General features: G+C 40.4%; 4 protein-coding genes and 1 long non-coding RNA gene across 7 annotated transcripts; 2 read left to right on the forward strand and 3 right to left on the reverse strand.

Moving 5' to 3' along the window:
* The first annotated feature begins 376 nt into the window (after window positions 1–376).
* egfra (epidermal growth factor receptor a (erythroblastic leukemia viral (v-erb-b) oncogene homolog, avian)) lies at window positions 377–47,103 on the forward strand. Of its 2 annotated transcripts, none has more exons than XM_058067147.1 (28): window positions 377–602; window positions 22,246–22,397; window positions 23,071–23,257; window positions 23,611–23,742; window positions 23,819–23,887; window positions 23,975–24,093; window positions 25,171–25,312; window positions 25,618–25,734; window positions 27,762–27,888; window positions 27,964–28,037; window positions 28,099–28,186; window positions 28,789–28,988; window positions 31,440–31,572; window positions 31,837–31,927; window positions 33,549–33,706; window positions 34,788–34,826; window positions 34,912–35,056; window positions 35,136–35,258; window positions 36,204–36,302; window positions 36,522–36,707; window positions 38,597–38,752; window positions 39,015–39,090; window positions 40,761–40,907; window positions 41,090–41,187; window positions 41,381–41,548; window positions 43,333–43,395; window positions 43,467–43,560; window positions 44,087–47,103. In XM_058067147.1, exons 1-28 carry the CDS (start codon window positions 455–457, stop codon window positions 44,428–44,430), a joined length of 3,675 nt encoding a protein of 1,224 aa, XP_057923130.1. In that variant the 5' UTR covers window positions 377–454; the 3' UTR covers window positions 44,431–47,103. The 2 variants fall into 2 exon arrangements, with proteins under 2 accessions (XP_057923130.1, XP_057923131.1); XM_058067148.1 differs by having other exon boundaries at window positions 43,333–43,380.
* A 969-nt stretch (window positions 47,104–48,072) lies between these two features.
* On the forward strand, window positions 48,073–66,841 carry npc1 (Niemann-Pick disease, type C1). Its single transcript, XM_058066997.1, has 25 exons — window positions 48,073–48,224; window positions 53,074–53,202; window positions 53,295–53,401; window positions 53,563–53,708; window positions 54,425–54,592; window positions 54,659–54,908; window positions 55,958–56,040; window positions 56,132–56,502; window positions 57,644–57,870; window positions 58,008–58,108; window positions 58,628–58,730; window positions 58,807–58,996; window positions 60,247–60,429; window positions 60,497–60,611; window positions 60,711–60,838; window positions 62,267–62,401; window positions 62,471–62,560; window positions 62,646–62,836; window positions 62,907–63,022; window positions 63,523–63,652; window positions 63,722–63,907; window positions 64,281–64,512; window positions 64,590–64,703; window positions 65,738–65,900; window positions 65,967–66,841. Exons 1-25 carry the CDS (start codon window positions 48,144–48,146, stop codon window positions 66,047–66,049), a joined length of 3,822 nt encoding a protein of 1,273 aa, XP_057922980.1. The 5' UTR covers window positions 48,073–48,143; the 3' UTR covers window positions 66,050–66,841.
* Window positions 66,842–68,717: 1,876 nt separating this feature from the next.
* Window positions 68,718–87,518, reverse strand: cables1 (Cdk5 and Abl enzyme substrate 1). Of its 2 annotated transcripts, XM_058066998.1 has the most exons (10): window positions 86,693–87,518; window positions 78,557–78,628; window positions 78,400–78,492; window positions 77,021–77,098; window positions 73,187–73,292; window positions 72,852–73,008; window positions 72,441–72,544; window positions 70,509–70,615; window positions 70,232–70,439; window positions 68,718–69,608 (listed from the first exon to the last, which is right to left on the reverse strand). In XM_058066998.1, the coding sequence occupies exons 1-10, from the start codon at window positions 87,268–87,270 to the stop codon at window positions 69,468–69,470; spliced, it is 1,644 nt and encodes a 547-aa protein (XP_057922981.1). In that variant the 5' UTR covers window positions 87,271–87,518; the 3' UTR covers window positions 68,718–69,467. The 2 variants fall into 2 exon arrangements, with proteins under 2 accessions (XP_057922981.1, XP_057922982.1); XM_058066999.1 differs by lacking the exon at window positions 77,021–77,098.
* Window positions 87,519–91,223: 3,705 nt separating this feature from the next.
* On the reverse strand, window positions 91,224–95,925 carry LOC131126010 (uncharacterized). The gene is made up of 3 exons (XR_009129098.1): window positions 95,828–95,925; window positions 95,594–95,713; window positions 91,224–91,381 (listed from the first exon to the last, which is right to left on the reverse strand). It is a non-coding gene; the product is annotated as an uncharacterized LOC131126010 (long non-coding RNA).
* An 18,496-nt stretch (window positions 95,926–114,421) lies between these two features.
* On the reverse strand, window positions 114,422–122,119 carry gata6 (GATA binding protein 6). The gene is made up of 7 exons (XM_058068788.1): window positions 122,018–122,119; window positions 120,670–121,585; window positions 119,200–119,372; window positions 117,417–117,542; window positions 117,251–117,338; window positions 115,796–115,893; window positions 114,422–115,669 (listed from the first exon to the last, which is right to left on the reverse strand). The coding sequence occupies exons 2-7, from the start codon at window positions 121,517–121,519 to the stop codon at window positions 115,520–115,522; spliced, it is 1,485 nt and encodes a 494-aa protein (XP_057924771.1). The 5' UTR covers window positions 121,520–121,585; window positions 122,018–122,119; the 3' UTR covers window positions 114,422–115,519.
* Window positions 122,120–131,396: the final 9,277 nt, after the last annotated feature.

The raw sequence follows: 131,396 nt of genomic DNA on the forward strand, positions 1-131,396 counted from the left end.
AAAAAAAAAACGTTGTGTAGTTGTATCCAATAAAGTGGCTAGTGACTTGTAAGCATCTTGTATTTACTTTCAAATGCAGAGCTGTTGTATTATATTGGATATTGGAAAACTCGAGTTTAAAATAAATTAAAATAGGCACCATATTGAAAAAAAGAGACATAACTACCAAATCCAGCTATTGTTTGTGTGGTGCAGGTGTATCTAATGAAGTGTCCGGTGAGAGACTGCAGAGGAAGGGGCTAGGAACGAGGAACGAGGAACGAGGAGCGAGGAGGGAGGGAGGCGCTGTCGAGTGCGTGTACGCATACCTGAGGCCGTAGTGTCCTCCTCTTTGTGACGTCATCACCGTTCCTCCTCGCGCCCTGAAAGTGCTGCGTGAAGTGAGTGCTTGGAGGAGGAGCTGTCAAAGTTGGAGTGAGGGAAGAAAAGGAAAGGAAAAGGAGACGAAGAAGTAATGCGTCTTTCCACAAGCAGTGGAGAACATCGCCGCTTTTCCTCGGTAACTTTGTTTATCCCGAAGACGATGGCCGTCCGCCTGGTGGACTGGCTGACACTCACCTCTCTGCTCCTCCTGGGTTCTACGGTTCTGGCGGAAAAGAAAGGTAAGTCTGCCCGGGACTAGAATCAGTAGCTTTAGAACGGCTTTGTAAGGCTTTGTCGTTTTGCACTAAACAAATCTCAGCCTGGGAAAGTCGATGTAGTGTTGAAGGGGGGGAAAGTTTCTCACAGTCTCGCTGCTCAACCCGGCAGATCCTTGGTTCCGGTAAAGCAGCGTCACTCTTGGCCTGAAACGGCTTTTTCACATCTGGATAAAGTAGACTGCATTTTTGTAGCATTTTACTGCGCCAATGTGTGTGTGTGTGTGTTTCTTTCTTAGCATTCTACTGTGCAAACCTGAGGAATGATTGTTTTGTTTTTCCAAGTGTTTTATGGTGTTTGGCTTGACTGCAAACAAAATGACCTGCTTAATCCTAATAAACCCACATTTAAGCATGCAATCTGCCCAAGTATCAGGCACACCTGCTCAACCCAATGAGATCCAAGACAGGAAGTACAGGAAGTCTGTCGTTTACAAGACTAATCATCATAATAAAGAAGATAGCATGTTCCAATAGCTATAATGCAACTACAACCACAACATTAATTAAATATTATTCATGAATAAATACCTCAAATCTGAACGGTTTTTGTTTGTTTTATATTAAATTAGATTTTACATGTGCACCTAATAAAGACACACTAATAAAAGCAAATGATAATTTGTGGAGCACAGGAATGCAATGTCTCTCTTTGATCTTTGAGGCATAATGAGCTAAATTATTAGTGTTTAAGAAATAGTTTTAAGATGAAGAAGATGATCAGTATGTCATTTACTCAAAGACTTTCTCATAAAGCAAACAGGTGTGGATCCTTTGGGGATTTTCTGCCTTCTTTAGGGCCCTAAAGGATAAATCACAGGAAATCATCAACTCCGTTTTTCCATTGGCTTTCTTGAGCTGTGCTCCACAAGTCTATGTTGTGCGCTAGCTATGATTTAAAGGGCCCTGTAGCTGCAGACTACACTTTGTTGTGATGAAATTACACTTTTTGAAATTTGCATCTGGTGTTTTAACCACCATAAACAATGTGGATTGTTGATGAATCAAGTCTTTCAGCAGTTAGGAGTGGAGTGCATTACAGACTGTAACCATCTGAGGTACCGATGATTCATAACAGAGGAGTTGAGCTTCTGTATGTTTTTTTAAAATTCAAAAACTACTACATGCTCTAATTATAGTTGTTTATTAAGCTCATAGGGGTCAAAACTCAAAGGCAACTTTAGGTCATAGCTCCAACAGAACAACCACAGCTCCACAATAACTCTGCGTCGTTCTCATTATTCATCCTGAAATTGTTGACACTTAAATGTTTCAGCTCATCAAACACATTTAAATATTAGTCAGTGGCAACACAACTGCCGGACACAAAAGGGTATGTGGAAAAAAAAATTATTGCCCCCCGAGACCCCACCCCCCATCCTGAGATCTATCAGTCTGGAAAAGGTTATATAGCCATTTCTGAAGTTTTGAGACTCCAGTGAACCACAGTGAGAGCTCAGCAACAACTCATCAAAGAGGTCACAAAAGACCCCACAACAACACCCAAATAACTGCAGGCCTCACTTTCATTGAGGTCATTGTTCATGACTTCAGCATAAGAAAGACATTGGGCAAAAACGGACTGCATGGCCGATGAAAACCACTGCTGAATGAGACCTTTTTGGAAGATGTGTGTCTCATTACATCTGGCTTAAAAGTAATGCTGCATTTCAGAAAACAAACATCATACCAACAGTAAAATGTGGTGGTGGTAGTGTGATGGTCTGGGGCTGTTTTGCTGCTTCAGGACCTGAAAGACTTGCTGCGATAAATTGAACCATGAATTCAGCTTTTGGCTTTTTACTGATTACCGAGTCGCCTCAGCGGATCTTTTTGGAATTTTTTTTTCTACCCAAAAATCCTGAATGTCCAGCGATGTGTTTGTGAAGCTGAAACGAACTTGATTTCTGCAGCAGAACAATGATCCAAAACACACTGACAAGTCCGCCTCTGAATGGCTGAAGAAAAACAAAATGAAAGCTTTGGAGTGGCCTAGTCAAAGTCTCACCCGAATGCTATTGAGATGCTGTGGCATGGCCTTAAAAGGCGCTCCATGCTGGAAAAGCCTCCAATGCGGCTAAATTACAACAATTCTGCAAAGATGAGTGGGCCAAAATATTTCCACAGCGCTGTAAGAGACTTTTAATTGCAGTTGTTGCTGGTAAGGTTTGCCAAGTTATTAGTTTTGGCAATCGCTTTTTCACTCATGTAGTGTAGATTAGCCCAGCAAAGGAGAAGTGCTCATTGATTTAGACAGATTTGTTAACAATATTTGAAAGAAATTGGCTTTTTGTGTACATTGAAAAAGTTTTACATCTTTGAGTCCATGTCATGAAAGTTGGGAACAAAAATAATACTGGATTTATTGTATGTTTATATTTTGTTGCGTATATACAACAACTTAAACCTTTAACTTTAGTCATTATTTGGAGTGCATCGGAAAGTATAAATTCAAAACCGAGCTCTTGTTGACCACATTCAATAAATTGCACAACACGGCAGCAACAGAACCAATGTTGTAATAATGGTAAGGAGCAAGCTGCTCAGTCAGCACCGATAGTGTGGATGTGTAAACTGTAGCATGGCAAGTGTAGCATGTATGAGTTGAATAGCACAACCAACCTTTTTATAGTGTATGCAGGGGTAAATAAAACCGCTGGTTTCTGACCACTCATGGGACTTCAAATGCAGTACATTGTTAATAAACCATTGACAAGGTTTTTAAACTGGTGCTCATTTGAGACTCCACTGGTCATTTGCTTTCTTAGACTACGCCCCTGGCAGCTATAGGAGAGTCTGTGTTTAATTGAATGGAGGAGTGAACTGGGGCACTTATAGTATGTGGAAAAACATAATTTAACTAAGATTTAGTTATGTACCAGTGTAGCTCAACACGATTATACTTGTTGCCAGGCAGAATGCATGTGGCTCAATCATAACATTCATTCATTCATTCATTTTCTACCGCTTTTTCCTCACGAGGCTCGCGGGGGTGCTGGAGCCTATCCCAGCTGTCTTCGGGCGAGAGGCGGGGTACACCCTGGACTGGTCGCCAGCCAATCACAGGGCACATATAGACAAACAACCATTCACACTCACATTCATACCTATGGACAATTTGGAGTGGCCAATTAACCTAGCATGTTTTTGGAATGTGGGAGGAAACCGGAGTACCCGGAGATGCACGGGGAGAACATGCAAACTCCACACAGAGATGCCCAAGGTTGGAATTGAACCCTGGTCTCCTAGCTGTGAGGTCTGCGCGCTAACCACTCGTCCGCCGTGCCGCCCTCAATCATAACAGTGAAAATAAATAACATACGGCCTTAAGATGTCTCGTCAATCAGGAAACAATCTCAAAAAGTTAATTTTAATTATAATTCTGCTAATGCTTGCCTTGTTCTTAATGCAGAGTTGACCTGTGACTGTATGACATGATGCTCAATACATCAGGACAATTTGAGTCTCCTTCTGAGAATCCTTGGTTGGAATAATGTTCCTAGGCATTACAAGAGGAGACATTGATGTTTATGGTGTGACTCAGGGCTGCTGAAGGCCAGATGTCAGGGGAGAAAGTGACCAGAGGTGTTACCGTACTTCCTAATGACCCCAAGTTCCTATCAGCATGAATCATCCACCGCTACGCTCTGCTGTATTTGCTGTGGTGCACAACATGCAGGTTGAGTCTCTCTGCTGCAGGTTTCATAAATCAAACACATTTTGGGAGTCAAAAAAAGGACAGAGCTCCTAAATATATCCTCTAAACAAAAACGGCAGCGGCGTTGTATTGAAACCAGAGGAGAACAACTGAGCCTAATTTATATTCCCAAAGAAATTCTAGTTCCTGCATGCGGTCAATTTTAGTGTAATGCTCTGTCATGTTTTCCAAGACAAAGGCAAACATTATTGGAAAAAGATGTCAGGCTATAGAATTGAATGTAGTTCAGTTTATCGGCTTGTCGCCCTACTTCTCCATCTTAGTTAGATATTTTGGACAATTGTTGCTGTCGGAAAGGCTTTTTCTGTTCTCACGGTATGATTGACAGCCCTAACTTTTAGCATCTTTTGTTATGAACTAGAACGGAAATTATGTTGATTCAGAAATATACATTTATGATTATGCGAGTAGTTTGGTGTCAAATCTTATTCAGTTACATAATGGACATAAATCATCAAGCTCCACCTCTTTCATGCATATACAGCCTCATATAGGAACCACCATCATTTGCGGTAAGCTCATAAAATGACCCACAGCCCCACCGCATGTTATGACCGCCGTGGTTATTTCCCAGATGACATGCTAGGCAGTCATGGCTAATAAAAAACTCTTCGTTTTATTGTCTCTCAAGTGTCTCTTCCCACTCCCAAAAAAGTTCAGGCATAAAGTGAACCTGCTGAGAGTTATCTGAATGCTAATCCATCAAAGATGAAACTAATATGAAGGACGCGTTGGTGGATAAATCCTTAAATCCCTAATGCACATGAGCACAGGATGACCAGCTTATTGTAGCAATACGGCTTTCATTGTTTTTAGGATTACGGCAAATCTCTCACATTTCAATACAGAAGAGGAAAAGATTATCAGTTTGATATTTTGTCAAAGTCGTGGCACTTTCGAACTGCTTGTATAAAGTAGCATTTTTACCACCATCGAGCCTAAATGTGACAGATTATGTCACCTGGTTGAGTTGTGTAAAGAATCCGATTGCTCCTCACGGCAGTTATTTATGATAACCGCAATTTATAGATAATAATAATCCAGAAAGTTGGGAAAGCTGTTGTAGTGTTATGAAGTGATGGCCTCTTGTGTTGAAGGCATTTGTCCAACAAGTACATAATTAGGACAATGATGAAGACATACTAGCATACTATATGTAATACAGTGGTTTACAAACACGTTTCATTATTAACTCTTTCAGCACCAGAGGTTTTTTTCTAGAAAATATTGAGTTTTGGTATTACTATTTCAAATGGTTGTAGCTTGAAAATGGTTACAGATAAATGCACACTTTAAATGAGAAAAGTCATCACCCATCGTTTGTGATGGCAGTAAATTCACTCATCTAATTTGCATGATGACTTCACCAGATTCGGAAATGGTCAGATCCCCATCTCCGCTATACCCAAAAAGCTATCCGAACCATCTCAGTCTGGCCTCACTGACTTTATCTCCAAGGCCGCTAACATTCAATGTCCCTCTGATGTACTCCTTCTTGATCCTATCCATCCTGGTCACTCCCAGTGAGAACCTCAGCATCCTCATCTCTGCTACCTCCAGTGTCTGCCACTGTCTCTAGACCAAACAACATGGCTGGTCTCACCACAGTTTTGTATACTTTTCCTTTCATTTTAGCTGAAACTCTTCTATCACACATCACACCTGACACCCCCCCCCCCCCCCCCCCCGTTCCATCCTGCCTGCACATGCTTCTTCACCTCCTTATCACAATCTCCATTGTTCTGAACTGTTGCCCCGGAGTACTTAAAATTCTCCACCTTCTGTATCTCTTCTCCCTGTAACCTCACTCTTCCACTTGGGTCCCTCTCATTCACACACATATACTCCGTCTTGCTGCAGCTGCATTCCTCTCCTTTCCAGGGCAAACCTCCAATGTTTGTCCAACTGTAGGTTTGTGTCAAATAGTACACATGTTGTATACTGTTTGACTAAATATAGATCAGGTAACAAAGGGAGGCTCAACCATTTAGACTCTCAGTTTAAGTGCTCTCAGCAACTTTGCCATTAAACAGTTTTGCAATGTTCTCGGTTCATTTTCCGATGGTTGTTTGAATCAGTTAAATAAGTTTAACAATAAGTCATAAAATTGTTATTTGTTATATTAAAAAAATGCAGAAGCATCAGCTCACACCACAGCTTTAAAAAAATCCGAGGCAAAATCCTGAACGGGTTGTGACACAAAGACTCAATGTGAGTGCAAGGCAGTACAAATGGCCTAGTGAGAATACGCCCTCGTCTGAGTTTTTGTGTATTTTGACCCAATTAGAATTTAGATCTTGTAGAAATGGTCTGGGTTGCTGATTGAACATCAGGCTCGGATAAAAGCTCACAGGAGATTTCATATTTCATGTAGAGCTGCCCTCTAATCAGCTTAGCGATTGAGTTGTTAATAAAGTTGATATTCTCCAGGTCAAGAGGGCTAAGCCTTCCCGCCTGGCACGGGTCCAGTTCTGCACTCCAGGGTATTTGTACCAGGAGAGCATTCTCTATCTTCACCATACAATGATTATCATCAAGTGGTTTGTTGTGGTAATTAAAGGAGAGAGCGGTGACATTCATGGAGGTTGAACAGCTGTGAGACAGTGCAGTTAAAACAGAGTCCATGTGCACATTATGTAATGACAACAGTTTTTTATGGTGGCAAACACTACAAGAGTCTTTCCCCCCCTACTGGGTCTTCGGATTTAATCATGAAAGCATGTGGTAATGGAGATGTTGCACTTAAGTGTCCCACCAGGAAATTAATTCTGACTGCAATGAAGCATCGGTGGTGTTGTTGCAGCCCACGAGGCAATTAGGGAACGTTAAAACATGGCATCTGTGGAGGACAATACACTTTACTGCCGTGGGACTTTATGAATCTAATCACCGTCTTGCACCAGCTCCAAATATTATGTGACATCTTCCATCAGTTGGTCTTAAAATAGCTGCAAAGTTTACAATGCCGTTGTAATACCCAGGAGGTGATGTCGTGCTCATAAGCGTTTCAGAGAGAGATGCAAGGAATGACATCTTGTTTTCTTCCTCCGTAGCAGCCCATCATGTTACACTGCCGGCAGCCCCTATCATTGTAATTCACAGCTGGAAAAATTATACTTTACAAGCGCATGACAAGATAATTTGCTGGTGTGTTTTTGTACAATGTTGAAGACAAAGCTTTAGGCAAACACAAACGACACAATTAAGGAGTTCTAAAGCACTTGACGGAAGACTGTTATCTATTGTGTTTGTATGCTTGGTAAGGTGTTGATAGTTGGCCTCATAGGATAGATGATCTGACCACATTCAACAATTTATGATATGCGGGTACCACCTGTTTTTAACATGATAATGATGTCGGTGCCTTGGGGCTCCTACCAGAACCTGCTGGATGGATTATATAGTAGCTCTTTGGGCCTAAGGGTTTGTCTGGGGGGTGTTGTTGAAGATAACTAACACATGGATTAGTGTTCTCCAATCTCCAAAGACCACATTTAGACTCAGACTCAGACTTAGACAGACTTTATTGATCCAAAAGGGAAATTGCTTGGTTATAGTAGCTCAATTGCAGAAGAAAAAAAACACACTTAAATAAAATACAATGCAATATGAATAAAATAATATACTTACACTTTCTATGCCGCTTATCCTCACTGGGGTCACAGGTATGCTGGAGCATATTGGCTTCAGGCGAGAGGGAGGGTACATCCTGGACTTGTCGCCCGCCAATCACAGGGCACATATAGATCATTCTCACTCGCATTCATACCTATGGACAATTTGGAGTCGCCAATTAACCTAGCATGTTTTTGGAATGTGGGAGGAAGCCGGAGTACCCGGAGAAAACCCACGCATGCACGGGGAAAACGGCAAAATAATATGGTGGATCATCTTTTACACACAGGTGAGGTATTGTCGACCAGGATGACACAAATAAAGTCCTGTAGCGTTAACTGTGTGAAAGGAACTGCAGGAGAGAATGTTAGAGAATGCACTCCTGCAGCCCCGCTATTATCTGATTTAGGATGCTAACATGCTAAACTAGGGTAAAAAATGCTATAAAATAGTGAAGTCTCTATAATTGAACAAAATCCATTGCAAAAACATGGTCAACCTTTTGTTTGTTCAGTTTTTGACAATTATTAGTTATTCTTCCTATTATTGGAAATACCAGAAATGGAACTGGTCTGTTCCAGGGTCAAACTGTCACCCTCATAAAGCCTTTCTTGACTGTGTAGGAAATGTTTTAGCTTACATGTGAACTTAACTGTCAAAACAAGCGTAAAAATAAGAAAACGGTAAATAATCTACACACTCAGTCCAAAATGCATTCATGCACATCATCCTCATGCATGCTGGCGGACAGGGAGTTGGAGAAGGAAGTGTAGTCCCTGTTTAAAATGTTTGTCATGCAGCTTGTTAAGCTAAATATTTCCAAATTAGATGGCAGCTTCAGGGCCCATACTTATGTTTCTCATCCTTTCACACATTGGTTGTTAGATGCCCTCAGCAAAGCTCCAAAAAGTGTCGCCTGAAAGCTCTCTGGGATGCCTTTTGCGTGTTGACGCAGGGTCGTAAAGTCATGTCTACATGGCAAATTAAGGTCAGACTAGACAGATAAGTCTGTGTCAAAGAAGGCCAACAAAGTCCTGAATGAAGCTTTTGTCGCCATTCCGAGAGGGGGGGCGTTTAGTCTGCATATAGAAGGAATGTCAAAGCATTTATCTTGTCCCCCACTTGCATATTCAACAAAGTTCCACCTCATTATTTCCAGTTCCAATTCAAATAGTGTAAGATGAGCATGCAAAATATTAATAGAAGGCCTTCCTAAACATGTAATGGGCAATAAGAAACGGGCGTGCATGGAATGGATCAGTCAATAAGTACTTTTGCATGTCTGTACTTTTAAATTGCTCATTTTGCATCTTAAACATCAAGTGTGTGTGTGTGTGGACGGGGGGGTAGTGATTAAATACCAGGCAAGCCTGATCAGGTCGAGCATAATTAAGAATTAGAGATGCACTTTTATGTAAACACATGCACCCACAACACGATGAAATTGTTTGATTTTGCCAAGTCCGACTGTGTCAAAACATGATCGAAAGTGCCTCAGCATGCCGGATCACTTTCCTTGAGCTTTTCTGAAAAATTTAGCTAATTTCTGTAGAAAAAAATGTATCCACTAACAAGACGACCCATTTAGTCTAAAAGACCAGCTCAAAGAGGACCACACAGGAAGCAGCCGAGATGTCCTATACATCAGCAGCTTGACAAGCTTCTAAGACATTTGTGGAACCATTGTTCTCCTCGCTGTAGGGGATTCCTTTGTATAACCAGAAGAATTGAAGAGATACACCTCAGACTGACCTCAAGGGGAAGTGGTCCCACTAACAGAAACCACAAATAGCCAGTGAGGAGTGTCGCTGTACACCTCTTGACTTCCTTTGCTTCCCTCAACCAGTATACATTTGAGATGGAGACCAACTTTGTATCATGTAAAGATGCATATAAGCCAACGACTACTCTAGAAACTGATTAATAATCGAATAGTCAAACCTTGTCCCAAAATGCAACATAATAGTGTTCAGTATGATCCAGTGCAGTGCAAGCAACAACCACAATAATAAACAAATAAAATTAAATGACTAGAACATCATGGGTGCCTTTCTGGGCACTGAAGGACACAGCATAAAAATGAGAAAAACAATAATAAATACAATCAAACCTCAGTTTTCAAAAGCCCCGCTTTTCGTATGATTTGAACATTTTTGCCAAAATTTGGCTCTGGTTTTCGTACGCTGTCTCAATTATTGTACAATATTGTGTGTAATAAACTCATCTGTTTGCTCTTTACTGTATCATTCAGCGGAATGTAGTGCCCCAACAAAGCACAGTATGCATTACTGACTCACTGTCTGTGCATTTTTGATTGACAGACAGTGCCCCCCCCTCATGCCCCCTCACTGTGGCTGCACGGTATTCGAGTGGTTAGCGTGCAGGCCACACGGCTAGGAGACCCAGGTTCGATTCCAAATTGGCAATTCCAAATTGTCCATAGGTATGAATGTGAGTGTGAATGGTTGTTTGTCTATATGTGTCCTGTGATTGCCCCGTCTCTCGCCCGAAAACAGCTGGGATAGGCTCCAGTATGCCGCGACTGTCGTGAGGATAAGCGGTATAGAAAATGAACCCACCATGGGGCAGAAGAAAGTTGGGTGTGCCAGCAATTTGATAAAGACGTTGGCAAACATTATTGAGTTTAAGAAATAACTCATCGGAAAGAACGAAACTGGTGTCCCTTCCTCCCCACCTTCTCCACTTGTTTTTGTCTTCATTGAAGGTAAAAATTAGGTTAAATGTTCATTTGTCCATGTAATTGCTTTATTAGTGCTTTGTTTGTGTTGTATGTTTTTTTAGCTATTGATGATTATTTCAATCTGAGCTCACCCAGCCCAAAAACCTAAACTGGGTTGGTCGGAAAGGCATCTAACATGTAATAAAAACCCAATCTTTAAAATGTATTGTGAAAATCAAACAACACTGGCCTTGTTCCCTTTTTTTTGCGTGTGAACACGACACCTGACGAGATGGGAGGATAACTGCCAGATTTTTTTCCACCTTTCCTTTGGGGCCCAAGAGGGAATCGGATCATGGAAAGGACCATAAAATGGAGCTTTGTTAGCGTGAACAAACCAGATAACCAAGATATCTATGACCACGGTTAGCCACTTTCTCCAGTGTATACAAAGTGAAGAAGAAGTGTATGTACTGTGTTTGGCCCGCTAAGATAACATACATGATGAACAGAGCAGAAGTAATATCTCACTTGCTGAAGGGAACTAAGGCAACTTCTTCCTTTTGATGACCAGCCAACATACTGTATCTCAGATACCTAAGAAAAAGCAGCAATGCCGCTAAAAACAGAACCACCATTGTCTCAGAGTGACACCAAAATCCTTCATCTCAACTCTTTAAAGTCTCTCAAAGTCACACATGGCACGCTGTTTTCTGTGAGAGAGGGGGTGGCATTGAGCAATGATCTTCCAACTCTTACTGGCCAAGGCCAAAAAACACACTCGCAACTAGGTCTGCACCAGCAGATGGATGTCTGGAAAGATCGTCAAGAGAAGCTGCAGCAGCCTGAAATGCTGGAGTGTCTCACATTACACAAGATCGCAACCTTTATTTCACGACCCACATCCATCTTTTCCCACAGAGTGTGCTTTAATGATAAGAAAAGGCAAGGTTTTCATCATGGAAAGATTTGTGGAAGATGAGGAAAACTGAAGTGCACTGGCTGCAGGGCTGGAGACGATTGTATGCGCTACATAGTATATTCGGTTGAGTCAGCTAACACTGTGTTGCATGTGCTATTATTTTTCTGACAAATTGCTTTAAACTCCATAAGTCTTCGACTTGACATTTCTCACACGGCTTTTCAATACACTCACTGTAATATTAGGGCGTTTAGTCGAATCACCACATAATTTGGGAGAAATCTTCAGCGGACTGACAAGAATGTGTCAGTCAACACTTTGTCTTCTCTGCAAATTCTATAGATATAAAAACAGATAAAAAAATAGGCGGGTAACAAGCATGTAAGTTTTTGTACACTACTGCATTTTACAAATAAATCCATTTGCTCTCTACTGTATAAATCTGCGGCGTCAAATGACCAAACAAAGCACCCTACGTATTTGCTGACTCACTGTCTGTGCATTTTCTATTGAGTGTGATTGCTAAGGTGCGAGGAGTCAAGTGGGCACAGACACAATTGGCCTAGTGTCATGGCGCCCCATATTTATACTGGTTAGATGCTCACGGTGTATTATTGACTTATTTCCTGCGCAGAACTAGAATAGCACTCAGTAAAGCACAGGTCTCCACCAAGCTAGAAACAATCTGAACCATTGCTCTCTGAGTCCTGCACTTTTTCATATGCGTTTTACAAAAAGCAAGTTTTACCTGCTGGATCTGGTGGGTCCCAGCCCCACTTGGTAGCATTCTCCCTTGGCCCATTGTAGCTTTCCCATAATCCTTCTAACAGAGAAGCTAACTAACACATAATGATCGCATGAATTTTTTGGTTAGTGGTTAGGGGTAACATGGCTTAGGTTGTAGAGTGCTCATCTCACAACCTGTAGATTGCTGTTTCAATCCTCAGTCCCCTGTCACCATGATGAAGTATCCTTGAGCTCGATACTAAACCCCCAGTTGCTCCTGAAGTTGCGTCGTCATTCGGTGCGAAGGTCAAAGCCATTTGTGTACCTTGCAGGTAGAAAAGCCATGTACCTGTAATTACTCAGATAAATATATTTTATCCAAGAGGAGACTGAGGGCAGTAAGAAATCAGGCCTGTGCAGCAAAGTGGAGACTGTGGAGTGCAAGGCAACAACAACAGGAGACGCTTATGTTAGTATGTGTGTTTTTTCAGCTATGCATCAACAAATTGGGATGTGAAATAGCAGTCAAGTAGCATGTAGAGGAAAAGGAGGCATGACTGTCTGGTCGGATTTGTCGTGTGGACAATGTGGCAATATAATTTATTGTCCTAAAAAAAGACCGTTTCCGTGCTTAAAGGTGCCTAAAGAGTGTTTTCAAACATAGTTGGGCCACTTGTGTTCAGTAATGTCGCTGATAAGGAAAAACAAACGTCTGGTCTAGTATGTCTGCTACCTGTGATACAAAGCAGCCCCTCCGGGTCCATGCATGAGGGGGCGGCCTTGAAACACCGCCCCTCCTCTTCTCCCTCCTCTAGTCAGTCATAATCATCCCAAACAAGCACCCGTGTTGTTTTGGGGAGGCTTTGTTAAGCACATCAGGGGCAGGATAACACCCCCGCCGCTTCCAACAATTGCTCTAGTGGAAAATACTTTGAGAAGCCCCCCCCCCCCCCGGGAGTTGGCAGCAGCATGTAGTTGCATTTCAAACATTGCAGCTTGATGTGTCATGTACTGGGTGCCGGATACAAATTCTCTCAAACTTGCTCTTGCAAATTAAATCAGTCAAATTCTTCGGTGAGAATGATTCCCAGAGCGCCACCCCCCCACCCCCCCAAATCCCCAACCCTCCTGAAGCGACTACTCATCAGTGGGTTTAACGGCCTGCTGATGTGTAAAGCAGAGGTTCACCTGGTGAGTAAGCATTCTCACTCCAATCCTTGGGGCTTTTCTGGAATATTCCTTTTATGGAGTTGCTAAAGCTCCCAACAGAGGAGGTGTTGGCAGAAATGAGCCAGCGCTTGCTCTAAAAATAACAATCAATAGTTGATTATGTCCGTTTTAACCCAAATGTGGCATTATCGGACCTGGGCCTGGCTGTGTTGCAACAGGAATGCTTGGAGCAAACCAACTGGGGATTCCCAAATCACAGCTGCAGGAATCATGTGTGAAATCCAGGTTTTTTTTTTTTGCCTTGTGGTTGTTGTTTTTCTTCCCGCCTTCTTCTCTTTTCCAAGCATGCCTCTGCAACGGTTTTGTAAGGGGGGGGGGGGGGGGGGGGGTTGTTGGGGAGTGAGTTAGCAGGAGCGTGCTCGCCCGCCCACTCCCTCTCCGGCCTTCCTCTTCTGCTTCCTGTGGGATTGAAGAGGAGTATAGCTTTAACAGGGAGTGGGGGGGGGGGGGGTACTTCTTGGCTGGAATGGTCCTTTTTAACAAGGAGAATGCGAGGAAGTGCATTTTAATAGAATGGGGGGCACATTATTGGAATTCAAATGGGAAGGACTCGGTGGGCTTATGTCGGTTATGAATAACAGGAATGGGATTGTTTGGGGCCTTTGCAAAAGGGAAATTTATCTGACTGATTATATATACTGTATACTACGCTGATTATTTCAGCACAGCTGTGTGTACATAATCCCAATAAATGAACCTGGGGGCCCGCTCATAGTATGTCTGCTCACAGTAAGGTGTGTCATTGAGTAGTCAATGCACAGTTACATATTGTTTGTTGAGCATTTTCATTGTACCTATGTAAAGAATTGTTTACTTTAATTTACTTTGTACTATTAACCCATGAGTGAAATCGGCCGATACAGATACTAATTACATACATACAGTGTAAAGGTTTGCATGTACTACTAGCTATATTAGGGGTCACCAGGTTTTTTTCTGGTGAGAGCTACTATTACAAAATGAAAATGGCCATTTTTATAACATTGATATTCATAGCTTATTTCAACCCAAACAAAGCCAGTACGCTTTATCAGAACACGAACAAAATGCTGGTATCCATAACTTCATTCATTCATTCATTCATTTTCTACCGCTTTTCCTCACGAGGGTCGCGGGGGTGCTGGAGCCTATCCCAGCTGTCTTCGGGCGTAAGGCGGGGTACACCCTGGACTGGTCGCCAGCCAATCACAGGGCACATATAGACAAACAACCATTCACACTCACATTCATACCTATGGACAATTTGGAGTGGCTAATTAACCTAGCATGTTTTTGGAATGTGGGAGGAAACCGGAGTACCCGGAGAAAACCCACGCATGCACGGGGAGAACATGCAAACTCCACACAGAGATACCCGAGGGTGGGATTGAACCCTGGTCTCCTAGCTGTGAGGTCTGGTATCCATAACTTACATTTTGTATTTCACAATCCATTTATTTTTAGTCTTCTCACATTATTCACTGAAAACCTGAATGAAAAGCAGGTTTATCCACGCATCCGCTGCCTTCTGAAGCGCAGATGAAAACGATTCCCTACGAGATCGTGTGATATCAGTGTGCATATCGCCTGTTTCAAGCACGTCGCAAACGCTCATGCGTCAGACTCATTGCGCGTCACACATCATCCAGAGTCCGACGCATCCCTGTACACAACAAAAGTTCCTCCTGCACTAAAATTCTACATAGTGTCTGCATGCTCCCAAAACCATACTAAGGTGGCCCACTCTTGCAAGTACAGCAGGTTGGGACTGGGGATTTATATCCGCTGCCTGACAGATGATCACATTGTGAGCCTCAAACTCACCACACCCTGCCAAATGATCGCCTTGGTGAGACATTTTTGAGTCATGTTTTGCAGGGTGCAAAAGTCTCTCATAAAGACAGGAAGTCCAACACACGGAGCTGATTGGCAGAGGGGATTGGTGTTTAAGTATCGGATGCTAAGTTGTATTTTTATGTAATATTATATCAGCTGTTAAAATGTGCCCAAAGCACTCATTCAAGCTACAGTCAGTGTTTTCATTAGAACTGACCTTATTATTATTATTACTGGTACAGTATATATTTTATGACCCATAAATAAATGAACGATGTTCTGCGGTATACATCATGGCCATCCACAACCACATACAGTATCTAGACCTTTTCTCGTCATTCGTTGCTTCCTGTCATCAGTCGTACATTATGTTAGATTCCGCCCGTTCGTTGTCCTCCCCCGGAGACGAGAATCAGCTACCATCTGGTGCAGCATCACAGGGTAGCCGCCTGGAATGGATCCAGTCCAAAGATCTTCCTGACATGTCACACATTTTTCATTTTTTTTTAAATCCTTTTTGTACTTACCCCCCCTTTTTTCCGTCTCTGAGGCTTGGATATGGTTTCCTTTTGGGCCTGAGGCATCTCCCACTCAAAGGAAGAATGTATTTCCTCTTTTAAAGCGGACAGGATATCAATATCTTTAAAATCACACTCGTAAAAAATGTAGGATACAGTTCATGTATAGATCCAGTTTTTTATTAAACATTGCAATTATAAAATAAACGATGATCGAAATGAGAATACAGGTGAAGTCCTGGCAACATATTAAAACAAGCAATGAGAAGATTTTTTAAATTCATCATAAAACTATAGCAACAATAACAATTAATTGTCGAAAAACACTGAAGGTTCAGGTTCAAGTTCATGGCCCAATTGACTTGTTTTTAAGGTTTTGCATGGAATTGGGTGCTACAATGGCAATGACTACTTTATTGTTTGTATATGCATCTTACCATTATTTTAGTTGAGTTATTTTATCCAGAATTTGGATAATATAGGTTATGAATGCAGACTTGCATGCCACTTGAGACGCAGTCTGTCGTCAGCCCGCAGGAAGCAGCTTTGCTCTGGTCTCGAGAGAGACACAAGCGACTCGCTCTCTGAAAACAAGCCCAAAATTGGGAATTTGCAAGTGACTTCACAAAAAAAAAGGTTAACAAGGTTAAAGTTGCTTACAATAAGTGGACCTGGCAACACTGAACTGACGTAATGTCCTTGAATGCAACTCGCGTTCTTGGTTCTTGTCTTGCAGTTTGAGCGGGAGGAGAATGACATCGAGTAGGGACTTACTGTCCTGTCCTTCCAACACACAGCAGCAGATATCTGCTGGAGAAGAGTGTGCCATGAAGAGAGATAGCGTCTCACCACAGCAGCTCATGTTGTTTTAAACAGTACCTTTTTAAATATCAAATATTTGAGAAGTTTGAGTTGAAAAATTTGAGGGGTGATGGTGGGTTCCGCACCTAAAGCAGTTGTGAACCATTGTATTACAGCAGAGAGGTAAGGAAATATAGTATTACCACTTCTGCAGCTTAGCTGTTCAGAGAATTTAGGAGGAAGTATGCATAGAAAGAAATGAGGAAGTTGATTATTTTATGTTTTTTTTTTTCTCTGATGCTAAAGGTGAGCAGCAGTGCAACCTGATTTTAAGTGAAAAATGATTTGTGTACACCCAGGACATCTAATGAGAACTATGGGAAGGAGGGTGTTATCATTTAGCTCTAAATAAGGCAACTCGGTGATGATTTGCAGTGTTACATAAGATACTTTGGTGTAATGCTGTTGACAGGGAAGGGGAAATAAACAAGAATGCCAGTTAGCATCCTAACAGGCCTTTGATTATGTATATGTTTTCACATAATTGAATGAGCAGACTGTGGATGAGGCATAATTCAATTGCAGGTAGCGAGAGTCAGGAAGCGAATGCAGCTCACTCATTTCTCTTGCGTACTGTAAAAAAAAAAAGTGATTTAAATGCGTATTAGATGTCTGAAAAGAAACCATTACATGGCTTTTGAGGGGTTATTTCATCGTTCCAGGGTTTGAATTTGTGGACTTTTTTTATTGTTTTGTCTATGAAAACAGTATGATCCACGATGTGACTGAGGAACATCCATCCATCCATTTTTTTTAATGCCGCTTATCCTCACTTGGGTCACCGGCTCTGTGTGCTGAAGCTTTTTAATTGAGGAACTTAAAACCTGAAATTTATGTCCGGCCAAGGTTTGATTTAGCGTTGTTGTCTGGGTGGAGGTAAATCTTTAAGATATTGCTTTAGTTTTGCTCGGTTTAGTGTCACCCATTCAAATGGATTTGATGTCAAGCGATGCAAGAAGAAAATAAGATGTAAAATAATAAAATGTATTGTTCCAATGGTGCTTGCTTAATAACGGCATGCAAGCAATGTGCAATAACCTTTTAGGCAATGTGACTTTGGGTAAGCTGGTTGCTTGGCAGTTGAGGTTAAAGTTTGCAGGTTGTATTGTATGACTGTCAACAAGTTTAAGCTAATTGCAGAATTAATCACATTATTTGTGATTAATTAATAAATTTTTGTATTTTTTTTAAAATTTAATTTCTATGTACTTCTTCTTTCGAAACTGTGGCCTGCGGCAATAAAAAAATAAACAAGAAAACTAAAAAAAACAAAAAGTCATAGTAATAGTAAAAGTAATAGTAACACCAGTTTAACTTATGACACAAAACATGCAGGCTGATTTCTGATAGTCTTAGCATATCTACATGGGTTGGTTTTAGCCTATTTACAACATAAAAATGACTAAATGTGTATCCCTGCCCTATATTACTTCTGCATGAAAAGAAAGCTTATGCGATTTCTTTCTGTGTGTAAACGCACACGCGCATGAACACACACACACACACACACACACTAGATCCTGTAGCCTCCAGAAACAAACATCTACTTGCATACACACTTGACCCGCAATGTTAGTCCCCTGTAAACAGAACAAGGTCTGCAGCCCGAGAAAGCAAATGTGGTGTGGTTGATCAAGTCCTGCTAAATGATACATACTGTTCATGTATAATAATCCTACTGCACACAAACACAGCCACTCCTTGCTGCTGGACTTAACACCTCCATATGAGGGCAGCAGGAAGTGAAGCAACGGCTAACTGGCTTTGTCACTCATAGTCTGCGTAAGCACGAGACCCTGCCCACCCTTTTGTCCTGTGCTCAACCATCAAATCTTCCTCTTAGATGGTTCTAATATTTTGGTCACCTTATTGTTAAAGTAGAATCATCATGTTTGTGACATTAAAAAACTTGTGATACAAGAAAATTCTAAACATTACATTATATTATTATTGCCAATAACGCAAGTTGCTAAAGCCACAAAAGGATTGTGATCCTGTGGAAAACGCTGTAATTTTAAGTCATATTAATACTGAGATACACATCACTCCATTCCGGTTTGAACATGGCTCCCTCACTCTATCGCATAAAAATTTTTTTTGTCTGTTTGTGATTTACTACGACCTATTAATAGGAGAAAAAAATGCATATTATCATATATGCTAAATTTAGGACTCTTGGCCTAAATTAAGCATTTTCAAGCACAAGATGTTGAGGAACTGCCTCTGGGTGTCACTAGTAGTACGAACCAGACTTGATCGCCAGCGACAGGCTTTTATTACCGGTATAAATGATCTCACAGGCACAATAATAATCCTTGTCATCATCATAATCACATTAATAACACAGGCTACTGTTGTGGCCGTACTGCAGCTAAAATCCAACTCTGAATCCCCGACGTCACTTCCTGGCCACACACCCGGAAGACATTTATAGACATACGATTCTTATTTACAGTATGTCTTAAATGGCTTATTTCCTCTCGCTATATATACTATATAGAGTAATATGAGTGTAAAGTAACTATAGGGGTGTTATTTCATGTCTAGAGGGCTCTAATAATATTAAAAACCTTATGTACAGGAGAAGGTCATGAATAGATTGTAAAATATTGTGTTGGGGTATCACATTTGATTTGTAAATACATAAGGAATCCTACTTTGTGGAAATTCACTGATTGCGGTCGCGTCTGGAACCATCTAATGTCATAAACAAGGAATTACTGTATTACTTAAAATGAGAAAAACAGCATTGTACTTTGTACTTTGAGCATTGTACACTGTTCTTTTAGCAGATAATAAATATGATAGGCTCCCACATACACCCACGGCGATATTGAGAACAGGCGGCAGAAAATTGATGGATGATAAATAATATATTATATTGTATATTATATATACATATTATAATATACAACAGCTTCACTTTATCATGTTTTTAAAAAAAAATGTATAAGTCATATGCTGTTTTATAGTTGAATACCTCCTGTTAGTAAAACTATGCATATTTAAGCAAATTTTCCTGACGAAATTTAGTATTTCCAAGCACCAAACTAGCTAAATGAACTAAAATGCAAATGTAAAGCATTCCGAACACTGAAATTGTGGTATGTAGTATTCTACACTGGTCACTAGGTGTCAGTAATGTTACAGTAATGATTATAGGGGGTATTGTATGAGAAACATGGGAAAATGCCGTTAATTTCAATGTGCCAGAAAATGTGGAATTTTGGGAAAACAGGGAATTTTTGGAATGCGGAAAATAGCCAGCCTAAATGTTTTGAATGAGCGAAATGTTTTGTGTTGCAGTGGTTTGAATTTATTAATTTGGTAAATGTGAATGTGATAGGAATATTTAATGTTTAGAGAACTCTGATAATGTTAAAAATCGTATTTAAAAGATTGTCAACAGATTTTCCGTGCTCTTACTATGAAAATATTCCATTTATAGATAATGAATTTCTACTTTGCAGAAATTCACTTAACAATGATCGGGTCGGGAACCAATTAACTGCGATAAATGAGGGATTTTTATTTGGTATGACGGTATAACATTTTTTGTTCATGTTTACAAACATGTTTTTGTAGTCCAAAATATTAGAAAGTCAGTATGATGCACTTGTACATACACCACTGTAGTAGTCAGTATATTGTTCAATGAATGGGCCATTTTTGGGTTACAGTGAGAGGAAAATCAAACTGTCCCATGGAGGAAAGCTTGAGGCGGTTTGTGTGTGGATTTAGCCTGACCTTGTTTTGTTCGTGTGCATCGTGGCCTAATAAGGAAGTCACTTTATGGTCCTGACTGGGTATCAGGCCATTTACCACCTGCAGGGCTGTTATGAAATCACTCCAGGCAGAATGTTTTCTTGTTTTTGCAATCTCGTCTGTTTTCCCCTCTTGCATAGCACCTAAGTGTGGAGTGCGTGTGGGGGGGGGGGGTAGGTTTTGCTGACGTCACCTGCACCTCAGGAGGAACCAGCTGTGAAATATGCTTATAGTTGCTGTACAAGCCAATTAGGAGTTGTTCAATCAGCCAGAGATGCCCAATTCAGGCTGTTAACACACCTCTCCTTTGCTTGTTTAATACCATTTTGTTAGGGGAATAATTGCACAGCTTGCACGGCTCTTCTAATTAACTTAAAGCTGGTTGGTGTGCCCGACTGGTCCAGGACAGTTGCAGTAGCGTCGGTTCATGTCAGAGACCACCCTCAGGGACAAACTAATGAGGAGGCCGAGGGAGGATGACAGGAGACAGATGTTTGTGGCCTCATTCTCGCTGATTCAATGCCCATGGTGCTCTTGTTGTTTTGCATAAATTCAGAATAACTATACAGTACATAAGGACATTATGAACACACACACACATTAGGTACACAATTAAATTAGATCCTACACAAAATCTTGTCCAAAATTGTGCCTTGATGAAGATAATGATGCTCAGAGAGGTTTTCATTTAACAACATGTTTATGTCCAAAAATATTAAATATGATGACATACGACGCAGATCGGTTGCATGTAAGACAAGTGGTTAGCACGCAGGCCTCACAGCTAGGACACCCGAGTTTGATACCACCCTCGGCCATCTCTGTGTGGAGTTTGTGTGGAAAATATACAACTTCATTGCCCCCCCCCCAAAAAAAATAAATAAATAAAAACTCATGCAATATTCTGACTTTTTTTTGTGTGTGTGCCCCTAATATTTTTTGTTCTTTGCATATGGTTTGTCAGTCAAGAACAAACCTGCTGTGGAATGCTATCCAAGATATATTACAGTGCAGCAGCGTTGTCATTTTTCTACTACACGTCTGGAAGACTCTGGTTGTTTGATTCTGTTTCAAACCCATAAATCTCGACTTTTAGCAGTAAAAAGAGGAGGAAAAAAAATAATTATACGCTAATACATGTGTGTCAGTGTGCATGCTGGGTGGAAGTGTGTTCATTCACTGTAGTGGTGACCCGTCAGACCGGTTCTGGCTGGACTCAAAATACAACAAGGCTCATTCATTCTTTAGGAATCATTCAAGAAAAACAGTCCCTGACACTGTTGTGTCAGCGCTTCTCAGAAAGAAACATCTTTATCCCAACATCAAAGTCTACAAAGTAAAGAATCACAAGTGTGGATGCAACCGTAGTGTATGGTCAACACTTGCTTTCACACATCAGTAGCGTGTTTTAAACGATGACTGGGTGGGTCTGGTGATGTCGTTTTGTTCCGTGGTTGGTTTAAGCAGCCTGCGCAACGACTGGAAGTTTCCCCGCCTGTGCCAGTATAAATGCAGCCGTCTCATTTTCAGCCATGAGCAAGATCTGTGCTTTGTTGTGGAGATTTGATTCCAATTGTAGACGCAACCCACTCGGGTTATTTTTACATGAAAGCAGGCCAAGTTATGACTAGATGGAGGAAATGCACAAGCCTCTTTTTGTGTGTGTGTGTGTGAGATAGCACTGGGGGCCATAATCATGTGTGCCGTCACATGCAGTTACATGTAGTAAGATTGTCATGTTTTTTCTCTTCTGACAGTGTGCCAAGGCATCACCAACCGTTTAAACCTGCTGGGGTCCAAAGAGGACCACTACTTGAACATGGTGAAGACCTACAGCAACTGCACCGTGGTTCTGGAGAATCTGGAGGTCACATACATGGAGGAACACCGCGACTTGTCCTTCCTCAGGGTAACCCCGCCCAATACAAACATGCAATTGTTTCTTGATTTTTTTTTTTTAGACAGTTTTAGTTCATTATTCATGATATATTATTAGACATTTGACTAATTGTCTTTGTTTTGTACAGTATTCTGCATTGACATTCAATGTATTGACTTTTGCATCCATAATAGTAATAATAGTGTCCTTCAATTTTTCTGTATGCGACCCTTGGTGGAAAAAGTTTGGACACCCCTGCTGTCAGCAACATAACACATTTATTAACAGTGGAGGCCATGTCACATTCAAGTGTAAAAATAAGTTAATGTTGAAACATACTATGAAAAACCAAGTTTCGTGGCGCCTCACGCTTCATCATGCTATTCATACTTCTTAATTGTAACACATGTAAGAAGGTGGAGAATCGGAACACTGATTACTTTTCATACATTTCTGAATATTTTCATGGCAATTCAAATGTTTTGCATGATCTGAGAAGCATGTTTTTCCTGATAACTTTAGGGGAATTTTGACTACTAATGAACTAACTTTACTTTAGCAACATTTAACTTAAAATTACAACTTTATTTGACATTACATTACATCACAGTAACATAACCTCACCCCTCGACCCGATGTAGTTGCAGATCCATGATGAACTGGTTGTTACATTTTGTTTGCTTTGTTTCCAACACTTCTCCAGACAATAGAAGAAGTGGGTGGCTACGTCCTCATCGCCCTGAACACAGCCTCCAAGATTCCGCTGGACAACCTACGCATCATTCGTGGTCACTCGCTGTACGAGGGAGGCTTTGCGCTCACTGTGCTGGCGAACTATGACAAAGCCTCCGGTCAGGGCACCAACAGGCTCCTTCTTAACAGCCTTACAGGTCAGTTTTCAGCTTTTTTTTCATTATGTACAATAAATATTATTATTATTTTATATTTTTAATTAAACAAAAAACCTGTAAGCTGCTCACAGGTAATTTTCAAGTAGAAATATATTCTTTATTGGTTGAGGTGCAGCATGATCCCACTCTTTGTCCGATTTCAATGAGAAGGCCATGTCTTCCAAACGCTGGCTTCTCCTTGGCACTAATGACTAGGGCTGGGCTGCACTTTAGTTGTTTACAGAGTAGGTGTGTGACTATATCATTAGGCCGTTGCACTTCTTGGTACCGCTATGTTACTTCAAACTAACTAACATAAAGAGAATTAAAGTTTTTTTTTGTTGTTTTTTTAGAAATTCTCAAAGGAGGAGTGATGTTTGAGAAGAACCAGCTGTGCAACGTGGAGACTATCCAGTGGTACGACATTGTAAATGTGGACAATAAACCCAAAATGCAGCTGCCGGTGGCCAGCAACAACCCACTTTGTAAGTGATGCATTTACCCCATTAGAGCACAATATCAATATGTGTTTAAGTCTTTTTAAAAAATTCTCTTTCAAAGGTAAAAAATGTCACTCAAGCTGCTTCAACGGCTCCTGCTGGGCACCGGGCCCCCAAAACTGTCAAACTTGTAAGATTTTGTCTGTGATTTGTAAAGACGCAAATAAGTGAGTAAACAATATCATGACTTACAGTATATGTCCTCTCCAATGTGCAGTAACCAGGCTGAACTGTGCACAGCAGTGCTCCAAGAGATGCAAAGGACCTTCACCCAGTGACTGCTGCAATGAGCACTGTGCTGCAGGTTGCACGGGACCCCGACCCACCGACTGTCTGGTGAGCAGAAGATGATCACGCATGATGTGAAAAATCAGTTTCTTTGAATTAGGGTATTAGTGCCACACTGGAAATAAAATAAATACAAAGGTTATGTTATGTTTATATTTCTTAGAAAGTACACATTAATGCAGGGGTCTCAAACTCAATTTACTTGGGGGCCACTGGAGCTAGGGTCTCGGCGAGATTGGGCCGCATCAAAAAAATAAAACGCATTTATTAAAAACAGAAAAATGAATAAACTTTGCTTTGGTTTCAATTTTCTACAAGAAAAGCTCTGATAAAACATTCCACTGTTCTCAAATATCTTACTTTTCATTTTTCTACACAAAATAAGATGAAAAATAAATGAACAAATCAAGAATAAAGAAAATCAATCAATCAGTAATACAAATAATAAAAACTTAAGAAACCACATATAGTTGGTGGGTAGACAAATGATTTTTTTCAGATTAAAATGAACAAAGCATTATTAGAGCCCTGTAGACATGACTAAGCACGACTGTAGTCACATTTATACTCTTTTTATTTACAACATATTGCACAACTGCAGGGTCTTGAGACACATGCTAACTCGCAAACTAGAGAGCTAGCGACCTAAACGGTAGCCTTCAAGTTATTTCCTTTAAACTTAAATAGCCAAAAACTTACCACTTCCACACGGATAGGGAGGATAACTATTAACAGTTATTTATCCTTTAACGTGAACATTAATCAAACGTAATAATTTTTTCTGGGTACATGATACCATACAGCATCCATATCAAACTTGCGCGGGCCGCACTAACATTAAACTTTCATTTCAAGGCGGGGGCCTCAAACTAGTGTCCTGCGGGCCACATTTGGCCCGCGGGCCGCGTGTTTGAGACCCCTGCATTAATGTATTATTTTGGTCGTGTATTATTTGGACGCCCCCAGATTATTTCCAAAAAGTTGTCATCGTTTTTAAAGACTCCTGTCTTGAGGTATTAAAGGGCGTATTAGGTTGTGTATTTAGGAGCTCTGAAAGCGCTGAGTCCAAGGCCGCCATTGAGGAATGCAGTGTTATCATTAGCCTCTCTTATGTTTGTGCTGCAGGCCTGTCGGGACTTCCAGGACGATGGGGTGTGCAAGGACTCCTGCCCGGGCCTCATGCGCTATGACCCCAACCTGCACCAGCTGGTACCTAACCCGCACGGAAAGTACAACTTCGGCGCCACCTGTGTGAAGAGCTGCCCACGTAAGAATGTCTTAACAGATGCTACCGTAGATATTTATACTATTGCTACTTTGTGCATGAATACCTTGTAGTTGTCAGACATTAAGTGCTTCCTAGTTGAATTGTAAACCTCACAGACAAGGAAAGAAAATGATTGAGTTTGTAGCCGTGTTAATGTCACATCTGTTCTATCGCTCTTTAACTTCCATGTTTAACTATCACCACTGTTTCTTTGTGCTCGGAACTTACTGCTAGGTCATGTGGCAGTGTGCCACATTGTGCCAATTCAACAGTAAAACACTCAATGTGTACAATTCTCCTCCCAGATAACTACGTTGTGACCGACCACGGAGCGTGCGTGAGGACCTGCAGCGGGAACACTTATGAGGTGGAGGAGGGCGGCATCAGGAAGTGTGCCAAATGTGATGGACTGTGCCCTAAAGGTGAGGCGCTAAGCTGTCACTGTGCAACAAGGGGACATCCTCATGACTCATCCTTGCACAGATGTCAATCATTACATTTGCATTCTTGTGCTTTGTTCAAGTGCACGTAGCCCCCGAGTAAGGTGGCCAACAGAAGCATCGTTCAAACACTCCAAAGACAGGACTGATCCAAAAACACCATAAAACAGATGGGACGGGAAATTTTAGCAAAAGTTAGAAATGCTGCAATCTCATAAATGTTGCATCGTCAAAAACAAATGCAAAACAAAACTTCTGCAAATGTCAAAAAGACAAACAAACTACAAAACTGAATGAGAGAAATGCTGCAGCTTCACCAGTGTGGTTTTGGATAACTATCTGAACCTTTTTGCATAGTTTGAAGCGTTTAGACTTTGCTATGATTTTTCCACTATTGGCCATGTTTTGATGCAAATATTTACTTCAATTATTCTATATTTCCAATTCAAAGTGTTACCACCCAGGGTCCTAACAGTATATAAACATGGTGACAATTTGATATTCAATTTTCACTGATTCTAGCAGCAGGATACCCCTGTTGTATTTCATCTAGCTATCCATCCATTTTCTACCACTTATCCTCATTAGGGTCGCAGGCATGCTGGAGCCTATCCCAGCTGTCTTCGGGCAAGCGGCTTGGTACACCCTGGACTGGTCGCCAACCAATCACAGGGCACATATAGACAACCAACCATTCACACTCACATTCATACCTATGGACAATTTGGAGTCACCAATTAACCTAGCATGTTTTTGGAATGTGGGAGGAAACCGGAGTACCCGGAGAAAACCCATGCATGCACGGGGAGAACATGCAAACTCCACACAGAGAATCCCAAGCGGGAAATCGAACCCAGATCTCCTAGCAAACCACTTCATCAACGTGCAGCCTAACCTCAGATTAAATCACATTCTTGTTTGTAAATCATGGTTATAAGTTTAGTTGTAGAGTCGTCCCTTGCCACACAGGGGTTCGTATTTCATGACTTCACTCTGTCACAGTTTTGATGAATGAATAGAGGTGTTATGAGACACTCAGTTCACAAGATAAGACGAAACGCGAGACGGGATTCATGAGAACAAGATCAGATTTTAATATTAGTTTAAAAAAATATTATGTTTAAAATATTTGCAAACCAATGCACAGAGTGAACTCTCTCTTTCTGCCTATTTGGAGGGGTAGACAAGGGAAACAGAGACGGATGGACATATTGAGGTCAGCAAAATTATCAAGTTAAATTTCATTTATTGATTATTTATCTATTTATTTACTATTGTCCTCAGCCTCGTGCTCTCAATACATTTTTTTACAACACATTGCTCAACTATTATGCTGCCAGGACTCATGACGGTTGCTAGCTAGCGAGCTTGTGAAGTATTTTTGTTGTTGTAGATCAGGGGTCGGCAACCTTTACTATGAAAAGAGCCATTTCACCCACTTGCCCACTAAAGAAAAATAGCCTGGAGCCGCAAAACGTTGTATGTTTAAAACAACATTGGAGGGAAAAAAAAAGACGAGTTGGAGTACTCTTGCTAGTACTGGAGATAAACTTTGTTTTTAAATGAGCTCTAATTTATTTTTTAGAATCGTCAAATAACTCATTAATAATAATTAATAACTCAAATAACTCAAAGTATTACTCATTTCCCTTCATGTTAACCTGTCAGAGAGAACTGGATAGCATCCTGTCTGCTCATTCAGTCACCAGTCAGAACTCAGTCAGGATGCATTCATGGTCTCACACAAAGTTGGATTTTTGTAAACTCATAACAAAGACGTGCATTTTCACCACACGGGTGCTAAAAAATATTCAAGCATTGCAAAGGGAGCCGCAACAAAGAGGCTGGAGAGCCACATGCGGCTCTGGAGCCGCGGGTTGCTGACCCCTGTTGTAGATGAACATATTTTTAACAAGCTAAATAGCTTAGCGTCATCCAAGAGTATTAATGCAATGTTTTTCAAACAAAACATTTCCAGTCATGACATGTAATGTCTTAATTGTTGTCAGTGTGCAATGGACTGGGCACAGGCAACCTGACACACACCCTGTCCATCAATGCCACCAACATCGATTCATTCAAAAACTGCACCAAAATCAATGGCAACATCGCCTTCATCCACACCTCCATTCACGGGTAAGTCGAGGACAATCAAAGGGCAGCACTCGTGTGCATGTACAGATTGCTGACTCCGGGACTTGATGTTTGCAGAGATACGTACACCAAAACACCAAAGATGGACCCCGTCCAGCTGGACGTGTTCAAGACGGTAAAAGAAATAACAGGTAAGGCATTTTTACAAAAGATTTCATTCAGAAAAGATCACACTTAAGACTTTGTCTTCAGGATACTTGTGGATCCAAACATGGCCGTCAAGCATGAACTCCCTCAGTCCTTTCGAGAACCTGGAAATCATCCGAGGACGAACCAAACGGTGAGAAGATGTCTTCCAGTAATCCCTCATTTATTGTAGTTAATTGTTTCCAGACCTGACTGTAAACAAAATAGGATCCCTTAATCAGGGAATATTTTCGTAGTTGGCAAAAAAACACTTTACGACCTTCTGAATATGGTGGTTAACATGATTAGAGCCCTTTACACTTGTAATACCCAATATAGTAGATGTAATATGAGTAAATAAGCCATTTATGCTAGTGTGAGATCATTCAAACCTGCATTAAAAGCCTCTTGTTCCAGCAATTAAGTCTTTGTGCCTCTCACCGAACATTCTAGTAACATTACTGATGACACCCACTGACCAGTGAATCAATCTTTTATATGATTTATGGTTGTATTTTAGTTCATTTTGGCATTTTTATACTTGAAAATACTTAATGTAGGCAAAAAAATACATCACATTTGCTTCAATATACATATATTTGGACTAATAGGCCATATTCAACCACCAAGCACGAGTTATTAATTAATGTATTTTTTTAAAAAATCCGAACTGCGAACTGGCGAGGGATTACAGCACTCAAAAACAAAAACAAAGAGTTATCCAAGAGTGTCATAATGTTCTTGTATACCTTGCAGGGGCAGCCGGAGTGTGGTTATGACTCAGCTGGAGATCAGCTACCTGGGAATGCGATCCCTCAAAGAAATCAGTGACGGAGACGTGGTCATCATCAAGAACCAGAACCTCTGTTACACTGACGGAAACCACTGGAAGGGGCTCTTCAAATCTGGAACACAGACTGCTATTGTGGGTGACAATGCCGATGCTGACACATGCGGTAAGTCTTACTTTTTTCTCTCTTATCTTGCTTCCTTGGTTTTATTTTTAAGTGGTTAAATGAAATGTATTATGACATTTTTGCAGAATTTCTCTTGTCCATCATATTATAATTCAACATCTAACTACCATGCACTGTATTCCTAAATGATGGAGAATTTATTGATTGTAATTTAAACAATTAATTCAAATGTTTGTGTATTAATATGATTTTTAAACAATAAGATGCAATATTTTATTGCCGCATTCTGTAGAAAATGTATGATTACCACCAAATCTAATCTTTCCAAAAATACATCAATCAAGGCACAAGAAACACAAATGTATTCTTATATAAAATATGTAAATACATGAATTATCTACTCGGAGATGGTGGAGTAGCCAACAAAACAACTGTACTGTATTGTAAGTATTGTGAGCATTGTAACTTTACAAAGCTTTTACTCAAGAAAAATATCTGTGATATTACACATATCGGGATTGGTTGATATGGGAAACGGAAATTAAGTTGGACAATATTGGCATATCGGTTATCGGCAAATAAAGCCAATATAGGACATCCCTACTTATCGTGTATAAAGAAATTGCTAAATTTCATAGTATTTAACAGTATTTTTCAAGTATACGTATATTTTTTGTATGTGTGCAGAAGAGAATGTCACTGTTTTATTGCAACCACATTCAAATTTCAGGTGTTTGCAGCAGTACTTGATGAATTTCTGACATTTTTAACAGGTTCACAGAAACTGTATTAACAACTTCTCTGTTAAATACATGTAGTTTTTGTTTGTATTTTTCATATACTTCGAATTCGAATAATAATAATAATAATAGTGTAAATGATCCAACTAACATTCATTCATTTTCTACCGCTTTTCCTCACGAGGCTCGCGGGGGTGCTGGAGCCTATCCCAGCTGTCTTCGGGCGTAAGGCGGGTTACACCCTGGACTGGTGGCCAGCCAATCACAGGGCACATATAGACAAACAACCATTCACACTCACATTCATACCTATGGACAATTTGGAGTCGCCAATTAACCTAGCATGTTTTTGGAATGTGGGAGGAAACCGGAGTACCCGGAGAAAACCCACGCATGCACGGGGAGAACATGCAAACTCCACACAGAGATGCCCGAGGGTGGGATTGAACCCTGGTCTCCTAGCTGTGAGGTCTGCGCGCTAACCCCTAGACCACCGTGCCGCCCGATCCAACTAACAATTCTATTAAATTCAGAGTCTCCTGTAGTCACAGGGAGCATGGTCCAAATAAGCAAATAACCACTGGGATCTCAAATTAGCAACACATGATGGCAGTAACTGCTTTTGAAGTATCTTGAGTGGTTAACATCTATCCGCTTTATCTGCCTCTGGATGCGCTTTAAAATGTGGCTACTCAGGTGTTGGTGTGAAAGTCAAGTGTGTGACACTTGCTGTACTGTTGTTTACAATGAACTCATCATCGGTATTAATGTTGGCTGGGTAGTTTGTTCCCTTTGCTTGTGTTGCTGCTGGTTGTGCAATACACTTGTTCATAAATGACCTGTCACGGCGTATGTAAGAGTTGGCTTATTTTCCTGTATGTTCAGCCGGTTGCATTATCCTTTGGAGCATTGTTTGTTTTGTGCATGTTTGTCAATGTCTCGTGCTATCTGTGTGTGTTTTAGCTACATGCTCCGGCAAGCTTCATTCTTTTCTGTACTGCAGCTTAACACTTAATTAAACACTTGCACTGGGTCATTGCCACAACACTCAACGTGACACGACCATGTGGTCTAAGAGAGCTATCTTTTTAAAGTTGGTCACCTGTCCAGACACAGTCTCAAGTTCTTGTTTTTTAATGCATAAGATTAGACACATGCAATCCAGAAAATAAGTAAATGTCACAAAAAAAGTGGGCTAATAAATTGACACACAAAGACTGCGGATTTCAGAAAATAACAGATGAAATCTCTACACTCTACAAGAAGCAATGAAGTCTGTAAAATTAAATAATTAAAAATAAAAAAATCACAAAATTTTTAACTACAATGATGAAAATGGTAATATTAATGATGATTATAATGATGGTAATAATGATAAAGATTATAACAACAATGATAATAATGATAATAATATTACAATGAAAATAATAACAGGGGAAACAAGACAGTGGCATGAACATGATTATATCCTGCAAAAAGGGGTAGGCATTTATAAGCTTTTGCTTCAGCCTACTCCTTTTGGGCTTGTGATCAGATAGTTGAATACAAATGTAAATAATGGAAAGTTATATTTTGATCGATGTAAGAAATGCACTGTAATGATTCATATATTTGCCCAAATAAAGGGAAAAAAAAAAAAAAGTAAAAAAAAAAATCTTATATATAATGGGTTTTCACATTGAGATGTTTCTCTCCAATTACCGCCCTGATTCTAATTACAACATTCACAGGATTGTGTGTTTGTTTTCAGCTCAGAGAAACGACACTTGCGATCATAAGTGCACTGCAGATGGATGCTGGGGTCCTGGCCCTGACATGTGTTTTGCCTGCCGGGACTTCAGTCGCGGCGGGAGCTGTGTGGACTCCTGCAACATCCTGGAGGGGTATGGGAGGATTTTGTGTTTTTCCGACGGAGGTCCTTATTTTTAGACAAATCTCACTTTCGACATTGTGGTTCACTCCCTTCCTGCATAATGTTTGATGGGTTTTGTTATTAAAGCGACCATCAACAACCAAGCCAGTTTAGTAGAAATTAGACAAACATTGTACATTCCTCTCACATGTGTTTGTTTTTGCAGGATACCATCAAACATTAAATGTTGCTTAAAATGTAACTTCTACCCTTGGTTGGCTTCATGTGTCTGCAGGGAGCCGCGGGAGGCTGTCGTGAAGAAGACATGCGTGGATTGTCACCCTGAGTGCCAGCATATGAACAGAACAGCAACCTGCAGTGCTCCAGTATGTCTGGAAAACATTATGTTGTTCTTGTAACCCCCAAAAAACACATTTACTTTCCAATTTGGACTTCCAATATCATTTTCTGAACATATAAGTCATGTGAGATGTTAGCTTGGTAAGCTTTTAAAGCAGGTTTTGCTTTTGCTTTGTTTTTTGTGATGTCAAAGAGGAAAGAACTTATTGTTCAGTCTTTATAATATTGAGTTTGAATCCCCACTTGGGGGCGGCACGGCGGTCTGGTGGTTAGTGCGCAGACCTCACAGCTAGGAGACGAGGGTTCGGTCCCCGCCCTCGGCCATCTCTGTGTGGAGTTTGCATGTTCTCCCCGTGTATGCGTGGGTTTTCTCCGGGTACTCCGGTTTCCTCCCACATTCCAAAAACATGCTAGGTTAATTGGTGACTCCAAATTGTCCATAGGTATGAATGCGAGTGTGAATGGTTGTTTGTCTATATGTGCCCTGTGATTGGCTGGCGACCAGTCCAGGGTGTACCCCGCCTCTCGCCCGAAGACAGCTGGGATAGGCTCCAGCACCCCCCGCGACCCTCGTGAGGAAAAAAGCGGTAGAAAATGAATGAATGAATGAATCCCCACCTTCTCCCTGTGTGTGTGTGTGTGTGTGTGTTGGGGGGGGTGTCTTCATCCGGGTACTCCGGTTTCCTCCCACGTTTCAAAAACATGCATGTTAGGTTAAGTGGAGACTCTACATTATCCATAGGTATGAATTGGTTGTTTGTCTATATGTGCCATGCGATTGGCTGGCACATATAGGCTGTGTACCCCGCCTTTCGCTTGAAGACAGCTGTCATAGGCTCCAGCATACCCCCACCACCCTAATGAGGATAAACAGCTTAAAAATTGGATGAGCTTTATCATTCTAATATTATTTTGCTTTTTTAATGTGTATTACAATGTGCCATTATAAAAAATGTAACACTAAAATGCAATTTCTTTACCAATCCCTCTATAAAACACCACTAGCTGACAGTATTACAGTGCAAAAAACCTGCTCTTTCCTCTCTTGTTCTTGTCTGTCAGTTGTCGTCAAAGAGTTAGTAGTTTTACTTTAGTTTGGTTTTATTTAGTTGTATTTTACAGCAGTATGCTTATGTTTTACACATAGAAGGCAGTTTATAACATTAAAATGTGACTTCAGTCAACCATAAATGTGGTTGTGTTGGAGCTTACACTTCTACCGGAAACAGGTCATACTCTTATCATAAAAGTACATTACATAGATCATAAAGGCAATTGACTTTGCCACTGGCAGAGCAACTGCACTCTAGAGCATTGTATTGTGTTCCCATTGTAAATGGTGTCAAAATATCTGACTCCAACACGCCACCTTTTAGTAACCCTTTTGTTGCTGGCAGTGGTATGCTTACGGAGGGTAGTGCTAGTAGTATATCGTTGCAAGCCTAATTATACAGTTATTGTTATTTGCTCGTTTTAGTCCAGTCGCGGCAGACAGTCGCCTCACACCAAGTCTCATTTCAGTTCGAAGTCGCTTCTTCCTTAGCGAGAGCTCTTTCTCACTTGTGTCACTTGCTCATTAGGGGTTCAGAGATAGTAGAGACAGTATACTGTAGCAATAATCACATGATGTCTTTGTGGTTCTTTCAGGGTTCTGCCAACTGCACCGAGTGCGCCAACTTCAGGGATGGACTCTTCTGCGTCGCCCGCTGCCCTCAAGGTGTGCCGGGTGAGGACGACGCTCTCGTGTGGAAATACGCCGACGACTTAAAAGTGTGCCAGCTGTGTCACCCCAACTGCACCCAAGGGTAAAAAACACACAGAGTTTTTAAGGACACATGAATGATACAGTATTTATGGCTTAACATACATTACTTATGGTGCTTTTATTTAGTCCATCATTGCTAATCCTTTTCTTGATTTGAATTTTTTCCCCCATCTTTTCCCATTTAGGGTTTCTTAATTTTTAGGGATTAAGTTTTTTTTAACTTTGGTAACAAAATTTTGACATCATAATTATATTTAAAATAATAATATACCAGTGTAATTCACTTTTAATTCCACGTAGTTAAGTGTATGTCTTAACTACATTTTCTTCGATAATGACTATGTTGATTGGTGGGATAAATCACATGTTCTTGCTGCCTTATTATAAGGCTTGTGGTGCCGATTTGGCCTTCATCTGAAGTTGCCAAGTACAGTTTTCTTTCCCTATGAAGGCCTAAACATTACATTATTATTACCTTCTGGTTTGGAGTTAAAAGAAATTGTGCGTGTTGTTTCTTGGATATTGATCTTGATATTTGATGATGGCATTGCTACTTGTTTTTCATCATCAGTCATGGTCATGGTTGGGTTTTGACCTTTTTTTGGTTTTGACTTATTTTCAAAAAGAAGTAAGAAGAAGCAAAGCTTGTTTATTCCAACCCCTTCTCCATGCCAAGTACTGGTAATATGTCCCCATTTTTAATTAGGTGAGAACAGAATAGGGAATTTGTATCAATAGTATAAGAAGAGAAAAAATAAGTACATTAATACATACATTCATAAATGACAGTACATTAATAAAAAATGAATATAGTGCATTGACTTATATTGCAGACATGCGCCAAAACATGGTGTTGTCTGATGCAAAAGTTGTGATATCCTTTTATACAGTACAACTACCCGTGTCTGTTTATTATGGTTGTTGTAGTTTGGAGCAGTTCTGCATCATAAACAATGATGTTATCAAATAAGATCTGTTTCTTTCTACTCCTTTGCATGATTGTTGAACTGTGCAAATGTAAACATGTGATGTACTTTGTTAAGCATGTCACAAATAATAATTCACACGCTTTAACAGTATCAGTGCGGAAGCGTGTTTAATTGGGATTGATTTGTTTACAGGTGCACAGGGCGTGGTATCCAAGGCTGCCAGGGGAAAATGTAAGTAAACAAACCTCATATACCCAGCATCTTTCATTTCGTGATAAGATTCTCATCCATCGGCGTATCCTGTGTTGTCTTTCAGTACTTCGGGCCTGTCCATGATTGCAGCGGGTGTGGTTGGTGGCCTTCTGGCATTCCTGGTTGTAGCCCTGTCTGTGTTTGTGTTTCTACGGCGACGCCACATCAAGAGGAAAAGGACCATGCGCAGACTTCTCCAGGAGAAGGAGGTACGATGAGACCATTTTCACTGTAAAGTGTCTGCACAAAAGCAAGCATATTTTGTAGCTTGTGCATTGTTTTTCCCAGTTGGTTGAACCTCTGACTCCAAGCGGCGAAGCACCCAACCAAGCACTGCTACGCATCTTGAAGGAACCCGAATTCAAGAAAATCAAAGTGCTGGGATCTGGGGCTTTTGGTACAGTTTACAAGGTAACTGGTTATTTGGTTTTTTGGGGGGCTAAAAATGGCAGCCTTGTCAGAATTTCCACCCAGCATGTGATCCGACCTGATCCAAGTGTGTGTCGCCTTCGCTCTGCGACATCTGTTGTCAATTTTTCAATTAAAAGAAGCATTTTTAACTTGCATGGTCACGCACCAGTGACTCCACTTTGGCTTCCTGTGCGCATTAAACACACACTTGGGGGCTTAGGAGAAAGATGCTGAATATTACACAATCATTTTGCTGTTTCATTACTGACCGGGTAGCTTTTTATTGCCGGAATTACATATAATATAATTGGCCTGCTTAAGAAAATGGTTTTAGGGTTCAACGTTTATCTTCAATCTGTACTTTGCTATTTTATTATTATGTTTATTCTATTATTATACAGTTTTTTTCTGCATGATTTTGAAATATTTTATTAATTTTCTGATCATTATACAGTATTTTTCAATGTTGTATGAACTGTATTTACTCATGGTATTATCACAGATGCATCAGGAAGCAATTTAATGTCAACGTCTACATTCCTTTATTAAACATATGAATACATAGATATTTATTCTTCATAAACGATTAATGATTAATAATCGATCATTATATAATTTCTATGGATGTGTTATAATTAACACAAAAATATGCATGTTTGTAGGTAAAAAAAACTAATACATATTAAAAACAAATAAAAATGAATAATTAAAAGAAATACAATTATTTTTATTTTTTATTATTTTATTTAATTGCTGTTAAGCACATACATAATTATTTTTATGCATAATATAAAAAGCATAATCATTTGAAAATTTGAAATTTTTATTTTGGAGGATGCTAATGCTAATCAAAATACATTTCCATTTATTGCATACATCGTATTATACTCATGTACAGTAACACAGCTCATGAAATACCTTATTTTGGTGTGTGTATCCATGCAGGGCCTTTGGGTGCCAGAGGGAGAGGACGTAAAGATCCCAGTGGCCATCAAGGTTTTGAGAGAAGCCACGTCGCCCAAAGCCAACAAAGAGATCCTGGACGTAAGTTGATTAAGTAGAAAGCTATTTAGAGAATAATTGCAATACATCAGTCTGACTGTATTGCATATTGTATTTATATTGCATTGCATGCATTTCAAGAAAATTTACGCTTATTTTGATCATAATCCATGTGTGAGTGTTGGCCCTGTGAAAAATGAATGCTCATGATTGTTTTTTTAATGAGACTTTCTATTACATCTTCCTCACATCATCACACAGGAGGCGTACGTGATGGCAAGCGTGGAACACCCACACGTGTGCCGCCTGCTGGGCATCTGCCTGACCTCCACGGTGCAGCTAGTGACCCAGCTGATGCCTTTCGGCTGCCTGCTGGACTATGTCAAGGAGAACAAGGACAGCATCGGGTCGCAGTACCTGCTCAACTGGTGTGTGCAGATTGCTAAGGTGAGCTCTCTTCAGGTAATGTTTTGACTACTGCTTAGACTACTTTTCATAGTCGCTTACCGCCTTCATACATTTGACTGAAAGATTTTGGATATATTATTAAAAATACTATATGTTATGAAATGATATTAAAATACTATGTGTCTTTTCATCTGCACACATGAGCATAGAAGGATAAGATATGGTTTGGTTCACAGCATTAACATTAGTGAACAAGGACGAGGCGAAAGTAAGAATGGAAAATACACGTCTGTCTGTGCAGCGTCTGAGAAACTCAAACCAACACAGCCTCGATCTGGGTCACACATGGTATGTTCAAGGACCACCGTATAAAATGGCTGCAACGCCCCAAGAAGACATATTTGTGAGAGCAGAAATAGTAGTCAGTGCATTCAGTCAACAAATACAGCTCAGAAAACACACTAATTAGTCACAGCATCACATAAGAAGACCAGCTCTCACTTAGTACATTGTATATACATTCATACACTCTGGACTGGTCACCAGCCAATCACAGGGCACATATAGACAAACAACCATTCACACTCACATTCATACCTATGGACAATTTGCAGTCGCCAATTAACCTAGCATGTTTTTGGAATGTGGGAGGAAACCCACGCATGCACGGGGAGAACATGAAAACTCCACAAAGAGGTGGCAGAGGGTGGAATCGAACATGGGTCTCCTAGCTGTGTGGCCAGTGCTAACCACTTGACTACCGTCCACTCCACATTGTATGAATTAACTTTAAAAAATCACGCACAACGTCATCAAACGTACTTTGTTGTTCTTGCTACTTGAACTATTTGTTCATTGAATGCACACAGAACAATAAACAACTTCATACTGTCGCCTTTTGATTGTTCACATCAGGCATTCAAGCACTACACAAATCTCAGTGTATAGTGTATAGTCAAGCCCTGTTTAATTTTACAAAAATTAGCTTGGGCGTACTCCACTTTGGGAACCTAAGACTTACAGGATTATGCTAAAACACCATATTCAATTTCTACTAAACTTTATGGAGGGGTGGAGTGCATGGACCGACAACTCCTCTGCTCCCACTTTCATTAAATCCACCCACCAGCTCCATTACAGCTGGGATCACTGGGATGTTAGTCTTGTGTGTATACTTGAATTGAATCTGTTGTAGGATATGCTAACAATGGCAAAAAAAGGTATTGTCAAACATTTTAGCTAGAAGTTTAACAGATTTTTCGGTGCGGTACAAAGGTGTACCACATGGAAGTGTGATTACCTCATGATATAGGCTTGTGCCTAATCAGGAAACAAATATAGTATAGCCCAACATTTGGTTATAGTGATAGTGCCAGAGCTTGAAAACAGTCCTGCCGTTAAAGTCTCCCGTTTGGGAATATTTTACCAGCGGTTTCATTTTAAAGTTGATTACACTAAAGCCTTTATCATTATAGCCATAACTTTTTCATTAAAGTTGACATGGCTTTAGCACATCATGTGTGGTTAGCGCGCAGACCTCACAGCTAGGAGGACCAGGGTTCGATTCCACCCTCGGCCATCTCTGTGTGGAGTTTGCATGTTCTCCCCGTGCATGCGTGGGTTTTCTCCGGGTACTCCGGTTTCCTCCCACATTCCAAAAACATGCTAGGTTAATTGGCGACTCCAAATTGTCCATAGGTATGAATGTGAGTGTGAATGGTTGTTTGTCTATATGTGCCCTGTGATTGGCTGGCGACCAGTCCAGGGTGTACCCCGCCTCTCGCCCGAAGACAGCTGGGATAGGCTCCAGCACCCCCGTGACCCTCGTGAGGAAAAAGCGGTAGAAAATGAATGAATGAATGAATGAATGAATGTTCAAGTGTTAGCTTCCATATTGTGTAACACCACGCCATTTGTTTTGACACAAGGGTATGAACTACCTGGAGGAGCGTCACTTGGTCCACCGCGACTTGGCAGCTCGAAACGTCCTGGTGAAGACTCCTCAGCACGTCAAGATCACAGACTTTGGCCTGGCCAAGCTGCTGAATGCCGATGAGAAGGAGTACCACGCTGACGGAGGAAAGGTTGTTCTACCAACCACGCTAACAAATGAACTTTATTATTTGGGATAAGACCATTTTTCTTCAATATTATACCTAATGATGTGGTAATTGCAATTCTGACCCATGAGGTGGCATCATAGTTACATTATGACTGCAGGAAATATTTATACATAATTAAATGTAAATCATTATATTATATATCATTATGTAATATTTAGTGTTATGGTTGTGTTTCATGCCAGAATGAAAATGCATTTATTGAGTTATTCTATTGACTTTACAGGTACCCATTAAGTGGATGGCTCTGGAGTCCATTCTAAACAGAACATACACGCACCAGAGTGACGTATGGAGCTACGGTGAGTCTTTAGACCTTATCACACAGCGGGTTAAAAAAAACAAAACAAAACATAAAAGTCAGCATTTTTAGCTCGCTAGCTACAGTTATCCGCCTGACTTTATACCACAGTGACTTTTGTTTTTAAAACAAGTAACGCAGTTAGTTTGGAGCTGGTTTTGTCCCACAACTTCAATGTCTTGTCATGATACTAATTACGTCTTGCCCGCAAAACACTATTTGTGTGTGGTTGTTTAGTGAACATAAACACATAGCGTGTCCAGCCTGATGAAGTTAATATTATATATCAGCTGATTTTGATTAGCTCACCAAAGGGTCAAAAATATTTGCTTCAACTCTTAGTAGTTTTTCATTAGACTCTCATCAGAATTTATACCTTTATATAATAAGTCATAATTAAAACACAATAGTTGACAGCGCTAATAGTTGGAGACTCATGCAACCTGGACACTGAATTTCTTTTGAATTCCAATTTCAAGGGGATCTATTATGCTTTTTCCACTTTTCTGACTTATACATTTGGGCATTTGGAAGTGAGCCTATAAAGAAGTTTGGGATGGCTCAAAATGCTCTGTTTCAAAGGGTGTGGTAAAACCGCCCCTTTGTGATGTCACAGAGGGGTGGACTTCCTTATATGGCTTGTAGTTAGGAAGCACTTTGGGCGTGTGACCAATCACAGCGTCTGACCAATCACAGCTTGTTGAGAGAGCCCAGTGTACAGACCATTACAGTAGTCTAGCCTGCAGGAAACATGGATTAGTCTCTCTAGATCTGGCTTATACACTATTCCCTTCATTTTGGCAATGTTTTTTAAGGTGTTAAAATGCTGCTCAATTTACTGAGGTTGTTAAAGTTGAGGTCTGAGTCCATTATTACCCCTAGATTTCTAACCTGTTGATTAGGTTTTAGAGAGTCTCAAGGTGACTAGTAACACTTTCCCTTTGTTTCTGTGGGGCACAAACAATCATTTCAATTGTGTCCGTGTTTAAATTGTGTGTTTTACATGCATACACTGAACTGCATCACATTTCACAATTATTCTGTATTAAAGTGTAGCAATAGCTGATACCTACCTGGATACATTTTGTACAGTAAGGATGCTGAAACCCCATGTATAAAATATATACTTGCAGTTCTGACACTTTCACACTCCTCCATTATTGGCCCACATAACGCTTACTTGACATATCCAAAAAATGACAGCAAGCGTTTTAACAGCAAGGAAATTCTCAGATGGAATATTTTTATTGGATCTTGTCAGGATGTTGTCGACATTTAAGAACACAACATGAGATGGGAGAACATCGCTCTCCCAGATGGACAAGATTACACACACAGTCCTTCCAGATCTGCAGCACACGTGCACAATAAAAAACGCCAACTCATGGAAACTCAAAACTTTGCTTCTTTCTTTTGTGAAGGCCTGTTTCCAAATCCACTTCTCCCCCCATCAGGGTTTGATCATATGTTTTTTCTGCCTAAGACATCAGCTAGCTTTGGCACAGGTGACACTAGTTCCCTGGGACTCTTCTTAAGCTCTGAGATATATCCTGATAAATCCCACAGCCTATTTGTCACCATTGCTGGTTGGACAATGCACACATCCCGTCATTGGCATTTCTACAGCTTTATTGCACACAAAAAACAACTGAAGACTTTTTTTCCTTGCAGGTGTGACAGTGTGGGAGCTGATGACATTCGGGACCAAACCGTATGACGGCATTCCGGCCAGTGAAATAGCTGGTGTGCTGGAGAAAGGCGAGCGTCTGCCTCAGCCTCCAGTGTGCACCATAGACGTCTATATGATCATGGTCAAATGTAAGTGGAAGAGTGCGGAAAAAAACAAGTTTTTGGTATAAAAAATCCCAAACAGCCCTCACATTTTGTCTTCTCATAGAAAATAAACATGGATATATTTTAGAGTAGTCAGTACACAGCTTGTATAGCGGTATGCATATACTATCTACTCAAAATGAGTCAACATGGTGTTGTGTTCACAGGTTGGATGATCGACGCAGACAGTCGACCACGTTTCAGAGAACTAATAGCAGAATTCACAAAAATGGCGCGGGATCCTCCTCGTTATCTTGTCATCCAGGTATATGAAGTTACTCAAATTCCCAACTTTAAAATGTATGGTAAATTCCAGAATATAAACCACACATCACCAAATTTAAAGGGAAGAAACATGAGCATAAATAGGCCACACTTATTCACACTCATTTACGGTATTTTTACCATCAGTCATGAATGTGATGCTAACTCTCGCTCTAATGCCATTTGTCCTTCAGGACGATGAGAGCATGCACGTGCAGAATCCTCCCGACAATAAATTCTACCGCAGCCTGGTCAGCAGCGAGGACATGGAGGACGCAATTGACGCGGATGAGTACCTTGTGCCACAGCACGGCTTCTTCGCCAGCCAGAGCACGTCTCAAACGCCACTGCTTCACTCCACTGTAAGCTTGAACCAGGCGACACAACACGTTTCATATGAATTGATTCTAGTCATACAGTACAGTGGTTCCCAAACTTTTGATTCCTGCACACTTGAAACACTTTATTATTTTAACTTAAAATATTTAACATAATTAGTTCATACATTTTCTAGTCATTCCAGGTCAAAAGTTTGATAAAGTTTCACATGAGCACTGATGAATACAGTGAGTATATAAGTAATCATCATTTATTCCACTCTAACGTCTGTTTCAATAGGTGGAATTTGATCATCACTTTTTAGTCGACTAACAATGGCAATTTAGTTTCAAATTGAATGGGAAAGTTTAACAATCATGATAAAGCAGTATCCAAAGTAGAAAATACTGTATATACACAGGGCTTAAAGTATTCCGGCTTAAAGTGTGCCGGGTCTCCAGCGTTTCAATATGAAAAAAAAAAAAGAATCTGCTGAACCCAGACAAACACAAACTCATTGTAGCCATGCGGTAGGGCTTTGAATGCAGCTATTGCCAAGCCCCCCCCCCCAACACCGCCATTATGCTGCATTCAAGAGTAAATAAAAAGTGTAAATAAATGTAAATATATGTACATATATGTACAAAACAATAACCTATGCAGTAACAAAATGTAGAATTGCCGTCAAAAACAATAACCTAGTTTGCATGTTCTCCTCGTGCATGCGTGGGTTTTCTCCGGGTACTCCGGTTTCCTCCCACATTCCAAAAACATGCTAGGTTAATTGGCCACTCCAAATTGTCCATAGGTATGAATGTGAGTGTGAATGGTTGTTTGTCTGTATGTGCTCTATGATTGGCTGGCGACCAGTCCAGGGTGTACCCCCCCGGGATAGGCTCCATTACCCCCGCGACCCTCATAGGGAGTGACCCTCATGTCCAGTGTTTATGTAACATGAACCGTTTTTTCGCTCTGCAGTATAAGTCGCAGGAACAGCCAACCTATGAGAAAAAGTGCAACTTATAGTCGGGAAAGTACGGTAGTCCTTTTTGGACATGAGAAACTGTGGATTGTATTATGTGATGTATTCCAATGTATAACATATACATATGTATATTTGTGCCAATATTGGTGTCTTCCTCACCAAGCTTCTTGCTGATGGCCTTTGGGTTCTTTGAGTCTTGGTCAGGTTTACACACGTGTCCTGGGGGGGCTTTTGACAGCTCTTTGGTCTTCCTCATGATGATGGAGAGGTTTGAATGAGCCCAGTTACTCTGTTTTTTTTTATATCTCATTGCAACTACCACCCCCCCCTCTGTCCGAGCCCAACACAAATAAGAGGACCTCATTGTCCTCGCCTTCTCCCACGTTTCCTCCCAGGTGGAACTCTTCTTCCTTAAGTTCAGCTTCTGGCTATTCTACCTGGAACCTCCTGTAGTTGTCAAGCTTTGTGATTACCTTTGCAGAGAAACATACCAGTCCAATTAGAGCCTGTTGTTGTAACATCATCCAGCGTGGGTCTAGAAATGTTTTACAGATGGTTGTTTCGTCAGCGTGTTTAATTTCCTTTTCCTGTTAAAAGTAATTGCTTTGCCACAGCTGTCACCCCTGCTTTTTTTTTTTATCTTTTGGGCTGGGCTTTTGACACGTTTCACACTCCCGTGACTCGAGAACAAAGCTGAAGTAGGACACTTCCTGTCTTCATCTTCTTCTCACGCTGCGATGACAGCCACGCTTCCTCTTTGCCATTATGGCTCAAATGGAAAATGTGTCATCATCATCATCATCATTGTGAGATGTTAACGCCAGGTTTCCTCCCCCCCCACAGAGCCTGAACAGCAGCATTGGAACATGCTACAGCAGAAATGGCCTGCAGGTATGGAAAAATGAGGTACTTCAGTATATTTGTTTTATGTTTGGTGTTATTACAGCTGACATGAAAATGGCATTTTTGTGCTACAGAATGGATTACCCAGCAGAGATGGAAGCATAGTTCTTCGTTATATCCCAGACCCCACGGATAAACTTTTAGACGACGCTTTCCAGCCTGCCCCAGGTTTGTGTCCTTCATCTTTAAACTGTCAGAATATCAGTGACGTAGATGAGGTCAGCCATGATCAACGCTGGTGCCGTCATTTGACTCTGAAAGAAAGGGCGACATCAAGTGGTCACAAAGCATATCGCTGCTTTGTCCACACCAGAAGTGCCTTTTAAGTTCAAGTCTCTCAGTAGAATGACAGAGGGCTCTCCAGGACACCTCTAGATGGACTCCAAGCAGGCCGGGCACTCTGAACTTGCCGACAGCCAGGACCCTTTCCCCAACTAATTTTATTTAGTTTTTAATCACAAAAAAAATAATTTTATTTAGTTTTTATCACTAAAAAATTATTTAGTTTTCATCAAGCGTCCTCTTTGATGAAAGTGTTTCTACTTATCTTTAATGTTTTATTGGAGCCTATTCTGCTTTGAGAATTTGATGTACACAGTATGTGTGAAATGTTATCGTTACACTATAAATAAAGCTTCATTATTTCATGTAAAAATAGCAAATAGTTTAATCACCATCTTTCCTTGCTTGACAGACTACATGAACCAGAACACATCGTCAGACATGATGAACCCGGTCTACCCGCAGCCCGGTCCTCCCCGCGCCCTCCTCCCCACAATCTCCTCGGATGATACTGAGGCCGAGTACCTGAACTGCTTCAAAAACGGGCTCAACGGACCCGAGTACCTCAATGAATTTCCATCCACCGGTGCTATCATCGCTCCACTTACATCCAATGGCGGACTTGTTCACAAATACATGCCACAAAATAGTATAGACAACCCCGATTACCAACGCAGTTTCACGCCCACCTTCAAGGCCCGCACTAACGGGCATGTACCGGCAGCAGAGAACACAGAGTACCTGGGCCCGGACTGAATCGAGAAAGTTTTCCTTAGTGGTACCATCAGTTATTAAGGTGACACTTTTGTACAGCTTTGCATCACCTGTGGAGTTGTTTTCTTCTTAAAGCCACAGACACACCAAGAACTTGACCTGAAAGATCAATGTGTGAAAGTGAAAATCCCCCGTGACTCTGTGGGCAGAAGACCAGAAGTAAGGCGGAAGCATCCAAAAAGGGAACTGAAATGAGAAGCTAAAGCCAAAACCGACTGGCTTGACATGCGACAACCACTCAAGATAGGACAGACCTTGACGAGGAGCCCTCCCGCCTGCCTGGCTCTGACGGGAGCTCTTAGGAGTCCAATGCTGGACTGACTCTTTCTGAATGAGGACACAAGATTGCACAGAATGAAGAATCGTCCACTTTTGGGGGGAAAACTAGTGATCTGCATCGAAATATGTCACATTTATAACTTGAAGGCAGTGTCTTAATATGGAAGAAAGTGTAATATTATGCAAATGATGACCGTGGAAAATTCCAAACCTGCAGCACTTATGTAACACTAACGCTGCGTTCACACTTGTAGCTATTTGGTGCAGTTCACTTAGTTTTCACACTGGTATTTATGTCATGGGACCAAAGGCTACACAGTAAAAAAAAAACATATGCATAAAGTAAGGACTTGATGAGGCAGCTTTTGTGACTTTTTACATGAAGTAGCTCAAATATTCCAAACCAATATCCCGTCTGATGGTTTGAATATGCAGCTTATTTTTATATTCTGCTATATTTACCATCTTGGATTTTGCAAAACGCTTCTTAAATATACAAAAGGTTGTGGGATGGTCTCAAAGGAGGGTGGAGGGGACAGAACAAAAAGACAGCACCTTTTCTCTTTCATATTTATCATTGCTGCATGTTTTTGGTGTCATTTTAACACCGCTCCATGTCTTGCATCCGTGTTGTGTTCACATTTTATTTCACAGCGGAACGAGACCCTTTCTCCGTGGACTCGACCCACATTTGGTGCACACCAGGATTCGGATAATGGTATTCACATTGACTCAAATGAACCGTACCGGCAGATCAAAAGCACTAGAGTTCCTTTTAACCGAACCAAACATGCCAAGTGTGAACACAACAGTATTGTATCCTCTCCCTGTGGCTGTCATTGTGTCTTATTTGTGTGTGCAGATCAGAGTGGATGGCAACATTTTATGTGTCTAGACACCACTTGAGATCTCTGGTAGGCCAAAATCTTTCATTTGTCTTTACAAAAGGGTTAACTATAGTTGACAGATTCCCTACTAGGCAGAGTCACCACACTGCAAAAACTAAAGCCTAAGTAACAGAAATCAAGTCAAAAATACTTATTTGGGAGTTCAACCAATTTACTTATCTGAAGTAATATGTGCTCCAATATGAGCTGTGTAATTGTTACATTAAGGAACATCACATTTACACTTGCACTATAAAAAGTGTCTGGTAAGAATCTTATTCATCCAAAAAATGAGCACATATGATGTGGATTTCAGCTATTTAATCAGGCTTATAGTTCACTTTTAGTCGTGTAGAATATTATCGTAAACACACTAGAGGACAGGGAGAGAAGCTGAAGCTGATTTTTTTAAACCTTAATAATGATTTGTAGTACATGACAAAGTGGAAAGGAAAACATAGCTCTTTTTGAACGAGAGTATTGCACAACACAACAGCGACAGAGCCAGTGTTGTAATAACAGCAAGGAGCAAACTGTAAGTTCATTGTAAACAACAGTATGGAAGACATGGTGTTTTAAAGTGCACACAGAGCTAGATAGAGAAGCAAAAAAAACAAAACACATTACAATTACATCATCCGGAAAGGGGATGTACCAAATCCCAGAGTTTATAGGAAGTGATAACATTTGGACCAGTCAACAACGACGTGTTGGTACATTCCTTTTTCTGGTTTCTCTCTGTAGCCGAGAAATGCAACACACACACACAAAACCAATTACAATCACACCCCTGGTAAACCCTCATTAAAATATTTGATGTACTCCTGTGGTACATCAGTTCCTTCCTTCTGCTAGTTGCATGCACAAAACCTAAACTTGGGAGACGTCACACTATTTTCTATGGCATCGTGTACAGTATGTGCATTCAACTACCACATGGAAGAAACAGATGACCACACATATAGGAGCATAGCATAGGAGTATTTGTGGTAATTGTGCTTTCATCCACTTGTGTAGGACCTCCGGTGGGATACATTGTGGCCATCTACGACGTGTATTTCTTGTTTATGTTAAGTAGGAGAGCAAGTCAAAACCAGACCAAACTTCCAAACACATTCCATCTGTGGAACAGAGTCCACGTTGTGTGTGTTTACCTAAACTAGTATTTCCCTGTGATTGTATATCACATTTAGTGTACAGTATAGTTCTTCCCAGGCTGTATAGACACTGTAGCTCCCGGTGGTTCCTCTGTGCAAGAGTGGTAACGATGATATTCCTAGTTTTAAAGGAATGCACTAATGTAGCAACCTGTTGATGCCTATACTTTTGCAGATGTAACACAGGTACATGTACAGGTATGTAACAATAATGCTGTGATAGATGATATATAGTCTGCTGTAATATACTATATATGTGTTAAGGATACACACACATATGTACTGCCCCGTATATGCAACCTGTTTAAAAACATAGTATATGAATAAATTGTTTTTTTCTATGGAAATAAACATCACTGTCTTTTTTTTTTCCTGCACAAAAAGAAGTAACAGCTGACCTATTTAAAGCGCATGTAGAGCTAGATAAAGGTGTTGCTGACCACTCGTGACACTGGTTGAAAATGATTCACTCATCTTCAGTCATGGCAGATAAGATCTGCATTCTTACATGTTAATGTACAACTGTCTGGTGAGTGACCTCTCGTGATTACGCAGCATCCTGCCATTGTATGTGTGAGTAGAATACGATGAAGAAAACTGAGGAAAGGCACGCATGCCCCCATTCTTAATGCTCTGTCTCTATATACTCAATATACTGTTGCTTTGACAATTATTCCATCCTCACTCTAAATTCTAAAACGTGTAAAAAACTAAGGAATAGTAACAATTGAATTATTTTCACTTATTAAAAACAAGCTCTATACAAGTGACCCCCACAATAAACAACTGCTGTATATTGGGCCATCGTGCAACTGTTATAATACAGTATATTATTAATAATAATAATAATAATAATAATAATAAGTATATTATTATTATTAAATCCAGAGTTACCTGGACACTCACTGGCCTCAATGTTAGGCACACATGAAGCCATAGTAGTATATTGTTTCATCAAAAGCAAAACAGGGCATTATATGTATATTTCTGAAGACATCATTTTTAATGGAGAGGTAATGAAGCCACTTGTTCCAACTGCATAATTGACATCAATGCCATTATTTTAACTCCTTTCTGGAACCCCTTTGAATGGTGCAACTGTACTAACCTGTAAAGCATGTGTTCCACAAATAAACAATAGCATACCATACCAAGGTCAGAATGGATCTACATTTCGGCTTTCCATTACATTGTACATCAATACAAAAGTCATTTTAACGTGTAAGTGCACCGTACCGCCACCTGATGGCAGCACCGGCGCTACTCTGTGTCTCCGCCCTGAGCAAATAGCAGGACGAAGAAGAAGCCCACACCAAAATATGCAAAAGTTTAGCAGAACTGTCATTTCCTTTGGCTCCTTTCACTGAGAGTTATGGGCTACTTACCGGACAGAGGCGGCTCGCTGTGTTTAATTCTGCTAGTTATATTACTGTCGGAGGGACATTTTCGATGGGTAAGTCATATTTGATGACGCTTCCAGTGACTGAAAACATGACTCAGCTCGGTAGAAAGACAAACATCAGATAGTCACTCAAGTCCGGTGTGCAATGTAGAAGCTTTAAACTACTTAAAGTTAGCTCATTCTAATCATCATCGCCATCTAAATCGTTTTGTGGTCCAAGTGTTCATATTAGCGTTGATATTTGCCATGTAACATCTCGTCGAAATGCTTTGTAATTAGTGTACCTTTTTGAACAGCAACGTCAAGTTAGCTTCCTTCTATCTTCTTTTCTGCATTCATCCTAGTATGTTTTAACTTGACAACAAACCTCTGCAGTGTTTCGGGTACTTTCGTGTGCAGCTTTGGCTCTGATTTAACTCTGAGATGCTAGCTATTCAAATACCAAAGAGACTTGGTTACTCCATCGCAGCATATCAGCAACTACATTCAAATATGTTCAGGTGATGTCTTTACAGTACTCGGAATCTGGATACTTTAAAGGTTGTAATACTCGTAGGGCTGCAAATCGAATATTTTAGTAATCGAGTATTCCACCGAACACTAATCGACTAATGGGATAAAACATGTTTGTTTGGTTAAAGAAGTATTATTGATACACAAGAGAAAACAACATTTCATTTAATATTGAAAGACCAATTGGTTTATTTTTTTTTTTAGATAATCAACCGTTTTATAAATTGGCATTGTGCAAAGGAACAAAATGTATTTTCTTGGATCTTCTGAACTACATGATAGTGCTTTTGTAGATGAATTTAGCCATCCCAGATTGGAACTATTTACTGGAAAAGGAGAGACATAATCTTTACTTTGCTAAGACATTACTAAGACGAAATGGCATATTACATTGTGTTGATGGCTGTGCATTTATAAATTCCTATAAATGTATATATTTATAGGAAAAAATATGACGTAGTCCTAACGAGCAGTGTTTTTTGGAGGTCAACATCTGTGGATTTTTTATTTATTTATTATGCCTTAATATGGCAAAGGCAGATATTTAGCCTGCAATAATTAGTATTGTGTGATGGGTGCCACACACGGGAGGCGACTTTGCCCCTACTTCATTCATTGTCAGTGGAACCTGCGATACAGGGCTAGCAAGAAAAACTAGCAAGATCCAGTACTAGCAAGAGTACTCCATCAATACCGTCCATTTTTCCCCCCTCTGAGCTACTTTGATAACCTGAAATTCCCTCAACATCTGACAGCCAATAAAAACCATGTGAGACTTGTACAATTTGCTCTGGATGTGAACACGTCACTCGTTGCCTGCCGTGTTCATGGTTTCCTACGAGTTGGCGATGAGTTTGACCAACGCAATCGTTGTCACCACCTGTGTGTGCTGCCCATTCCAAAGGATACATACACCTCACGGTGTTCCACTTACTGTCTAGACACATTTTCTGTCTTAGCACATTCTCCTGCACCTCCAAACCTGCGGCTTCTGTCATTTGCGTGGGTGGTGTAAGTGCATTGGTGACGTAAGCGATTCCTCTATAATCAGGTTACTCAAACTATTCAAGTAATAAATGCACCCCTAATTCAGATTGGCTTAGGAAGAAACACTTACACGACAAAGCTGTTATTTGTCTTAACCGAAATGTCTTTAACACACGTGACATGTCAGGCCAGTAGTTGGCAATGTCACTACTTTCATCTTGGTGTTTTGTTGGCTTTTTTGTTTTGTGAACCTGTGATTGTGAATCTTATATTTTGGTTCGAACTTGAATTTGTCACACTAAACTAGAAAGTGCAATTTCCCTAAAATTGTGATTGAATGTTGATAGATGCTAGTTGTGACTGGAGTACAGGTTCATACATCACAACATATCATAGCAAATCTCTCAAATCAGTGGTATTCGAATATGTACATGTGATAATGTGACGGCATTCAGAGTAAAAGAAAATTAGTATTTGCAAAGTTTCACAAGTCCATCCATCTATATTCTATGCCGCTTATTCTCACTAGGGTCGCGGGTATGCTGGAGCCTATCCCAGCTGTCTTCAGGCAAGAGGCGGGGTACACCCTGGACTGGTCGCCATCCAATCACAGGGCACATATAGACTAACAACCATTCACACACTGGCTGTGTTTGAATCCGGGTCTGCGTCCTACGAGGCCAGATGTTCGGAGGCTCTTCCTCCAGCTGCAAACCAGCTTTGTGAATTCAGATGGTCTAGCCTTCCTCACACTTCCTGGTTGTCACATGTTTTCATGTTTACCCTAACGTACTGACAGAATATCTGCCTTCAATCGCAATAGTATAGTAACAAAATTATTATTAAATTAGGTTTTACAGGAGAGATATGAAATGTTATTCTTTTACAGATTGATCTCAGCTCACAGCTAAACCTGATATATTAAACAGTAGTAATAGTCATAGCTCCTATATTTAGTTACTACTTTTTGGCTACTTCCTTCATTTCTACAACACTGCCCAGCAGCAACACAAGTTTCAAGTTTTACATTCAGAAAGTGAACACACAGAATTTGCCAATAAAACATGTATGTGATGTACACAAATAATAACTATCTTGTTCTGGCAGTAATATTAAAAATCAAATAAATAAAAGTTTCCACATTGTAGAAAGTTTGAATAATGACATTACGTTCAAACGCTGCGCACATCAAACTGTGCTTATACAAATAAATCGATACTTACGATTTACGAACAAATGAATACTTATTAATTAATCAATACTTGCTCTTAATTCTCTCAGCTTTGTACCGCAATGTTGACTTTATTTTAAGGGCTGAATGGAAGTGCGCACAGAATATTGGGATATGATGGGCCACAGAGGTTGGTTTGAAGGCCGACTTCTTCTCAATGGAGAAGGACACATTTGGAGGAGCCGTTGTGGACTTTCTAATTCAGACAGCCTTGGTGCAGCACAATGACGTCATGCAGCCTACAAATACGCGCTTTTAGGATGCAGACACACTGACATTCATTCTTATGGAGAAAACCCACGGGGAGAACATGCAAACACAGAGATGCCTAAGGTTATATTTATCATATTCACCAACAAAAGTGGAGCAAGCGGCAAACTATAAACGTAACACGATGAACATCCATTTTCATACACTTGGTTAAAGGGTCGGTATGGCACCAATAACAACAAGTACGAATAAAGCACCACTAAACACTTGTGTCTATGATTAGGTTATGCACACAGAAGAATGATATACGTCACAAATGTGTAAAAAAAAAATGGTCTGCGTGTCCAACTATTATTTCTGCAGCAGTGACAGTCTTTCCTCCTTCCTGTCTATTCAGCATCACAGCGCTCACATGTTCTGTGTTGGAGGCAATGACTTAGGGAAGTTAATTCACTAACTCCACTGAAGTGTTTTGTGAGAAAAAAGTGGCGCTACACTCTGGCCTACATTGTGTCTAAATCATCTACTAGATGAAAAACAGATAAAAAAAACTGATAAAAACAGAACAATTTGATGCGTTTTGATGCCGCGTATAAACGATACGATAGGGTTCTACGTTTAATGTTTGTTGATTTAGATGCCAATTATATGAAAGTAGCATTCTTACAGTATTTTTAAATATGTAAAAGAGCACATCATATCCCTAAGTATGCTTTTAGGCACTCTCAAAAAAAAAGTCAACAGAATGTGAACAAAAAGTGTAAAAATTGTTAGCTAGCACGCCCGCCCACAGCCACATCTATTGTCGTCTTCAGCTATGACAGGCTATGGAGCACGCCCAACACTGCTTTCACCGGTAGCCCAGTGTCTCATGTTGTTTAACAGACTGTCAACCAACTGCTTCTTTTGTGATAACTGGTGCATGTCGAAATCGAAAGACTTGCGGCTATTTCTTGTCGATACAGGAGGCTGCTATTGGTGCAGCCAAATCTTGCGTTGGTCAACCCCGATATTCAGTTGCATTGGTTTATCCATCGTACCTAATATCTACTCCAAACAACAAATCATTTTTTTTGTTTCCCCTGACCGATGACTAGGCTTCTCAGGCAGTACGGAAATTGATCCTCGTGGAGCATTGATTAACCAGTGTGATGTACGTTTGAGCTAAGATGAGTCATCCACACAAAGCATGATAGAATGATGACTTTATCTCGCTTTGATTCAATCACATCCTGTGGATAACACAAAGATCAGTTTTGGAACAGCATTCCAAAGCCTCTTCATTTCTCGACATATCCTTATGTTGAGAAGGACATACGCAAAGAACGACATGTGCAGCATGAGCGTGGGAGTTGAGCTATTATTCGTCTAACTCCAAATACCAATCAGATCAAAAGTACTGGCCTTTTTCCTCGGCTGATGTAAGGACGATCACAACACTTAGTACTTTACATTTTGTCATTTTCATTAAGATGATTCTAAAGTTGGAGGGAGTAGGAATGGGACATAACTGGAAAGGGGAGGAGCTTGAGGAGGAAAGTAAACTGTACGTGTTAGATGCCACAAGGAAACACAATAACACCAAACTTTAGCAATACTAGCATAGACAGCTACAGTATGTGAGCTATAACATGCTAACATTCCACTCGCATGTAACAGTAACATCATGGTAGGTCAGCCTGTTCATTGAAGACAGACAAAATGATCAAACACCTGAAGCTGGCTGACTTATAAGATGTTTAACAGAATTTTAAGATGGGTAGCAAAGCCCACCTTGTTTTTTTATGATGTCCCTGAAGTTGTGGGTGCATACATACAAAAAAGGCAACCAAAACGATAACAGTCACTTTTTGAGGTTTGTAGCTTGGTTACATTAGCGATGGCTAGCTATATGGGAGGGATGCAATTTTAGAAGCGTTGTGTGGAAATGAATTATTTTGTGTTTTTTTGTGTTACCAGGTAGAGGCCCAACACTGTGTGTGGTATGACGAGTGCGGTGAATCAGAAAAGGTTCCCGGAAAGAAATACAATTGTAACTACACCGGCCCCCCCAAGGCTTTATCCCCCGATGGCTATGACCTCCTCACCGTAAGTATCCTGACTATTACTGAAGTATCCCTTTGACTGATTGCTCCTTATCCCAAAAAGCTGATTGGCTCTTTGGTTGTGTATAATTACAGGAGCTTTGTCCCGGGTATGACTATGGAAGTCGCAACCTGTGCTGCAATGTGGTGCAGTTGCGCACTCTCAAAGGAAGTCTCCAGCTGCCCCAGCAGTTCCTGTCCCGGTACTTTCTTGGTTATTAACATTATCTAACGGCAGATCACATGCCGCTCGCTCTTGTGCTTACATGTTGCATATGCTTTTGCTTTTCTTTGAACCTTTCCAAATAATCCACCACATCCGTTTCTTTAATTGTCCCACTCACGCCACTCATTCTGCATACAGGTGTCCCGCCTGCTTCTTCAATTTGATGAACCTCTTCTGCGAGCTGACATGCAGCCCACACCAGAGCGAGTTTATGAACGCCACCAAGTTCAACGGGTCCAGTGTGGTGGAAGTGCAGTACTACATCGGACAAACATTCTCCAGCGGTGAGTTTGCACACCACTTGCCACATCGATTGTCACAGCTTATCTCAGACACTTTGTCCAGTCCACCATGGTGCACCAGGGTAGAAAAACGGCTCTCAGAGAATCACACAAACGAAGCATCATAATCATAATTTTCATTAAAGATTTATTATCACATCCACATCGGCAATCTTTGTAAGACTGTGTGGAGAAGTTAGGCACATATTAAGGAAATCATAGATTTTTTAAAAATAATTGTAACACTGTAATCATGTTTTGTTTTACAAGAGACTATCTCTGGTTTGCCAATTTCCCTAGAGTTGCTGATCTAAATTTTTTAGGTTTGATATATTGTGTTTTTGCTTTTAAGTAATTATATTATTTCCTTTTTCCATTTCCTAAGTTGTACTCTAAATATACTCTTTCTGATCAGCAGCAAAACATTTGATTAGCCACATTTGGAACTCCTGTACACTTGGATTAGCTATTTTTTACTTTTGCACAATATTTAAAAAAGAATTGCAGCGGGGATGGTTTATGGGTCAAATAAAAAGTTACTAATATGGATGTTGATATGCAGAAAATTAGAGATTTTGAGTTTTTTTTGTATGTATTTTTTTAAATGTCTTTTTATTAGTTTTTTTTTATTAGAAATACTAGACTCTTGATGACATGTAAAATTGGTATATGAACGTTTGGTGCGCCGTCAATTTAATCTTACCTTTTCACTTTGGCAGCCATGTACAACGCTTGCAGCGACGTCCAAGCACCGTCTAGCAACGTGAAGGCCTTATCATTGCTGTGTGGCAAAGATGCAAAGGACTGTAATGCCACAAATTGGATCCAGTACATGTTTGACATAAACAACGGGCAGGCTCCTTTTCCTATCCTACCAATATTCTCCGGTAAATCATTGGCTCTTTCTGCCATGATCATCAACTGTCTATGAAAATGTTCTTTTGTTACTTCAGATGTCCCTGTGGCTGGCTACACGCCCATGAACAACAAGACATACAGCTGCTCCGAGGAGCTCGAGGACGGTTCGGGGCCTTGCTCCTGTCAGGATTGCACAAAGACCTGTGGACCCAAACCCATCCCTCCGCCTGTTCCTCCTCCCTGGACCATCAACGGTATGGACGCCATGACTGTCATCATGTGGATCTCTTACACGGCCTTCCTGTTCGTGTTTATCGGCACTGTGGTTGCTGCATGGTGTTACAGGTAAAACAAGGACACTTCTGATTTATTTTTACTAAAGCATCCTTTTTTTACTAATATGGACTTTTAAGATTTATTCAGGAAAGCATCTTTTTTTTTTTAATTGATATTAACTTTGCAGGTGTTGACAACCTTTACCATCTAGAGTGCCATTTTGCCCCCACTTCCAGTAAGGGAGGAAAAAAAGTCTGGAGCCCCAAAACATTACACAGCTCAAAAACCTATAAAGTTGTGATCAAATCCAACTAACAGAACTACTTTGAAATAATTTAAACACACTACATCAGCCTTTCAGAGTGGTTTCTGTATTTGTGTAAACTCAAAACATAGCCAATTTTAAAATAAAAAAGCCCATCAGATTTTACATATCTGCACGTTAGTGTTGTTTGCCTAATACCGTTTATGCATGCACTGAATTAATGTCATCAATTTGCCTATTTACGTTTGTTGCCATTCTATTGTTCTTATCCTTTATGCAGTCAGAATAGATGTTCTGATATTTTTATGTATTTATCTTTGAATGGCTTCCCCCTCCTTACGACCTCTCGTGCAGCCCAGTGTTGCCAACTCGCCGACTTCCTCTCTAAATTTGGCGACTAGCGACAAATGTCAAGACTTTTCCTGGCTCTGTTAGACTTTCCTTATTGTTCTGCGGTTGCTGCAGAGAGGTCCGCCCCATCTTAAAGCAGTCACAAGCGGTCAGTGCACAGTCAGCTTCCGCACCACATTACCTGTCTCTTGCAGAGTCACCACCTCGGCGATTAGCATGTCATGTCCTCTAAGTTTATAGCTGCAGCGAGCTTCTCTTTGTAAAACATATGCTTGTGCTTGCTTCAGACTGCACACACTCGCCTACTTCTCCTTCCTTTGCTCATCCAATCAGCAGTCACATTCCTGTTGAAAATGCACATTTCCTCCACTTGTGTGTTAAAACAATCACTGTACTCCGCAAAGGGAGCTGCAACAAGGAGGCTGAAGAGCCGCGGTTTGCTGACCCTTGACCTATGAAAAGGGTCCATTTTACCTAATATGGATTTTTGTGATTTATTTAGAAAAACGACCGTCTTGTCGGAGTATGGGCCCATACTGGACAGCAATAACCCCTTGTCTCTTAACAGTGATAATCCTGACGCAGGTACATCAGACATGTTTGCTATGTATTTGTAATGGAGTAAATAACCTACTACATACATAACACCGACTAACCAGTCATTTTCTGTGTGTAGTCAACGCATCATGTTGTGAGACACTGGGCGAGCGCTTTGAGAACATGCTCAGAGTGGCCTTCAGCTCTTGGGGCTCCTTCTGCGTACGGAACCCAGGTCTGGTCATCCTGGGCAGCATGGTTCTGGTGGCGGCCTCCTCCGGGGGTCTGGTCTACATGCGCATCACTACCGACCCTGTAGAGCTGTGGTCTTCCCCTGGCAGCCAAGCACGGCAGGAAAAGGACTACTTCGACAGCCACTTTGGACCATTCTTCAGAACCACGCAGCTTATCATCACCACTCCGCTCAACAGCACATTTATCTACTCGCCGTACTTCGGAGGCTCGGCTGTACCCTTTGGGGCTATCTTGGACAAGGACATCCTGCATCAGGTGAGTTAGAGAGATGAGTGTGTATTGATTAGACAATTTGATTTGGTCTCAATTTAGAATAAGGTACACAAAAATACACTAGTTACTGAGGAACGAATGTCACATGAATTTACAGTAATTTCCTGTGTGTAAGACACCCCCACTAACTTTAGAGGGAAGCCAAATGAGTTCACGTCATAAAAAAGTGATATTTATTGCCAAGAAAGATGTTGCACATAAAGATTGCATAAACCTTTTAATTGTTAAACAGTGCAAAACATGTCCGGTAAACATTGCAGCTGGAAACATCTACGACTACAGTAGTTATGCAGTGCCAGATGCATGGAATATAAATAACAATAGCCTACAAGAAAAGTAATTTGTTGCTGTTTTCTTGGGAATTAAAACCACTGAAGTCTGCCATCTTTTATGTCACAACAGAACAGCTTCATAATTTCAGACACGTCGCCGAACTGTGTCTCGGTCTCTTTCTGTCCCTGTCGCTGTCAGTATCGTCCTCCTCTTCCTCTGGTAGTAGTCCAGCCTTCTGAAACCCGTTGATGCAAAAGATGCACTGGTGGTCAGTTTTTTGTGAAGGATTTCTCGCCAGTAGTCATCCAAATCAATTGCTTTTATCTTGAACACGGCATCATATGCATAATAGGTTCCCTTTAAAATTGTGATTAATGTTCCTCATTCAATTGTTTGTTAATGGGGACCTGTTATGCTTTTTCCACTTTTCTGACTTATAAATGTAGTTAGAATGTTGTATTGTCGTGTTAAACGGCGCCAAAGTTTCAGATAATGAGGTTTGCACATTTGGAAGCGAGCCCTGAAAGAAGTTTGGGATGGCTCTGAACGCTCTGTTTCACAGAGTCATCGGTTCCATCCATCCAGACTTCCTTATATGGGTATGCCCAAGTACTAGCGGTTGCTGCCCCTCCACCCCCGCTTGTAAACGATAGTAGTAGTTCTGAAGTATAAGGGATGTGTACAGAATATGACCACACCAAGCATCACAGGAAACTTAATTTTTTTTATACCTTATTGTGAAGTGGTAGATATGATTTCAATGAACTTTTGAACCAGGTGCTAGAAAGGGAAGCAACTCAGATGCTGTAGTTTTTAATTTTTTCTCTCAAATGTCTCTCAAACCATTCAGGTACTGGACCTGCAGCTTGACATTGAAGCACTGGTTGGAACGTACGAGGGCCAAAACGTCACACTGAAGGACATATGCTTGGCCCCGCTGGCCCCTTACAACAACAACTGCACCATCCTGAGCATCCTTAACTACTTCCAGAACAGCCACGCTGTGCTGGACCACCACCTGGGGGACGAATTCTTTGTCTATGCTGACTTTCACAGCCACTTCCTCTACTGTGTCAGGTTCACTTCTCCACCCTTTTGGATTTCAAATCTCCATAAATATGTTTTTGAAATTAGCATTATACTGAAAAGTGAAAGCAGTCATAGTTTGTTGGATGGTGAAAAGTTGGACTGGAATTACTGTATGTGTCTTACAGTGCACCCGCATCCCTCAATGACACCACTCTACTGCACGATCCTTGCCTCGGGACTTTTGGCGGTCCAGTCTTTCCTTGGCTAGCCCTTGGAGGCTACGACTGTAAGCATCACACATTTGATGACATGCAGGAGCAGCAGTTCCAGTGACAAAGTTTGTAAAGTTGTATAATCACGCCACTGAAGGTTATTTTTAGTGCACTAGTTAAAGTTAAAAGAGCTCTGTTGGTCAAAGACCTACAGCACATGTACGGTCGCGTTATGTAACCACAGTAGCACTTGACCAGCTGCTGCTGCAATTTATTGGCACTTGCATGTTTGTGGAAATTAGTAGAAAAGAAAAAAGCAACAACAGAAGCCAGGATCAACAACCTGAGAGTGCCAGATTTATCTTAATTTAAGAGGGAATAAACAGGAAGAAAGCGAAACAAGTCAATTTTTTACGTTGAACAACCAAAAAAAAATACCATAAACAGCATAACCAACATTGTAGTAACTGTAACTTTAGTTCCCGTCTCTTTTAAGATCCACCCTACATCTGCTCTTCTCTCATCTTTTTATAAAAATGATAATGATACGACAGATAATGCCACTTATTGTTTTTTTGTTTTCTCCCCACCAGCCACCAACTACAACAATGCAACCGCCCTTGTCATCACCTTCCCCATCAATAACTACCTAAATGACACCGCCAGGCGAGGAAAAGCCCTAGCATGGGAAAAAGAGTGAGACCTCATCTTTTTGTCCCCCCCCCAAAGATATGATTCCATTGAACTCATTCACTATGATTTTGCATTTCAGATTCATCCGCTTCATGAAGGACTTCAAAAACCCCAACCTGACCATCGCCTTCACAACCGAAAGGAGCGTCGAGGACGAAATAAACCGGGAGAGCAACAGCGACATCAGCACTGTGGTGCTGAGCTACGGCATCATGTTCATTTACATCTCTTTGGCGCTGGGTCACATCCACAGCTGCAAGAGATTACTGGTAAGCGTACCTTTTCAAAGTTCACATCATGCATTCAATAAAACTGGCTCAACCTGCCACGCCACTTGTTGCATCTGAAGCCTGAAAGGGTCAGTTCACTTTTGTTTGGATAGCACCACTAAGCAGCTAAAGGAATGTCAAGGCAATTTTCATATGAAGAAATCTTGTTGTACATTACAACTTTTTTTTATTTTACAGCAAAATGCTGTGATAATCATTTCTTAATTACAAATTATGATTATTAGTATTGTCATAATAAACTCAAAATGACCAAATATGTCTCATTCACATAAACGAACAGATTCCAAATGGAAAAACTCCCATTTTAACAGGAACACAACTTGTTTTTTCTCTGTTTTCATTGTGGGGAAACATTCCATGGGACTTTATGGATATTACTGGCAACGTACAGTATGTGAATTCACAAGAATTAGCTTAAAAATCAGATAGTAATATATGACTGTTTTAGTCAAGGTTTTGTCATCCAATAAAATTGCATTCATGATGTTATTTTATCTTCTTTGTTGCTTTGTGGTACAAAATACAACTACAATAATTGTTTATTATGCAATTTTATATAGATTGCCTGACACTTTCTACAGGGGTCTTAAAAAGTTTAAAATCCAATAATTTGAATAAAGGGCCTTAAAATGTCTAAAATTATATTTAAAGCTCATGAAATGTTTTAAATAAGATTTTTAAAGGTCTTTAAAAGTGTATTAAAGTTACTTTCATTTAAAACAAATACATAAACGTCAGTTTTGCTTTTAAATGGGCACTATAACATGAACATTTTTTTTTAAATCTAATCAAATTTGGGGTATTTCCATAATTCCTTAACTAAGCTTCTTGTGGTAGGTTTCAGAAAATGTTTGACACCTTTGCAAAGTGATAAAAAGAGAGCCATAAATGTTATACATGAGAGAATAATGTGCCTAACAACAGGATAGCATTAATAGCAGTAGTACAGTGCAGCGATCTACAGTAAGTATTGAATATTGCAGGGGATTTTGGCATATGTTGCTCCTTTCACAATCAACATTGATGCATTAATCAGGTTGTCCAATGATACAAAATGCAATACCAATTTGAGAAATCACTGACTGACATATTTTTTTTAGGAGTTTGATTGACAGTGATTGGTTCAAGGTGTACCACACCTGTCACCCAAAGTCTGCTGGGATAGGCTCCATTGGTAGAAAATGCATGGATGGATGGACCATAATAGCAAGGTTTCTGCACGCACACAGGTGGACTCCAAGATTTCGCTGGGCATTGCAGGCATCCTGATTGTGCTGAGCTCAGTAGCCGCCTCATTGGGCATCTTCAGTTATGTCGGCATCCCCCTCACCCTCATCGTCATCGAGGTCATTCCGTTTCTAGTGTTGGCTGTGGGCGTGGACAACATATTCATCATAGTGCAGGCCTACCAGGTATGTGCACACACACCTCGGTCCATTACCGGTTGCAATCTTTGCTTACATTTCGTTTTTGCACCAGAGAGATGAGCGGATGCCCCAGGAAGAACTTCATCAGCAGATTGGTCGTATTCTCGGTGATGTCGCACCCAGCATGTTCCTTTCGTCCTTCTCGGAGACGGTGGCCTTCTTCCTGGGTATGACAACAAATATGACAATGAATCAGATTACAGAAATCATTTATGAAATGCTTATGTGGGCCACAAACTGATGATGATAACGATGTTGTCCTGCAGGAGCTCTGTCCAATATGCCCGCAGTCAGGACCTTCTCCCTGTTTGCTGGCCTAGCTGTTTTTATAGATTTCCTGTTGCAGATCAGTTGCTTTGTCAGCCTTCTGGGATTGGACCTGAGGAGGCAAGAGGTAAGGCCGAACGTTTGGCAATAAATCCAAAATGACTTAATAGACTAGGCGTGTTGCAAGATTAAAGTGATATCTCTTGTTTGGAGACAAGTTGTCTTTTGTAGTGCTTCTGATCATTGGTTAGAATTTGGCAGATCACAATTGCTGCATAAGACCAATATCTACTGTATATCATTAGTTCCTAATACAAGAGTCTAGGCATCATGGGAACTGTAGTTATTTTATCGTAAACATAAAACTATAAGATACTGCAATCTGTAATATATTTCATGTATTTTTTTCCCGTTAACATTAGGGATGCTCCGATCGGGGTTTTATGCTACCAATACTGATCATCCACGAGTGAAATTGGCCAATACCGATCACATAGATTAAGTGTAAATGTTTGAATATACAATTTGCTATATCGCCTCACAAACTTTTTTATTTTATTTTTTTTTTTACAAAATGAAAATTGCAGAGTTACTTTTTTTTTTTAAACGTTTTTCTTCATAGTCTATTTCAAGCCAAACAAAGCCAATATGCTTACTTTTCTAGAACATGAACAAAATGCTGGTATACACAACCCACATTTTGTATGTCACAATGCATTTCTTTCTAGTGCTCACATTATTAACTGAAAATCAAAATGAAAATCAGGCTTGCAGGTGCCTCATTTGGTCGTGGTAGGCTCCCCGGTGCCCGCGGGCTACATGATATGGATAGGGAACCATGACATTTTGACACAAGCATATTTCACTTACTTTTTCAAAATCACTGGTGAAACTTACAAGATCATGCACCTTTTGTAAGGAGAATTTGGATGTGAGATCAGCTGCAGAGGTGGTTTGACTTTTCGGGCTATCCCGCTTATGGATGCCACTGACGGACAGCTCTGATTGCCAGCATGTGGTGGACCGTGCGCGTGGGAAGTTGAGGGTGACTGTGCCCGGCTGCACCGTTGGGAATTTTGGGGACTTTGATATGCCCAAATTCCCTCCACATATGACACTCAATATAAACCGTGGGAGACTTGTACAGTTTGCTCTAAATGTGAGTGTATTGCTCGCTGGTGTGGCGATGGGTTTTGCCGGTTGCAGCCATTACACGGCCTCACACTTGGGTACTACATTAGCCTGACTGATGATCACATTGCGAGCCTCCTCAATTCACCACAACCTGCCAAGTACTTGCCCCCCAAATGCCACACAACGCACCAACCCAGTGAGACATTTTTTGTGGCATGTTTTGCAGGGTGCAAAACCTATATCACACAGCAGGCATGCATGTTTTGGCTTGGTGAAGTCAAACTAGGAGGGAGACGCTCTTTCTTAAAAATAATGTCAAAATATTGTTTCATTTGATGAACCCAATATTGTCCTGTTTGTATCGTCTCGCTGAGTGTATAGTGGCATCCCTACTTATAACAGAATGTCTTTTCTTGCTAAGGCGAATCGTCTGGATATCATCTGCTGTGTGAAGCTGCCAGAAGGTCAGGAACAGAAGGTGGACAGTATACTCTTTCGGTTTTTCAAGAAGTGCTACGCCCCGTTCATCCTTAAGGAGTGGGTGCGGCCCATCATTGTAAGTGTCTCACATCTGGATGACGGCTATGTTGTCATGTCTTGGCAGTCACAAATGATGTCTGTTCAGGTGGCTGTCTTTGTGGGAGTGCTCTCTTTCAGCATCGCTGTGGTGAATAAAGTAGAGATCGGACTGGATCAGAAACTGTCCATGCCTGATGTAAGTGGCTGCTAATGCATGATGAAATCACAGCATAAGCGCTAATAAAAATAGAATGACACTCATCAGAGCTCTCCTTTGTCAGGACTCTTATGTATTGCAGTATTTCAAGAACATGAGCCAGTACCTCCACACAGGCGCTCCGGTCTACTTTGTAGTAGAGGACGGCTTGAACTACAGCAGCCTGGAGGGCCAGAATGCCGTGTGCGGAGGCGTTGGCTGCAACAATAACTCGCTGGTGCAGCAGGTGTACTCGGCCTCGCTCATCAGCAACTAGTATGTCTAGTATCTTCAATGGGTCATCACAAAGAAACATTTATAGGGATCCTTCAAATGTGTCTTTTAGCTCCACTATCGCCTTCACGCCATCTTCTTGGCTAGATGACTACTTCGACTGGGTGAAGCCTCAGTCCACCTGCTGTCGCTACTATAACAGCACGGGGGCCTTCTGCAATGCTTCTGGTACATTTTTATCTAATGTCAACAAGCCTCTTAGGGACTGGAAACTTATACTGTCTCATAGAAGTTGAAATGTACAGAATTACCAGAATAGTGGCTGAAAGTCATTATCACAACCACATTGACTCAGAGTTACAAAGCATTTCTTTGAAAGTAGACAAACCATGTATGTGTATATATATATGTACTTGAATATGGGTCGTTACATATATATTTTATTTGTTGAGTGTGTGAGTAAGCTTCATAAGCTAATAGGATTGGTACAAATAATGGCCCACTTTCAAATGGACAACTTACTTCCAATGAACACCTAATGGTCTCTGCAGTTGAGTAAATTACAGCAGTGGCAACTTTTGAGGACTTTGTCAAACTCAATGGAATTACCATAAATTCACATTAAAAGCTAGCCACTCTAGAACAGTCCAGCCTGTTCTAGAAGCCATCATAATTATGCCACTATATCAGTGTTATCAGCGTATATCCATTGTCTTGTTGTTTTCTAGTGGTGGACGCATCCTGTGTGCACTGTCGACCCATGACCCAAAGTGGGAAGCAGAGGCCAGTGGGCGACGACTTCATGCACTTTCTTCCCATGTTCTTGTCGGATAATCCCAACATCAAGTGTGGAAAAGGGTAATTCTAGTGCACGTGTGTGTGTTTTTTTTTTTGTGAGTGGTTTCTTACTCTGTTTCTCTTTTGCAGTGGACATGCTGTCTATGCCACAGCGGTGGACATTTACCCCAACAACAGCGAGATTAGAGCCAGCTACTTCATGACTTTTCACACCACCCTGAAGGAGTCCTCGGACTACATTGAAGCTTTGAAAATGGCCCGAATCTTGGCAAACAACATTAGTCAGTCCATGGACCACAAGGTTTTTGCTTATAGGTGTGTTGTACTTTCACGCTTTAGTTGTATTATCGTTATTACCTTTGCCAAAGTAGTTTTGATCACTTTTACAGCATATTGAATATTGGTAGAGATTTGGAGAAACAAGAATGAGGTCTGTCTCTGTACTAGTCGAGCACGAGTGTGGTGCTAGTCTCTCTGACGCTTGTACTATGTGTAAAATATCAGCACTTGTTTTGAACATTGTGGTCAAGGCTGTAGGTGAGGAAATATGTCAGTAGATAAGCACTTGGTAAAGAAAACACTAAATGCTGATGTGACCTTCAGTCCTCTTCTCAACAACAAGTCTTCACCAATGTAGATTTAAAATATTTGCATATTAATGATTGTCCGTCAAATGTCTTCTTCACAGCGTCTTCTACGTGTTTTACGAGCAGTACCTGACCATCGCCTACGACACTGCCTTCAACCTGAGCGTCTCCCTGTCAGCCATCTTTTTGGTGACCACCGTGCTCCTTGGCTTTGAGCTGTGGTCGGCCGTGCTGGTGTGCGTCACCATCGCTATGATCCTGGTCAACATGTTTGGCGTCATGTGGCTGTGGGACATCAGCCTCAACGCAGTCTCCCTGGTCAACCTGGTCATGGTGAGAGACAGAGCGCCGCAAGGCTAACCTGAATGATCATGATTGTAGCAACAGGAGCTGAGTTGTTGTGTTTGCAGGCTTGCGGTATTTCAGTGGAGTTCTGCAGTCATCTGGTTCGGGCTTTTTCCATCAGCATGAAGAAGAGCAGAGTGGAGCGGGCCGAGGAGGCACTGGCTCACATGGGCAGCTCGGTACGTCTCACTTTGACTTGACACAACCACAATATGCTGTCCATATAATCTGGCCTTCTTAAAGAAACTTAACACTTGTGACTATCATAAAGGTGTAAAAATAAGTTAACCACTAGGGTTGTCACAAAATCTCATGTCAAAATATCTCACCAGATTAAGAAATGAGAATATGTCATGTTCTTGTGATAAGATCTGGTCAGATAATAGACACTTCATACTTAACAAACAGGTTCAAAACTATCAAATGGCTAGTGGGTGCTCTGCTAGGTGTTTGGAAGAATGGTGCATTCAGGTGCATGATGTAACTCATCGGGTACAAGTTGCTGCTGAATTCAGGGACACTCAGAAATCACAGGAAGCACACCCGCACATGCAGCCCAAATCACGTGATATCTACAAAAGCAACCACTTGTTGCTCATAACAGTAAGACAATGTTACAAAATGTTGCATTCATAAGACACATCAATGTTAAACAATTCGACAAATATGCAGAATTCATTCAAAGGGAAAGATGCCAAAATCCGTGGGGAATGAAAGATGTGTAGGATGATGACATATTCATTTATCAGTGCTCATGTCAAACTCAGAGTGTCAGCATGCAGAATACACAATTTTTACACAGAATTACTATATAATGAATTATGTTCAATATTCAATAAACATTTCAAAATGCACCTGTATTTTTTGTGACACAGTTACAAGTTTGTTTGTCCAGTAATATTTATTTTATAGTACTTAAAGTTAATGTTAAAATCTCGTCTCATACTCGTGGGTCCAATCTTGTGCATCGTTTTGTCTCGTGAGACCTCTATTAACCCCTGTTAATGTTTAAGAGTAAAAATCGCCATTATCCTGCATGCATCGTTTTTATTTTAAATTGTCACACAAGTGAATAAAGACGACTACAAATTAACAAAACTCTCTACAAGTGTATGCTTCCATGTTTTTGATTCATAGTGCACGGATGGACTTAAGAACTTGTATCATGTCACTGCTCGCTAAGTAATTTTGTTGACTGTGTCATTTACCGCAGGTTTTCAGCGGGATCACGCTAACCAAGTTTGGCGGCATCCTCATCCTGGCGCTGTCCAAGTCGCAGATCTTCCAGGTGTTCTACTTTAGGATGTACTTGGCCATTGTGCTTCTGGGGGCCACGCACGGCCTCATCTTCCTCCCCGTGCTCCTTAGTTACATTGGTCAGTAGCGCTTTAAAACGCACGTATCATTCCTGAGCTTTTACTAAAATATGCACGCTCTCGCAGGTCCCTCGGCAAACAAGGCAAAGGTGTTTGCTGCCAACAGACGCTTCGTGGGTACCGAAAGGGAACGGCTCCTCAACTACTAACTGGCTGAGCGGGACCATTTTTGTCTGAGAAGATGATGACACGTGTGAGTGTTATTTTTTGTTTTTCTTGCCGCCATTACTGACACACTCGTCATCAGCACCACCCGCCACTATCGTGCACGGATTGGACTCAGGAATATTTCACAGGCGGGAGTCATGACATTGCACCTCATCACACTACAAGGACTAGCTTGGCTTGGCTATGGTGTGACATCATTGAAAAGCAGACGGTTTACTTTCAGGGGATGATGATTTGGGAAACTTTAAAGGGTAACTGGTCAGTTTTTAAATGTGTATATATATAATAGGTTATGAGAGGTACTTTTTCTGCTAAGTCAGAGCGAAAGCTATCATGATTGTTTGTGTGCAAATACAGATTTTGACTGGATGTGTCCTAACCACTCCTGATGTCAGCAAGGCGAGGTTTTTGCAGTTACTGAACCATATATTTGTAACACACAAAACAAGCAAGTGTGTGTATAGCTCAGACGGAACTAGTTTAATTGACACATCCTTGACAATAATGATTGCTAAGTTATTATTTTACATGATTTACTGTGGTGACAAAAACTCTTGTTGGCCATTGAAGCTCCTTCTCTGGAAACAGGTCTTGGTGCACAATGGAGGCGTGTTCTTAAAGGAACAGTACTGCAAAGTATAATTTTTAAGTGATATTGTTATAATAGTTTGTTTTGACTGGAAAATTACATTTGAAGCTTCTTGACACAAACATTCCTTTTTGAGTAGTGATTTTAAGACAATTTTAACACATTAAAAATTTTTCAAAAACAAGATATTTGTTGTCTGGTCATGTCCATGTTCAGCCTTTTATAGACCAGCACTGGCACCACTAGAGGGCGCCTGAAGCTGATTATATTACATTGAAACAGGAGTGACCATTTTTTATATCCTGCAAAGCAGCCTATGCAAGCACATCAGTGCACCACCCGCTATGATATGCAATACTTCTATTTTAATTTTTTTTTTTATTGCATCTGCATGTGCAAATTTTACTCATAATCTAGACCAAACTTCATTTTTGTCCCTCACAATTTGAGTATTTTTGGGATTACTAGCTTGCAGACCATCACTTATTCATGGGCCACGCTGTGAGACTAAAGGCTGCACTTTCAATCTGGCTGGGCCATTAAAATATTCATTTCCTTTGCATGCAGGTGGTGTGTGAGATTATGCAATATAGATTCTCACGTTCCATCTGAGGGTGACTCGGCAGCTCAGGAAGTTAATTTCATTCATACATCACCTTGGACATGATTTGAAATGGATAATGGCTAGTATTTATCAAATGTGTTCACAATGAGGTTATTTGTATGAGGAGATTATAGTGTGAATGAGGTGATATGACATGAATTATACATAATGCAAGTTATGAATATATAATATTGTGTAATAATATAATTATACAGTATGGCCCGATGGAAAAAGAATGAAATGACTTTTAATTTTTAAATTAGTTTTAATGGGAAGTGCACCATCTGATGCTCCTCACCGATTGGCTGAATTATGACCCTCCCCCACTCCTTGCACCTCCCCAGACTTCAGTACTTTTAGTGTTTTTAGCAGTATTATTTGTTGTTCATCCATTAGAAATATAAAATATTGAGAACATTATTAATATAAAAAATGTGCTCTACTGTATTTCATTTAGTAATGAAAATTATTTACAAATGAAAAAACTTTCCCCAAGCTTTGTCCACAGCTCAACAACGGTCTTGGATGGGCATTGAGGGCTCCCCAGCAGCACCTAACAGGTTTATCAATAAGTAAGTGTAAGAGGCGTTTAATGTCCTGCTTTGCGTCACTGGTTTTCTGTTACAGTGGCTTCAGTTGTCTCCAAAGGGACTGTTGGGTCTGGAACAAAAGGGATTAGGTAGCCGTGCTAAACATGAAGAAGATGCGACGGACCTGATGGTGTTCTTTTTGGAGAGATGGACGTCATGTGGCTCCTGTTGCTTGTCTTTAACATACCAAAAAAAGAATAATGTGTTGTTGTAACGTGCAGAGGAAAGTGTGTTAACGTGCCATCGGGCCCCACATTCCCAGTGTTTGTTTACAAAGCTGAGCCAAACGTGGAAATGTCCTGAGTCACAGCACGGTGATGGGAAAAAGGACTAGGTGGAAAAATGCCACCTCAGCCGAACGTTGTTATTTTTTAGGGAAGGGGGATAGACGGCATTCTTGTCACACCCCCCAAAAAGGATGGTACACATATTTTCACAATGAGGGTCACTTATGTGCTTAGGAAGGCCTGTCAATGGAGGCCTTTATGAGCTGCTGAGGGGGAATTAGGCCGTCAATGGGGGCCGCTAAGCTGCGTATGTTGTGTATCCTCACGGTTTGTTTTGATGGCAGCACGAGACCGCCGTTTGTTTATGTTAGCATGAAAGCTATCTAGTCACAAGTACATACACATATTCGCTCATGTTTCAGTATGTGCCTCAGTTACAAGCATAGTATTGTGGATTTTATATACATAGTACAGTACCTACAGTATATTACTAGGTGTACTACTTTGTCTATTGAGACAAGTCAATGTTCCCATTTATCCATACAGGCTTGTCATCTATCAGCTTTCTGTAAGTTTATGCTAACGACATTAAGAAAGAAGAAAAACACGGTGGAGTGTTTGTTTGGACAAGCAAAAGTGATTTATTTACAATCCAAAACAAGCAATAACTGTTGCCCAGCAGTTGTTATTTAGTGTTATAAATCTTTGGGCTTGCCAGCATAAACAATTTTATTTTGTTCACTTTAAAAACCTACATTCCCATTTTTTACAATTTGGTGATTTTTTTTTTTTTTTTGCAGATGCAAATATATGAAATAGCAAAAATCTGGACACACTGAATAATCAGTGAATAGCATGGAAAAAGTGTGTCTAAACTTTTGAGTGGTATGTACAAGTTAGCTCCTGGTGTGGCGGTACTTTTAATATGAAGAGACATGCCAAATAAGTCTTATTTTTATGAATATTTTCTATTTTTGCAACCATCCTGAGCGCCCTTACAGCACCTTAAGGTGCTAGCAATACACTCTAACATAGAGCACAGAGATTGGACACTGCTTAAAGTGATTGGAATAGCACTACGGAAAGAGAAAAGAAAAAGGATACCAGAAAAAAAGGTCCATGGAAATGATTAGTTTCGGATCCTGTTAAAAAAATTTTAAAAAATCATATAATTTTCCAGAAAAAGTGCACTTTTTAAGAACATAAGACGAGTCCCTCCGAGTCACAAGCAGTCAACAAAGCAAAGCAGACTGATGATTTAAAAACTCAAGAATTTTAAGTCTAAGATATACAAAATGACCGTGGTGTAAAAGATGACAACTGTGCACACTGCAAGGAGGCGAGTGGAGGCAATCAGGGGGCGTCGGTCCCCCTGACAGCCCACCAACGCTAGGAGGTCTGCAGCAGACGTCTGTAATGCGGCATGACCTCGTGCTCCGGCAGGTGCAAGTTGAACTCCAGTGCCACCAGCACAGGGAACTCAAAGGCGATCAGCTCCCTGCGGTTCACTCGGAACCTTTCCTCCAGTTTCTGCAAGAGGAAGACACAAAAAAAGTACAATGGTGAAGAGGGGGTGTGGCTAAATATAGGAAGTCACTGGTAAGGCATTGAGACAAACAAACCAATCTACTTCCTGTCTACTGAGGTGCCTTCAACATTATGTAGTATAGAAGAAGCACCCTAGAATATTTCACTGTTATGTCTCAAACATATAATACTACATTTTGTCTTAACTAGCTTATCATGCATATAAAACAGCAGCGTAGAGATGTGGTGCAATAGAGATTTCAAAATAAATGCGTTTCCTGTTTGGCATCTTCAGGAGAGGACAAAGTTAAATTATGTTTTAATAGCAAAAAAGAAACATTTTAAAAGACCCACATTTAAATCTTTAATACAAAAATGTAAAAAAAAAATTACTAAATTATTTTTTTAATTTAGTAAAATCTTTTATTTGTAATTAGCATTTTCAAAAATTAGAGTATAGCGGAAAAATGTTTTTTTTTTTCCATCGGACATCATGTAAATCCAATGAATCCATGCAGCTCCTATATTATATTACTAATTGAAATAAACAATTTGAAGAGAATATAGTTTTTACATGCGGAAACCTATTGAAAAATAATTAAACAATTTGTGCAAGTGGTCCTTACGTCTATAAGTAGTTTGACCTCGTGCTTTTTGAGGTCCCCGCCAATCTTGGCCGCCAGGAGGACGCATGCTCCAGCGCAAAGTTTACGGTTCTGCTTGTTGAGTTTTCCCTGAAGGACCAGTTTCTCGAAGTACACGAACGCCATGGCCACCGTGGGCTCCTCGTAGCCGCACTCATCCTGGGCCAACTTCTTTATTTCCCTCTTCAGGCTACGGAACATACAATGGCGGTTAACGATGGCAAACGTTTAATCACCAATGCGATCTCGTTTGTTTTACCTCCTGATCTTGCTGAGCGTCAGGCGGATGTGAGGGAACTTCTCCTTGAAGGTTTCGTTCATGTCTTTCTTCAGGTCAGAGGGTTTAACGTACTCGATGACCGTCGTCTGTCAGGAGAGAAAGTAATTGCATTTATTGCATAACACTGCCATTGCGTTTATAGTGAGATATATTGTTTGATATTACGTTAATTTGCATTGTCCCTTAACACCAAGCTTATATAGCTTATTGTACAATATACTGCCCGACATTGGATTACTCCCACTGTATGCTGTATCAATATTTTGAGAATTGGATTTATTAGATAATAACTTACCTTACCAGATTTGTGGATTTCCACTTTTAAAACTCATTCAATAATAACACGCACTATCATAAGCTAATGCAAAATGCAAAAAAAACAAACACCACCTTGAAGGTTTCGGTTTGAAGGATTTTTTTCATCTTCCAGGTAGTAAGTGAGGAGGAGGAATGTGAGGAATTGCATGTTTCCACTGCCGCTCTCAACACAATGACCATTCTTGTCTTTTGTCGTTAGAGGAAAAGACCCAAAACCCAGCCTGGCCTCGACACAGCCCTCAAATACGTGCCAGTAAGTCTGGTCCAGGCTGATTAAACCTAATGTGGTGTCCAGTGGCCCTGCAGCTTGTAGTGTCTAAGTTCTAAAAGTATGGGTGTCCAAAGTATGGCCTGGGGCCCATTTGTGGACAGTGGTTTGTTGGTTTTATTGTCCCTCATCTGGATTTCTGTGTTTTCTTGTTTATATAAGATTTGTCCTTCAATTGTTCTTTACGGAAAAAAGTTTGGACACCCTCGGTCTACAATCAGGTGTTCCGGGAATGTCCAGTCGGGAGAAGAGTGGCAGACCTAGGATACACTGGACTGGGAATCCCCTGGAACCCGGAGGAGATGGCCTAGGACTGGGAAGTCTAGAGTTCTCTACTGAGACTGGTGCTGCTCCTCAAACCCGGATCTGGATAAGCTCAAGAAAATGGATGGACGGATGGTCTATGACAGGGGTGCTCACACTTTTTCAGCATGCGAGCTACTTTTAAAATGACCGAGTCAAAATGATCTACCCACTACAAAAATGCAAAACATCTATTTATTTTCAAATGTATTGAGGATTATTTGTACGTACAATGTATGTTGATGTACCTTACATAACCAAATGAGCCAATATTGCAAAACACACATAATTAACTATTAACATTTTTTGTAATTACCTGAGTTTACTTTGATGACTTGCACTGAATTGAACCAGCCAGGGATGCATAGTCCGGACAGTAGCTGCTGATAGCCAGCCTCAAGCACACTTCCAAATGTTTATCAGTCATGGATAATATCCGTATCATAATATCCGTATAATATTCCATATCCATATGGAAGTGATGTGTTTTTTGCCTTTTTACTTGGTCCAGCTCCTTCACTCATTTTAGTGACCATAAACTTTAGCGAGGGCTTTAAAATCTCGCAATTCGCCGACTAGCTTAGCACTTTGCATCGTTGTTTACGCATGAGCGGTGACCTAAAGGTCAAAATTCAGTTGTCATCTGACTGGTTGTCCTGTATGTCAATCAAGTAACGGGGATGGATGATAGGCTGACATCGTAAGTTCTGCTGCACTTAGAGACGTTGTTTGATTTGATTGGTCGCCCGAAGGGCAACATTCAGTTGTCATCTGAATGGCTGCCCTGTATATCAATCAAGTGACGGCATTGATGCTGGGATGATATTTTTTTAATGTCACGCCGCGATCGACCAGCGATCGACCAGTACCACCTCCGCGATCGACCGGTAGCTCGCGATCGACTTAATGAGCACCCCTGGTCTATGACATTGTGCTTTTTTTTATGCAGAAGGAAGATCCCTAACATATCATCAGTAAAACGACAGAACAGTGCAAGAGTTGTGTTGCCTTCACTGACTCACCATGTATGAAGGGAAGATGAGCACGCGTTTGTGTTTCCCGCAAGGCCACTGGGGGTCATCTAGAAGGTTAGGGTCGTACTCTCGAAAGTCACTCATCTCGTTCCCTATGATCAAAAGAAAAATGGTGTTTATGAGCACCAATCGTGACAAATAACTTTCATATTCTTCACTTTTTGAGATGAGAGGCACTCAAACGGCTTTTCATGACATCATGAAGGACAAACCTCCACTTGAGGCTTCGCTACACACCTAAAAATGAAGCCTGGAGCTCTAACTATCAGTCAGCTACAGACATCATATTTTTCTTAAGTGACTAGGCTAACCTAGCATGATACCGCCACTCCTGAACGTTAGCTTGTCTATCAGCGCAGTGGTGGCACGTATGGAAAGTGTAAGACCACGACGACCAACCCGTGTCCAGGCTACTCTGGTTGCTGTTGGCGCGGGCCAGACTGAGGCTGCGGTGGCTGGCGTTACGAGACTGAGAGAAGGACGAGGTGGAGTCGATGGTGTTCCTGCGCCCGCCCAGCACGTTGGTGGGGTACAAGAACTGAGTGTAGGACACGGTCTGCAAACACACCCAAACACAATTTTCTTTGAATGCACATTAGAATAATAATAAAACAATGAAATATTTGAATGATATAATGAATGTAATAATAGACTACATTGAATGTTTGGAGGTGCTGTTTATAATGTGTATTATCTAATAATATATTCCATCTATATTGAAGACGGTTTCTCACCTTCCCATCAGCCCCTAGCTCCACCCCCTCCAGCCCAATCACCATCTCTTTGGCACTGACGCCTCCTGACGGGTGTCGCTGGCGCCCCGCCTCCATCTTTACATCCCTGACGATGACAACAACAACCTTTTAGACTGCAAAAAAAAAGCAAGTGTTTTTTGTCTTTTTCTTTTTGAGTTAGAGTTATGTTGCAATGCGTTATGGAAGCTATTTTAGCATTGTTTTGTCAAATTTAAAATGCTAAACAGCGGAATATAAAAATAATCAACCCTATAGATTTTGGTTTGCAGTATTTAAGTAAGTCCAAAACCTCTTTAAAAGTATATTTTGCAAGCATTTTGTGAAGTCTAAGCTAAGGTAAATATAGCGGAACATACGTACTAAAAAGAACCTACATAGTCAAACCATTAAATGGAATAACTGATTATTCCATTTAGCTCTTGAAAAGTATATTTTTTATGCTTTTTGTGAAATCAAAGATGAGAGTTAATGTAGAATATAGATATTAATATAGAATTAACATATTCAACCCAGCAGTTTTGGCTTGGATTATTTGAGTGACAGTCCATAAAAGGTCCCAAAAGCTCTTTGTGAAATGTTATGATATATACACACATACCAACATATACAAAGTGTGTCTGAAAAGTAACGAGAGGAGGTGTGCTTTATGAGCTATGGGCAAAAGATCCAGCCATCCATCCATTTGGGGGGCATGCTGGAGCCTATCCCAGCTGTTTTCGGGGCAAGAGGCGGGGTACACCCTGGACTGGTTGCCAGCCAATCACAGGGCACATATAGACAAACAACCATTCACACTCACATTCATACCTATGGACAATTTGGAGTCGCTAATTAACCTAGCATGTTTTTTGGAATGTGGGAGAACATGCAAACTCCATACAGAGATTCCCATTCTTCCCAGGTCTTCCCGATCTTGTGACCGTGTGGCTTGCATGCTAATCACTCACCCACAGTGCGGCTGTGGAGAAAATTAGTATAATCTGTTTACCATGATATATTGGGGGTGTGTAACTGTAATATCCGCTTTCTGAGGGGGGATTACGGTACTTTGAAAGTGAAACCATTTTTGTCCCGTTACTTTTCAGACACACCTTTCGTATGTGAAGTGTGAAGCCTCTAACAGTGGCAATGTATACATTCGCAGTGACCCCCAAATACTACCCCTCTTATCTATCCTCCTTCAGCCTCGCCTGCCGTTTAAAAAAAAAAAAAAAACCACATGGCCCAGATAAACAGAAGACGCAGCATGACCTCACATGACTCTCCTTGTGTTTTGATAAGACGTGAGGATGCTGTTAGGATAACATTATAGCATGATATGGCCGCCTGTCATGGGGTCACCTCTAGGAGATGCAACAGACATCACATTCTATATTCCAGGAAGCATTCCAGACCATTTTAGCACAAAAAACAGGCAGCCCGAGAGCGAGGAAGAAGAAATGAAAGCTGACGTTGCTTAGCAACATGCACCAGTGGAAACCTGCTCATCCATGCAGCATGCTCACCATGCCAAACAAGTCAGAAAAAGGTCAACTAAATAACACTCAAGTCCTTCATTAAACATCTTATAACTGCATTGGAATTATTTAGTGATTCCAGTAGAAGTAGTAGAAGTACACTTCATCATACACGCTTTGTAATATAAAATGTGAGTAGTTTTACTTTGTTTTATTACACAGTGGTTCACTTCTGTATGTACAATATTAAAATATTACTTCAAACATTGTCTGGATAAAGGATTTATACACAAACGTTGACAAGTTTAAAAAAATTAACAAGACAAATAAGACTTTTGTCCTTGAATCAAAACAAAAAAACGATACTCATGACTAAAAAAAAAAATCATCACTCCAGGAAAACAAACTGAAGAAATGATTTAGCAAGGTGTAAGTGGTTTTTTTTTATGTTTTTTGTGCTTGTAAATGTTTGTTCAGGATGACACCTCGCTACTCCAATATTTAATGTTAATTTTCCAAAGAAGACAAACAGGAAGAACGACTCCAACCAGACGCTTCAAACTGTCTGCACTTGAAAAAAATGAGCAGCAACCATCAATTTCAATCTCCGTGAGCTCATTTGATTCCCTCACCATCTTATTGACCCTCGATGGGCTTGCTTAGAGAGTTTCATGTCTCAAAACAGAATATCATCATAAAAATGTACCCGTAGCCAAATTCTTTATATATTTTATATTACCATTAACCATTTTTCCCTTGTATTATGACTATAAAATGTATTCAGATTCAGAGGTACAATAATATTGCCCAACAAAAAAACTTTTTTAACCAAAGGAATCCAAATATACATCATAAAATTACCATTAACCAATTAAGAGCATGTACTTTAGAACTCTGCATATATAAAAAATAATCAAATTAAAATGTGTTTTGTAATATTACCATAAAATGTAGTATGCTTTATAAAAAACATTAAATAAAGCATCTCCAGATTCCAAATATAGATTTTTTTTCCAAAACAAACATTATCTTTTCTCTCTAAGCATACATAAAAATGAAATAAATGTAATTTTCTCATGTAATAGTATTGTGAAAATGTAGTAAAAATACATACAGCAATTATCTTGTCAAAGCAAATGTTAGTTTTGTTTTGCCTGAAACACACGCAAATCGTGTATTCCATTATTTAATTTCTTTTTCCTATTTGGATGCTAAAGTACGGAAGCCCGTTTATAAAAAAAAAAGTCAAAATTATTGGAAAAGAAAGTCGAAATTATGAGATAAAAAGTTTGAATTATTGAATAAGAAAGTCACAGTTATGAGGTCATAATTTTGAGATAAAAAGTCTAAATAATGAGATAAAAAAAGTCTTAATAATTAGATAAAAAGTCATAATTATGAGATAAAAAAGTCTTAATAATTACATAAAAAGTCACAATTATGAGATAAAAAAAGTCAAAATAATGAGATAAAAAGCAGAAATTATGAGCTAAGAAAGTGGAAACTATGAGCTAAAAAAATCTAAATTATGAGATAAAAAGTCATAATTATGAGGTAAAAAGTCAATATTATAAGATAGTCGAAATTATGAACTAAGAAAGTGGAAACTATGAGATAAAAAGTCAAAATTATGAGATAAAAAGTCAAACTTGTGAGATAAAAAGTCAAAATGATGACATACAAAGTACGCATGTGCCCCTTGGCAAAAATGGCGACACAGTCGTATGCAAGGTGGGTATCCGACTGAACTGAAGAATGCGACGACGGACAACTCATTACAAGTAGCATGTAGCAAACGTCGAACATTTACAAAAGACACAATCACAATTGCGTCAACATTTTTGCCAAGTGTGGCACATGCAGTTCGTATCTCATCATTTTGACTTTGTATCTAATAATTATAACTTTTTATCTCAGAACTATGACTTACCTTTGGGATTACTTTCTTTTCAGTGCTTCCGTACTAAAGTCACAAGACCATGCAACACCTTTCTCAAATATTTCATATAAATATGTCTTCCAATATGACACGATTACTCATAAATAGACTGACAACATGTCCCAATAGTATTGTATGATAATAATATCTGCCGTCCCACCCCTAAAATAAACACGAACAAAGCACAGCCAATTAAAGCAGTAAAAGCAATTAGCAAGTAGGTTACAGTAAAGTCTAATTATGAAAAGGTGAGAGAAGACTATATTAAGATGCTTAAAAAAAACCCGAGCGTCAACAGGAGAGCACATTCACAGAGCAGAAGACGTGGAGGAGGAGAAGGAGGAGGAGAAGGAGGAGGAAGAAGAGATGCACAGACGAGAAGAAGACGGTCATGCTGAAGGATTGGAGGATACGTACCCTGCTTGGCTACAATCTCGATAGGGCAGCACTGAAAATACACTATAGAAGGATCTTCTGCCACTGATTAGGACTATCCTACAAAAACAGAACAAGCTAATCAACGGCTCGCCGGTATGAGGTATAAATCAATAAGAAATAATCATAAAATCATATGAATTCAGTCTTTGTTTAAGCGTTGTAGGATAACAAAGAGGCTATGCTTTTAATCTAACCCCCCTTTGGAAAATAGAAATAATTTGAAAAAACACATTTTTTTTTAACTGAAAGAGCAGAAGAGTAGAAATAAAACATTTTTTATTAAAATTATGAAAAAATAAGAATATTTTTTTTTGTTTTCGGAATGTGGGAGGAAACCGGAGTACACTCAAACTACACAGAGAGATGCCCAAGCGGCGATCACCTGACTGTGTGGCCTACATACTACCCACTCACCCACTGTGCAGCCATGGGAAATACCCAATAATCATCAATGCATCAGTAATAACATAATAAAAAAAACATCTATTTTTGTTTTTCCTATTTGAAAAACGAGTCCCCTTTCATGCACTTTTAGGAGTTAAGCTGTATAGGAAGTAAACACCTAAATCCGACTTGGATGTTCAATACATGAAATCCAAAAATATTGGGGAATATTGTCATACTTTTTGTAATTTAAAAAAATTATATTTTAACCTCCATTTGGGAGCAGGTTAGTGCTTTATTTTGCTTCTTCAAGCATATTGTTGATATTGTTCCTGACTCAAGGAAGCTCTAATTGGATTTTCAGTCATTTACATTGTTAGTAGGTTGTGTGTAGATACAGCACAATAGACACAACAATATTCTTCTACTTCATTCTATTTTTTTACCAATAAAATCGACTTTTCTCACCTAAATAATGCACCTTGGTGTAATTATTTTTTTGATGACTTCCAACTAACTTTGAAAGTCTTCCAGTGTCCTTTGCACTAAAACAAACAAAGCAGCACAATCCTGCCTCACCGCTTTCCCAGAGTCCAAAGCACAGAGGACAAAAGGGACTCTGACTTTTTAAATAAACACAACAAAAAGTCCTTCTTTAAACATCGGATCCCGCCACTTGACCCAACAATTTACGTATAGCGGTAAAATAAACACGTACCATTGAGTCATTGACAGGGAAAACTTGGCAAGGCCTCCAGACTATTAACATTGCTCAAACATCCTTAGGACTTAGTGAAATATAAATCTAAATATGTTTTGATTTGAAAACTATTACTCTTCCTTTCATTTTGTGAGCATGCTAACCGTGACGTGTGATTTCATGCTGTGTTTCATCGCAATCCTGCACATTTCTTGCGAGTCGCTCCTGGATGGTTTGTAAGGTGGAAAACAGGCAGCCATGTTGGCCTTCATACCTTCCGTTACGCATATCGTGTTGCCGCATGTTCTTAATGAAGTGGACCTTCTTGAAGCTCTTTGGTCGAGGAGAACCTGACAGGGTTCGGCACCTACAAACAACAACAGATGTCGGCTTATTTTTCCACAAAGATGTGGGAATGATGTTTTCTTTACCTGCGCAGAGGTGCATTCTCCTCAATGTCCTCTAAGGTTTCCAATGATGAGCGCTGGGAGATGAGTCGGCGCCTAGAAGAAGCAGGAATAAATAAATGAGCTAATATTACATTCATAAATAATACACATTTAAATAGACATCACAGCATAATGTAGCAATCCCCAGATACCCCCTAGTGGCTGTTAGGTAGTACAGGATGACGAGTCATGAAAAAAACCAAAATATTGTAAACAAATAATAAATCTTACAGTTTAAAGTCTTAAATTAAGTCTTTTTGGGAGTAGCATCGCACAGTAAACGCTAACTATCCTTGTAAAGGTTGCAAAATGTCGAGTAGAAATCCTCCACCTCGCGTAAGACAGAGTGGGACATCCAACCTGATACCTGAACCGGCGTCCAATGAGCTAAGAGACACTTTAACCCTTTTTCAATAAACGTCTAAACATATCATTTACAAATGTCCTAAAACCATCAATCAACTGCAGCAATACGTAAGCGCATATGTCGGCTGTTTTTAGTTAAAGATCTAACAACGGTGATGAACAAACCGACGTCCAACTGCTAAATGAACAACACACTTGAGTGTTGCACACATTTTTGTCACAAGCAGCATCCATTTTTCACACTTTGCTTGCATGACTCCGCTACCCGTCTAGGCAACAATGTGACATATAAGTGTGAGGGTCCATGTGGTCATGTGTTTATGAGGGAAATCCAAGTCATTCATCTGCCAACCTTCCCTCTCGGTACCAATATCGGCAATATTTAAAACAGGGGTCGGGAACCTTTTTGGCTAAGAGAGCCATGAAGGCCAGATATTTTAAAATGTGTATCTGTGAGAGCCATATACATTTTTTTAAAACATTGAATGCAATAAAATGTGTGCATTTTTATGTAAGACCAACAGTTTTAGATATAATGGGCTCTAATTACGTAGACCAGGCACACTACCCCACGCCAATGGGGTGTGGCCAGCATACTTTTGTGAGCAGCGCAGTGTCCAATAATAAATCAAATACTTGCTGCCATTAATACAACTTCTGCTGCTGCATGGTTTTGCACCGTACTCAGTATAATTCATTCTTTTGGCCATCTTCGTCAAAAGGCTTGGTTCTGCAGCTTTAGCTATTTGACTAAAGGAGGAAAGTTTACATTTACATGTTGACATCTCAATGGCCGAGGTACACTACTGCATTACCTAGTAATAATCAAGTTTTGGTGTTTGACCTGGAAAATATCATCAGGAAAGATGGATATGGTCGGCCATATTGCAGTAGAAAATAGATGGACGAATTAAAATGCATAAGAAAGTTTTGATTTTTAATATTATTTTTAACAGTCATTTCTGTGATGTTTACTTTAAAATGTTAGCAAAAATGCATTTTTATTGTGGTAAGAAACGCTTGAGAGCCAGATACAGTCATCAAAAGAGCCCTACCTGGCTCCCGAGCCATAGGTTCCCTACCTCTGATTTAAAAGGTGCCATATTATGCTCATTTTCAACAATGTTATTTAAATAAAATTCTTACATGTGCTAGAATGGTGTGCTAGAATAGACGTGTCCCAATGCTGGAATTTAGAGAGTGCTTTTAGTCAGCCCTAAGGGAACATGTCATTCTGTGTGTCTGTACCTTTAATGCAAATGAGCTGTGTAACTCCAATAAGCGTTATTGTGTACCTTATCCACGTTTTACATAAAGTATACATTGTACGTCTGCATGTGTCCAATGTACAGGTAGTAAACGCCATATAAAGCATACATCAACGTAACATTAATGGGATGGTTGGGATTTTTTCCACATGAAGCCCTATGACATCCCGGGGCTTTTTTCCTAGCAGAACTTTAAATTTAAGAGGTGAAATTTTAGGGTGCAACAAAATGAAATGTCGCCAAACCTTAAAAATAAAAACATTCATCCATTCAGTTTCTACCGCTTATCCTCACGAGGGTTGTGAGGGTGCTGGAGCCTATCCCAGCTATACACCCTGGACTGGTGGCCAGCCAATCACAGGGCACATATAGACAAACAACCATTCACACTCACATTCATACCTATGGACAATTTGGAGCCGCCAATTAACCTAGCATGTTTTTGGAATGTGGGAGGAAACCGGAGTACCCGGAGAAAACCCACGCATGCACGGGGAGAACATGCAAACTCCACACAGAGATGGCTGAGGGTGGGATTGGTCTCCTAGCTGTGAGGTCTGCGAGCTAACCACTCGACCGCCGTGCAGTCGCATTAAAAATCAATGTAGTGATAATAGAGGACCTAATACTAATATATTAAAGTTTTAGCATCCAATCTGCTGACTCCCCCCCTTTTCCTGAATGGCGTCTGTGAGAGTGAGAGAGACGGTGAAGTGTAGGGAGCGTCTGATTAATAAACAACAGAGCAAGAGAGGACAGACTAACAAAAGATGACCCGATCCTCGAGGGTCTCTGGAGATGAAGACCCCCATTAGGAGAAGTAGATGGATTGAGATAAGTGTTTACACAAGGAGCCGAAATAGCTCCAGCCATGCTGCTAATAGAAGCCAAAGAGTGGTGACACACAACAAAGACATTGCTTAGATGGGTCTGACCTCTGCTTAAGGACAGAGTGATGTGGTCTTACATCATCCTCATTACATCACCCCATCATGGATTGGATCAAGTTCCATGAGCGCCCATCATCATGACCTACCTCTGTATGCGCTTTAAAATGTTGGTGGCGCTACTAAGCTTTTAGTGGGAATGTCATGCGTGTTACACTTCCTGATGCTGAATGCCAAATAAGGCCCTCTACCTGCCCACACGCACAAGCAAAACTTTAAATTATTATTGTTTATTCTAAATTATTTAAATTATTTGTTCAAATTACTGTTTACGCTGTACATTGTTGTTCATATTTGATGTCATCTATTTATTATTTATTTATTATTTATTTTATTTCCCCCCAAAAAAAACGCATTTATTAAAAACTTCGCTTTGGTTCCAATTTTCTACAAGAAAAGCTCTGATAAAACATTCCACTGTTCTCAAATATCTTACTTTTTATTTAAATAAATATAATAATAATAATCAAACGGCAAATAATAAAAGCTTAAGAAACCACATATAGTTGGTGGGTAGACAAATTATTTTTTTCAGATTAAAATGAACAAAGCATTATTAGAGCCCCGTAGACATGACAAAACACGACTATAGTCACATTTATACTTTTTTTTTATTTACAACATATTGCGCAACCGCAGGGTCTTGAGACACATGCTAACTCGCAAACTAGAGAGCTAGCGACCTAAACGGTAGCCTTCAAGTTATTTCCTTTAAACTTAAATAGCCAAAAACTTACCACTTCCACGCGGATAGGGAGGATAACTATTAACAGTTATTTAACCTTTAACATGAACATTAATCAAATGTAATAATTTTTTCTGGGTACATGATACCATACAGCATCCATATCAAACTTGCGCGGGCCGCACTAACATTAAACTTTCATATCAAGGCGGGGGCCTCAAACTAGTGTCCTGCGGGCCACATTTGGCCCACAGGCCGCATGTTTGAGACCCCTGGTTTAGTTTATTATAATATCTATTAAATCATCTCCATGGAAATTATTTTTCGTTGTATTTTCACAATATCATCTGGCCCTCATTCTGTCTATTGAGGAAAATTCTAGCCAAAAAAAAACATTTTAGGGGGGTATTAGCATGGCTCTACTGTACATACATAACAAATAATAACAGCCTCTAACTGGTAGCTGACATGTGAACCACTCATGAGTCCATGAGGACTTGAACGCAGCAGCCAGGACGTGCTTTTCCTGCCAAAAGATGTTTTTCCGAGCCTGAAAGAACAACAGTGCAACGAGCCACTCATTCACTCAACTAACTGAAGTGAAAACAGCGAGTTTTCTCAGTCAGTCTGACGTTAACCGTCTAAAAAAAAAAAAAAACAATCCCTGCAAGTAGCTTTGATGGATGCTGGACATCACTGATAGAGAAGCAATACTTTCCAAAAAGACAGAGATTATCGTGACAAGGCTGGGCCGTTGCGCATTGCAATAAAGTTATAAGTAAAGCGATAAAAGTCAAGTGGACTCCAGGGAAGAAGAAGAAGAAGAGAGCTGACAGTGTTTAAAACACCTCGCCAACCAAGACACACTCCTTTTAGCCGCAGAGGAAAATGCCATAAAACATCATACTGGTCTCCTTTAAGTAAGCAAATACGTAAATACTTGGGATGAAGTCAGCAAGTACACAAGAAACCTTTGTGGACAAATACCAAATACCTCTCTTAAGTCACACAAAACTTCTCATAGGAACTACGAATTAACTGCATGCTTTGATTTTCTTTGGCATTTTACAGAAAAGGAGGAGCCTCATCATGGGTTGTTAAGGAGAATGTGAAAAGAGAAGAGGAATATAAACAGGAAGTTACATGAAGTAGCATGTTATCAGCTTTGAAGGTGGTGTTTGTGTTTTCTATTAACTTCTTTTTACACCTGAATCACAACAGCATATTCAGAATGATTTAAGATTCTGAATGTTTTATCTATTTCATGCCTTCAATTTGTTAACTTATTTTTACACTTGTATGACTGGTAACAATGTTAAAAACAAATCTAATTTGCATAACCTCTTCATCATTAAGGTTCCGACAGTGTTTTATCGTTTTCATCTTTTAATATTAGGGGTTCAACAATACATGTATCTATATCGGGCCCTTCCATACGCATGCGTACCGAACCGTGACATCTGTATCGAACTATACGCAGTTTTACATTTATTTTATCAACATAATAGTCAAATATTCATCCATTTTCAATACCGCTTATCCTCACTAGGGTCACGGGTATGCTGGAGCCTATCCCTGCTGTCTTTGGGTGAGAGGCGGGGTACACCCTGGACTGGTGGCCAGCCAATCACAGGGCACATATAGACAAACAACCATTCACACTCACATTCATACCTATGGAATTAACCAATTAACCTAGCATGTTTTTGGAATGTGGGAGGAAACCGGAGTCCCCGGAGAAAACCCACGCATGCACGGGGAGAACATGCAAACTCCACACAGAGTTATCCGAGCGGGGAATCAAACCTGGATCTCCTAGCTGTGTGGCCACTGTGCAGTCTAATAGTAAAAGGTTAATTTATTGTTACACTTTTCCACTAGTAACAATGTTTAAAAAGCACAACTTTGCATTTGTCCTTTTTTGACATAATAGCACTAGTAGCTTAATGTTTAAAAAGTGAAAATTGCATTGCCAGTTCATAATTTCAACTGTTTTATATATTTTTTAATGTTTTAAAAGTACAAAAAAGTGGTAATGGTAATGGTTTTATTTCATTTGAACATACATCAGATACATCAGATTTGAATGCATCACATAATCAGTTCACAGTTCCACATGTCCAAAAGGAGTAGGAAGAAGCAAAGCTTATTAAATCCTACCCCTCCATCTGGTACTTTTACAATCAGTAACTTACATTTGTTCACTTCCTGCTTTCCTAATATAGTTTAAGTTTTTTTATATATTTTTTTTTTATTTAAAAAATGTTATTTTTGTCACGTACCGAAGTACGAGGTGATATGACCATACAATGACATAAGATAATGATTATACCAGACATTTGACTATATATCCTTGATCCACCATGTAAAAAAATGATCTCTCTGATTGTTCTGGACTCCCATTTCCATGCCTGTTTGTGCTGTTCCAGCGCTGCAGTAGCTGAACTCCCCATTGCCGACACCACAGTGTGCTTTGTTAGACAGCAAACTAGTTACACCCAAGTAGAACACTCTCATCCTGGAACTGATTAATTCCGTGACAAGTCAACTACAGAGGCTCCCATTGTACTGCAGTAGTTCCTACTATATTAGTGTTTTGGCACCAAAGGCATCCTGGAGTCTTCTTATGTAATCATGTGACCATGCCAAGCATGACCTCAGCACTCTTAACATCAGAATCCCTGCTGGAATATCTCATGCTGCTTGCTTTAACGCCAGACAACAAGACCTCACTGCAGCATCAAAAGCACAGATGATAAGCTTGATATTTTTTTTGACAAAGGTCAGCCATCACTTTGATGCATTCGCTTCTCAACAACCAGTCAGGCGCTGCTTGGAACTTCCTGTATGGAAGCGAGGCCCCAAGCCAAGAACAAGTCTGAGGGGAGAGAGTGTGAATCTGTGAGAGAGGAAGTGGAGGGAAAAACAGAACAAAAGAAAGCAGAGAGAGGCTCTCCCAGTCAGGCACCTCTCTGGACACCAATAGGAGCTGGCCAGCAAATACAAATATTCTGTCTGTGTTGACACCTTATCAAATATAACATTAACTTCACCACAGATAAGAAAAAGTCATTTTTTTTTCCACCACGCAAGCAACAACATCAGGTAGACCTGTACACACTAAACTTCATTCAAACCAATTCTGATCTACTATTTTCAATATAATCCCATAAAAAAATCGGTATTTACACTATGTAGGATTTTATTACAATACCAAAATTGTAGTCAATACGTGGTATCCAATCAAAATTGATGAGCTAGCCTGTTAAGATGAGGAAGAAATATGAGTTTCAGGACCAAGGGATGTTCCTGTGAGCGGTTTGTGGCAGCAGGTTCTGCCATTGAGAAGCACCACACAAATGTTAGTGACAGCTGTCACACTAAACGGACATCCATTAGGAGAAGCATCTGGTTTATGTACGTATGCACAACTTATGGTGTCCAGTTACAGCATGTATACATGGACGCCGTAGCAGCACCACATTCACTAAAAATATATTTAAGTGCCAGTAAATTTGACAAAGCACATGCGCACACTGGGCACGTGTGAGGGAGCGAATAAGGAAAGAGGACACAGGACGAATAAACAGCTGCACAATCCTAATCACGGCCAATGCTAAAGTTTTATTGGAAATGTGGCAAGAAATGTTTATTTATTATTGTGGTTGTGCTGTATCAGAGTTGTTTCTCATACCAAACAAGGAGACAGTAGAAGTGCCAGCAAAGTACACACATAGGGCTGGTATGAAGGAGAGGAAGTAAAGGGGACATAGATTTAAAAAAAAAAAAGATGAAGGATTACATCCGCACAATATGATGCAATTCAATACAAGAGTTCCATTAGAATTGTGGTCCTTTTACAATGTTAACAATTGTAGCTGCAGTGTATTATAATGTTATTATAATGAATGTAATTTTTTTAATTTTTTGGCTACTTTATCTCTACAGTACATCTAATATTTTTGGTACTTAACTGAGCTGCATGAGACAGGCAAAAACAGGTAAAATGTGGCTTTCCATTGACTGTTATTTCAAGAAACAATACAAAATTAAATTAAATTAAATTAAATTAAATTAAATTAAATTAAATTAAATTAAATTAAATTAAATTAAATTAAATTAAATTAAATTAAATTAAATTAAATTAAATTAAATTAAATTAAATTAAATTAAATTAAATTAAATTAAATTAAATTAAATTAAATTAGGAATTCAAGAAACAATACAAGCAGTTGATGTTTGCTAAATACAAGGATGAAGAGTCTTGAACCAGTCATGATGTGGTATACATATCACTATATTGACACTTACTATGGTACCCATTATGTCATTGTATGTTCATATCACCTCATACTTCGGTACGGGACAAAAAAATTAAAAAATGTAATAAAAAAAAACTTAAACTATATTAGGAAAGCAGGAAGTGAACAAATATAGCCGTTACTGATTATAAAAGTACCAGATGGAGGGGTAGGATTTAATAAGCTTTTTTGCTTCTTCCTACTCCTTTTGGACATGTGGAACTGTGAACTGATTATGTGATGCATTCAATTGTAATCTGATGCATGTTTAAATGAAATAATACCATTACCATTATTATTTTTGCACTGTACTGTACTGTACTGCTGCTGAGAGCAGTTTGGAATATTTTGGTTACCTAGTCTTCCAGCTACATGATAGAGGTAAAAGAAAGTGCCATCTACACCACAAGCTACCAAAAAGCTGCAAGGTTAGTGCTTCATTTATACTACTGATCAATTTAAAGATCCTGCATGAGTACATGCTAGTAATACTTACAGGTCAATGTGCAAAGTTGGCTGTTTTGCAAAGAGTCAGTGCTGACATGGTTTACCTTGATCGCTGCAGCTCTATGGCAGAGTTGGCTATCTGGCCTCCCTCCAGGCAGTAGTTCTGGGAGCCTTGTCTGGAGTACGCCGCTGGTACGATTCCCTGAGTGTAGGTTTGCAGTCTCCCCCTGGCCGAGGCTGGAAGCGCCGGGAAAGGCGAGCTGAAAGCGGCCGGAGCGAAGGCGTCGCCCTCGGCGGATTCTGCGGCAGCAGGAGCCGAAGGGATAGTCCGGCTACTCGCCAGGAGAGCCTGGTTCCCCGAGGAGACAGCCTGTGCGGTGGAAGTGGTTGCAGCAGGAGCGGCGGTGGTGGTAGCTGTGATGGCTCCACACGGGGCAGGGGAAGCAGCCCCAGCCGGGAAGCTGTGTCTAGTCCGGGCTTCCAGCGAGCCTTCCTCGGCTTCCTCCTGTTGGTCCGCGGCGTCCTGCACGGGTCGTCCATCCAGGGAGATGTTGGTGAGGAAGGACAGCGCCGCTTGCCTCCGTCTGGGGTCGATGCGTTTCCGCGTCTGCTCGATGCTGGCGCCGTGCTGGATGCCATGCAGCGTGGCCGTGGATGTGCTACTGCTCGCGGCCGCCGCCATGCTCCGCGTCCCGCCCACGGAGCCTCGGTCCTCTCACCTGCAGCACATCAAACTGCAAACGTGTGCGTGGGTGTGTGAGACCGGATTTGTGTATATATATCTGTGTTTGTGTGTTGCTGCGGCCTGTCTTTTAAGTGCACGCGTGGAAGTGGGTGAAAACAGGCAGGTCACGTGTGTGCAGTATTGTAGCAGCACAGGGAACATTTGGACCAATCAGATGTCAGGAACACATGTAGGCTTTGTACCACCTTTTCCTAACTGTTAAATTACACGATAACACTAAAAACTACATTATAACATATATTTACATGCATTTAACATGATATATTCTTATTGTTTTTGCAGTATTTTTGCACATTTTCGTTACTTCCTGGTTTACACAAGAGGCGGTTGTTTACACAGCGATCAATGGGTGCTGACTGACAGAGGCTGGGTTTATTGGAGAGGAAATAGATCAAGTTCTGTGCTCGCTTCCAAATGAGCAAATGTGTGGCAACAGCGACTTCTAGTGGTAAAAAGTGGATAATGTGTTTATGTTGGCTGTGCAACAGTTGCTAAACTACGTCCCCTAGTGGTGAATTCCTTGTGTTTATGCTAGGATGCACGGATTCATAAAATAATCAACAATGTTCGCACTTTTTCTTTTTATTCGTTATTATATACTATATTAATTATTGGGTTTTTGTAATGCGATACATTTGAGGTATGTTAGCTGTGAATTAAAGCCACCCTAGTCCACCAACAATTCTCATGGTGAGATATGTTTATTGTACGCAGCATACAGTATGGATAGTCAGGAAGTGAGATAAATAAATATAACATAAACAACATATGTGGACAGCACATCGCATTGTCAAACTTTATTCAACTTTTATCCCATCTGTTTTTTACCATCACTGAGGAGATTAACAAGAGTTGGTCTCCTGGCTGTGTGGCCTGCGCTAACCACTCGTTCACCGTGCAGCCCTTGCTACAATTAAATGTTTCAGATCATAATACAAATTTAAATATTATAACAACAATAACAACACAACTGAACACAAAATGCAGTTTTAAATTAAACTTTTTTTTATTAAAAATCAAACCTACATAGCCTGTGTGAAAAAGTAAACACTTTGCAGAGGCTGCAGTTACACATTTGACCACTAGATACTGCTGTTTCACAAGGTTACGTTGATCCCTTGTGTAATGTGATGTCATGTATAGCTAATGTTTACAAGACTTGTAGCATTATAGAGAGTTCGCTTTTAATCTAGTGGCCAATTTAATCTTTTGTTAACTTCACTCTTTATTCCCTTGGTGGCTTTTCATTCTCAAAAAGGTTTTAAAAAAAACACATGACTTAACGTAATATACTGCATCCTTTGTTTAATTTAGTCTAGTGTTTTTCAATGCACAGCTGTGGCCTATGCTTGACATAAAAGTAGGAAGCTAATCTGAGGGTCCCATCAGCCCCCTTCTCCAGCGCCACGGCACAGAGACGGCTGCCCTCGGCAAAAGAAAATGCTCAGCTTCCTGTGTACCAGGCTTCCTATTCCATGACTGTTGCACAATGATTAAAGGGCACGAACGCTGTTACATTGGCACTATAGTGGAGCCTAGAATGTGGAGGAACAGTGCTGATCTTAAAACCCATAGGACAGGAGTGTCCAAAGTGTGGCCTGGGCGGCTTTTCTAGCCTACAGCTTGTTTTTTTTTTTTAGAAAACGTTTTAAAAACAGCTAAAAGATGTAATGTAACAACATGTATTTGAAATGTTGATATTAATTATACTAATCATGTGTTTTGTTTGACAAATGACACCCATAATATTGCTCATTTTTGAGTGATGTATTATTATAAGAATATATGCATTATTTGTGATTTTTTTTTATATTGGAGTGCTATTCCTTCCTTAGGAATGTATGGGAATCTTTTTATGTATCAGTAGCATTTTGAGGCATTGCAGGGTAAAGCAATTAAAATGCCAGTCAGGTTATTTCAGGGTTATGTTGCAGAGCTTGCCTTAGTTGGGCACTCACACACACACACACACACACACACACACATACAGACACACACAGCATCATGCTTATACATTCTAATTTGGGCCCCTGAAGTCTCGTGCATATTCCCCACTGGAGAATCAAATCTATCAGCATTAGGTGTGCACTGATGAAGGCTTTAGATAAGAGCCAGTGTGTGGGGCCTGTGTCTTGAGGTCCTGTCTCAACTGACTCTAAAGAGCTCCCTGATGTCTGCCTGGGGTATTTAAATGGGCGACACTTACATTGGCCGCTGATGCAGTCGGTGGCAAGGATCACTCGCTTTCACAAGATGGATGATGTGAGAGCGTGTCGATGATGAGTGAATGAAAGTGTTTATAAAGTAAAGGGTATGCTTTTTTTTGGCTGCCATTTAATGCCACTCGGTTTTCCAAATAAAGAGGCACAGTGGCTGGTAAAAACTGCTAAAAAGGCTGTAATCTGCATGCCAGGCCAATAGAGGGCGATGATGCTGTGCAAAGAACCGCAACGTAGCATCCGTCCCTCACTCTATGGCATTTTCATTCTTAATCAAAAATGATAGTTGTAACTGGCCTATTAGTAGTCAAAAATGTACATTTAAGCAAATAGTATGTATACTCTTGGCCTAAATTAATAATTTTCCTTAATATACATGTTCTACGCATCTCTGTGTGGAGTTTGCATGTTCTCACCATGCATGCGTGGGTTTTCTACGGGTACTCCAGCTTCCTCCCACATTCCAAAAACATGCTAGGTTAATTGGTGACTTCAAATTGTCCAGTCCAGGGTGTACCCCGCCTCTTGCCCGAAGAAAGCTGGGATAGACTCCTGCACCCCCGCAACCCCCGTGAGGATAAGCGGTAGAAAATGAATGAATGAATGAATAAATGTCCCAAACTTTTTAAAGTCTCATACCTCTTCTGATATTTGAGTTGAAGCTGCTTATCCACATGGTATGCTGGAGCCTATCCCAGCTAACTTCGGGCAAGAGGCGGGGTACACCCTGGACTGGTCGCTGCGTATGAATTTGATACCATATTGAAAAGTAAAGTGATGAACCAGTGTAGGTGTAAGAAGATGTAAGAAGGCAATGGAGTAGACTTGGGGTTCAGCCTCTGACATCAGACAGTCCACTCAGAAGGACTTGAGTTTGAGAAACATTAGCATTTTTTAAAAGTTCGATCACTTTTGAAATTTTGTTTTATTTTGAAACATGATTGCATGATTTTCAATGCAATGCATACAGAACATAGTACAAACGTCTCCCGTTATATGGACTCCTATAGCTGGTCTACGAGCAAAAAAAACGCAAAAAATGTGTGATTTGCTGGTTTTTGAGCTGTAAACTGGCTTCAGACCAGGCTGTGTGATGTCAAATAAACTGTACATTTTTATCAGGTTGGAAGACAAACTTACACATTTCATAAGTCTTTGTGTGTCGTCCGCACAGCCAATGTGTGCCGTGTCAGGTTTACGCTAAATGTACATTTTTCCGTGTTATATGTGTGTCGTGCGTCACATGTGCACCCCACACACGTCATTAGTGCAGATATTTCTTACATACTCGATGCAGGTTAATAGGGTGTTAATTGGATAATTCATAAATAAATGGACACATCAATGTTTTTTTGCATTGTTAATGTCTGGAAATATTTTGAGACACACGGTCAGTTAAAGGCAGCATGATGTCAGCGTTCCCAAATACGACGTGGAATCAGGAATGTGTTGCTGTCTCCCAGTCTGACACAGACAGATATGCTTATCCTACTGGAGTGGAGCCTCCCTGTGGTCAAGAGGGCAGCAGACCCGGTCAGCTGTGGTCCAGGGAGATGGACTGTGGAAGTCCTTCTTGGATTGATGACTTTGTTACTAGGAGCCAGAGCAAGGGCCCACCCGCGTGCCATGCCCCCCTTCCACCCCCCAACCCCAACATCAAACATGCCGTATTATGTTGATCTATGGAGATGGTCGAGCAGTACTTTCAACTGAGTCGGGCCAGGTCCATCAAAGGATTTATCTCTTGGCCAGATTAAAGGGGGCCGGGGCGTCTGCCAAACAAAGGCTAACATGCGGGGTCAGCTCGGGTCCTGGATTCAGACATTACACTGGAGGAGAGAACCAGGACTTTGTCAGCTTTTGACAGCCCTCATACATTATTGTTTTGTATTGGATAGATCTGTTTGGCGCCACCATTTACTCTGATTTTATACCAAAAATTACAAATTATGAACGCTCTTACAACTTGCATTAAACATTAAGTCATTCATTCATTTTCTACCGCTTATCCTCACTACAGTTGTGGGCATGCTGGAGCCTATCCCAGCTGTCTTCGGGCGAGAGGCGGGGTACACCCTGGACTGGTGGCCAGCCAATCACAGGGCACATATAGACAAACAACCATTCACACTCACATTCATACCTATGGACAATTTGGAGTCGCCAATTAACCTAGCATGTTTTTGGAATGTGGGAGAAAACCCACGCATGCACAGGGAGAACATGCAAACTCCACACAGAGATGGCTGAGGGTGGAATCGAACTTGGGTCTCCTAGCAGGTCTCCAAGCAGCCATATTACAATATAAAATGTCAAAATGTTAATAGGGGACCTGTTTATTTTTGGCCTTTTGTATCGAGTTGTGGACTCCTATAGAGCAGCTTTTATTAATTAACAATTTTATTAATTAGCAATTAACCTAGCATGTTTTTGGAATGTGGGAGGAAACCGGAGTACCCGGAGAAAACCCACGCATGCACGGGGAGAACATGCAAACTCCACACAGAGATGGCCGAGGTTGGAATTGAACGTGGGTGTCCTGGCTGTGAGGCCTTCGCGCTAACCACTCGTCCACCTTGCAAGCTCCAAAACATAAATAACGGACTAAAATTGCTAGTTAATACGTTACATTTTATTAATACAATTTGCTCATACGATGCAAATATGTGGCTGTTGGCAGTTTAAAGGATGACAATCTTATTGTACAGAGGGCAATGCTGCATTCCAGACTTGCTGGCACGTAGGAAGTATCCCAAATGGAGCTTCCTGTGTTCGACCTCAAAACGTTCCAACTGATAGTAAACAAAAAACATGGCTGACAAACTCAATATCTCTGTTGTTGTACCTCTGCATTGGAAGTGGATTAAATAGTAGGAAGTCGAGTGCTGTAGTGTTCCATACACTTTTCCTCGTCTATTCTAATTTACCAAACGATCATGACATCATAGGCATCATTACTTCTGGAGAAAGTACAAAATCTACTCCAATTATGTTCCTTCGACCATTCCTTCAACTGTCATAATTGTAATTATAATAACACGGCGGTCGAGTGGTTAGCGCGCAGACCTCAAAGCTAGGAGGACCAGGGTTCGATTCCACCCTCGGCCATCTCTGTGTGGAGTTTGCATGTTCTCCCCGTGCATGCGTGGGTTTTCTCCGGGTACTCCGGTTTCCTCCCACATTCCAAAAACATGCTAGGTTAATTGGCGACTCCAAATTGTCCATAGGTATGAATGTGAGTGTGAATGGTTGTTTGTCTACAGTATATGTGCCCTGTGATTGGCTGGCGACCAGTCCAGGGTGTACCCCGCCTCTCACCCGAAGACAGCTGGGATAGGCTCCAGCACCCCGCGACCCTCGTGAGGAAAAAGCGGTCGAAAATGAATGAATGAAATACATTCTATAATATGAATCAATATCAATGTAATGTTTTTTTGTGACAAAATATTGCTCTTTTATGAAAAGTGCATCATCCATGTTATGTGTGGCCTTTATTGTACAATTTCCTACTAAACGGTTGCAGGCAAGATGATTTATATCTATGACACATTGTCTGCCTGTTTGAGTCTTCCACTTTAAAAATCTGCTTTTCTAGGAAGCTAACTGTTCATATTTCCTCATCCAAATGTGTAAAAGGCTTTTGGTCGAACGCGCGTCACATCCAGTGATTTGTTCCCGCTGCTTTGACCTTTGCACTCCTTCCCATTTGTCACTTTGTAATGTTTTTTTGTGCAGGAATGTGGGCTTGTTTCACTGCGCCACACAAACACACACACACACACACACACACACACACACACACACATTTGATCACAATGTTAGCAGCTTCATCTGGGTTACATTGTGACACTTCACATGCAAGCACGGCTCGTCTCGCTTTACTGTTAATTGTCCTCGTCGTCGCGAGCGCGGATGTGATTATTCACCGGCTTTTTTTTCCCCCCTTCGTTTGGCGCCACTTCCCTTCCATTTGTTTTCCCTCCAGATGAGGTTTCTGCTTTTAAGAGTGTTTTGGGTAACATTACATTTAGGTCCCATTACGAAAACACTCATTTATATTCATTTGGACGTGAATGGTTGAGACTAGACTTAGGGGCGAAGATAGGATCAGGCGCTTGGACGGGATGACGTGTGCTTGTTCACACACATAGAGAGAGCCCAGCCTTGGACAAGACAGCCTTAAATCAGGGCAACACACTCCCTGGAATGTACCTTGGCATGCTTGGCGAGGTTATTGCACGTGGGAATATTTGTCTCACTTATCAACGGCGAGTGTTGGCTGATGGGAAACCAGAGTGGGACGAAGGGAAGCACGTACTTGAATTCTGGTGGTGTGATTGCCATTGTCCGTGTGTGACTTAATAGGAAGTCATCAGGAGGAGGTGGCAAGGTACTTTCATTACCTCTGCTAATAGAGGAAGTTAGCATGCATACTGTATTTCCTCAAATTACATAATAATAGACATTGTATATAAATCGCTCAGGTCTTCTTCAACTCCATATTCTAGAACAGCAAGAAACTAAGAAAACAGGAAAAATGCAGAAAAACCTGTACAAAAATAAGTGTATAAGTCATACAAGGGTAATGTGAAGGGGGAAGCTATAAAGCTAGCGTTTACATTGAAGTTTAGAGAGAGACAAACTTGCTTAAAGATGACCTATCATGCTTTTTCCACTTTTCTGACCTATAAATGTTGTTTATAACGTTGTGTCATCGTGTTAAACAATGCCACAGTTTCACATAAATGAGGTTTGCACACCCCATATATAAGAAATGAACCAAGCTTCCTTATATGGGCATGCCCGGGTACAAGCTGTAAGCTCCGCATTGGACGATCCTATTGCTGATGTCCAATGGCTTTCCAACATTACTTGGTCATGTTGAAGAGTCAGAAGCACAAGCTGTAAGTAACAATTTATCCGTGTCCTAACTGTGTTTATTTTATGTAAGTAAGTGTGTAACATTATAGAGTGTGCATACAGTGAGCGGGGCTAATTGCCTTTTTCTATATCATGAGCTACAAGTAGCTCCTAACCGCTTTTCAAGTAGCTCTCCAAAGTAGGAGCTCCCGGGGGGGTTATTCATTTTCTGGAATAGGTGCAGATTCTGGAAGATCTAGAAAGCTTTTTGTGCGGGTTATCATGTGTAGTTGCTCTATAGGAGTCCAAAACTCAATACAAAAGGCCGAAAAAATAAACAGGTACCCTTTAACATTTTGAAATTTTATATTGTAATATGGCTTTCCGAGTGGTTAGAGCGCAGGCCACACTGTTAGGAGACCCAAGTTCGATTCCACCCTCAGCCATCTCTGTCCGGGTAGTCCGGTTTCCTCCCACATTCCAAAAACATGCTAGGTTAATTGGTGACTCCAAATTGTCCATAGGTATGAATGTGAGTGTGAATGGTTGTTTGTCTATATGTGCCCTGTGATTGGCTGGCCACCAGTCCAGGGTGTACCCCGCCTCTCGCCCGAAGACAGCTGGGATAGGTGGATTACACCATGGACTGGTGGCCAGCCAATCACAGGGCACATATAGACAAACAACCATTCACACTCACATTCATACCTATGGACAATTTGGAGTCGCTGATTAACTGAATTGAACCCTGGTCTCCTAGCTGTGAGGTCTGCGCGCTAATCACTCGACCGCCGTGCCGCCCCACCCTGCATGTTCCTCCAGTCTAAATAATTTGAGAACATTTTGGGGATGGATGGCAAGTGAAGTTTACAACAACAAAAATGGACAGTGGATGCCCTTCATGAAGAAGATCTTCACCACCGGGAGCAACATTCCCACTAGCCTCCAGGAAATACTGACATGCCCAAACCACATTTCTGAGGTGATTAACAAGAGTCCTTTTTTGAAAATGTTATTTCCATTTTAGGGGGGTTGGGTTTTTTGTGCTATGGTCTGAAACTGTTGATGATGAACAGCCTATTTGAGTTTAATGCTTTTTTGTCTCACTCCCAATTTTTCAACCGGTCTTCAAATGTTGTGTATTTGTGCGTGTGTGTGTGTGTGTGTGTGTGTGCACATACCAGTAATCAGCAAGTGTGGTTACGTGCTGCAACTTCCAAGCCTCGCCCATGTAGTGGGAGGAGAGTCCAGGGTCGGGTCAACACGGAGCGAGGCAGAGGAGACACTGTGCCTGGCACCACCTAACACACACGTGCGTACACACACACACACACACACACACACACACACAGACAAGCAACCTTGGAAATCCCAGCCAAAGTAGAACAGAATGTACATTACACAGGTCGTCTCACCTCCCTTCTTCTTCTTCTTTCACCACAGCCTCCATTTTAAAAATATATATTTTTTTAAAATCAGCTAAAATGTTGGCATCAAGGGGGTTAAAAGGTTGCCGCTCCCTACTGGGGGTCGCATGACTAAAGCCAATGCTTTGCAAGGTCTTTCTTTGACATTGCAGCCAATGAGGAGCAGATGGGGGGAGTCGTGAGAGCCAGCTTTTATAGGTGCGCATGTGTCCGTGTCAGGTGTGTCGGTGTCCTGCATGTAGGATTTATTGCAGGTGCAATGGATGAGGGGGATTAGCGTTGGGCAATAATGTTCCTTTTTTACAGCCAAAATGTGCCACACTTAAAAACAAAGCACAGATCATGCAAGAGGCCAACAACGGGTCAACTTTGTACATAATACTCTACATTGATGCATAGCTTTGTTCTAGTCATTTATTCCAGAACAGGGGTAGGGAATCTACTTGTGTCTCTTTTGATTACTGGAACTGGCCCAAAGACAGCTGGGATAGGCTCCAGCATACCCGCAGCCCTACTGAGGATAAGAGGCATAGAAAATGGTTGGATCATTTATGACTATTTTATTGTATTTTTATATATTTATATTTGTAAGGTGTGTGTGATGTATGGGGCCACTCTGTGGCCCCTTGCTGGTCCCCCTGGGGTGTGTGTGGGGCGGGGGGTGCGCTCCCTCGATAATGGAAAATATCCTCTCGATAATGGTCTTTTAGAACCATCGTAGATGTTTGCAGATGCTCTGTAGTCCTGTAGTCCTTGTTCTGTTATTGTTGCTATTTTTCCTTCTTTTCTATCCCCTCCTGCTCCGGTCTGGCCGCTCCAAATTTGCCTAACAACAAAACATCAAATAAAGCCAAGTAATACTCCATACACATTACATTTTTCCCTGGCCGAACAAATCTGTGTGGCATTTAAGGGCATTTAGATCAATGATATGATCTGCCACACTGGCTGGACAGGAAAACAATACAATTATGGGAATTCATCTGTTCTGACCTTTTAGGGGTATAATTAAGTGGAATAAGTGTATTCACATTATCTATCTTTGAGTAAATTGTGTATGTAATTGACATTTCAAATTGTTGATTTTGTACTTTTCTATGGTTATCATCACTCTTTTCAAACAGGTATTCTTCTGTGGTAACAAAACTACCAAAAAAGCCAAAGAGAAACCTAAACACAGCTGACGTCTCTCCTGAGTTGATGACGATGATAAATAATAATGACTTTTATTTCCAGAAAGATTGTTGAAATTCGAAACTGTAAGACTTTTAGGGTGTTTGAATTTTGGCTGTTCCACTGTTTTTTTTTAAACAGCTCATAATTGGGTCATAATTGAACCATTAGAATGTCTAGATATACCTAATAAAATGCACTAAACTGTATTGTCGTTATGTTTAATTGATATTTCGCCCTTTCCTGTTCTGGCTCCTCCCAGCTGGTTGTGTCGCTGCTGAGAAATGGGGCTTTGCAGAGGCAGAGAAGAGAAAACACAAGCAGCAGATTTCAAGCATTCTGCAACACATGAGGTCATGAGAACTGGAAGCGGCGCTGTTAAGATGATGAAATGAGTCACCAAAGGGACCTCCACGTAAGGCTTGGTCACCCAGAGGTCGCCTCCATCTTACAGCCCGGAGAGTGACAATCACACAATTACTGAACTTCGTTTGAAATGATTAGAGTCAAGGTCTTTGTCGGCAGTGAGAACGGTCACGGGAGAGATCGGGTCGTTGGAGGACGGCGAGGTGTCGGGGTCGTCATCAGAGCTATTTTTGTTAGTACAAGTTCAAAAGTGGTCCTGTTACCCTGGAGGCGGCTCGTGTTTTCCACACAGCTCAGCCACTTTGCAGTTGAACCCCCGCAACCCTCCCTCCCTTGCCTCCTTCCTCCCGCTATCCTCTTCCACACCATCCTCCTCTCCTCATGCACCCCCCCTCCGGACAGGAAAGCGCCCATGGCCCGCTATGGAGACAGCCTGACTGCGCAGGCAGCCCGGCAGATGCACTGGAGATAAGTTTGTGTGTGTAAGCTGGGCCGCGACCCTCGGCAGCAGGACATTGACCAGATCCTGTCAGGGAGAGGGCAAGAGCCGGCCCACCAGCACCCCCTCTCTCTTAACACCCCGGCCCCATCCTACTGTCTCCATGCATGGCTTCCCCCGGCCCAGCAGGGGCTACAGAGGAGGACAGAGCTCCAAGCACCCCCCCCCCCCCCCCTTTCTGGAGTCAAGACTTTCCTATGGGATGCAGGACAGCAGCCTCAGTCTCCACAACACCTCATGTATGCACAGTAGATCCCGACCACCTCCTCCCTCCCTCCCTCCCACTCTCCCTTACACACAATGGGTCCCCCAAGATAACGTCCCCCGTCCCGGAGAGATAATACTCACAAAGTGTGTCACTTATAACAACACCATCTTTCATGCTACGTCAGCACTTTTGGGGCTTTCTGTTGTCTGAGAAATGGCGTCAGAGGAAACACGGAGACTGGAAATGCGGCCGTTGAGACAGACCTGACCTGTTGTCTAATCCTGGACACAGGAAAGTCAATTAGCAGATACTGGTCCAACAAAGATCCAGTTCTGGATTACAGGCTTCATTTAAAGGCCCACGCTGGGAACACATCAAGAACACATCTGTCTGACCTTAGCCAGAATGCAAAGCAGGGCTGCACGCTTCAGAATTCCTAGATTCTAGGATTACTAACATCACATGTGTGAACTTGCGGTGGAACCTCTATAGTTGAATAAAATCATACGATATTTGTGGGGAAATTATTTCAGAAGAATTTATCAGACATGGGATGTTACATGAACTCAGCAGACTCACATTCAATGCGTTATCTACCTCTGTTGATGGGAAACTCATGTGTGTTACAACACACTCAACAGCGCTATTAACAATCTTAGATGGAGAGAAAAAAATAAAAATAAAAATAAAAATAAAAATAAAAATAAAAATAAAAATAAAAATAAAAATAAAAATAAAAATAAAAATAAAAATAAAAATAAAAATAAAAATAAAAATAAAAATAAAAATAAAAATAAAAATAAAAATAAAAATAAAAATAAAAGTAAAAACAATCTTCGATGATCTGGAAAGGTAGCAAAATGTAATGGTGCCCTGGCCACACCCACAAACCACTTTTTTCAAAAATTGTTAGTAGTTTTCCACTTAATGCTTCTGCACAAGTAAAGAAACGGTAATGAAAACACCGAGCATCTCTCAGTACTACGTCGCATATTCTTGTCCACCTGACATCATCACTATGTCTCCATTGTGATGACTAAAGGCGCTTCTGACCCTGCGTTCACAGCGTGCAGGAGGGAGCAGCCATCCATAGCTCCTTCCTCCAATCCTGAATCATACGCCAGTACACGGAATTCATCTTTCACCTGACAGGGTGCCTCCTCCGCCTTCAAGCAATAAGGAGCTAAAGCTCACATCGAGAGGTTAAACCTAGTTTGTCATCAGATTGCAGGAGGAGGAGGAGTGAGGGAGGGATGTGGACGGCCTGTTCACAGGCGGCGTCTGACTCCTACTGACACCTCTTCTCGGAAACACCGCCAGCAATTCCTGATTGTTTTTCAGTAGTTTTTTCACCTTTATTATGAAAACACTGTACTCACTATGAAGGACCACCGGATGAAAAAAGTACTGCATATCATTCACAGTCACAGAATAATGCTGCTAAAAGCTAAAGAAAAAGCACTTCTGGCATAACTGTTGTGAGCTACACTTACGTATCGTGTCATATACGGCCAACATTTGGACTTTGGAGTCATATTTTTATTATGAATCGTACAGCCGAGAGAGGTTTAGCATCCCATTAGCAAAGGTGTAATTATTTTTGCATAGCCGCATTCCCGACACTGTTGTTCTTATGAATTTCCTGCTATGTTACACAATAGGTGAGAGCCAGGCTCACATCCAGTCTAAATATTGTCCCAGCGTGATTCACTCTCAAATTCTGCATTGATGATGATTCATCCATCCAAAGCCAACAGCACTGCTGCTGCTGTCACTGAAGGGCGGAGACGTTCAATTTGTGTGTGTTTTCTTTCTTAATGTCAAAAAAGGGAAGGGAGTGCAGCATAGCGGCTTTTTATAGTTTGGCTTTCCAGGCTTTGCAGGTTGCACAACATGAAGTCTGAATGCAAATGCAAATATAAAGTCAACAGTGCGACTGTTTCCTCATCCCACAAAGTCGCCGTTAGGACGTTATTTCCCTACGTCCCTCTGTACTTCAAATGGGACCAGTATGGAATTACAAAACCAAGTAACTTCTTTTGAGCTGTTTATGTCAGAAAATGTCAGATTTTGGCCATATTCCGACATAAAAACCAGCTTCTCTGAGCTGAGGGTGGTTTAGAGAGGCTGTTAGGTTTGCTTTATTTTGTATTTTGACACAAGCATGACTCAAACATGATATTAAGACACCTTCTAAACTGTGAATAATGTGTGTAATATGTCACTTTTAATATTTTTAGCACTGATTATCTGTACTGTAGCTATTTTCTATGTGACCAATGACTGTGAACCATGGTTGTGACAATTGTGGAGGAAAAGTTAAATGTTATGTGCGGTGGATCTTGTCAACTTCGGTCCAAAAATATATTATATTTTATTATATTATATATATATAAATTATTTTTAAAAACATCCATCCTATGCAGTCCATAATAATTCACAAATACCTGACAATACAGGTAAAATGTTAAATTTCCAATCACAATCCTATGGAAGCCTGTTTCCACCACTGAAATATTTTTTTATCTCAATGGTAAGATAAAAAGTCGAAATTATAAGTTAAAAGGTCAGTAGGAGAGTAGGACATTAAAAGGAAAGTAGAAATTCTAAGATAAAAAGTTATAATTATGAGATAAAAAGTCGATATTATGAGATTAAAAGTTGAAATTATGACAAAAAAGTCATAATTATGAGATAAAAAGTCAAAATTATTAGATAAAAGTCATAACTATGAGATAAAAAGTCATGATTGTGAGATAAAATGTCGAAATGATGAGATAAGAAAGTGTAATGTAATAGTTGCAGTATCTTGCCCTATTTTGATAATTACAAACACTACCGAAGCGTATTATCTCTGCGCATTGATACACAGTTATGCTAGTCAACAACAACAGCAGCGACAACACTTATGATGTCCGCTCTTGTTGGGATGGCTGTGTCTTCCAGCACAAGACGTGTGCTCCAGTCCTCAGATGAAAAATGCTGAAGGCAAACGAGAATCTTGCTGAGTCTTTTGAGAGCTCGGTATTCACTCTTCCGTCTGTGAATGATGCAGAGACTAGCAATTAGCAATGCGTCGTGTCAGCTAGCGCAGAGAAAATAATTTCTGTAGTGTTTTAAATCATCAAAATAGGGCAAGATACTGCAACTATTACATGTTGTCATCAGTGTACGTGTTAATGCATGATAACGGCGTGATGCAACGAAATAGGTATAGTCGAAATAGGTGTATCCAAATGACAGCATTGCTGAATTTCATTCGTTTTCTTGTGTTATAATGCACAGAAAATGGAAAGAAATATGTTCAAGTTTCATATAAGGATTGTGAATGATTGTGAATTCTGTAAATTTGCTGTAAATATTTAACGACAATGTTGTTTGTCTATATGTGCCCTGTGATTGGCTGGCGACCAGTCCAGAGTGTACCCCGCCTCTCGCTCGAAGACAGCTGGGATAGGCTCCAGCACGCCCACGACCCTCGTGAGGATAAGCGGTAGAAAATGAATGAATGAATTTAACGACAGCAACAGTTTTTACCCTGGTAAATCTTGAATAAAATCCTAGCAATTTGCTATTTTGATAACTTCTCCATACTGTAAAAACAAAAGTGAGCCCTGCTGTCACAGACAAACATGGCTGACATACAACAGCATTCTTCCATACAAATACCAAAATGTTTTACCTTGTTTTATACTGTCACAAAAATACTAATGATGCTATTTCCAGCCCTCCACAAATCACGTACGACTTCACTTCTTATTATCATGTGAATGACCATTATAGTCCCAAAGAGAGAGTCTTGTTACGATCCATCTTGAACTACACAGTGCTCAACAAGCCGAGGGAATATTGTTTTCTTAAGAGAGAAAAAAATAGGTAACTTGTCTTTCAACACAAAGTTTGGTAACAAAGGTAGAAAGTAAATGAATAGTTGGAGTAGAACATCAAGAATGTTATTCCCCTAAAAAGGTTACTGAAGTACAAAAAGGTTTGTGATAAATAGTGTTATGAGCTACAATAATAAAAAGTAGTATAACAACTACAATAGTTTAAAAAGTCTGTCTACTAGCTACTAGCTAACTAGCAATCTGTTTACAATGGAAGTTAGCTACAGTAAAAATAGGTTCATACCGCCAAATCCAATACAACAAATTCATTACAAGCTTTACAGCTAAAACTGACTGATTTCAGTTTCGGAATTTCCGGTTAAAGAATGAAATTAATCCCAGTACAAACGTGTTCCTCGCTCAGTCACGAATCAATCAGCGAGAACGCCGACTTGACGCAAACATCCGCCGGCCAAACGCGGCGCAGGTAAAAGATTGTTCGGCGGTTGTTTACCCGCCACTCTGGCTAGCCTTTCATGTCTAATCCGCCTCTCATTGCTCAGACAACAGCGAGCCGAGGAAGCCATTGTATGGAGCGACACGTCGCCATCTCAAAGTGTGTGTGGTTAACCTCTACTGTACGTGAGAGCAAACACGCCATCAAAGGCCAGCGCGCAGGCTGTCTGCAGGTGAGGGGTCGCCCGAGGGTCAGGGGTTGTTTTCGGGTTGGCGCCGGCCCGCTCAATGGCGAGAACGTTTGGCTTGAAAGTTGACGCATGCCTTTATATAACCTAATATTAACACTACTTCAATATAGAAGAAATAATCACAGGGATTGGCTTTGTCATCTGCTATTTGTCAACCTAATATAGCGTCATAGGACAATGCTAGCATAAGCTAGCATAGGCATTTGTTAGTACTTGAGACTTTCAAGCTTGTTAACCTATTTTTGAGGTATTTACGCACTTAGTACTTGCAAAAAATGCTAATTTCGTAATGAGTGTACGCTAAATTGAACTGTTCTACTACAATGAAACTGTTAATTACTTGATACGTTTATACGTCTTCGTACTTGGGTTTTCACAATTGCAGCTTTGTTTTTACAATGACAACTTTATTCTTATGTATTGCAGTTTTTTAATATGGACTTTAACCTGGTTCTTATCATTTTATTATTGTATTTGTGAAAGTATGTTGAAATACAACTTTTCCCCTTCTGATATTTCAATGTTTTTATTTATTCATTCATTCATTTTCTACCACTTTTCCTCACAAGGTCGGGGGGGGGCGTGCTGGAGCCTATCCCAGCTGTCTTTGGGCGAGACTGGTCGCCAGCCAATCACAGGGCACATATAGACAAACAACCATTCACACTCACATTCATACCTATGGACAATTTGGAGTCGCCAATTAACTGACTGACTTTAATTTGGTTGATATTTGGCAATTTAATATCATAAATTATGACTTAATACTTCATTCTGGCAACTGTGATAGAAAATAAGAAACTTTGGGAATATTTTCATTTTCTTCTTTAGTTTTTCGAGTTGATGCACCTTTTTTGATGATTAGGTGATGGATGTACTTCGCCTCTTGTCCAAAAACAGCTGGGATAGGCTCCAGCATACCCCCGCGAGCCTACTGAGGATAAGCGGCATAGAAAATAAATGGATGAATGGATAATGTGTCCTATGTGAAAGACACAAACTTGTTTAAAAAAATGACAAATGATGCGCCCATGTGCAACCAAGCAAAACAAGCCTAGCTAGAATTTGATATTCTTTAAAAGCTGCAACATAACGACAACATAAAGACACCAGATCCTTGGGTTCCCATGGATGTCCTGATATTTGTGAGTAATAGCCACACCGCATTGTCTGCTTCCAGTGTCCAGTGCATATTTTGTTGCTAGCATGGCTGCTAGCTGCACTAATTGAGTGATTGAGAGCAGAGGCCCCAGCGCCTATCTGCCTGGGACATTATCGTAGCGGCTGTCAGACAAGGGTCCACAGCGGCTTGACTGGAATGCAGACTGCAACTCTGGACCAGCCACGGACTTTGTACGGCGCATACGGACCCAACCCCCCCACCGCGGCCCCAACCTCCCTCCATCACTCCCTCTTTCAGTCCTCCGCCAAAGCTCACTGCAATCAGTCAACAGGACCCCAGGGGCCATTTTGAAAAACAATCACTCTCTCTAAGTAGTCAAGAGGTGCCAGGGCTAATTATAAACAAACTATTGATGTCCGACTAAGGGATTGTGCTAGACTGTGCCAGTGTGTGTGTGTGTGTTTTAGGGTCAAAGGAAGGTTCTGCTTGACAGAGCGTTCAATTGGCCGTTTAATGAGGCTCACCCAAAGCACACTTCATAAAGACAACTAAATAGTCCTAATAACCAGACTTGACAATGTCTATTATTTACATAAACAATAAAGGCATCCAATACAGGTTTGGCTTTCATAACATAATCATTTGTAAATCTTCCATTGTAGTATAGTCATCAGTTATCACCACAGGGATAAATAAACCTTGCTCAAAATGTCAAAGATTGAGTTAATTTAGTTATGACTTTATTATTATAATATTAATATCGGATTAGATTTTATAGCGCTTTTTCAAGATACTCAAAGCACTTCACAATGAAGTGAACCAATCATTCATTCCTATTCACACACCAGTGTGGGCGAAGTGTGGGCGAAGTGCCTTGCTCAAGGACACAATGACAGGGTGGAGGGAGCGAGGATCGAACCACCAATCAGTTTCTGGTTTATTCTCAGTATCAGGTTTATTCTTCATTATTTATTTTTGTCTATTTAGTTATGTAGATAGGACTTTATTATTCTAACATTTCTTTATTCTTAAGATTGTTATTCTTGTAAATATGACTTTATCCTCTTAGTATTTTGACATTATTGTTATAGTTCCAAATGTATTCTTGTAACATTTTGCCAGTACAGTCATCCCTCATTCATTGTGGTTAATTGGTTCCGGACCCGATGGTGATAAGTGAATAAGATTCAATATTAATAAAGAGAATATTTTCAATGTTTGAGCATAGAAAACCTCTTTATGACTTTCTAACATTATTACAGCTCTGTAGACATGAAATAACTATGAAATAACACAATGTTTATGTCACATTGCACAGCCTACGGAACCACTAACATAACAGACGGCTGCCGCTAGCACAGCAAGCTACCAAGCTAACTAGTTAGCCACTCCAATATACTTATCCTAAACTTACAAAAGTGTTTCAAACTGAGTGGGGAAGAAGGGCAAAAAAAGGCATAAAAATGACCACTTCCACACATGAATGAGAGGACAACCTTTTTTTCATTTGATTTCAGCCATGTCATTTCATGTTGTGTGCAAAGTGGAAGTAATGTAATCTAACATCATGTCTCATAAGATTACTGATGCTTGGATACCAGAATACTAAATATAACTATTTTGAAAAACCACAATATAGCCAGACTGTATTATTTTATTTTATTTTATTTTATTTTATTTTATTTTATTTTATTTTATTTTATTTTATTTTATTTTATTTTATTTTATTTTATTTTATTTTATTTTATTTTTTCCCCTTTACAACATTATTCTGGTAGTATTATTTGTTTTGTAGCCTTCCACTTTGGGAGTATAAATGTAATTTATGGGCCGCGGCAAAGAGCCAAACAAGCCAGCAACGATCCCAATGGTGGTGTATGTTTATCCTCCAAGGACAGAAATGAACTCTATTTCTGACAGTGTAGTTTGGCGACAAAACATTCTGAACTGATGACGACAGCAGAAGAAAAATGAAGGTGGCCTTCCAGTTCATCTTGAGGGGATGTGGATGTTTCACATTTCAAGACGTTACGCACACCGAGGCCTTGACCGTAGAGCTTGGAAGAAGAAAAAAAAGGAGGGGTGCGAAAGTCTCACCTGTTAAAATGCAGAAGTCTTCATCCTGTGTGGACCTTGAACGTCTGGAAAAGATAGATAATAGCAGAAATAAGTTCTTTCAGGGTGGCTCAACTTTTATCACAGACGTGGAAGATTTATTTGGACAGACGTTTGCAAATCACTTCGAATTGTGTTCAGTGTTTCCCAATGACACCCGGCGAGTGCAGCAGCTGTAAAAAACAGCACATTAGCGTAAACGATGCGATGGTGACGAGGTGACAGACACTCAGCAGAGCTCCATCCTTCTCCTGCTAAAACAACAACAGCCCCTTTTCCGAGGAGCTATCGCACGCACTATGACACATTGTCTTGGTCCGAGAGAGACCTATTTATTTTGGGAGCGACTCCGTTTTCTTTCCTTTAAGTCATGAAGAAAGAAAACACAAGGCCTGGCTTTGGGGATGTGGAGATGTGTGGGAGAGACAGCAATGGAATGGAGCTTGGTGGGGGCAGGGCCTGATAGTGTCCTCCCTCGGCCATTTCTTCTTTTTCTGGTGAGGAAACCTTTTCATCCCTTCTTTCTTCAACAGAGACTTGAAACGCTAGGGAGGAAAGAGTGGGGGGGGGGGGGGGGGGGGGCAGAGTTCAAGGCGATGTCGGAAAGGCTAGGAAAGCGTGTAGTGTAGAAGAGCCGTTTTTGCAGTTGATCCCTTAAAATAGCAAAGCAGCTCTGACTTGCATTTTCGCAATTGGTGCTTTGGGGAAAAAAAAAAACTGCAGAGGCCTCCTGTCACATAGAGGATCTTTGACTGACAGAGAAATTCCATGCAAACAAAATTGGGATATTTTATCTTCTATTTATTCTTACACATTTTAAAAATGCTTGTTTACTTGTTGGGCGGCACGGCGGTCGCATGGTTAGCGTGCAGACCTCACAGCTAGGAGACCAGGGTTCAATTCCACCCTCGGCCATCTCTGTGTGGAGTTTGCATGTTCTCCCCGTGCATGCGTGGGTTTTCTCCGGGTACTCCGGTTTCCTCCCACATTCCAAAAACATTAATTAATTAAGTTAATTGGCGACTCCAAATTGTCCATAGGTATGAATGTGAGTGTGAATGGTTGTTTGTCTATATGTGCCCTGTGATTGGCAGCCGACCAGTCTCGCCCAAAGACAGCTGGGATAGGCTCTGGCACTGAAAATGAAATGAATGAATACAAATATTGAAATATCAGAAGGGGGAAAGTAGTATTTCAACATACTTTCACAAATACATTCCAAAAACATGCTAGGTTAATTGGCGACTCCAAATTGTCCATAGGTATGAATATGAGTGTGAATGGTTGTTTGTCTATATGTGCCCTGTGATTGGCTGGCCACCAGTCCAGGGTGTACCCCGCCTCTCGCTCGAAGACAGCTGGGATAGGCTCCAGCACCCCTCGCGACCCTCGTGAGGAAAAGCGGTAGAAAATGAATGAATGAATGTTTACTTGTTTTTATATAACGTATACATTATGTGTTAGACGTGCTCCGATCAATCAGCCACCGATTGGGTATCTGTGAAAAAACACGGTATCAATATCGACTTGCTTTAAAACGCCAATCCCCTCCGCCAAATAGCTCCGCCCCCAGCATTCAGAACAGCTATGTCTGCCATGTTTGGTAATATAACTAATATACGCTTTAAAAAATGGCGCTTTGAAAAATTTGGGAGGGCGAGCCCTTGGCAGCGTGTGGTGACTTTGAGTTTGGTGAGGTCCAAAGGTACGCTTTGCATGTGTCCCCCCACAGCAATTGAATGGAACATCCCTGCTTTAGGATCTGAGCAGAGGTTGGTAACAGGTCAGCCAAATAGATTTGGGTTGAGCCTCCTCCCCTCCAGCAGAACACCTTCAGCATAGGGGTTAAATAAATGTTAGTGATGCGATAACCAGTCTGTTTATTGAGGGGCCTCTTTGATGAGGATGATGATGTCATTCTGCCAGAGCACCGCATCGCACTCAGACATTGAGATGGCTCCGCTTTCCATGCTCAAGACTTCATGTTGGGATTCTTTTATTGCTTTGGACAGCAGCCAAAGAGATGCTACCTCAGCTAATGCTACAAGAAGCTATACTAGAAGCTTTTAACCAGATATAAACCAGTCTGGATCCATCGTGTTTGCTTTAACTTATGACCTATTGGTCATTTGGACACGGGGAAAGTTAACATTCAGTTAATCAGTTCATCCCTTTCACTGAAATACTCGGAAATTAGATATTTTAATCCGACAGTCATAGTCGGATTCAGACGATTTACATGTTCACGTTGCAGCTATCATGTTATGATGAGCAATATTACATTTCCCAATCAAAGTATTGAAAATTTATTTTCTTATATTAATATAATTGTATTTTATATGGATTAGAAATGTGAAAATCTACCAAAAAAGGAAATAAAATTTATCAAATTATATTTTTATCATATATTAATTAAAATTAATGAATTCAAATACAGTGTATTTATATAATGTATTGGTGTATTTGTATTTATATTGTATTTATAGAAAAAAACAATAATGTTTTATTGCATTATCATGATTGCAATTTTTTTAATTATTATTTTTACCTTCTGATTGGCTGGAGGAGGCCAAGGTGTCCTATGTTCGGTAATTTCCAAAAAAATTGATTTATTGCCCAAAAAAGGTGAATTTAAGTGGTACAAAATAATGATAATGATTCATTCATTCATTTTCTACTGCTTTTCCTCACGAGGGTCGCGGGGGTGCTGGAGCCTATCCCAGCTGTCTTTGGGCGAGAGGCGCGGTACACCCTGGACTGGTCGCCAGCCAATCACAGGGCACATATAGACAAACAACTATTCACACTCACACTCATACCTATGGACATAATGATAATAATAAAAAATATATATATACAGGTAATATGTTTTCAATGTAAATTCATTAATGTTAATGATAAATAATATTTTTTGTCAAAGCATACTTGAAGGGTGCAGTGAAAAAGGCAAACATTGTAAAAAAAAAAAAGTATGCATATCATTAGCCCCGCCCACATCGTCAATGATTTGACAGAGAACAATAGAAGATATTCCCCTGAAATGCCTGGCGAAGGAAGGAATGTGTCTCATGAAATCCTTCCTAATGAGGGACATTTGTAAATGTTTTTTATGACATATATAAACATGATGACCTGCTTTACCAGCGTCCCATTTAGCAGCTTTAGCGTCCATCTTCATTTTGTCCCTCCCTTTTCCTGTTTCCTGGTGAACACCACAGTGAGAGGGCGAGGCTTGGAGGTGAGTTTCAGTGCAAAGTTGAAAAGGGCAACACGGGCAGGTATTCAACAAGCACCTTTAACGATAACACTGAGCGGACACACAGATACAGTATGAACATTCACGTGTTAAAGTTGCCAAAGAAGCCAAAAAAAGAGGTTTTGGGAATGTTGCAGTGCAAGCAAGTGAAAGCTTGACCTCTTAGCTGCTTAGTGTTCATACTGCTGCAGGAATTCCACGGAATCTTGTTTTCATAAATGAGGACAGGAAAGGCTAACAGTGGACGCATAAATCACGGGATTTTTTTTTTAAAGAGTGAAATAATAATAAACACACAAGGCAGAGATGGATGTCAGATGGGCCTGACTGAGGGCACGTAGTTGCTCATGCATGCCCGCCTCGGGCACCACAAAATTCCCACATTATTAGAAAAAAGGCAGGAAGAAATGACAGACATCATTTCCCGGCCGTCAAACATTGTTGATGCGTACATTAAGGCAGGACGATGCAATCTGCAACACAATCATTGAACCTGCTCCAAATTGGGGAGGGCGACTATTTTGAGGTATTTCCTCTTTTTAGTGCGGCAGCACAGATTGGCTTAATTAAAGAGAGGAGGGGAAAAACAGGAAGTTTTAAAGTCAAGTCAGTAATGAATTGGCAGGCTCGGCCAAAGGCTTTGCTTGGTCAGAAGGAAGCGACTGTTGTTCTGATCAGTCACTGAGTTCATCATCAGCTTCTGTGGAAAAATATACACCGCCTTACCGCAGCAATGGAACAGCCGTCATCTTGCATACATTTACTATGGAAAGGACTCAGCACGGACTTTATTGTCCACATAACTGGCCACACAAACGACATAAATGTCTTGTCTACAGTCAAGTGTGGTGATAGGTTTGTGGTAGTGTCGTGGTTTGGGGCTGCACGAGTGCTGCCGGGACCGGGGGAGCTACGGTTCATTGAGGTAAATCTCATAAATTCAAACATGTTCTGTGATATTGAGAAGCAATATGCTAGTTCATTCATTCATTCATTTTCTACTGCTTTTTTTCCTCACGAGGGTCGCGGGGGGTGCTGGAGCCTATCCCAGCTGTCTTCGGGCGTAAGGCGGGGTACACCCTGGACTGGTCGCCAGCCAATCACAGGGCACACATAGACAAACAACCATTCACACTCACATTCATACCTATGGACAATTTGGAGTCGCCAATTAACCTAGCATGTTTTTGGAATGTGGGAGGAAACCGGAGTACCCGGAGAAAACCCACGCATGCACGGGGAGAACATGCAAACTCCACACAGAGATGGCCGAGGGTGGAATTGAACCCTGGTCTCCTAGCTGTGAGGTCTGTGCGCTAACCCCTAGACCACCGTGCCGCCCAATATGCTAGTTTTTATAATATATTATTAATATATATTTATATATTTATAATATATATTATAATATATATTCTCAAGGGACAATGCTAAGTAAAGTAAACATTCATTCATTCATTTTCTGCCACTTATCCTTACAAGGATGGGGGTGCTGGAGCCTATCCCAGCTGTCTTCGGGTGAGAGGCCGTGTACACACTGGACTGGTCGCCAGTCAATCACAGGGCACATATAGACAAACAACCATTCACACTCACATTCATACCTATGGACAATTTGGAGTCACCAATTAACTTAATTGCTTCATTCAATTGCCTAATTTGCTTCACATGAATAACAGGGGGATGCACGGTGGAAGAAAGAGGTTAGCATGTAGGTCGCACAGTCAGGAGATTGGGAAGACCTGTGTTCGATTCTCTGCTTTACATCTGTGTGTATGTTATCCGGATTCCTCCCACATTCCAAAAACATGCTAGGTTAATTGGCAACTCCAAATTGTCCATAGGTATGAATGTGAGTGTGAATAGAAAACAGATGGATGGAAGGTGACTATAGGGGTGTTATTTCATGTCTAGAGGGCTCCAATAATGTTAAAAACCCTATTTAGAAGGTCGTAAACAGGTTTTCTGTGCTATAACTAGGGAAATATTCTTTTCATTAATATTGACTCCTACTCTGCAGAAATTCACTTATCATGGTTGCTTATGGACTTATGGACAATTAGCTACTAAGTCCTGCCCAAGTCCCTGCAAAGACTTTGTTCAAATTCCCTGAAGGTGTGTACCTAATTTCATCACCCTAAAGTTACAGTGTGTGTTTTTGCTGTGTGAGAACTTTCAAGTCACTGACAAAAGACATGTGAGCAGGTCATGTTGAAGATTAAGGACAAATCTGTGAAAAGACACACATGAAAAACATACTTTGTTACATACTTACAACTTGAAGGAGTGCTACCCCTTAAAAAATCATGAAAGTGCTGCAAAGATTTTTTTTGTGCAAGAAGTCATGTGAGAAGTTCTGTGAGAGGTCCTGATAAAAATTGAAGAAACGGTCAAAAAAAAAAAACTGTGGATTTTTTTTTTTTATCTAGAAAGGTCTGGATGCATAAAAATATGATTTAAAAAGTCAAAAGAAAGAACAATTCTAGATAAAATTCACCTCCAAATCAATCAACACTGGGCCAAAATGAAAGAAAATAGTGGAAAACTAAGGGAAAATAAAGCAAAAAAATGCAAAAAAAAAAAAAAAAAAAACAGAGCGAGAGAGGGGAATATTGAAACAATAATAGAGGAATATTTACAAAACAAAATTACCAAAAATTTTAAAACGTTTTTTGAAACCTCACCCCAAAATTATTTTGAAAATGTGAACAAATACTATTGTTTATTTTTGCCATTGAGTCAAAATAAGCATTATGTTTTTATTGCCATTATGGTGCAGGTTACACAAGTAGGAACTTTTTGCAATGTGGTGGTGCAACATAAAACAGGGCAGTAGTAAAAAAAAAAAAAAAACAATTAATATTGTTATTATTATATTTCTATTATTATTATATGAATATAAAAATGAATATTAGACAGAGGATATTAATAAATATCAGTGACAGACCGGTGACACGTGATTGCTTTATAGAGCTCAATTTCCTGAAATCAAGGTCAATTTACCAATGTTTTTATTTGACCTACAAATGATACAGCATTTAAAATAAATTCTATATTGACCCAAATACAAGACGACCCATTTCTCTTAAGACATAGAAATTACAAAAACTGGGTACAAAACCTGTACTTGGTGTGTCACGTGAGGCCTCCACTTGTATGACACAATTTATGCAACATTTAAAAATTAATACATATTAATACATATTAGAATTTTCTATTAAACACAAGATGTAATGACATTTAAGGCTGTAATGTTGGCCGCCTGCGAGCGTCTCTGTCCTTATCAACTTTGCCGTCTTGTGTCACACCCACTATGGCGCCCTCTTTAATGTACACACACACACTCAGACTGTCCACACTCATTCATTGTAAGAGTCAAGCTTTCATTGAAAACACTCCCATTGTTTTATGGTAGCTGCCATGATGATGATGATGATGATGATGATGTCATCCAAAGAACTGCGTCACAAGTTTTTTCCGTGTAGTCCTCACGGAAAAGAAGGGTTGTTCCTTTACTGGCTATTCTCAAGTTAGATCTAACTTCCTGTCATTAAGACAGCTTTCAGCTTCACCCCAACTGAAGATGCGTTCATGAGCAGAGCAGCCAGTGTGTGTATGTTTTGGTTCTAATGTCTGTTGAGGAAACCCAAAAGGGCTGAGTCAGAGATGGCATCGCTTCCGGGTGCGAGCAGGCAGTAGCAGCGCTCTGCTTTGAAAGAGGGAAAGATCAGCGGGCACCTCCTCGGGGAGCCCCAACGGGGGCCTTTCTGCCCCGCCGGCCGCCTTGTGGTGGACCGTGCAGACCCTCTGTTTACTTTGGGAGGACTTTCAACCCTGTGAAGCCATTCGGTCGTTGCTTTTCCTCGTCTGTCTCAGTGAAGATCAACTAACAGACCACAATGTTGGTAAAATGACCACCCTAAAGGATTTAGAACGATCAAATATGCATCCCAACAAAAACTATTGGCATTGTCAGCCACCAAAAAAAAGCATCAAGGTGTAAATTGTCATATAAAAAAATATATATATATCAAAATTCCTGATAAATTATATTGAAATTTGTTAAAGCTTTTAATTATTGTTTTAAAATATGTAAATAGTTAACATTCATCTTTTAACCAAGACAAAAATATAATTTTATTTTAAAAGCGTAAGAAAAACTAGACATTAATAACATATTTTTATTTAATTAATAAAAACAGACAGAATGTTTAAAATTTTGGAAAAATCTGGAAATGAATTTAAAAATTAAGTACAATTAATATATTTTTTCAATCATTGTTTAGAAAGTTTAAATTGTTATATATGTATATATGCACCTCCAAATCCGAGGTCATGGTCCTCAATTGGAAAAAGGGTGGAGTGCTCCCTCCAGGTTGGGAATGAGGTCATGCCCCAAGTGGAGGACTTCTTGGGTTCTTGATCACAAGTGAGGGAAGGTTGGAGCGTCGGTGCAGCGTCTGCAGTAATGCAGTCCTTGTACTGGACTGTCATGGTGAAGGGAGAGCTGAACCGGAATGGAAAAATTCTCAATTCACCGGTGGATCTATGATCCCACCCTCTCCTAAGGTCATGAGCTGTAGGTCAGAGCCGAAAGAATGAGATCATGGACACAAGCGGCTGAAATGAGTTTCCTCCGTAGGGTAGCTGGACTCACCCTAAGAGGTAAGGTTAGGAGTAAAGCCGCTGCTCCTTCACATCGAGAGGAGCCAGTTGTGGTGGCTTTGGATCTAGTCTGGATGCCTCCGGGAGGTGTTCCGGGCATGCCCAGCCGGGAGAAGGCCCCGCTGGAGCGATTATGTCTCACAACTGGCTTTGCTGTCCTTCCGGTTGAAGTGGAAGAGGTGGCCACAGACCGGGAAGTCTTGGCTAACCTACTGAGACTGCTTCCCGCGTGACCGGACACGGATAAGTGGAAGAAAATGAATGGATGGGCTCAGGCTGCAAGGACAGCCAAGACAGACAGCCACTACTAGCATAGCCAGCTACCAAGCTAATTAGTTAGCCTCTTCAATTTACTTTTACTCTAAACTTAAGAAAGTGTTTCAAATGGAGTGGGGAAGGAGGGCAAAGAAGACAAAAACTTACCACTTCCACACAAAATGAGAGGAGAACCTTTTTTCCCACTGAATCTCAGCTATTGGAATGTTGGCTCAGTGACCACATATGGCTTATCTACACTTGTCCGATCAAATTAAAATTGTGTTCAATTATGTTATATGTTTTATATATATATGCATACGAGACAATTTCATTTTGAAACAAATTTGAAACGGCACCGAAAAGAAAAGTGCATGAAAATCTCTCAGGATGAGTGAAGGCTTGCTTTAATGTTAAAAAAAAAAAAAATACTGACGCAAACTCAAGCATGTTAAAGAAACCAAAAAAGGCAGCACGTAAAGTTCTCTTCATTTGTCATCAACACTCTCGAGCACCTCAAAACTAATTTATAACATCACCACAACAATTTATTGGACTGAATTTAAATTAAATACAATCTTAAAATTCTTCAGAGGGAAAAACATGGCCAGGTTTTTGGAAAAAAAAAATAGAAAAATGATCATAAATAAACGTAGCCATTCAGTTTACTTGTGAATTGTGAAGCCCTCCACCCCCAATACGGGATGTATAGGGAGGCAAATCAAACATACCCCCTCACTGAGGTGTAAAATACATAGAAAAAAAACATTTTGTTTTTTTCAATACAGTTTCAATGCTACACTTTACACTAAGAGTCTTCTTTCACTGTTTAGCATGAAAACGTTGCCTGCTAGTTTAAGATGAGCATCCGTGGGTGCACTTGTCTTGTTTTTAAACATGCGAGTACCTTAGCTGAGCCTGGAAGTATTTGCATTTCATATTTGCACATGATGAAAGAAAATAATGACATATTTTTGATACCCTGTTTCAACCGAATACAGTAAGAGCTCTCTTTTTTTTTTTTCGAAAAAGAAGACATGGGAGGGCTTGAAGGTCTACTCTACATCCATCTCTTTATTACAATCATACTTCTCAACAATGGGAGATTCATAAATATTCTCTTCTGATTGCTAAAAGTCGGCACTTGTGGCGTGATTCCAGTTGTGGAGAGAAGACAAAAAAAATCAAGCGGTCCTTAGAAAGACAAATGATGACGTTTAGCGTTGGTATCCAAAGCTTGGAGAGCAAATCCTTCAAGCGGTTCTTCGAGGAACCGTCGTGGAGGGGTTCCCAAAGCATCTAAGAGATGCTGATCCTGGTCCTGCTTCCATGAGTCTTCCTGAGTCCTCCTTAAAGGTCCAAAGCCAGCTACTCCATGCCTTGCTCAGAAGTTTCTGGCCGTGGGCTGTGAGGGCAAAGAATCAAACATTGCCCACTTCCGCACCAGAGGGAAGAATCCAGGGAATAAAGTCCTCCTCTGCGGCGGTCTTCAAGCCAAGGCCATTGGGCACCAGGGCTCCCCCCTTACTGAGGCCACGTCGGGGGTCTGGGCCAGACCCATGCTCCCGTACAGGCCGTCCGCTCCCGGGTACTTGAGCACCGAGCCCTCCCCCGATGTGGGCATCACGGACGAGCTGACCTGCGAGCAGCATTGAAACAACAGGTTGAAGTTGTGGAACTAACAGCAAGCCAACGTGGACTCTTCTGGAAGGGGAGTCATGTTTGCTTTAGATCTAATGAAAATGTTTTTGTTTTAGTGACCTACCCCAGACACCTGTGTGGACGGAGAGCTGGTCTTTGAGCAGTCCTCAGAGTTGGACGAAGACGTGGACGTGGGCGTCATAGACACGGAGTTGTTACCTCCTGAAAGGCAGCATACACTATTATTACACACGTGTATACATGTATTTGGTTTGCTTGTTTGTAGGATTGTAATAACAATATGATGAGGACAAACTTGCAGTTATGGTAATGATGTTGTAATACTAAAAGAACAAAAGGTAGAATTAATGAATATAAAATAATAATGAAAATTCTACTGTAATATTTATGCTAAAAAAAAGTCTTGAATATTATTTTTAAAATGTTGTTTGTCAAAATTAAATGTTACAAGAATTGCAACAAATAAAAAAAACTCAATTTTATGGGAATAAAAATTAATTCAGTCATTCAGCCAATCACAGAGCACATATAGACAAACAACCATTCACACTCACATTCATACCTATGGACAATTTGGAGTGGCCAATTAACCTAGCATGTTTTTGGAATGTGGGATGAAACCGGAGTACCCGGAGAAAACCCACGCATGCACGGGGAGAACATGCAAACTCCACACAGAGATGGCCGAGGGTAGGATCAAACTCGGGTCTCCTAGCTGTGTGGCCTGTGAATTAACCACTCATCCACTGTGCCACCGGAATGAAAATTAAAAACATTTATCCATAAAAAATCTGAATATGATGAGGAAATAACATTATAGAGAAATAATGAAGTCATAATGTTGTTATGAGACAAAACGTCAAAAAAAATTATATATAATTATATTATATGATAAGAATTATATTTATGGGAATACAATTTGTGGAAAAAAGTAGGAATTTACAAGAAAATGTCATTTTGTAATACATAATATATTTGTAATATTATGACAAATCAATTTGTGATATAAAGTCAGAGTACTAAAAAGTCAAAATATGAGAAGAACCATTTTTATATCAATAAAAGGAATGAAAAAATTAAATTATGATGAAGAATTCCCAATGTATTGAGAACATTAATCAGAATATTGCAAGGAAAAACATGATGTTGTAAGAATAAACTTGTGAATACTCGCAAAATAGTTTACAACAAAAATAGGCTGTCATTTATTTAAAATAAAGTTTCTAATAATAAGATAAATGATGTAATTTTGTGAGAGTGCCTTTCTATTCTTATGAGGATAAACTAGTAAAACTAACACTGATTAACTGAAAAAGTTATCTTGCGAGGAAAAAACATTTCTATGAAAATAAAGTTGTATATTGAGAGTAGAGTGGTAATATTACATGACAAAAGTGTTCATGTTGTAGTATTGAGGTGTATTATATATATTCATATTTTGGTTAAATCCTTTTTGGGGCAACCAAAATATTAGAAACATTGCTCGTTGGTGTCGTATTGATGTGCTGTGTTTGTGTGTGTACCTAATGAAGTATGCAGTAATAGAACAGCCTCTCACCTGAGCCCCCTTTATTTTTATTCAGTGTCTTTGGTTTTCTTTTCCTGGTCTGGATGCCTTCTTTCTTCATGGCCAGTGGCCGAGGTACCTGCACAGCAGAAATGATCACGTTTATTCAACCATTTTTCTTTTTCAGTGAGAATGTTGACGATGACGGCGGACTCACCCCATGTAGTTTAGTGTAGAGACCACAGGCGTTGCAAACTGGCTCTCCTTCTGCGTTCCTGCGCCACAGAGTCGTGGTGCTGGTCTGACAGTTGGCACACGACAGGCCGATCCTCCTGGACGTGGACTGCAGAATTGGACACAAAGGTGAGGGGTCGTAGGACCACTATTTCATTCACTCACGGTGGACACTGATTGATTGGCACGGCACATACACTCTATCACTCTGGGTGTGTGTGATTGCTCCAAAGGGCATGACTCCCCCACTAATTTAATCACACGTCTCTCACACACAAATACACTGGGTCGTTTCCTGGCAATAATGAACGTCCTTTTACAAACAGTGAGTAGAAACAACTCAATTAAGTGGCTTTAAATCAACACGTGCCTAATACTTGTGTATGTTTATTCATAGTTTATTAAATGAAGTGCTTTCATTTAATTAAGTATACATTTTATACAGCTTTTTCATTTTGAGAACATTTTTAAATGCACTTTTTCATGCCAAAAAATGCTCTAATATTGCAAATTAATAATAAATTTTCAAAATCCAGAATATTGAGACATTGTTTTGTTTTATAGGAATAAACTTGCACATCTGAATACTATGAGAAAAAAATATTTATTTTATGTTGTAAAATAATTAATATTTTATAAGAATAAATGTGTACTTTTATATTTAAAAAATAAATTAAGTATTTATTTAATTACACACTTCATTAGGTAATACACCCAGTTCATCCAAAGCAAGACCTGTATTAAGTATATAATATAATTTAGAAATATGTATGTTTATTATTGTGGTTATAGTTTATGAACAGCCCCATTGTTATAATATTTTAGGCCTTTTTAGGAAGGCTTGGGAAACACTCAACCATATTATATGTATATTGCCTACTTGTCCCACTTTGTTTTACGGTCCTTGAACGCACCTTCTAACTTTCTCCCTGAATACTGTATGTCCCCCTTTTTCTTTCATGTCATATTTGGTCCCAAATGCTAATACTACGTGAAAAGGCATAAAGGTATTATTGAGCACTATGTGTCTGTTTGTGTGTCCAACTGAAAAACTAACTCTAATACATTATAAATAATATAAATTAGATCGCCATAATGTATGTATTATGACAAGCTAGCACGCCTCCACATCCATTGTTGTCTTCAGTCATGGTGACATTGACACAGGCCCCCAAATAGCTGTCCTTGGCTACGCCTGCCGGTAACTAGCGGCTCGTATACCCAAATCCTAGCTTGCGGTTCAAAGTAAAAACTCATCCGAGAGACACTCGTTGGGACACTTGTATGGCAAGGTACCACTGTATAAATAACAATTAAAAAAATAATAGCTGTTCAATTACCTTTGGTCCTGTTGAGAGAGCCATTATGGTAGGGCTTTGAAGCTAAAATTACCATTCAAAATGCCCTTTACTGTCCATTTCTGTTTAATATGTGTTACCACTTCCTGAAAGTACGGTGTGGGCCGAGGGTCAAACAGGACGTGCACACGTAAATCGCGTGTCAAAAAAAGTGTTGTTAAATGACATTTTACCAGCATATAAGTCTTATAAGCATATATAATACATTTAAGTCAGCCCGAGACCCTAATGAGGATCGAAAACGGATTGATGGACATATGTATTAATGCCGGTCGAAAGTGGAGCTGAAGCGAGTGAACCTCTTTATCGTGTGTGCAGGTGTTCCTAAAGAAGTGTCCCGTGGGTGTATGTTACATTTCGTATATGAAATTTGAAGAGGTGTAATGCGATATCATGTTTAATGCTCACCGTGCGTTTCTGCGGTTTAATGAGTGGTCTACTGAGGCCGTTCATTTTGCTGTAGAGACCACAGGCGTTGCAAAGGAAGTGTCCGGTGCCATCACGCCTCCACAGTGGCGTGGAGATGGAGCCACAGTTCACACACTCCCTGCTCTCCCCCATGTCGTCCAGAATGTCTGAAACTGCAGAAAAATACAAATTGAAATATACATCAATAAGTATATTATACTGTGTTTTTTTATTTGATATAGTGTATTTCATCCATCTTTGTAAGACTTCCTTGTCAGGTTTAAATGTTGATTTATTTTTTCACATTTGCTTCTGCACACGAAATGTCCAAAACAACATCATATTAAACAATATATTTTTGCTAAAATTGCCATTTTACTTCAGTCTTTCAAGGTTATTTAATATTTTTTCAAGTTCTGCCAAAGTTCAACGCACAAACTCACGGTGCCCTCTTATACTCGACGTATATTTTCGATTTAAACTCTGTTTGTAGCTCAATTTTAACACAAAGCTCCTTTAAAAAAGATTTAGGCTTGTTACAATCAATAATGTGTGTTTTTACGCACACACAATGGAAAAAAATAGAATATTAATAGCGACTATATTTCTGTAGAAATGTCCTTTTAGCTCCCCTTTTGGCAGATAAGTCATATTTTACTCATATTTGTCATTCCGACTATTAAGAGGAATCTATTTATAGTATATTGTATGTTAAACACGGCATATTAGTTCAGGCTTCAAAGACAACAAATATGTTGGAATTGTCAGTTGAACTATAACATTATTTAAGCAACAAAGTTTGTTTTGACGGACATAAAATGGTCAGATATTGTGAAATAATATACTCTGTTTTGCTATTGCTTCCTTTATCCGACAGAGTCATTTTTTACGCACACAAAATGAAAACAAATCTTCCTTCAAAATTGTTATTTGAATGTTTAAAAATATTTTTAAGATGCTGACACGAGATGAACATGAATATTTTTGGTTTTTATGCACACAAAATATCAAATTTAACATTATATTTTGCTTTTACGTTATTTTGAACGCTTACATTTAACAAAATAACAATTTAATGATTTTAATTCATTGTGTTGTGCTATTTAGGCTTTAAAAAAGGTATAAAAAATATCAAACTCAGGACTGTATTTTGCTGCTGTTTTCTGTTTAAGCTTGGTGTTATAAAAAAAAGCATTTTAATGATTTTGCAAATATATTTTTTGGTATAATTTAGACTCTGAAAACAGTGCTTTTACGCACGCATGATGTCATAGTGTTTTTTGTCTGACTTAAAAAAGATTGTTATTTAGGTTTAACATGATGACAAGATTGTGTTTTTATGCACAAAATGGCAACATCAGTGCCGTTTTACACGGCAATAGTTGAAATCAGGTTGTATTTCCTCCAAATAAGATGTAAGAATATTCGATGTCATGTCCTCCGCAAAGGTAACCTCCTCCATGTTTTTACCTCCATTTGGTCCACGGATCAAGGGTGCCCCCCTGCTCTGCAAGGTGTGCAGCATGCTGTTGTCAAAAGGTCCGCCGGTCCAAGGCGAGGACAGCTGGGAGAGCTGAGGGGTCACATAGGGGGAGTAGGGCCCCGGGTAGGCCCCACTCAGCGGCCGGGAGAGGCCGTACTGCTCGGCCCTGTTGGCCACGTTCAGCGTGTTGCTGTAGCCAATGTCCCGGCCGGTGCCGTTGTTCATGGGCGGACTCGGAGGGTAGTGGAAGCGGCTGGACGCGTGGGGGCTCCCGGTGCTGTACGAGGGGCTCTCCGGGGTGGACTGCGACCACACGGAGTGGCTGGAGACTGCGTGGCCTGGCTGCGCGGAGCCGCCCGCCTGCAGGTAGGACAGGCTGGGGATCATGGAGCCCACCCTGGAACTCGGCACATAGACGGGGGAGTTGGGGCTGGAGTGCATATAACCACCGCTGGAGGAATCATATCCAGTCTGGCTCTGAGCCGCGGCGATGGCCAGGGTCTGGTACATGTCGGAGGGGTCCACCAGCAGGCCGGCAGCAGCAGCCTTGTGCGCACTCCCGGACAGAACCAGCTTGCTGCCCTGGTCTAGATCCGTAAAGAGCGGAACGTCCTCGCTTGAGCTCAGGGGGTTGCTGTGGTGTCCGAAGTGGGCGTAAGGGTGGAGTGTTCTGCCGCCCAGCGGGTCAAGGTCGCCGGGGGAAGTCCTCAGTTCGTCCGGGGTGTGGGTGCCGCTCCTCCGGCTGTCACCGGGCAGGTAGCTCGGCTCGGCCGGCGACCCTGGGCTGCTGGATGCTTCTCGCTTGACCATGGACCAACCGGTTTCGCCCAGGTCCATCCAGGAGCACTTTCCATACACCTTGGGGGGTTAATTTAAGTCAAAATATCCAGGGAGTCGTTGGCCCTGCAAAGATAGAACTGTCAGAACGTGGACGCACACCTTCATGACCGGATCTGCACCGCAACATAACGGTTTCTACATTGACCAGTGTTTTATACAAAACCCTTAAGTCGTTCCATCTCTATCTCTCTATCCTAAATAGAAGACAACCTCATCTATAAAACGGCTCTGGTTCCATCTTTAAAAGACCAAGACAATGCTACGCTTCTTCTTCGTGTCATCTTCTCCAATAGTCCAGTGGGAATGGGAGTGGGAGGCGTGGGGGTGCTCTTAAATAAAGACAAGTGAGATAAGGCCACGCAATATGTCTTTACAAAAAATCACCCAAAAAAGATAAAAGATAAGGAGCAGATAAGAAGAGGCTGCAGTGCCAAAATGAGCATCTATTTTACAGCGCTTTTTCATGGAGGGGGGAGAGGGAGGGGGGTTACGTACCTGCTCAGTGGTGTGCCATCGGTGTCACGCACACGCACGCACACGTAAAGACCAGTAGACGTCCAGTGTTCGGCAGCGACTGGCTTCTCTTCTCCCTGTGAGCGAAAATGCAGCAGAGGAGTTAGAGCAGCCAGACCTGGTTCCACAGGGGGCGTGGTCTGCACTCACATTGGGCGTGACTATAGAGTAAGGGGCGTGGTCGCCTACTCCTTCACCAATCAATCAAGCCGTACAGAAATACACTTTAAAAGTTGTTTTTTTTTCCACAATTGTAGTGTGTTAAGATAAAATATTATCACATAAATTAAATTATCTTTATAATTTTTTTGAATCACACAATTAATCAGTTTGAATTTGTAGTAAATCAATATGTATGGCATTACTTTTAGGGTGTTTTGTGGAATCTTGAATCCAAGAAAATAATCCACCAATGCTGCTGCCGCAGGGTTTATTCATGAACTGCATATCCTCTCAAATGATTATTGTTTTAAATAAACAATTGTTTTCGACTATTTTTGTTTGTTTGTTTTCTTCCAGTGTGCTGTTACGGTTTGTTGAAAAAGTTTTTAAAGAAGTAAAAATATCACATACTGCATATGTGTATCAATACATGGTATTTTGAACATGCATGCAAGTTACATTGGAATACATCACATAATATAATTTAATACAAGAGATGTACAGTATATATTTAAACAATGGTATTCATTTAACACATTTATTGAGTTGTGCAGCTCTTTATAATAATTTGTCAAATCAGGTCTCTCATACGAAGCAAACCAAAATAATGTCAAATATTAAATAGAACCTTGGCATTGTATAGTTAGTGGAGGACTAAAATGGTATACTGATGAAGTCAAACTTGTATTTTGTATTAAACACTGCAGGGTGTTAACACAATTACTTTAGTGTAGATGAAATACACTAAACCCTTTTTCAAAGCACAATAAACATGTAGAAGTGTTGCAAGCATCAATCATGACACCTCCAAAACATCAAGTATGAACAAGCTCTGTGCACACGGGCGCGCACGCCCACGCCCACACACACACACACACACACACACACACACACACACACACACACACACACACACACACACACACTCACTCACACAGTAGAGGTGCTTAATGAGTAGAATGATTCGATTTGACACCTCTGTCCCCTTTTGATCAGCTCAATGTGGATTGGTGCTCTGTACATTTTTAAAAAGACATCCCTGCCGCCTCTCACTTGTTAAATAAACTAATTAGCCACGGAATTTATTGATCAGCTTCAATCAACAAAGACACGAGTCAGCACTTTGCCTGCAGCCCACAGAAACAGGCTCCTTTTTTCCAACCAATGGCCGACATTGTTGACTGTCCCATCATAAAAGTCAAATATGATGGCTCAAATATACACGACACTATATGCACGTGTCACATTTGGCATACAATCGGATTGATTAATGCGACACTCATTCTCACTTCATGCATTGATTAGGTTTTCGATTTGTCCACTAATTGCATCAAATTGTAGCAAAACATGGCAACGAGTCAATCAGCCAATCTTTAGTTGTATTATTCCACATGATTTATTTGAATTATACGCTGTAAAGTATAGAGCTATTTTTATTTATTACACTCATTCAGATTTAGAGGTCTAAAAGTGACACTAATATATTTTTTCTTGTATATTATTATCACGAGGAGCAGTATAATATAACTGGTATTTATTGTCCTTCATTTTACCTTAGCAGCATAACACTTATGTGCCTATGTTTCAATTCATTTATTTGAATTGAAAAATGAAATCATATACATGATAAAATAATGTCAAATACTGAGACCGAAAACAACCGAATAAGATATGATTTATACGATGTAATGTAATACTTCCCCCTACTGTAGGGCAATAGTTGAAGTAAGAGCAAAAGGCAATATTCTTATCATTAATATTTTTTTAATAATTACTGTAGTGGGCGAGGTGTAGGGCCAATAGAGTCAACACTGACAACAACAAAAAAGAAAAAAAACCGCCAATCTCCCTACCACAGTCGCATTTTCTTGACGTCATCCGTGTACCCACTCTATCCAGGCATGACCAATCAATTTACACCAAATTAAACTGTTACATTGCAATAGAGCAAACAGTTAACGTTCTGTTTTAATTATACCCACATATGTTCCTAATCGGTATTTTATTTTAAATAACGTTTCAGCCACAATTGTTCTGCTTTTGCCTTGTATTTATTTATTGTATTGTAAAAAAAAAATCCTGACATGATATTACAGTATAAGCTAGCTAGCTGCAGATAGCAGTTAAGGTGTTGCATGAAAATCCGCTGTTTGTTCAATGACGTCACACTGACCCGGCATCAGGCATGATGTTGACCTGACTTGGTCGACAAGTGTGGGAGGACCACAACCTCCTCCCCACTCTTGGAGGCTGGCTACCGACTACAACCCAACCCCGCCCCTACCCCAAGCATTTTTTTTTAGTTTGGACCCACCAGACGTGATGAATGAGGTGTTGTTGTTTTTCTCCCTGCTGTGACACTCGGTGCCTGTGAGCAGACGTGACATGACGCCGCCATGTCTCCAAGTCTTATCCTCCTCTATGCCCGCCCAGAACCTAGAACGCAGAGCCGGACCCAGTAGCCCCAACACCGGTTTTCTCTCCACTTGTACCATAAACCGTAACGAGAAAATACTAATGAATAATACTACTAATAACAGTCTTATGTGCCGTTTTATCTCAATGATCCACTTCAGGTGTCAGTGATAATCATTATCTGCACTCCGCGTGTGTGTTCATTGTGATTATCACTCCGTTATCTTCTTGTTATGCATGATGGAGACTTTGCACATGACTGCTTTGTCTCCTCTTCAATGTCTTCTTAATCTCCATCATACTGGAAGATTCATTTTCAAACAGACTGGATGCTAATATTCGTGCACTGTTTTTTTTTTAAAGTATAACATAGTATATGATAACAAAAAACATGACATGGCAGATTATTCTACGAGATCGTTTGTTTAAAAAATATTAAATTGAATGATTCCCCCCCCTTGCGGTTTAAAATAATTTTAAAAGTTAGATTTGACCAGATTTTATTTTACTAATACTATTGACAGCAGTTAAATATACCTACCACTCGTTGATTAGGGTAGATCTATTTAATATAGATCACAGTCTGTATCAGATAAAACTGAAGAATGTAGAATCTTCTCTGTAAAATGTTTTCATTATTATTTTTTTTATTTTTAACATTGAATTCATAACTGTAATTACATTTAAATATCTGAGTTGATCTTGTATTATTGGACTTACATTATTTTTAAATGAACTTATTATGTATTGTTTGGCACTTGAATTTAAAGCTTAGAATAATGAACTATTTTTAAAAATGAATTATGAATAACAATTCCTTTTAAAATAAGTATGATTTTAAGAAGCTGTGTCAAACTGAAAAGAATGTAGAGTTTAGAAATGTAGAATGCGCCCTGTAAAATGTAAAAGCATTTATTCTATTTTTACTATATATGTTTATTTTAAATATCATTCATTTTAAATTAACATATGAAAAAAAAAATTATTAAATTAATTAACATTTTAAAATAATAATTATTATATAGATGGCGTTAACAAAATATTTGAAAATGCATATTTAGTTTTTCTGTTTTGAAGCGTAGATCCCCGCAGCATAGATTAATACCACCCAATCTCTGTCAAATAAAAGAGAATGTTGACCTTTTAAATTGGTCACCTGCGTCCTCTATTTCCTGTTTGTGTCCCAGTTCCCTGCCTCCCTTCCTCATGGCCGAGGGTGCTATTTGTTCTTTATTTTATGGTAGAGTTTAATACCTGGCACAGGTAAAGGTGTGGCCTAGTGGGAGGCCTGCAACGAGCGTTCCCACTCCCACTGAACCCTGTTTGAGGTGGTAGATGATTAAACGAGGCCACGACAGGTGTAAACGCAACCTTTGTCATGTTGAACGTCCTTGCACGCAGCTCGACTCGCCCACAAGGGAACGTCCACTCCAGCCCACCTGGTGTGTGCGTGTGTGTGTGTGTGTTGTTATTTCACATGATGTCATATCATCCTGACACCAACCTTGGGGTGCATTTGACCCCTACACTTAACTTGTCATGTTCTCCAAATGGAGGTCAAAACAATGTATGGTGAGGCTAAGTGTTGGATTTATTCATTTAGCTCTACATGCTGCTGTCTAATGCATGAAAAAAAAGCCGAGTTCAAAGTCCTCTTACACAGCACTATTTTTGGACTACGTGAGTCAGAGTACACGTCATATTACACAAATTGATCCTTTCACATGTGAATATAAATACTTTTCTTTGGATGCTTAGCAGACTGCCACGTTGCCGTGTTAAAAAAAGAAGAAAAAGCAGCCATCAGGCAGATAAGTGCATCCATCCACCCATCCATCACCTGTTTCACCCCAAGGGTTCTAAAAGCCATTAGAAGTTGATAATGCGGACACTGGACTGTAGTACTTAGGACTAGTTAAAGTAACAAGGTAGCATCTGTCGTATTGGAGTAGCAGTAGTGCACAGTATGTGTTTATGTCTTAGACAAGTCAACTGGAGCACTTGGAGTCATGGACAAAGAGGTTGCAGTAACAGAAAGAGACAGACGAGTAGAAAGAAATAGTAGCTTGATGCCAGAGTTGGGAGTAATGAAGTACTAGGGGTTGTTATTGTAGAAAGAGTAATTGGAGTAATAATCATATAGTCGTTAGTATGAGTTGAATGACTCATTTAATGGAGGTGTAGTATTTGAGTATTGAGTACACTATAAACCTTGCAATCCAGCCTACGTCGGAGTTCCCAGTGGGTGATGTGTGGCTAACATACTAATATCACTTAGCCTTAAGACGTCTTAAAATAAAGATGTCTTAAGGGTACACCCTGTGCTGGTCTCCAGCCAATCACAGGGCACATATAAACAAACAACCATTCACACTCACATTCATACCTATGGACAATTTGGAGTCGCCAATTAACCTAGCATGTTTTTGGAATGTGGGAGGAAACCGGAGTACCCGGAGCTGGAGCCTATCCCAGCTGTCTTCGAGGCGGGGTACACCCTGGACTGGTCACCAGCCAATCACAGGGCACATGTAGACAATTCACAATCGCATTCATACCTATGGACAATTTAGAGTCCCAGATTAACCTAGCATGTTTTTGGAATGTGGGAGGAAACCGGAGTACCCGGAGAAAAACCCACGCATGCACGGGAAGAACATGCAAACTCCACACAGAGATGGCCGAGGGTGGAATTGAACCCTGGTCCCCTCGCTGTGACGTCTGCGCGCTAACCACTCGACTGCCGTGCCGCCTATGTCATATGTGATGAACCAAAAATGGCGAGTTGTCACCAAGCTGAAGCTGTAGTAAATTTACATTTGATCAAAGTTACTTAAGATTTGTCAGATGAAAACACGTAGATGCTTGAACATGTCTGCGCCCTTAATCACAGAGCTGTTGTATTTATGCTGGTTATATTTGGCTGAGCGCACTTTACAAGCATTAGCTATCACCACTTCATAACACACCACATATATAGAAGAGATCCGTGTTATAAATATAAATATAGCGACACACAGCTAGGAGACCAGGGTTCAATTCCACCCTCGGGCATCTCTGTGTGGAGTTTGCATGTTCTCCCCGTGCATGCGTGGGTTTTCTCCGGGTACTCCGGTTTCCTCCCACATTCCAAAAACATGCTAGGTTAATTGGCGACTCCAAATTGTCCATAGGTATGAATGTGAGTGTGAATGGTTGTTTGTCTATATGTGCCCTGTGATTGGCTGGCGACCAGTCTAGGGTGTACCCCGCCTTACGCCCGAAGACAGCTGGGATAGGCTCCAGCAACCCCCGCGACCCTCGTGAGGAAAAGCGGTAGAAAATGAATGAATGAATGTTCTCATGGATCCAATCATCCTCATCATCCTGTCCCGTGAGTTGGATGTTTTGTGACACCCTAATTAGTAATATGGTAACATGATATGATATTGGTAGTGATATAAAGAGACTAATATCAGTGGTTGTATATGACTAGTATCAGTAGGATGGAGGGGAGTTGATGATGTGTAATCGATGGAATATACAGTATAGTAATACTACATAACAATACTACCAATGACAAGGCATCTGTCGTCTTTTCATTCATTCGTATCATTAATACGTGTGTGTGTGTGTGTAGTGAAAATAGTTTCAAGGATCTGTGTGTGCGTGTGTGTGTGTGTTATTGTTTCCAGCGCTAGCGTCTCCATCCTGTGTGTGTGTGTGTGTTTTGTCTGAGAACAGAAGGTCGGCCCTGGGTGCTGTGGACACTGTGTGACTTTCCTCTCAATCAGCTGCTGCATGACACTAAGCAGCCTTGGACCACGTCACTGATAGCACAACACATACACTTTTGGGTGGGAGGGAGGGGAGGGTCTTTTTTTGTAAGGGTGATGCTGTGTGTGTGTATGTGGGTGCAGTGTGTGGGTGCAGCAAGTGGACCTTGCAGGCCCACTACTGCTGCAGTCAAGGTCATCTTGAGAGGAGGATGTGCAATAATGAAACAATTATAGCAGTGTTGGAATTTGTTTTATTAATTTTCTTTTTTTTTTGGGGGGGGGTCATTTAGGGCTGAGCAATCTTATGTCAATAAGGACTCTTTTCAGGTGCTCAAATGTGAGGAACAAATAAGAAAAACCTCCAGGATGTGATAAGATTTGGAAGTCCAGTAGACACACACACACACACACACACACACACACACACACAAAGAAAACACAACTTTCTTTCTATGGTAGAACCTTAACAACAAAAAAGCAACATTCTACTTGATCCAATGATGCTTTTATCAGATGGCTGTCAAACACCATGCAGTAGCCCACCATGTTTGCCAATGGTGGGAGTAAAATAGTACAGTAGTATAATAGACGGCGGCTTTGCCCCCCCCCCAAAAAGTGTATCAGGGCCATCTGCGGCACGTAGCGCTAAAACCGTATTGTATTGTGCCCACGCAACAAAACAGTGCCCATTTTTCCTGGCTTCTGCTGGGTTTCAAAAAGTCACGTTGCCGCTTATGTGGCAACAAAGTAGTATAACGGCGATTGTAAGTGAGAAGCGACACCCCTAATGTTCTTACCGAATGGTATTCTTGACAATTACTTCAATTATAAACACCTTAATTAGTTAATTTACACCAAAAAAAGCTTACAGGCAACTTTTTGAGCACCCTATGCATTGCCAACTCACTGTCTGTGTAATTTTTTTTATTAAGGGCAACTAAATAACCCACCATGGGGCCAAGGAAAATTTCGAGTGCCAGCATTTTGATAAACAAGGTTCAATTCCCCAACATAATTATCTCACACTGTGAAATTGGATTGACATTATATCCTATGGGAATAATTATCGTGCTTTTTGTATGTTTTGGTTTTCGTTTGACGTTTTGCAACAAATAAAACCAAGTTACCACTGTACTTTTAGAATATCTGACCTGGTACATTATGCTCATACTTTTTAGTACTAAATGAAATACTTAAAAAGATAAGTGGGTATTTCTGAACTTAGATTATATCACCTGATGATTCTAAATGCATAAATACAAGTCTTGATATCAGAAGAGTATCAACATTGTGGTGCCCATCGCTAGCAGGGAGCTGCAAACAGTCATGCTGCATTCACGACAAATGGAAATGTGGGGAACAAGCCCACTGGGGCTGACCTGAAAGCACAGAACAAAAAACACTACTGACAACAATGATGAGTTCACATTGGCTTGGTCATACAGTGTATAATACAATAGATGTTCTAATTTATTATTGTTCCTGAATGAAACACAAAGGATGACAAGATGTGTCTCATTGGGATCTTCAGCCACTGATATACTTTTGTTTTGCTAGATGCGGCTTAGCAGCTTTCATGCTTGACGCCATGTTTACAGATTTGGCTCGAACACAGCCTTGTAAATCAGAGATGTAGCATCCTGGCCCAGCAGTACAAGATGCTGTTTTATCCACGCGAGCAGATAAACGCCGGCTACAAATCAAGAGGTGTGACGTGCGTTAGGAAGATTTAACAGTCATAATAAATGTTCAATCATAGATGAGAAGGGTTAAATAAGCTGTGCTTCGTTCTGCTCCGTTTCGAACGTAGTGACCTGTGAAATTCCACAACAAATAAGCTAGCGCACACATCTTACTTTTTAACAATCGTACAAAAAAGTGTAAAAAGAAGTTAACCATCATAAAGCATTAAAACACTCCACCTTACATCGGACAGCAAGTGACGACACATGTGGTGACAGCATGGATACTTCCAGTATGCCATTTCCTGTGTATATTCGGTGTCATGAGGTTGCAAGGCAAGACGCATTATGAGTTTTAATAGCATGTTAAATCTGAATGATCGGGACATTTTTTTTTTTTTGTCACTTTCCTGTTATATTCACAGAATATATCAAGTATAAGGCAAGAATCCTCATGATTTTTTTAGCGAAAGCATACACATACTGTATTTTCTGGACTATAAGTTGCTCGGAGTTGAGTCACATTTTTTTTTTTGCAATTTATTTTACAAACTACTTGACCAAAACAGACATTACGTTGTAAGGCAAGTTCTAACATGAATAGAGAACAGGATGAATAGGTGTAAGATATGCTAACACAATGGTTATTCAGCTACATGAAAAATAAACATGAACAGATAAGGGGTCCAGTGTTTATGTAACATAAACAGTTTTTTCATTTATAAGTCGCTCTGGAGTATAAGTCGCAGGAACAGCCAACCTATGAAAAAAAGTTTGCCTTATAGTCCGGAAAATACGATAATAGCCGAAGTTAAGTCAAAGCAAGAATGCTAATGATTTTGCTTGATATCAGTAGCTGAGGACAACCATTTCTTGACACTGAAAACCACCCATCTGTAAAATATCAGCGGTTATGCTAAGTCATAGCAAGAACGGTGCTGATTTTCAATTATATCTTTTCCGTGGCATCTGGTTCTTTCTCTACTCAGCTAAATTTAAGTTAATCTGCAAAGTTTCTGCCAAAAACTGAATGGATGCAAGAATCCTACTGATTGTCTTTATCTTGCACATAATATCTGAGGGTTAGCGCGCAGACCTCACAGCTAGGAGACCAGGGTTCAATTCCACCCTCGGCCATCTCTGTGTGGAGTTTGCATGTTCTCCCCGTGCACGCGTGGGTTTTCTCCGGGTACTCCGGTTTCCTCCCACATTCCAAAAACATGCTAGGTTAATTGGTGACTCCAAATTGTCCATAGGTATGAATGTGAGTGTGAATGGTTGTTTGTCTATATGTGCCCTGTGATTGGCTGGTGACCAGTCCAGGGTGTACCCCGCCTCTCGCCC

This window comes from Doryrhamphus excisus, chromosome 3, assembly GCF_030265055.1.
Source record: "Doryrhamphus excisus isolate RoL2022-K1 chromosome 3, RoL_Dexc_1.0, whole genome shotgun sequence".
Lineage (NCBI taxonomy): Eukaryota > Metazoa > Chordata > Actinopteri > Syngnathiformes > Syngnathidae > Doryrhamphus > Doryrhamphus excisus.

Excerpts from the sequence above, each read along its gene's own strand:
- npc1 (XM_058066997.1), top strand. The coding sequence starts at position 48,144 with ATGGGCTACTTACCGGACAGAGGCGGCTCGCTGTGTTTAATTCTGCTA. Across the intron at positions 62,561-62,645 it reads AGAAACTGTCCATGCCTGAT|GACTCTTATGTATTGCAGTA; the intron begins GTAAGTGGCTGC and ends CTCCTTTGTCAG. Across the intron at positions 65,901-65,966 it reads CGTGCTCCTTAGTTACATTG|GTCCCTCGGCAAACAAGGCA; the intron begins GTCAGTAGCGCT and ends ACGCTCTCGCAG.
- egfra (XM_058067147.1), top strand. The coding sequence starts at position 455 with ATGCGTCTTTCCACAAGCAGTGGAGAACATCGCCGCTTTTCCTCGGTA. Across the intron at positions 23,258-23,610 it reads CCTTCTTAACAGCCTTACAG|AAATTCTCAAAGGAGGAGTG; the intron begins GTCAGTTTTCAG and ends TTGTTTTTTTAG. Across the intron at positions 36,303-36,521 it reads CCAACAAAGAGATCCTGGAC|GAGGCGTACGTGATGGCAAG; the intron begins GTAAGTTGATTA and ends ATCATCACACAG.
- gata6 (XM_058068788.1), bottom strand. The coding sequence starts at position 121,519 with ATGGACCTGGGCGAAACCGGTTGGTCCATGGTCAAGCGAGAAGCATCC. Across the intron at positions 117,543-119,199 it reads TTAAACCGCAGAAACGCACG|TCCACGTCCAGGAGGATCGG; the intron begins GTGAGCATTAAA and ends CCAATTCTGCAG. Across the intron at positions 115,894-117,250 it reads TAAAAATAAAGGGGGCTCAG|GAGGTAACAACTCCGTGTCT; the intron begins GTGAGAGGCTGT and ends GCTGCCTTTCAG.
- cables1 (XM_058066998.1), bottom strand. The coding sequence starts at position 87,270 with ATGGCGGCGGCCGCGAGCAGTAGCACATCCACGGCCACGCTGCATGGC. Across the intron at positions 72,545-72,851 it reads CCAGAGTAGCCTGGACACGG|GGAACGAGATGAGTGACTTT; the intron begins GTTGGTCGTCGT and ends TTTTGATCATAG. Across the intron at positions 70,616-72,440 it reads TCATCTTCCCTTCATACATG|ACGACGGTCATCGAGTACGT; the intron begins GTGAGTCAGTGA and ends CTCTCCTGACAG.